Raw genomic sequence first — 144,179 nt, forward strand, 5'->3', positions numbered from 1 at the left:
GTAAATTGAATTAAGGCATGAGAGAGTTGAGTAACTATTCACGTCAGTGTCTATATTTTGGCAGTGGCAATAGTGTAGAGTCTCTACTTTCAGGCTTGACTCTTTCTGATGTTGTAAGGGCTGATAATCTTTCCAAAAATTTATCTTATGCTTAAGTTAACTAAAATCAATTGATAATGTTTGCAATAAAGCTATCTGATTATATAGAGAAATACCTTAATGTTGATTTGATTTTTGTCCAAGAAAAGAAATAGCATTCAAGGAAACAATCAAATATTTTGATATTTTGTTTTCAAAGTCGAAAAATCAACTTATACCATAAACATAATGTTTTCACTGATATGTGGAAGCTAAACCACAATGCAGGAGGGAAGGGGAAGAAGAGAAGTTCATTAGATTAGATAAGGGGAATAAAAGGAAGGGATCATGGGGGTTGGATAGGAAAGATAGTAGAATAAATTCAACCAAATTTTCCGTGTACACATATGAAAATAACTAAGTGAATCCCACCATGGTGCCCACCACAAGAATGGCATCCTGATTAGAATAAGATATAACAAATGCTTGTGTAAGTTTATCAAAATGGATTCTACTAAGAAGAACCAAGTAAAATCAATTAAAAAATTGTATGTTTGCACATTGTGAAGAAAACATATTATTCAACATCTGCTCTTTTAGATGATTTTACACATCTCTTTTCTTATATACCATGTCATGTACATATCTAAGATTCCTTAAAATTATTTACTTTTAGTTTACAAAAGATACAAGTTGACCTACCTCCATAAAAATACATCTTTTATCCAAATATTGTTAGAATCACATTTATCTTTGCTGAAAAACAGATGATATAAAATGACATATTGAACCAAAGCAATTTTGTAGCACATTTGCTGTGGTTTCTTTTATTTGAACAAAATCTATGCCACAAAATATTATTATTAGGATTACTTGGCACATTTATTTTAAGGACTCAGTGATACTCAAGTTTTTCCCTGGAATTCAGTATGCATATGCATCTCAAGAAGAACATATGGAGATTAATTTGTGCTTTTGCCAAGTTCCTTCGGAATCTAAATTTCACAGTAATGAGAGCCAGGAAGGAGCATTGCATTTAAAATCTAAGTGTGAAATTATATCATACTTTTCATCATTTAAAATATTTACTGTTATTTTTCCCTGAGGATGAATGCAAGATAGGTTTCATCCCTCAAGAACTTACAATATAGTTGGCAAGATTGTTAGGAGCTAAGGTTCAGTGATAGGAAATGTTTCATCGAAGATGTAAGCTTGCACTGAATCTAAGTGTATGATTTATGAAGACAAAGTAAAAGGTAAAGAGGGTTGGGTTCAGACTAAAACAATTTTAAGCAAAGTCACAAAAAAGAAAGAACAAAACACAGAAAAATACAAGTGATATGACTGAAGGTAAATTGTATTGGAAGTAACAGTGAGAAATATGGTAATAAGACATCCCAACTGAGATATTGGAAAGTTGCATAATAGACCCATGATTATGAATTGAATTGTATCCCTCCCAAAAACCATGTGCTGAAACTCTAACCACTAATGTAACTGCACATTACTTTGGAGATGTGGCCTTTAAAGAATTAATTAAAGATAAAAGAATTCATAAGAATAGAGCCACAATCCAAGAAGACTGGTGTCCTTATAATAAGAGAACAAGAGTCCAGGGATGCACCTGCAGAAAAATGAGCCATGTGAGGACAGACAGAAGGCAGCCATCTGCAAGCCAAGAGAGGCCTCAGGAAAAACCAAATCTACCAGCAACTTAATTTTAGACTTCTAGCCTCCGAAGCTGTGAGAAAATACATTTCTGTTTGAGCCTCCATTTTGTAACATTTTAAGGTGATAGTCCTAGAAGACTACTATGCTCACCAGGAGGTTTCAACTCAAGAGACACCACACAGAGAAGACAAACTGTCCAGTTAAGCCATGCACAAAGAGCAAGATCACAGAAATGATAATTAGTTTTGTGTTGAAGTTCTAAATTTTGTGGTAGTTTTTTTGCAGTGATACAAGACTAAAACAAAGGTAAAAACCTAATCTTATAAACAAAAATGTTCACTAGTAAATGATCCTGATGAATATTTCTTTCCAAGGGTTATTTTGTGTTATTCATGAAAATCTCATTATCTCCCTACCCTCGGATTTATCTCTAGTAACTCTTGTTAAAATAACCATACTTAATGATGTGATGAATTATAATAATAGTTCATCTTTTAAGGGATGATAATGATTCCTATAAATAAGATGACAAAGAATTAAATATTGAGTAAATACTATTTGCTAATATTTTATTTATGATTTTTTCATTCAATCTAGTAAATAAAATAGGTATAAACTTCTTTTGAGGCTAATATTAATCACCATATTATCAATATAACATTACAAATTGAATCTGAAGTTTCCCAAATTTTACCTGTATTATGAAACAAATGATGAGCTATATTAACTACAAGTTCTCTGAGCATTCAGATAGTTCTTATGTTAGTTAGCTTTGTGTCACTGTGACCAAAATACCCAACAAGAACAATTTAGAGGAGACAAAATTTATTTTGGCTCATGGTTCCAAAGTTTAGTCCAGGGTTTGGCTGAGTGCATTGCTCTGGGCTCAAAGTGAAGCAGAACAGTATGGGAAAATGTCATGGTGGAGGATCACTGCTCCATTCATGGCAACCAGGAAGCAGAGAGAGAGGAAAGGGTAAAAGGTCCACAGGCAAAATGAACCCTTCCAGGGCACATCCTTAATGACTCAACTCTTCCAGCCACACTCCACCTACCTACAGTTACCACCCAGTTCATTCAAACTAGAGTGGATTTATTTATTAGGTTATAGTTCTCACAATCCAATCATTTCACCTCTGAATATGCCTGCATTAACAAAAGTTTGGGGAAGACAGCTCATATGCTCATATGCATAACTGCTCTTAAATTGACGTTTTAATTAACACAATGATTTTTAATATATTTTTGAGTCAACAAAAATCATATTTATTTTTTCAGAAACTCATTCATCTAACATAAATATGTAGTTTTTTTGATTCTCATTCATACCTGCCATATGTCTATTTCATATGTTGTAATGTCATGTTTTGTGTGGTCTCACTTTCTTCCTTGATCATATATTAGTTACAAGAAATGAATTTTGGGATTACTTATTTCCAATTTAAAATATTTTATTTCATTAATTTATTTCCTTTTATCTTCATTAAGTTATTCTAAATATGTCATTGAGCATTGAAAGTATGTTAATGCATGTATACAGGAGGGACGGACAGTGTGTTGGAAAAAACAAATGTTTTTTTTTTTTTCCTTCACACCAAAATCAATGTAGAGGACATTTATGACCTCAGAGACTGTGGGGATTTTTCCCACAAGCTAGCAAACCATCCTGCACTGGACAAGATGTCTTCTAATTTCATTGTTTTTTGATACAATATCTGTTTGGAAGTAGTGTCAGATCCTGAAGGTTGAAGGTTCAGTTCTCAATTAACTAGCCCTCACTTCAGACATAGTTGCAAGTCTAAGTCTCCAGAATTTCTGATTGACAGACTACAAATTGCAGTACCTACAATCACATCCTCAGGTTCAATTAATTTACTACAGCAGCTCAAAGAACCCAGGAAAACACTATAATTACATTTACCAGTTTATTATAAAAGATATTGTAAAGAATACAAATAAGCAGCCAGATGAAGAGATACATAGGACAAGGTGTGAAAGGGTCCCAAATACAGCAGCATCTGCTCCCATGGAGTGGGGGTTTGCCATCCTCTCAACACATAGATGAATTCTAATTCACCTTCCTGTGACTTTTTTTGCCTATTAGAACATCTTTAAACTCTGTCCTTTTTAATGGAGACTATTATATGGGCATGGACAACTGTGTCAACATATGGTTGGACCAAAAGGTATGACATGGTATTTATTGTCAGGAAGGGAAAACCCAGTAAGGCCTATCTGCTTTACTCTTCTTGTTGGCTTCTCCTTGCATCATTCCTTCTTCTGGGGTGTGGAGTAGGACCCCTCTGGAATGAGGAAGATCTTGTTCACAAGATAAGATTGGGCCAGAAAATTTTTCTATGATTAGACCAAGAAAGAAAGGTAGGGGAAGATTAGAGTTTTTATAACCTGTCTTGGGGGAAAAAAAAAATTCTAGTGTTCATCATCTGCTTTAGGGGAGGGAATTATGGACTATTAACTCATAACTAAATGAAACCCAATAGAAATAAGTGGATGGGTGAATGGATTGACCTCCTTTACACACTTTCCTTTTATCTACTTTAGCCACATTCCCTGCTATGTATTAAATTGTGTCCCCCCCCCCCTTTCATACATTGGAGCTTTAAACCCTAGGGCAACTTTATTTGAATTGAGGCCTTTAAGTTGTTAGGATCTATTTAGGAGTAAATGAGGTCAAAAAGTTAAGGTCCTCCAGGGATAGAATTGGTGCCATTATAAGAATGGAAAGAAAAACTAACAATCTCTTGCTCTTTGGGCAAACACAGTGGAACAGCTATGTGAGGACACATATGAACACTGCCATCTATAAACTAGAAAGAGAACCTTTACAAGAAATTGATGATTTTTCATCTTCTTTGAGGATTTCCAGCCTATGAATTATGAATAATATTAAACTATCTATGCTACACAATCTGTTATTTTCTTAGGGCTGATGAATGATACTATTATGTTCCCTATGTTTGATATATATCTTTGTATTAGCTTGGATTATTATTAGCTCTTCTGATGCTTTTCTGGTTATTTCATTGACTGAAACTAATATAGTTTCTTTCAACATCCAATCATTCTGGCACTTGTACAGATTCTTTGGCTGGAAGAAATTTACAGATGGTATTGCCTAACCTATGTTGAAATAAAAAATTGTGTAATTAATAAATAGATTCTTCAGAGTTTAAAATATATTATTACAGGTCTAGTTTTGCATTGTTGGGTTGCTTTCTTCACTTATTCTATTATCAGTTAAGAAGAATAGCAAAAGAAAAATCAAAGTACAGACAATGGCATAACTCTCTTTTGGTTTTATTATACTATGAGGTAGTTACATTTGCAAAAGAACTATTTACCCATAAGGCCCATGAAATAATATTATATTCCATATTAACAGGAATGGAAATCAGTCATTTATAATTTACTGAAAATCTAGGTGTTTGTCATTTTTACCTTGTAAAAACTAAATAAAACGCTTATTATTTTATAAATGGTGTAACTTGATTTCAAGTGTTAATTTTCCCAGGTCATATAAAAAGTTCACACACTTAAATTTAAACTCAGTTTTGCTCAAAAGATTCTGATTTTCTGGGATAATCTCTTTTTAGAAAGCAGAGTAAAATTCATTGTCAAGCAGGGATGCTTTTGAATCCTAATCTAAGGAACTTTATCATTTGAAGCATATTTTGTCTGTAATATTTCAAATTTCTCATTTCTGCAAAATACCAAATGTCCATACCAATAAACTCAACATTGCGTGAATAAGGTTGTAATTTAGCATTCAGGCACTTAGAGTATTAAGTGGACCTTTAGGAAGGCAAAACTGACCTTCAAGCAAAATGCTTCCGCAAATAAGTCAGATTTGGTTCTAGACAGATGTCTCTTAATGAAAGCATGTCACAAAATTGCCCTGACTTTATGCTCACTGATTAAAACACTGTTCTAAATCATATAAACATTTTTAGATGTCACTGACTGCAGAGCGTTTATAATCAAGCCTTCATTTTTATTTTAAATATATTTATTTATTCTAATTTGTTATGCATGACTGCAGAATGCATTTCAATCCATAGTACACATATAGAGCACAATATTCCATGTCACTGGTTGTACACAAAGTAGTCACACCATTTGTGTCTTCATACATGTGCTTAGGGCAATTATGTTCATCTTGTTCCACCATCTTTCCTACCCCCATCTCCCGCCCTTACCTTCCCTCCACTTTTCCCTATATAAAGTTCTTCCATTTCTCCCATGCCCTCCCATCCCCATTATGGATCAGCATCGTCATATCAGAGAAAACATTCAGCATTTGATTTGACTGGATTGGCATATTTCACTTAGCATAATATTCTCCAACTTCATCCATTTACCTGTAAATGCCATGATTTTATTCTCTTTTAATGCTGAGTAATGTTCCATTGAGTATACATAGCACACTTTCTTTAACCATTCATCTACTGAAGAGCATCTAGGATGGTTCCACAATCTAGCTATTGTGAAATGTGATGCTATAAACATTGATGTGGCTGTGTCCCTGTAGTATGCAATTTTTAAGTCCTTTGGGTATAAACCAAGGAGTGGGATAGCTGGGTAAAAGGTGGTTCCAAGTTTACCAAGGAATCTCCATATTGCTTTCCATATGTTTGCACCAGTTTTCAATCCTACCAGCAATGTATGAGTGTGCCTTTTCCCCCACATCCTCACCAACACTTATTATTGTTTGTATTCTTAATAGTTACCATTCTTACTGGAGTGAGATGAAATCTTAGAGTAGTTTTGATTTGCATATCTCTAATTGCTAGAGATGTTGAACATTTTTTAAATATATTTGTTGATTGATTATATATTATCTTCTAAGAAGTGTCTGTTCAGCTCTTGGCCCATTTATTGATTGAGTTACTTAGTTTTTTGGTGTTCGGTTTTTCGAGTTCTTTATATACCTTAGAGATCAGTACTCTATCTGATGTGTGTATGGTAAAAATTTGCTCCCTTTCTGTGGGCTCTCTCTTTACCTCATTGCTTGTTTCTTTTGCTGAGAAGAAGTTTTCAGTTTGAATCCATTGTATTTATTGATTCTTGATTTCATTTCTTGCACTACAGTAGTCTTGTTAAGGAATTTGGGGCTTAATTTGACATGATGGAGGTTAGGGCATACTTTATCTCCTATTAGGCACAGGGTCTCTTGTCTAATTCATAGGTCCTTGATTAACTTTGAGTTGCGTTTTGTGCATGGTGAGAGATGGGGACTTAATTTCAGTTTGCTGTATGTAGATTTCCAGTTCTCCCAGCACCATTTTTTGAAGAGGCTATCTTTTCTCCAATATATGTTTTTGGCACCTTTGTTAAAATCCAGCCTTCTTAGCAAGCAAAATGTGATATTTATATAAAATACAAAAAACAAATAAGAGAATATATACTCTTTAAAGAAAGAGATATTAAATTCAGTTACTATTATTCCAGTTTGCCAAATAAGATCAAAGTTTAGGAGTCAGGAAGATAAAAATAAAAAAAGGAATAAAGGCTTTAATACAAATTTTGAAGAATTATTTGCTAAGAGAAACTTTAGATACTAAAGCATGATGAAAGAGAGCATCCCACCAATTATCAGTTGTTTTGCCTGACTTTGAATTAATTATTATACTTAGTTTTTATACTTATATAATTAGGATAATAATATATATCTCCATAATTGTTGGGAGATTTATTTAAATAAATTATGCAAATCAATATTTTGCTCTATCAACACAAGGAAATGAAGTGATTCAGAGAACAGAGAATGAAAAGATAAACTGGTTTAAAGTAGAAAATGTACCAAGAAAAAAGAGGCTTATCTCCACTAGCCAGATAGGAACATGGACCCATGTTACATTAGACAAATAGCTTAAAGAAAATGCTTGAAACCTAGTTAAAAACTCTTATTTCAAGTATATGAAATTCTTCACACATACAATACCAGGAATACAACAATATGTGATAGAACAAAATATGAAGATATGAAGGCCTAACTCAGGCAAGTATCTGGTGACTGGGAAATAGTAAATAAGAATGTAGATATGGATAGCAAAACAAGACAAAGGCTCATATATACAAAACAAAAAATATGCATATTTTTTCAATGAAATAAGATCAGAAAATTTCCCAAATTTTATTATAGAAATGGAACATCAAATACTGGAAGCTTACAGGACCTGAAATACACAAAATTATTACAGACTCACACTAAGCCACATTATTATGATGATGCCTAACATACAGAAAATAGTGAGAATTCTTAAGGCTGCCAGAGGAAAAGTCAAGTAACATTAGAGGGAAACTAATTTAGATCTCAGATAATTTTTCAATCCAGACCTTTAAAGCTAGGAGGTCTTGGAATAATATATTCCAATCTTTGAAAGAAAGTGAATACCAACCAAGAGTTCTATACCCTGAAAAACTAAGTTTCCATTTTAATAAAACCCTTTAATGATAAACAAAAGTTTAAAGAATTCACAACCAAAAAGCCTGAACCACAAAATATTCTTAACAAAAAAATTTCATGAAGAAGAAATAAAAAATAAAAATAAATTCCAGCAGAGGAGGGACTAAACTAGAAGAACAGTGAATCAAAAAAGAAGTTATTTCAAATTAAAAACAAGAAATAATTCAAAATGACAGGGAATAAGAATCATTTCTCAATAATAATAGTGAATGTAAATGGCCTAAACTCATCAATCAAAGACATAGACTGGCAGACTGGATTGTAAAAACTAAAACTAACCTTATGCTGACTCCAAGAGACTAACCTCATGGACAAAGACATCCCTATATTAAAAAGAACAAATAAGAAAAGTATGCAAATACTGTTCTTGCTTTGTTCCATTTTATATTTTGTTGACTACTGATCACCTGAATGCTATGGTTTAAATCAATTTGATGGAAATATGTAAAAAATTCCCTAAGAAACTTTCTTTATGTATTTGGCCACATAAGTTAAGGAGCAGGTTGGCTCCTCAAAGTAGGACTAATGATGAATCAAAATTGTATGAAGATACGAATAATTTCATATACAAACATATGATTATATAGACAGAAAATGTTTGTATATAGTACCTTATCTTTTATTTTTAGACTAGAATATATAAATTCAACGACCATGATAAATATCATTGAATTGCTCACATTTTTTTAAAAAATAAAAAGAAATGAATTTCCATAATGGTATACCAATAGCACAAGTTGATATGTACATGGGGCCTTGCAAAGAGCTTGTTTTTATAAATGAAAATCAAAACTGTGATTAATAGAACTCCACTTACAAAGGAAATGACATATGGTTAAAAAGATAGATTGAGAAAGGCTGGTCAAGTTTGGAATTGAGTATGGATTGTGGAGTGTCAACAAAAGTGAGAGTTTTGGGTTGCCACACTAATCGGACCATGCTAGGCAGTTCCCAAATTGTAAATTAAACAAACACTTTTTTCCTGTTCACTGTAGCAGTAAATTACATAATGCACTATAAATTATACTTAAAAAGACAATTTTCTTTTGAAAGTATGATACAAGGCAAGCAAAGATAAGAGAAGCAATCAGCATCATACTGCTTTCTCTTTGCAGAAGAAATGTGTTTAGAACAGTTAGCAAAATGTGTGGATCTCACTGGTATCAAATGCTCTAACCACTTGCTATTCACCAATTTCATAATGTTTGATTTTCTGGAGTTTCCAATGTTTTATGGAAAGCATTGTGTCATTTTAACATCAACACACCAGTATTATATTAATCTCTTTCAGGTTTGTGCCTCAATTGTTAAGGTTTGTACCATATTTATAGTAGCTGCATTTTTCTGTGTCCCACTAGATGAAGAGAAGCAGCTGCAGTATCAGAAGTTCAAGGGCAATTGGAGGTTAGAGACCATTCATTCAAATAATATCTAATCCAATTAGAAATCCATAAAAGAGATTCTGATGAAAAGACACAGGCTTTATTCATGACATATAGTGTTAAACAGTGTTGTGTAAAGAATTTCCTCAGATAAATTATTTAATAGCAAATTGAACTCATTGTTGTATAAACCTGATAAAACATATACTGTCCATGCAAGAACTGAAGGTGAAATTTAAGTGTAAAGTTTACATTAAAAAATGAAGAAAAAATTCAAATCAATAACCTAACCTTCTACCTTAATATACTGCAGAAAGAAGAACAAAATATATATACAGTAAACAGAAGAAAAGAATATATTTTAGAATAGAAATTAATGGAATGGAAAATGATAGAGAAAAAAATCAATGAAACCCCAAATTTAACTTTAGAAAAGACTTTAAAAAAACCAACTTTTAAGTCCTTTGGGTATAAGCCAAGGAGTGGAATAATTGGGTCAAATGGTGGTTCCATTCCAAGTTTTCTAAGAACTCTCCATTCTGTTTTCAAAAATGGTTGCACCAATTTTCAATTCTACCAGTAATGTATGAATGAACCTTTTCCCCCACATCCTTGCCAACATTTATTTTACTTGTTTTCTTGATAATTGCCATTCTGATTGTACTAAGATGAAATTTTGGTGTAGTTTTAATTTTCATTTCTCCAATTGTTAGAGATGTTGAACATTTTTTCATATATTGTTTACTAACCATATTTCTTCTTTTGTGAAGTACCTGTTCAATTCCTTTGCCAATTTATTGATTGGCTTATTTGGTTTTTTGGTGTTAAGTTTTTTGAATTCTTTAAATATGCTGGAGGTTAATGCTCTATTTTAGGTGCAGGTGGTAAGCATTTTCTCCCATTCTGTAGAAATCAGCATACTGCAGTGATGCAACCATATCAATGGTTATAGCAGCTAAAATCACAATAGCCAAAAGCTATGGAAACAACCTAGGTGCCCTTCAACAGATGACTGGATAAAGGAAATGTGGTATATATACACAGAGGAATATTACTTGGCCATACAGAAGAATGAAATTATATCATTTGTTGGTAAATGGATGGAACTAGAGAATATCATGCTAAGTGAAACCCAAGGCCAAATGTTTTATCTGATATGTGGATACTGACCTATAGGAAGGGAGGATAGGGAGGAGAAGTATAGAAGTTCATTGGATTAGAAAAAGGGGAGTGAAGGGAAAGGAGGTGAAATAGAAATACAAAAGATAGTAGAATGAATTGGACATAAATTTCCTATCTCATGTATGAATATAAGACCAATGTAACTCCACATCATGCACAACCACAAGAATGGGATCCAAATTGGAATGGGTTGCACCCCATGTATTTATAATACACGCTACTATAGTGTATATCTAAAAACATCAAAGGAAAATAAATAATTTTTAAAAATCAACTTTTAGCTATACTGACAGAAAAAAAAGTTCTACTGTAAAATTTACAGCAAAAAGACAGCAAAACTACCAATCTTATGGAAACAGATTATAAGGGAATATTAATGACTATGTCATTGAAATAGATAAATTAGAGAAAATGAAGAAATTCCTATGACTATACAAACTATTGAAACGGACTAAAAAACTCACAAATGTTTTTCGCCTCCAAACAGTAATCAAACAAGGATGTCTGTTCTCACACTTCTATTCATCTGCTCAATGTTATAAGGGCGCTTCTAGCCAGAGCAAGTAGACAGAACAAACAAACAAACAAACAAACAAAAAGCAGAAAGAAAGAAAAGGGCATATTGCACAGAATTAAGAACATCTCAATTTCCAGATGACATTATCTTGCACACAGAAAATACTGAGGACTTCACTAAAAATTACCAGAAAAAAATGAATTCACCAAAACTTAAGGGTACAAAAGCAAGATATAACAATTGATTATACTTACACTAGAAATGAACCATCTGAAAATGAAATTAAGAATTTTATTTACACTAGTATCAATAGAATAAAGTATGTAGAAATAAATTTCATAAAAGAACTACAAAGCTTCTATTGTAAAAGGTATAAAACAGTTTTTAAAGAAATTAAAGATCAAACTAAATGGAAAAAATCTCCTACATTCAGGGATTGTAATACTTGATATTGAATGTTGCTATTTAAGTTGATTAGCATTGCAATACTTTCCAAATTGATCCTCAGATTCGATACAATTTCTATCAAAATCTTATCTGCTTCTTTTGCATAAATTGGCAAGAAAATATTAAATTCATATGAAAATGTTAATAACCCTGAATAACCAAAGAAATATGGAAAGAGAACAAAATTGGAGAACTCATATTTCTTGATTCAAAAACTTACCACAAGCTGTGCAATGAAAATGGTGTGGTCCTGGTATGTGGATGGAAATATAGACCAATTAAATGGGAATGAGAGCCTAGAAGTAAATCTACATATCTATGGCCATTTGATTTGCAACAAGGATTCCAAGATCTTTCTGTGGAGAAAAGAATAGTGTTTTCAATTAATGATGCTTTGGTAACTGGATTTCCATATTAAAAACAATGAATCTGAATGTTGATCTCTCATTATTATATAAAAATCAGATCAAAATTTATAAAATACCTAAATATAAGTTGTGAAAGTATCAAATACTTAAGAGAAAATATAGCAGTAAGTCCTTGTGACCATGAGTTAAAATATAGATTCTTAGATATGACACCAAAGTACTTATGACAAAAGAACCAAAATAAACTTTAACAAAATAAAAAGTCTTTGCTTTCAAGGACACTTAATAAGGTGAGAAGGAAACCCAGAGAATAGAGAAAATTTCTTCAAGTTATTTATCAGGTAAAGAACTGATATGAAGAACCTATGAAGAAAACCTACAACATATTATTTAGGACAATATCTCAATTAAAAGATCAACAAAGGATCAGAAGAAAATTTTTTTCTGAAAAAATTTATAAATACATTTAAAAATTCATTCCTAGGCATTAACCAAAAAGTATTGAAAACACATGTCTACACATGAAAACACATGTCTAAATTTGTATATGGATGCTCACTGCAGCACTATTCATAAAATGCTTATTTAAAAAACTTTAAAAAATTGTATATCTATATAATTGAATATTGTAAAACTGTAACATGTAATTAAGTATTGATATAAGCTATGACAAGGATGAACCTTTTAAACATGCTAAGTGATTGGAGACAGTCACAGAAAAACACCTATTTCATGTTCTCATATATATTAAATTCCCAGAATAGGAAAATTTGTGAAAACAGGAATATCAGTGTGTGCCTTGGGTCAGGGAGGCAGGAATAAGGTGAATTTCTTTTTCCTGTAGTGCAATAAAAGATTTAAGAAATTGATTTTGTTAATGTAATAGAAAACAGTGGGTCAAAAACTTTGGGCAAATTTGTATGTGATGTAAATTTTAATTTATTAAGGCTGTTCAAAATCAAAGAATATAAGATATATTTATAAAGAAAGGAAACTTCCCCATATTTTCCTTTTATTATTTTATTATTCTGAAATTATTAAAGGATACTGATTATTAATGTGTATGGATTTAATGTAAAAAAATAAATAATCCATATTAAACTTCTCAGTGTTTGAAAAGCAAGTCTACAATTCAAATGCTTTATAAACTATAAATCTTAGTTTTTGCTTTATTTATAACATTATTTACTATGTTATAAACATTTGAGTTTTTGGGTTCTCATAATCAACAGACATTGGTGTGACACACAAGTTACAATAGTTTCAGTGTTGTGTCATTTTGAATATTTGTTTTGTGCTGCATTTTGAAATTAACACTACATAATACTACTATAGTCAACCCAGTTGGAAATCAGAATCAATTTGTTTGAAAGATAAGGGGGAAATACAAATGAGAAGAGAATAAATATTTAACTGAAGTTGGCAGAAATGTGTCTTTAATCTGTTCTCAGGAGGAAAGTTAAACTACCGAAAATTTATAAGAAGTTATTTTCCATAATATGTTTTTGGAAAATAGTGGATTGTGTGATTCTTATTAGAGACAAATCATATTTTTTTCTGTCTAAACATGAACCTAATCATGGTGATGGAAGTGAATCCAAATACTAAGATATTACTCAAAATAAAGGGGTTGGAAAAATTCTAAACTTAATTATTATAGTAATATTTTTATTTTACTTTTAGGTGAACTTTGTGATGTCAGCCTCCTTCATCAGTAGTCTTCAATTTTTTTTTTCTAGTCACATTATGTCTCTTGGTAAACCAATTCACTGCCTATACATGACTGATGTACTACTTCATGTGCATCATAAAACATAATGAAAAAATAAAATTAAACATAAAATAACTAAATATAAGTTGTGAAAGTATGTTAATTAAACATTAACATAAAATATCTTAAGGTATATTGTTAGTTATAATAATATTGATCTATAAAACTGTGACATGGTATAAATAACTGTTATTGGGAGGAAAATCTACATTCCAGACAGTTTGTTCTTTAGCTTTTATTATTATTGGGATGCACATTTGTTCCCACATATTCTAAAAATAACATTATGACACTCAGATCTGCCTTCAGTGCTCATAAACTTTTATTTTTCCACTTAATTTCTCTGAATCGTTGTTAGGGGCCAGGAAGGCCAACATTATTTCAATGCCTACCAACTTCTGAAATACTGATTATTTGTGGAAAATGCTACATTTAAAATTTAGAGCAAGGTCTTAAAATAACAAATATTTCATTTGGCTCACATCCCAAGTCTTACTACGAGTTCTATGTTGTTGGGCATGTTATTCAGTGTCTTTGAACTTCAGATTCCTTATCTTAAAATGGGAATGATAAATAACACCTTGGTCTAAGGATATTGTTGCAACTATATGAAGTAATGACTCCCAAGTGTCTAGCTCACCCCATCACAGTTAATTCAACCTCACAAGTTATAGGAATAGTTATTTTTATTACAATTATCCCTGTCTTAAGTGAAAGATAAAAATGAAACACCATTCTTAACCTTCCTTTTTAAATATAATTCTCCTCACTTAAATGTAACTCCTCTTAAATAATGTCCTATTCTCACAGTACAAATATTTTCTCAGTTTCCAAAATCCCTCAGATAAAGCAATAATTTCTTCATGTGTAAACTTAACATTTTGGAATATTTTATATATACTACATACATTGTAATTTAATTTATTTTCTTCCTTATCCCAGCATCCTTCCCCTACTCAACTCCCCACCATGGTGACATTTTTTACACTAAGATCTACAAGCTGATCACTGTGTACACATTTTATTTAAGGATATTTTAAAATATTGTATTTCTGTATGAACTTGAGCATATTTCAGAGTTTCCCATAAAACAAATATTCAAGTATTAACAGATGAAATGTTAGAATTAACTTTCTGGAATCTTTTTCTACGTAAAATCAAACTATTGCAAGCTATGTTAAGAAATCTTGAAACCCTTTCTTCACGAGTTGTAGTGTGGCACAAGGCATTGTGGTTTGTTTTTTAACTACAGTACTACAGTATTTACTCCTTACATTAGATCTAATTAGAAAATGTGTAAGAGAATATATTCCCAGGTGCCCTTACATACACAAAAATGGTAAGTATGTGAGATGATGAATGTGTTCACTTGCTTGATTTTAGTAATCATTTCACTGTATATGTGTATCAAAACATCATACTATACACCTTGAATGTATATAATAAAATTGCAATGCATAAAGGTGCCTTTTGATATATTATTTGTTTAACTTTTTTTGCAACACACACATATGTGCACATGTGCAACTACTCACATTCTTCTAGACTCCTTGAATTAAGTCATTAATAAACAGTTAAATGCTGTGATGCCTTTAAAAAAATTCCCTCATAGTTTAATTTATGTTAAGTATTCATAAAGGTTGTGTTATCAAGACTTTCTAAATGTGTTGGAAGTTTTGTATCTGTTTAGTAAATATTAGCTAGTTATCTGACAGTTTTATAGAGTAAAAATAGATAACTCAGATGAAAATGAAAAATAAGAGGAATTACGTGAATATGTCATGTAATTTCCATAAGGTATGAAAGATGTTATATTTAATTGCCATTTAAAATTTTCAAACACCATGGCATATCCAGATCTTGAAAGTGCTATACAATAGTAACTCTGTAACTAAAAAGGCCAATAAAAAAGGAAAAAAAAAGATGAAGATTGAAAAAAAAATTCTAACCATAGACTAAGAAATAATCTAGAAAAATCTGGAAATTTTGGCCATGCTATGATTACTTTTTTCAGGAATGGAGGGCGAACATACATAATGGAATGGTTGTTCCCACTGCTAACCATCTTGGGAAAAACATAAGCAATAGAAAATAAGAACTTCTGAAAGTAAGCTTTGTAAATATACTTATAGGAAAAATCATTCCTCATTATGAGGAAATTTGAGTCTCTATGGACTGTAGTCATTTTCCAGGTCTAGCCTGTAAGGAGCAATGCAGAAAAATAGGATTAAGACTCCCTAAGGTAGTGTGGGCATATGTAGCAACTTTAGACTATTTTGTATGTGTGTTTATATGTGTGTATATGTGTTTGTGTATGTTCCTCTCTATCATCAAATCCTCAGCATGTTCCTGCAAACTGTATATCCTGTTTTAAGTAGTTTTGTCAGAAGTTGAAGGTTAACACCAATTGTTTTGAGACTGGGAGAGAAATGCACGTGCCATCCCATACAAACACATACTTGATCACTTCTGAAGGAAATCATGGACAGTGTGAGTGATAGCAGTCCTCAGGAAAGAAGGGCAGCACTATGCAGCAAGATGGCAATGGCCCAAGGATTCTGTGTTATAGTCAGGTTGTGAAGGCAAGAATACAAGAACCAGAGAGAGGCTGCCTCTGGGAAACTCAGAATGAGTTGGAGAACCTATTTATAAGTTAAATCCCAGCACTGTTTTTGGAAGAAATGTAATGCAATGGTTCAGGTATATAAAAAAGAGGAAGAAAGAACCCATGTTTTTCAGTAATACAAAGGTGCACAAGAAACATGAATTTTACTAGTATAACAGCTAAAGGCATTGACAAGAATTTAATATACTTTATTAATGGATAAAAATTGATCTAATATGCTCATTAAAAACAGAAACTGTTATGGATCCAGTAAAACTTTAGTAAGTTTATATTCATTTCCAATATGCAGAAGAACATTTTTCATATTTTCTCTCATGCATCATTGAAGACAAGATAAAATATCTTAGAATAAAATAGACACCCTACAAATTTTAATTTACTATTGAAACTTTAAAACTGGAAATTTCAAGGAGTTAATAATGTATTCCATAAAGATGAGAATGAAATGATGACATTGAGAAATTTAATCCGTAAATGTTACAATGTTCATATTTTGTGAGCCATTTCACAGTTCAAAGATTTTGTTACACAAATTATTTTTATTTATTAGATCTCATAAGTAGGAAGCAATTTTGTTACAGCTAACCAACACCTGTATTTTAATTGCTTAGATCTTTCTTAGCTTTTACAGTTCTTTTAGATTTATTTTTTTAAGTCAGGAGAAAAGTGATGAGAAAATTCACAATAAATGTTGTGAATTCACAAGATTTGAATGAATTTCTGAAAGTAACAAAAGTCTCAAGATAGGTTTATAAAGGATATATTTAAAACAGGAATTGGAATAAACTTGTGTCCTAAAGGAAAAATATTCATTTGAAAAGAGAGAGGAGGTGTTTAGGGACATGGGGAGCAGCCTTACACTGGGCTATGTTTCAAGCATTTGAAATCTAATTGAAGTACATTCTCTGATTACACACTACTTTTCAGCTTTAAAGCTCTTTACAAATAGCAGCTAACTCCATCCATCACAGCACATGAATAGAAGGCAAAATGGAAGCCAAGAGGTTAACTTGCTTTCCTAAAGCTACAGAAAGAAATATCAGCAGGCAGGCAAGTTTCCAGTATTTCCTACATCACTTTAATTTCCTGTGTTTTCATATGATGGATTATAAAATTCAGTAGAAGGTAGCAAAATAACTACCAATTAAGACTTTCCTCAATTATACTTTTGGCAAATATATCAAGTCAATGTAATAAAAAATAGTTTCTTAACTGCAACACTCAAGAGTTTTAATTTTGTTTCCCAGGATAGCTCATCAACAAGTATAGGTATATATATATATATAAAGAGAGTCTATGACTTATGGTTTTAGAAATAACTGATTCTCCATTGAATCACAATGAGAAAGAAAGGTTTTGCACTGAATATTACCTCAGGCAGGAAAACATAAGAACTCCAGTTGAGTATACTAGGCATTTTGTCATAATATCTGGTACAAATTATTAGTATTCACATGCTACAAGAAATTGGCCTGTCAGAAAAATAAAATAGACCCTGTGGAATATGTTCCCAACAAATTATTTACATTAAGGTCTAAGGGCCATCTTATCTGCCAGTATTAAAAAAAAAACAGGGTGGATGGTTTCTTTCAGTTGGAACTCAAATGTCATTGGTCCTTAAGGGCTTCTTAGCATTATCACAAATATGTCAAGAAATAATATTGCACCTAGCACAAGGAGAAAAGTATGTAAAGGTTGACCAACCTATGTATAATCTTTTAGAGGTTATATAATTGTGCTAGTATTGTCTCAATACCCATTATTTTAACTTTCCTTTTTTTTTTTTCTTTTTGGGATGCCATAACTATATACCAAAAAAAAAAAAAAAAAAGGATTGCTTATAAAAAAAACAGCAATTTATTGCTCATAGTTCTGGAGGTTATGAAGTCCAAGATCAAGGTAATGGCAGATTTGGTGTCTAGTGAGGACCCTTTTCTCACAGAGGTCACCTTCCTGCTGTGTGCTTTGAGAGCAGAGAAAACAACTGGAACTGCCTCACCCACCTCTTGATACCATCACCCCAAGGACTGGAATTCAGCCCTTGGGTGTGACAAAGACATAGATATTCATGCCATAGAATTTTCAGTTATCTACCTTTCAAATTCTGCTTGGGCACACTGACAGTTAAGTGACGTAATAGACTCAAGTACAAATACACATAAGCACACACACCTTCTACAAAACACAAATCTGCAATATTTATGTCTTCGATTAATTCATTTGATTTAAAATGATGATTCATATATCCCTAAAAGAACAGTTATTTAGTATAATATTTCTTAAAAACATATGAAATCATCTAAAATTAGCTGTAATGTCAACCAAACTGGCTAATGTGCAAGGAATAATGTTTTGGGATCATAATTTATATTGATTTTGAAAGTGAGTTAGAAGGAATAATGGAGTATTTTTTTTAAGTCCCTGACTCCAGTGACTTCATGGTCAGATGCAAGTACTTTCCTCTACTAATTAGGTTAAACTAAAATATGTTACAAAACAAATAACTTTCAAGTATCAAGCTTAACAAAGCAAAAATTCATTTTGCTAATGTGACATTTTCATCACATGTCAAGAGATGGTTGGCTCTACATGTCACCTATAGTTAGAGACACTCCATCACCTGGAACACCATCTCCTCAGTAGTTTCAATGGGGTTAGAAGAAGAGAAGAGAATTATTGATTGGTGTTTCACTGCCTCAATCTGGAAGTTAGGAATAAATTTTTGATTGTTTAAGTATAGCTGGGTCATATATTTTTGCATGGACCATTTTATAGTTCAGACTTAAGAAATGAAAAAAGTAGAAGTCTTCTACAAGAAAAACTGTATTATTGTTGAATGGCATATGGCTAAATATAAATCTGTTTAACATAAACTAAGTATAAATTGCAAAGTTATTTACAAGGTTTGCAAAACCTTGATGGAATTATACTATGTTCAAATCAAGATTATATGTAAAATGATCTCCTTATAATTAAGTAGAATTTGTCCCAAGTATGCAAGTAATGTTGAGTTATACATTAGAGCAATATATGATTCTGAAAAGTCAAGTAAAATAATTAATGCACTACTTTGATTTTTGAAATTTTGACAGAATCTAATATTTTACAATTATTAAGGACAAAACAGGCAAATATTTCAGTGTGCTAAAGTACATTTACTAAAAACTACCATTCAATATGGTAATTATGAATTCAACATGTTTTTTACATAAATATTTTTATTTGTTATTCACTTTGCTCTAATTCGTTGATAGTACAAATGTGCATCAATATACTACAGCATGCTACAGTCTGTTTTATGTTTTAATAGTTCCTGCTGCCGTGAGTTTTGCATTCTACTGGGGAAATAAATTAATGTGCTGTGAAGAATATAGATGCCAGAGATAAGACAGAGAGTGAGTGAGCAGATACATTAGACAAAGGGGTCCATGAACCTCTGTCTCAGGAAGCAATAAGCTAAGATCTAAATAATAAGATGACGATGTGTGATTTCAGAAAGGATTTTGGGGTAGATCAGAGGCAATATCAGTAACATTTTCAGATAATAAATAAACAGAAGCGTCATACCCACTTGTATTTTAATATTGAGATAAAATCTCCACATAATAAAATAGTATTTAAAACAAAAATGTTCTTAATATTAGAAACAAATAAGTTAGAAAATGTAGGTGAAAGTAGAATCTCAATATACAAGGTCAGCTGTAATTGGAATAAATGGATGAAGAAGTTTACTCTTAAAAACATATCCTTGGTCCTTCTCTTCAGTTGGGATGATTAGACACAAAGCAGCCACTGGAATGAGCTCTTTTAATCATGAAATCAGAGGACACACATTCTAATAGTTTCTCAAGTAATTTGTACAGAATATACATTCCTATTAATTAACAACACAGAACTAGACAAAAGGTAATGATATTGCCATGTTTGATGCTCAGCTTTTGTTAAAGGTTGAAAGAATTGATGTATTTATAAGGTGGTTCATAATTCTTCATTGAACTACTCCATATCATTTTATTGTTTCCTTCCATCAGGCCAAATGTTCATAAAGCCGGCTACTTCAGCCACTTTGTTTTTCTTCTTACCCTGAACTGTGACAATAAACCTGTGTTTTAGCACCATCACATTGTGACTGATATTGAAGACTGTTGTAAAAATGAAATGTACAAGTGACTATCTATACAATTTTTTTTTCTGTTCATTGAAGGGATGTAGCCACTAACACTTTTCACATCATCAATTTTGCCTCCAACCTGAGATCTGTGGTACGTTTCTTCCTTTAAAAATTCTGAAAATTATTATTTTTTCTCTGAAACCAGTAGGTGTGAGAGACAAAGAAAAACACATAACTAAAAACATACCTATTTTAAGTACATCTGCAGTTTAATTCTTAAGGACTTTCGTTTATGTGTTTTAATTTTATATCACTTCTTTTAATTGTTTCTTCTTTTTGTATTTGTTCTGAATTAATTCATTTGAGAATCCTCATATGTAAAATAATTTCTCTATAAATAAAAAAACAACAGAATACTATTATTAGTTTTCCTTTCATTTATTTTCTGTATTAGATGTTAATGAGTAAACAAAATCACTTATGGAGAAATAAAGTTAATACCATGCATTATGTTTTTAGCATCACAGTTACTTTAGAGGTTTTGGAGCATTGGGTTAGGCAGTACTATTCTATGGAGTGGGGTCTGGACATAAAGTATAGTAATACAACGAGGAAAGTAACATTTCCCAGCCAGCTCAGAAATTGTCATTTGGACAAAGATTATACAGAAGGACTTTTTTATAGTCCAATCTTTTATGATTGCACAATACAAGAAAATATGTAGCACCTTTGTGACTGGAAGAGGAAACCTTTGGCTACAAATCCATCACTTCATTACTATTCTTGAAGAGCACCCCATATGTATCAAACATCAATATTATATTTGGGTGCCTAATTGTTTCTCAGGTCCAGCATCAGTCAATGGGGTGAGTAATAAAATTCTACAGTTGCACAGTAGTGAAATATTTTTAGATACTGAATAACAACATTTAATTTAAAAAGACATGCTTAAGAACATGGGTGAACAGTAATATTTACACATTTTGAAGTGCAGTGGTGAAGAAATACTGATCAGGGTGATTTTGAAAACGAATTCTTGCTGCCTAAGTGATAAATTCAGATTAGCTTCCGCACTGTAGGTTGAAGTCACTCTTAAATGAATTTTAGGTCCTAATATCAATGCACTTGATTCAATTATACTAAAAAACCCCAAACAATTTATTTCTGAACTTTGATCATATGATCTTGAAGCTTATCAGAAAAAATAAGTGGACCAGACTAGCAAAAACACTTCTAAAGTAGAAGAGCAATTTGAGGGCACTAGTCATTCCACATCTAATTTCAATAATAAAAAGTTGATGTAAAAGTAGAGGAATAGAGTGATAAAATACAACTGATGCCCAGGAAATAGGACTTACTACATGTAAGCTTACTCTTTGATAAAAGATAGAGCATATATCAAGTAATAAGGAGATTTATCTTCAATAATGTTGAGACAGTTAACACCTTGAAAATTAATGCAGGTAGAGTTCAATCTTAAAATAAATACCAAAAAATTCTTAATGGGGAAAAATGAATTATTTTTGGGCAGAGTAATTTTTATCTAAATAAGAAAAGACATTGTAGCACAGAAGATGGGTAAATTTTAAAAATGAATATTTAAAACTTTGTATGTAAAATTGCATTTAAAATCTACAGATCCAAAAAATCGAGAATTCATTTATTATTTCATGACATCAATTTATTTTGTATCAAATAAAAGAACATATCCACAAAAAAGGTCTAAAAACACTGTGACTTTGATTTAAAAATTGGCAAAGATAATGAAGGATAATTTTTTTAATGACATAGATAGCAAGTGAACACATTAAAAATATCCTTCCTTCCTAGGCATCAAAGAAATATAGCTTAAAGGAAAATTGGAACAAAAAATGTCCCAGTCTAGTAAATCTTTATGAGACCTAATTTTGAGAAAAGTTATTAAGAACAACATTATTTTGGTCTGGGGTAGTAGCTCAGTGGAAGAGTATTTGCCTTGCACGTGTGAGACACTGGGTGCGAACCTCAGCACAGCATGAAAATAAATAAATAAATAAAGATATAGTGTCCATCTACAACAACAAAAAAATATGTTTTTAAAACAGAAAAACTCCATACTGCTTTCCAAATTAGCCGCACCAATTTGCAGTCCCACCAGCAATGTACAAGAGTACCCTTTTCCCCATGTCCTCGCCAGCACTTATTGTTGTTTGACCTCAGAATGCCTGCCAATCTTACTGGAGTGAGATGGTATCTTAGGGTGGTTTTGATTTGCATTTCTCTGACTGCTAGAGATGGTGAGCATTTTTTCATGTACTTGTTGATTGATTGTATGTCCTCCTCTGAGAAGTGTCTGTTCAGGTCCTTGGCCCATTTGTTGATTGGGTTATTTGTTATCTTATTGTCTAATTTTTTGAGTTCTTTGTATACTCTGGATATTAGGGCTCTATCTGAAGTGTGAGGAGTAAAAATTTGTTCCCATGATGTAGGCTCCCTATTTACCTCTCTTATTGTTTCTCTTGCTGAGAAAAAAACTTTTTAGTTTAAGTAAGTCCCATTTGTTGATTCTTGTTATTAACTCTTGTGCTATGGGTGTCCTATTAAGGAATTTGGAGCCCGACCCTACAATATGTAGATCGGAGCCAACTTTTTCTTCTATCAGCCACAGAGTCTCTGATTTGATATCAAGCTCCTTGATCCATTTTGAGTTAACTTTTGTGCATGGTGAGAGAAGGGGATTCAGTTTCATTTTGTTGCATATGGATTTCCAGTTTTCCCAGCACCATTTGTTGAAGATGCTATCCTTCCTCCATTGCATGCTTTTAGCCCCTTTATCAAATATAAGATAGTTGTAACTTTGTGGATTAGTCTCTGTGTCCTCTATTCTGTACCATTGGTCCACCGCCTGTTTTGGTACCAGTACCATGCTGGTTTTGTTACTATTGCTCTGTAATATAGTTTGAAATCTGGTATCGCTATGCTGCCTGATTCACACTTCCTGCTTAGAGTTGCTTTTGCTATTCTGGGTCTTTTATTTTTCCATATGAATTTCATGATTGCTTTATCTATTTCTACAAGAAATGCCATTGGGATTTTGATTGGCATTGCATTAAACCTATAGAGAACTTTTGGTAATATCGCCATTTTGGTGATGTTAGTTCTGCCTATCCATGAACAGGGTATATTTTTCCATCTTCTAAGATCTTCTTCTATTTCTCTCTTTAGGGTTCTGTAGTTTTCATTGTATAAATCTTTCACCTCTTTTGTTAGGTTGATTCCCAAATATTTTTTTCTGGGAATGGAACCACCATTTGACCCAGCTATTGCCCTTCTCGGACTATTCCCTGAAGACCTTAAAAGAGCTTACTACAGAGATACTGCCACATCGATGTTCATAGCAGCACAATTCACAATAGCTAGACTGTGGAACCAACCCAGATGCCCTTCAATAGATGAATGGATAAAAAAATTGTGGCATTTATACACAATGGAGTATTACTCTGCACTAAAAAATGACAAAATCATGGAATTTGCAGGAAAATGGATGGCATTAGAGCAGATTATGCTAAGTGAAGCTAGCCAATCCCTAAAAAACAAATGCCAAATGTCTTCTTTGATATAATGAGAGCAACTAAGAACAGAGCAGGGAGGAAGAGCAGGAGGAAAAGATTAACATTAAACAGAGACATCAGGTGGGAAGGAAAGGGAGAGAAAAGGGAAATTGCATGGAAATGGAAGGAGACCCTCAGGGTTATACAAAAGTACATACAAGAGGAAGTGGGGGGAAAGGGAAAAATAATACAAGGGGGAGAAATGAAAGACAGTAGAGGGGGTAGAGAGAGAAGAGGGGGGGAGGGGAGGGGAGGGGGGATAGTAGAGGATAGGAAAGGTAGCAGAATACAACAGTTACTAATATGGCATTATGTAAAAATGTGGATATGTAACCAATGTGATTCTGCAATCTGTATTTGGTCTAAAAATGGGAGTTCATAACCCACTTGAATCTAATGTATGAAATATGATATGTCAAGAGCTTTGTAATGTTTTGAAAAACCAATAAAATAAAAAAATAAAACAGAAAAACTCTACTTTGAAAAGAATAAACTATATATAAACTATAGTATTTCTATAACCCCTCTGGATATTTTTCTATTATTTTTTTAGGATGTCCCCTATAGTTGTCACTAAAATGTTTGTTATTTAGTTATATGTATTGGTGGGCTTATTTTATACAAGTCAGAAATTTAATGCTTTGAAAAGTACCAAGCTCTCCTGCACACATTATTATAAAGAAATACATCACAGCATTCAGGGGCACCAATTAGTGTCAATTATAGACTATCTACCTGTCATCTGAGCATCTTTGTGAGCATAGCTACAGAACTTTGCTGCTTTTTATGTCCTGGAATTGAGGGATTTCATTGTTATTTGAGTTGAATCCAGTCATCACATGAACATAAAAGGTCAAATGAGGGCTGTGCAAATTAAGACTTACAATAGACCATGGTGCTTTCTAAAAAGACTTTTGCCACTAACTCTTCAACTTGTGACATTGAAAAGTATATGTATGAGATTCCATTTATGGACAACCATACAGGTTTAGAAATGTGCCAAATCTAATGGGATGTGTAGTATTTTTAGATGTTGGCATTTGAATAACATTTCTGTAAAATGCATCCTCGCTGTGTTTGCACAGGTTTTCATAGTGTATTCTTAATTGAACCGCTGCTACTTCTGAAAAAACAAAAACAAAAATCACTTTTTGATGAAAGAATGCTATATTTTGCAAGACTTTTTTGTTACATTTTTAAAAAATTGAAAGCAGATGTAATCATTTATTTTGAATTATGGGGAGTTATTTATCAACTCCTTATTTATTTCACTTTTTCAAGATATTTTTCTTTTTATTCTTTTATTTCTGAAGAAATGAAAGACAAATTGTTGAATACTGTGGACATATGCAATTAAAAAGTAGAGAAGACTAATGTCTTCATGTCTAAAAACATTTAAAATGAGCTATGTATTTTGCATCAAACTACATAAAAATAAAATCACCTCTGTTTATACAGCACTCTACCCTCTGAAAGGGCCTCAAAGCATTCTTTCATTGTGTGCGTGCCAGTAACCAAGCCTTCTGAGCATGATTTTTTTTTCATTGCTATTATATTTGGCATTGTGGACAGTTCCTATATTCTAAATGTTTTTCCCCAAATTTTGGATATGACACTTCTATGGGTCTTAGAACTATCAAATGAGAGTCAGAGCTCTCAGAGTGAAACAAAGAGTCAGTTTCATAAGAGCCACAAGCAAGTCTGTGAGAATTAGTAAAAACCACCACTGTGGAGTCAGGATCACAGAGGCAACAGGTGGTAAAATGACTGGCTCTAGCCTTCCTGTCTCACCTAATGTGAAGAGTAGAAGGGTAACCAAGGTAAGAAACACTTGTGAAGAGTATATCATCTCAAGATCTCTGAGAAATGCTCAGAGGGTATTTTATAACTATGAATGCCTATAATAAAAGGAAATTGGGGCTGGGGCTGGGGCTGTAGCTCAGTGATAGAGTGCTTTCCTAGCACATGTGAGGTACTGGGTTCTATCCTCAGCACCACATAAGTATAAATAAATAAAATAAAGGCATTCAGCCCATATACAACTACAAAATTTTTATTTAAAAAGAAAGAAAATGGATGTCTGATCAATATTCTAGTACCTTAAATAACTAGAATAAAAGAAATAAACCCCCCTATGAGAAAGAGTGTTATCATAAAGGTGAGAATAAGGATAAATGAAACAAATAATAGAATAAAAAAAGCAACAATGAAATTAAAAGTTGGTTCTTTAGAAAGATCAACAAAGTTGACAAATGTTTAACTGGACTGAATGCAAAACAAGAGGGAAGTCACAAATAAATAAAACCAGAAAGTAGGAATATCACTACTGACCTTACAAAAATAAAAAAAGGATTTTAAGAAAACACTATGAACAACTGTATGCCCACAAATTAGAAAGCCTAGATGAAATGGTCAAATTCCTAAAGATGTACAAAATATTGAAAATGACACAGAATAAATAGAAAATCTGAACCAACTTAATAAAAGTAAAAAGGAAGAATGATTCATTAATCAAAAACATTCCAATGAAATATGGGCTACATTATTCCACTTGTGAATTATATCAAAAATTTAAAATAGACAACATCAATGTTTCTCACATTCCTTCAACAAATGAAAAAGAAGGGAACATTTCCTAACTCATTCTAGGTTAGCATTTCTTTAATATCAAAGCCAGATATTTATAATTGAATCAAACATAGTAAATACTATCTATGCAGGTACAAGACGGGTATGTCAAAACGATAAAATATTTTTGGAAAAAAAATGAGACTTAAGTAAGTAGAATGATACCTGGATTGCAAGACAATATTGTTAAGATGGTAATGTTATTAAATTTTGTCTCTATATTCATGAGTTCTCCATTAAAATCCTAATAGTCATTTTTTTTTTTTTGCAGAAATGTAAGTCTATCCTAAAAATTTATGCGGATTTACAAGGGTGTTCCCATAGCCAAAACACTCTTGCAAAATAACAATGTTAGGGGACTCATGTTTTTTTTTTATTCCAAAATTTTGTATAGAGCTATTCAATAATAATAGTTTGATATTAGCCTAAGTAATATTATTAAATATTCAAAAATAATAATCATAATTTCCGGCAGGGGTACCAAGACCACTTAGTGGGGAAAGAATTGTTTTTTCAACAAATAGTGCCTGAACAAATGCTTATCCACCTGCAAAAGCAAATCATGTGCAAAAATCTCTCAAATGGATATAAGAACTAAAATACTAAAATTTTTAGAAGAAAACATAAAGGCAAATATTCTTAACAATGGATTTGATGATAATTTCTAATATATAACATCATAAACACAGGATTAAAAAAATAACTATATTATACTACATTAAAATTAAAATGCTTATGTACCAAAGATTACTGTAAAAAAGTGAACAAACAACCCACAGTTTGGAACAGTGTACTTACCAACCATATGTTTCATAAAGGATTAGCATCAAGAGTATAAAAAGAGGGGCTGGAATTTGGCTCAAGCGGTAGCACGCTTGCCTGGCATGCATGCGGCCCAGGTTAGATCCTCAGCACCACATACAAACAAAGATGTTGTGTCCGCCGAAAACTAAAAAATAAATATTAAAAAAAGTATATATATAAAAAAGAGTATAAAAAGAATTGGTACAATTCAACAAAGACATAAATTAAAAAATGGATACACCATCTGAATAAACACTTCTATAAAGATCATTTAGAAGTTACAAAAAGTACATCAAAAACCCCTCAATATAATTAATCATTAGAAAAATGTAAATCAAAACACAATTCATGCACATTATGACAAAAATAAACATAAAATAAGAAATATTGGCCAAATATATGAAAAATGTGAAAATGTCTACGTTATTGGTGGGAATGTAAAATCATACAGCCACTAGAAAATAGTTAATATTTCAAAAATTAAACATAAAATTATCATGTAACCTTGCCAGAAATTATGATCATTATTTCTGAATATTTAATGATATTACTTAGGTTAATATCATGTAATCATATGCTTCAACACCTGAGTATATGCCCCAAAAGGCTGAAAAAAACATTCTCAAAAATCTTTACTCAAGGGTTAATAGTTACACTATGACCAATAGCCAAAAATGTAAAATAATTCAAGTAATAATCAACTAATGAGTTGATAAATAAAATGGAGGGGGTGAGACCAAAATGTTAAAGAAGTTTGCTTTCCTGGATGGTTTGGCATGAAACCAAGAAAGGAGGCAGTGTCTCAGCAAGGTGGGGCAGGGGACTTTACTGAAAATTAATTCTGTGTGTTCAGAGCAGATTGGAGACTGAGAAGATTGGATATAACAAAATAAGGAAGAAATATCTAGTGCTTCTGCTACTGGCATTGCAACCCCTGCCAGTGAAACCCCTTTCCCCATGGAAAATAGTGGAGAGATGCCTCATTTTTATGCTGACTCACAATAAGGGAAGGAGAGGGCATTAGAATTTCAGTGGATTAGACAAAGGAGAATGAAGGGACAGGGGGAATGGCAATAGGAAAGAGAGTAGAATGAATCACAGAGAACTTTCCTATATTCATATGTGAATACACAACTAGTGAAACTCTAAATCATGTACAACCACAAGAATGAGATTCTAATTAGAATGAGTATACTCCATTCATGCATAATGTCAAAATACACTCTACTATCATGTATATCTAAAACGAACAAATAAAATAATATATACCTAATGAAATTTGACAAAAGGAAGAATGATGGACTCATTCTTGTTCCTACTATATAGAGGAACCCTGAAACTATGCCAAGCAATGGAAGACAGACATAAGAGGTCACATATTACATGGTTCAATTTGTAGGAAATACCCAGGATACACTAATTCATAGAGACAGCAAATCTACGGTTTCCAAGAGCTAGTGGGAGGGAGAAATGAGGGGGTGACTCATTAGTGGGTATGAGGTTTCCTTTTGTGTTGATGAAATTGTTCTGGAGCTCAATATTGATAAATGTTGCTCAATCTTGTGAAAGTTCTAAATATCACTAGTGGAAAATTTTTTATACATCTTAATACCCCTTTAAAGAAACAAATAAAATGCAATAAAAAGAAAGATTCAAAACAGCTAGCAATGAACTAGAATAAGTTTTGGGCCAGGATAAGAAAAAATATACATGCAAACATGAAGGATATCTTTTTAATGTCAAAGAAATATAGAACGTAATGTTAACCTTTTCATCTGTCATTGCTATTCAATCTCTTAAAGAGCTTAATCAGTTCATCTAAGTATTCTCTAAATGACTAGGTATTTGGAAAAGAATTTAAATAAAATATTTTTATTTTGGGAGATATCATTATGACTTCTCCCTTCTCTCCAGTTTTTGCCTGCTGTGGTTATGAATTATTCTGAAATATTTGAATAATCTGATGGTATTGTTATATTATACTCTAAAAAAAAGCACAATCACTTCATATTCTTTCCAATAGACTTCTAGCTTTCAAGCCAATTTAATTGACTGGGTGATTCTAACTAACATAGCAGTATTCTCTGGCAGTTAGAGGTTGCCAGAACAATAATTCACTTAGAGGCCCCCCTCAGTCTAAACTAGTTTATATACCTAAGCAACTAGGTAATTTAGCTTTTATTTTTGTTCTTAGTTCTGCAGCAATAACAAGTTTCCTCAGATAAATTAAAATATAATTGGACTCATCTTCTGAAGATAATTTTGTTTTGCTTTCTACTCATGTTAGGAGTCTATCCTTTGTATACATAACAAGGTTCAGAACAGATTTAGTTGGCAGAACAGTTGTTGGCAGGTCTTATGAATTACAAACATGTGTGAGTATGATTAGTTGAGATAAGGGCCCAGGAATGTCCTTGGCACACCTTAAGCTCTGAACAAATCCTGATGAAAAATAGTCAAAAGCAATGAAATAATGAAAGAATGTTTTTAAACTGGATTAAAGTGGTCCATTTAAGAATCATAAAATTGACATCTCAACAACAATTGAATTTGGGTTACATTTGTGAAGAGCAAATTTTATACTGTTTGTTTTCAGATTGGGAGTATTAAAATTTGTTCAAGACAATAGCTACTCCTTCTGAAAATACAGGACTTGGTTTCTGTGAGAACTTAAAATTCTTAGTTTTGGGTTCTGTTAAATTATTTGAGAAATTTATCAAAAGCAAAGTAGACTTTATTTTCTTGTCTATGAAGTTGATTTTGTGAGAGAAAGGTAAATAATCTTGAAAAAAGTGGAGACAGTAATAATCATGCTTGATTCATCCTTGGACTTTTTTGGTTTAATTTCAGTAGCTCTCATTTTTCCAGGTCTTCTTTCTATCCTTAAGTCTGTGCAGACATTTTTTCTTTAATGATAGTGTATTGTAAGACTTCTCTCCATTTTCTTTCCTTTTTTTTGTTTTTTGATTTTTGTTTTACTTGGCAATGCATTGTAGAAATCACCACAAATTGACTGATAAACTTCAAAAGTCACATTCAGAATGGATGGAGAATAGAGAGCCATGAACTGATCCTTCAGAAACTTATTTAGAGAATGAAAGAAAAATAAAATGTAGAGAAACAATGTACAGTAAAGCCAAGTGTATGAGTGTACTGGGGGCTGCTGTAACAAAATACCATAAGCTGAGCAGCTGAAGACAACTGAGTTTAGTTTCTGACAAGTCTGGAGGCTAAAAGTTTAAAATCAAATTGGCCAGCAGGATGTTGCTCCCTCTGAGATTGATGAGAATTCTTCCTGCTTCTTCTAAAATCCAACAATGGTATTCAGTCATGGTGTTCCTTGCTTTGTACCTGTGCCACTCCAGTCATAGCCTGAAGGCCTTTGTCACAAGGCCTTCTCCTGCATGCCTCTCACTTCACATGGCATTTCTCTCCCCATAAGGAGATATATATATATATATATATATATATATATATATATATATATATATATACATATAATTACACATATATCATATAATATGTATAATATAATTTATATATAATATGTATATAGAATCAGTCATATTGATTTAGAGCTCACCTTAATGATCTCATTTTAATGTTTACATACATAGTGAGAGGTCATTGGGAAAGATCTTGATTTGAGGCTGATGACCTTCAGAACACATTTTAAAATGTGTAGAAACTGCAAGAGAACCTTGACTTAATGATTTTAGTCTAAAAAGTTATTAAGTTTTGACTTCATTATATAAATTGCCCCTGGAATGATCAAGATTGTGAAAGAAGATAAATATATATTTAAAAATTGTTAACAGATAAATAAACCTGTTTTATTCTGCTCAAAATAGGCAAAGCTTGATGGTGAAAATGTGGGTCTTATTTTTCTCCAATTTACTCTTTTTTTGTTGGCATATAATATTTTGCACATATTTATGAAGTACAGTGTGATGTTTTGATCATTGTATCTATTGGGTATGAATCGACTCAGAGTAATTAGCATATCCTTCACCTTAACTTTTATCATTTCTCTGAGTACATTCAGATCCTTTTCTATTTTTAGACATACAATGCATTACTGGTAAATATTTTCGCACTGCTGTGTTATTTATCACCTGATTTCCTCCTATCAAACATAACATTGTGCCTATTGATCAACTTTTCCTCTTTTCCCTCCCTCCACTCTCACCAGTCTCTGGTACCCACTATTCAGTTCTTAACTTCCAGGAGGTCAACTTTTGCAGATTCCACTTATGAATGAGAACATGTAGTATGCGTCCGTCTGTGTTTGATTCATTTCACTTAAACAATTTCAAATCCATCCTTATTTAAAATAAGTATAAAAGTAAGCTAAACAAGAAAGCATTGTACATGGTGTACTCAAAGTATATTCTGCTGTTTTATTCTGAAGTCAATATTCTTTTAGAAAAATGCCAAGATATTAAAAATAATATTTTTATTAGAAGCTTTCATATGTAGGCTTATCTCCTAAACCTAAAGATATTGTGGCTCATCATTATTTTGAAGAGTCTGAATTGTTTTTCTGGGCATTTACAGTCATTCTAAACAGAGGTAATGCCTGCCATGAAGAGATTGAATAGGAAAGTCTTAATACTTGTTCACAGGTGTGCATTTGTATATGTTCATGTGACACATTGCATTGTTATACATGTGGTATGTCATATGCATTATTGATCAAAGGTACTTACGTACCTTTTAAAGGAATATTTAAAGGTATTTACGTACCTTTTTAAAGGAATATTTCAGTAAGGATCCCAACTGCATTAGAAAGGAAGAAATTGTGTTTTTAGAAACATAGCTGAGATAATATCAATGGCATTTTCTGAAAGTGTCATTATATTTTAATTTATAGTAGAGAATTTCAATATTCAGTTGACAAATATCTACTATTCCATTCCAATCAAGATTCTTTTGAGCTGTGGTAATAGAGTGCTGTCAGATCTCTGTGTGGCCATTTCAATTATCCTACCAATTGTTCTCAAGTTTTAGCATGTGTTAGAAAAACCTGGGGTTTTATTAAAACACAGATTGTTGGATTTAAACCCAGAGATTCTCAGTTATTAAATCTGGGTCTAGGCTTAAGAATTTTCAAACAACTTCCCAGATGGTCCTGATGCTGCTGAATGAGGGAACATAGTATGTTTTGAAGTTTAAAAGCCCACAGATCTATGGTGAAGCAAGAATGATCACTGATCTGTGATGAAACAGAAATTGAGGGACACAGATGAACTTAAAAAGTATTATTTTTATAAATAAAACAGTCAAAAACACAAGCAAGCATATTCATGTACAAGATACATAATCACAAACACATTTTTTTTTATTTTTTACTTAGGCAACTTGTTGAGGGTCTGTGAGTTAGTATGTTAAAACCCAATGTAAAAAGTTAAAATACACAAAATCAAAAAAGTCCATATATTTACTATTTTTAAAATCAATTCTGATTATTCATGGTAGTTAAATTTGATAAAAATTGCTCAAAAGACTTAATTAGCAAATACTCAATCATCATTCCTAAGAGAAATGCAGGATTAGGATCATAAGATCCTCTGGTAATGTTTTTATCAAGTGATCCATAAATAGCTTTATTTTATATGTGCTTCTATTTAAAGACATCCTTTTAAACATACACCTGCTATATTTTGCACCATAAATGTCCTCCAAAGGCCCATAAACTGCTTGCTCATTAACCTCTGTTGCTACAAAGAAGGTGATGAAATAGTTAGGAGACGGGGCCTATTAAAATTAGGTCATCAGGGACATACCCTTGAAGGGATATTAAGACCTTGGGTTCCTTTCTCTCTCTTTTGCTTCCCAGCCACCATCAGGAGAGCATCTTCCTCTTCCAGTAGCTATCTGCCACAATGACCTTCCGTGCCTGGGTTCAAAGCCAACAAGGTTAAGTGACTATGGACTGAAACCTCTGAAGCTGTGAGCCCTAATAAACTTTTCCTCCTCGTAGGTTATCTCAGATGTTTGTTACAGCAGCTGAAAACTGTCTAACACAATAATGTTAATGGCACTGAGCTTATGGCCAATGGCAGTATATCTCATACCTGAAGGAGGCTTATTTAACACACATTTCTTCTATTTTTGTATGAGGCACATCATAGTCTTTTTGTGCTTGGAACAATATGTAGCACTTTAATACTATACTTTTGGTACATTTTAAACAATGAAATGAACATTAAAAAGCAGAAAAATGTGAAAACATGGTGTTCAGTAGATTTCAAAAAGGAGATTTATTTAAATTATGAGAACTGAAATAAAAAATCAAAGCATGTACTTTTTTGATCTCAGCTGGAAACTTGTACACAGGGTGACTCAAATGTTTTGCCATTCGGCACATATTCATGAATGTCTGTGAAAGTGCAGCCGGTATTGATTTTCGCCCCACAAATAAATTTTAATGACTAGGAAAATTCTCAAATATGGGCTCATTGGATAATTAAGATATAAAAATACAGAGGGAGATACATGGATATCTATATACAGATGGATAATTATATAAAGATTATATAGATGCATACTGTGCAATGTGCTCAATGGCACACCTGGTTTTATTGTGACCTCATATCTGATAACTTAAAGAAAATACGTGTTTTGGTAGATCATCCATTTTCTTTTATTTTTAGGTGAAATCAACTTTTTTGTTGCTTCCTACATGCTAATGCAATACTTTCTACCTGCCTCTGCATTTTTAATTTGCTTTTTTAAACCATTACATTTACCCCTTATTCACAATATAAGTCTCCTACTCTGATATTAATAGCACATCATATCTCCAACAATATTTTTTTTATTTTTCAGTTGTTTTGAGTTATATTTGTGATATTTGGGTCATATTTCAGATTTAATGTGCATACAGGCATATCTATTGATTTTTATGTTTTTTTTCATCATTGTATCAAGGGCCTTTTTCATTAAGAGATATTAAGTACTTAACAATATTTTCCTCTAATGTAAATACATGTTCTTTACATTTAATCATTTTATGTCTCTAAGACAGTATTATATATGTGAAATGAGGCTTGTGTTTTGTTTCCATATAGAGATTATGCCTACACCTGTGCTTTCAATGCACATCTTCCTATCTTCTAAGTCATCCTTCCATAATTATAATCTTGCCTTTCTTCCATTCTCTTACCTTCTTTCTTATAAATGTTAATACATGTAGCCTTTGTGCAAACTCAAGTAACATCTATCTTTAAAAAGAAATTCCACAATTGCCATGACAGGCACAGCAGTTAATTCAGAAACTGGCGAGGGGCACTGGTGAATTGAGAAAAGGCAAATGAAGACAGAGAAAAAAAGTGGGGGCTAGGTGCGACATCACCCTCTGATGGAGGATGAATGATCCAGAGCTAGCTCAGCACGTTCATTACATAGATTTTATGATCAAAAGGATATTTTGAGAAAGATTTTTTCAAAACATGCAGGATGAAGGTCAAAGACTAGCAGCTGATTATAATTATCAACTTGCCTTCATAATTCTCTACCCCTGGCAGCAGATGTCTAAACTCAGGGTCAAGACTGATAGTCCCATGCCATGCACAGAATTTCCTTTAAGCGGGGGCGTCACCATAGCAACAGAGCAGTCTTGACCTGAACTTTGCACAGGAAGTTCCCAGAACAAGCACACAATTCCTGCTGTAGAACAGTCAGAGATCTTGATTGAAATCATCCCTCCTGACACACAATCCCACATCTTTTTGATACATCTGTTTCTAGTACCACCCTGTTTCATCCAGTTTTTGAACTTTCTGAAATACTCAGTGATCTTTTTGTTCAGTGTCTATAATTTCTTACTATATATATATATATTATCTGGCTTCAAACCTAATTATTATACCAAAAGTTTCTACCTAAGAACACTTTTATAACCACTTTCACTAGAATTCAACACCATTTGATTAAAATAATTATCTTGAGTGACGGATGGGATGAAGCTCAGAGGCAGAGTGCTGAATGAATTTTATCTTAGTTCTACACTACCATAATCTCAGTATCTTCCTGTTGGTCTCTGAGAACCTTTTCCAGTCTGTTTTGCTTATTCTTTTTTCTTTGCATAAGCATCAGATATTTGAATTTCTGTATGTTCTGTTTTATATAATTGCTTTTTTTCACTTACTTTTTCCCCAGAGACTCCAACAATTCCCATTATCATCTGTATTATGACAATTTCCCAAATTTTAACTCTAATTCTGACCAACTTTGAGTTTCAGATTCACTATTAAATTGCATATTACTCATCTCAAATAATATACATAAAACAAAGTACATGGCATACCCCTCAAGTTTTTTTTTTCCACTCCAACATTTCCTATCTCATGAGTGGCACCATCCTTTATCCAGTCACTCCACTTAGAAACACCTAGATCATCCTCAATACTTCCTTTTTGCTCACCAGCTACAGATAACTTATTACCAAGTTGAACCAATTTAAATTCTCAGATACTCCACTCTTCCCACCACTAGGAATTTCACATTAATTCTATTCATTATTATTCCTTACTATAACTACTGCCTTCTTTAAGTCTTTCTCCCCATTAGAGAAAGGATCATATTGAACAGCACAAACTAATCATGCTACAATTTCCTGCCTTAAAACATTTTGTTCACTTCATGATTTTCTTAGAACCACTAATAGGGTAATGTACAAGATGCTATAATATCTGCTACTTTACCAGATTTGCTTCCATTTTAAATGTGCTGATTATATTTGAATAAAATATTCTCTCAATAATAAATATAATTGATTCGGGGTGTAATATAAATATTGCATCCTATTGGAACTTGGAAGACAATTTATAATTAGCAAAACTTGTAAAATTACAATATAATTGAAAATATATAGATCAATAAAAAGACTTCTATCAAAATCGTGTAAAAAATAGAATTTTGTTATGTCAATGCTTCTATATTTGTTAAGAGCATATATATTTGTGTGTGTGTGTGTGTGTGTGTGTGAACAACAGACACACAGATGTTTTTAGAGTATAGTATATTTGGTACTTTCAAAACACATGAATATTAAATCTTCCAAGGTGAATTCAAATTTTTGTGATAGTATAAATTTTTGAGTCCATAGAAATTATCAAATTTGTTTTGGAGTTATAATAACTATAGTAATCATTTGAAAGTGTTACATCTCTTTAAGCATGTTCTATAGCTATATATGAATGCCTACTCAACCCAATGGCATGAAAGTTGATGTGTTTGGTAATCAATTGCTGATTTTACATATTTGATGTTCAAAATTGATAGAAGAAACATTTACATTTTTTCTCCTCACAAGTAAGTACCTTTAAAATAAGTTGATTTAAATCTGATGGTAATTTAGATTTCATGTGTAGGTTTTTCTGAGATCCTTATAACATGAAGATGAGATGGTAATGGGATCAGGGTTCATGAAAATTTTCCTGTTCAAATGATAAGTAGTAGTTTAGAAAATATTTTAGAGGCCCATCATCAAAGAATCATGTTCATCAAGGTTCGAGGTAGCTTGCTCTCACTTTGGCTGTGCTCTGTATTTTGTATGCTTTTGGTTTCATGTTAAGCAAAATTATTTGTTGTATAGAAACAATATCATTGCTCTGCTCTGTCTAATCAAGGAAAACAGATGACAACTCTATTCTCTCTCTCTCTCTCTCTCTCTCTCTCTCTCTCTCTCTTTCTCTCACTCTGTCTCTCTGTCTCTTCCTCTCTCTCTCTCAATACATATATATCACCTAAATACAAGAGAGATGAATAGATTATGTTTTATATTAGAATCCTTGATATGTGACAGTCAAACACAATCATCTTGGCCTGGGTATGTCCTTACCATTTAATGGAAATGACCATAACATTTTTATAATATTTAATTTATATAATTAGCAAACAACAAATAGAACTAAAATACTAGAAAATAGTAACATTCAAGATAGGAGATAGAGTTTAGAACTCTTTCTTGTTTGGTGGACAGTGGTTAAAAAATACAATTCAATACAATATATTCAATACTATGTATATATATATATATATATATATATATATATAGAGAGAGAGAGAGAGAGAGAGAGAGAGAGAGATCTTTGTGAAAATGTTTGATGATGTAAAATTATCTTAATCCTCACCAGTTAAAATTACCTTGTAGGGATATGAGCCTGACATCTGCACTATAATATCAACAGCAAAATATGATAGCATTAACAATTGGAGAGTGGTTATGTTCTTAAGTCCCTGAGTTTCTAATCATTATGCTTTTTTCAGTTAACAACATTGCTGGCTACATGCTTTGATCCCATAAGCAAAATTTATTTCTCACACTTAAATATTATCTTCAGAATATCATTTACTCACTAAGTCAGCTTGCAATATAATTATAGTAAAATATAAAAAGGCACAATTGGCCACTAATAACAATTAAACAATAAGACTTTTTGCTCTGCAAGACTATAATTTAATGAATATAATTAGTATTTAAGGAATATGGTTTAATATTTAGCAATCATCAGAAACTTAGTATGAGCATACCAAATAATAATTATAAAGAAGGAACATAAAATATGAGAATAAAAACTAGAAATTGACAAATATGGAATTTTGTAACAATATTTGGGAAAATCATTCTCTGAGGGAAGAAAACACCTGCAAAGCTACATTTTTTGATATTTACTTACAGACAAATAAAGGATGGAACAGTCACAGGAAAATATTAATGTGATGTGAAAAAGTCTCCTTTGAGATTTCTTTTGCTCTCATTATTTTGCCTATAGCAATGGCAGTTTATTTCATTCATAGCATTAGTATGCATGAATGAATCGATTGTGTATATAAATAGAGTAAACAAGACTACTTCAATGGCAGTCAAGCAGAATCCTTAGGCAAACATAAAACAATTAGTGTAAAGCAAAGCTTTTGAGAAGTGGATTCATAAATTAGTATCTTATTTATATAATCATTTTCCTTAAATCTACAACAAACTCTAATTGTTGGTTCTCAAAGATAATAAATCCTGACTGAATCTAGCCTTTGAATGTCAAAATAAGCTTCTTTTTAATAAAATCTTATTCTGGAATTCATACATTTACTGTATCTGCTTCTATTTAAATGTCAATCATTAATTAGAAATTATCTTGGCTCCCACCAATTATCTTTGAATGACATTAATTATTTCTCAGGTTTCAAGAGATTTCTGGCATACTCTATGTGATGAATTAGCTCATTTCATTTTAATGTTTTAAATAGTATATGGTTACTCTCTACTGCCTTCCCTTTTCATCTCAAAATTATATCTTATTTGATTTTCTCAATCATCTAAAGTAAAGCCAATTAAATAAAGGATACATGATTGAGAAAAATAAGGAAACACAAACAAAAATAAAATAGAAAAAGAATGAAGAAGCAAAGAATTAAAAAAAATAGGAGAAAAATTTTGAAGGGACGTTTTTTTCACCATGCTAATTCATCATTGTAGTTAATATACTGTCAGAATCAATACTGTACAATGTTGTTTTATATGCTGAAGATTTTAATTTACTTAGCTGGATCACATATATCACATTGTTGGTTATACAGTTTTCCTAAGAATATGCAATTGAGTTTCTGTGTATAGGGTTGACACTGTTACTATTGTTGTTCTCAGAGAAGGAATTCTGTGAAAAATTGTGTGCTGCTGTAGTTACAAGAGAGATGAAAAGGACTTCTAAGGAAACAAAATTGCTCATGTTCCAGGATTTGATCCTTGGGTTTGCCATTCTAGTGAATGGATTTGATTTCTGTAGAGCTAGCTTATACCTGCCTCGAATTGTAAGATCCCCAAAAGACTGACTATAAACTACAGGCTTGATTATTTGGTTAAAATGAGAGAATCAATGTTGCCAAAATGTTTGGAATGCCCATGGCAGCATGACTGATATCTCTTCATAGTCACATTCATCATGGAAGAGAAAATAGAGTTGATTTCAAAGCATGTAAATACAGGAGAGATGAATAGATTATGTTTTATATTAGAATCCTTGATATGTGACAGTCAAATCCAATCAATCTTGGCCTGGGTATATCCTTGCCTGTTTAATAGAAATGACCATAACATTTTTTATAATATTTAATTTATATAATTAGAAAATGACAAACAGAATTAAAATACTGGGAAATAATACCATTCAAGATAGAAAATAGAGTTCAAAAGTCTTTCTTGTTTGGTGGACAGTGGTTAAAAATATAATTCAAGTTTTTAAAAAATGTTTTAATAAATTAAAGAGAATGCATGATTTCCAAAGTATTGTAGGAATAATGTGTACTAGAAATCAAATAATTTCAAGATTGCAAGAAATACAACCTGGGGAAAACCAAATCTAAGATAAAGTACTATATGAATTATTATATGTCATTACAAATAATAGTAAAGGACTCATACAGACCAATTGACTTTAAAAAGCAGTGATTGCAAAATTATATTTGAAATATTCCCTCCAATTGATGATGATAAGAGATAAAAGTGCATATGTAAAATGCTTATGAAAATTTATTTTACTTTAAAATTTAAAGTATATCTCAAAAAATTCAAAATGGTATCATGTAAATCATCTGGGAATGTATTTAAAAATTGTGAAATGCCCATTAAATAGAATGGTGATAGTTTTGAAAAAAGAAAACCTCTGAATGACATAGAATGAATAAATACTAAACAAACTTTTCTGTAATCTATGTAATATATCATTAATATAAAATTTAAAACATACAAAGTAAAACAGTATAATATTTTAAATGCATACAGTTGTGGTAAAACTATTTTGATAAACAGAAGAGTAATAAGCATAAAATTCAGAAATTTATTTGATGTTGGATGGGGAAGAAAGGGTTTCAAAGGGCATTTGAGTTTTGAAAGGTATTTGCAGTGCTCTACTTCTCCAGCTGAGTTGTGATTCACAGTGTTAATTTTGCATGTTTATATTCCTTATTTAGATAAATTGGATAGATAAATTGAAAACACAAGTAGGACTAGGAGTCTTAGAACACTGAAACTATTCATATTCCAATGAAAGCACCATAATTCAATGCAATTGTGATGGCTAATTTGGTGTATCAACTTGACTGTGCCACTGGATGCCCAGATGTTTCACCAGGTAGTATTTCCAGATGTGCCTATTAAACATAAGTTCCAAGTGTGAAGGTACCAAGTAATCCAAACAACTGCTAGTTTTGAGTGGAATTAGAACCATAGAAGGTTCCACAATAGGTCCAGAGTGCTGTGCAAGCTTCTGCGACTCTTGTGCTATATGATTCAGCAAACTCAATGATACTCAAACTATCACTGACAGGTAGGATGCTGTTGGTGCCTTTGGCAGTCCTGGATAGGTAAATTACATCCCACGTCATTAAGATTTTGAACTAAAGCCCTGCCATCCTTTACAGATAATGACTTCTCCTTTAAATAAATGGCTCAACCCATTACTGGAACCTTACAGAGATTGAGTGCCTAATCATGGGCTACTAAGTCACATCACAAGCTAAATGGCCCATTCTGAACTGAATGTTATGTAGTTGACAAAGCCATACAGTTTTACTTTTCTCAACAGTACTCCATCATCACATTATTGGGCCTAAGCAAGCTCTGAAAGCACAAATACATTATACAAAGAAGTGACTTAGGTTCCCATGGTCCCCATTCTTGCAATCCGAATTCTTCTTCCCAGTCTGCATTTGTGGCCACATGGGGAGATTCTTATGATTAGTAGATAAAGGAAGAGAAGACTCAGGTCTTGTTCACAGATGGTTCTGAATATTTAGCTAACACCCAGAAGTGGCCAGCTGTAGCACTACAGCAATTGTCTGAACCATCTCCAAAGTATAGTGGAAAAGTGAAATTCTTCATTAGACATCATTAAGGGTAGTGAACCTAGCTGTTCACTTTGCTTAAAAGGAGAAATGTCCAACCTAGGGATTATATACCAACTCATGGGCTATAGTCAGTGGTTTGGCTAGATATTCAGAGATTTTTGAAGAAATATGATCAAAACATTAGTGGCAAGAAAATTTAGGGAAGAGGGATTAAGGACACAACTTCTCTAAAGGCTCAAAAGAAGTAAAAAAAAAAATTGTGTCCCTTGCGTATGTCCACCCTGGTAGAGAAATATATAATAATCGAGTGAAAAGAATCACCTGTTCTGTTTATAACAGCCATTCCCTTTCCCCAGGAATCCCAGTTATCATTATAGGGGCTCATGAACAAGTGGTCATGGTGACAGGGATACATACATAAGCTTGGTAACATGGATGTCCACTCATCAAAGCCAACCTGAAACAGCCATTACTAAATATTCAATCTATCAGCCGCAAAGACTTGTTCTAGCTTTTCAGTATGGCACTCATCCTTGTAGTAATCAGCCATCTATCAGGTAGCAGTTTGATTACTTTAGACTACTTCTACCATGAATGGAAAATGTTTTATTTTTACTAGAATAGCCATTTATTCTGGATATAGATTGTCTTTTCCACACAAATATTTCCATCCAAACTAACATCATGGACATACAGCCTTCCTTACCTACCATCATGGTATCCCAGACAGCATTGATTCCAATCAATAAATTCACTTCACAGCAAAAGACATGTGACAAAGGTCCGATGCTTATGGAACTCACAGGTCTTATTCCATCCTCCACCATTCTCAAGCAGACACCAAACAAATCAGTGGAATGGCCTTTTGGAAACTTACAGTGTCACATCGGTGACAATACCTTGCAGAGTGGAGCCATGTTCCCAAGAAGGCTGTATATCCTGTGAATCAGCATCCCATGTAAAGTGTTGATTTCAACAAGGATTCATGGTTCCTGAAATTAAAGGGTTAAAAATAGGTCCCTCTCCCTATTTCTCCCAGTGAATCATTAGCATATTGTTTTCTTTTAAATTTCTTTTAAAATGTGTTCTTTTTAGATATACATGAGTGTGTATTGTATATTTTGTGTATTTTGATAGAATATAAATCCATGGAGTTATGTTATTCTGATTAGAATCTCATTCTTGTGATTGTACATGATGTGGAGAGTGATTCATTCACATAGTAACATAGGAAACTTATGTCCAATTCATTTTACTGTCTTTCCTTCTTGTTTTCTTTCTGTTCCTACAATTTTGTCACCTGCTGGACTTGGATTCAGGTGGAACTACACATTGCCTGTCTGGATTCTCTAGTTTATAGACAACAGATCTAGGACTTAGCCTCTGTAATCATGTGATACAATACCTGATAAAAATATTTTTCTTACTAGTTCTCCTTTTCAGGACAACCCTATCTACTAGAGCTATATAGTAGAAAGTGGAAAATAGGAGCTTTCACCTTTTGATTTTATTTTCTTCAGTAATTTAATTTTTAAATGAGGCTATTTTAATATATTGGCATGTTTCTTTCTCATTCACAATCATTTTTTCTTATCTTTTCTCTTTCCATTATGTAATAACAATTGGCTCATGAAATGGTAGATATCACATAATAATATTATATAGAACAAAACATTAATTATTGGCTCTTGATTTCGAAATAAAAATTGATTATTATGAAATAAGAGTAATTTATCAAGAAAAAAATTGTGTTATAAAATCTATCCTCCAGGATAGCTCTGTACACAAGAGCATTTTTATAGATTCATACTAATCATAGAAGAACACTTCATTAGTGATAGTCATTTTTTTTTCCCCAGAATAGAAATGGCAGAAAGAGCAGAGTCTCCAGTCAAGAATAAATTGATCATTTGTGTGCTTTCCTGAGAAAGAGGCTCTGGCCAGTTGAGTCAGGTGTAATTCCTGAGGCAGAGATAAGGTGAGATGTTGAATCAAATCCCCAGTTAGGTAGAATCATTTTGTATGAAGTTTGTTACCAGGATTCCATGTGGCTTTTTAAAAAAGAGTTGTGTGCATGCTAAAATCTGGGAAGAGTAGAAAGGAGGATATAATCTATAAAACGTGGAAGTCTGATAGTTTTAAGAGCTTCCTCAAAGAGGCAAAGGAAGACAGGAAAATACATTCCATGCACCCCTCTGGAACGTGAAATCCACTGGGTAAGTGTGGGATCTAAAATAACATGTAGTTACTACCAAGTGAGTTCACCTAACATCTGTGTGGGCCTTTGAACTGACAGGAAGAGACTGATGCCCAACTTGTGCCAGCAGGTACTGTGTCCTCTCTGTGAGCCATTCTAAGAAAATAATGTTTTGAAATTAGATTTGATCCCTCACAGAGGCTGCGTCCTGAGACTGGGCACTTAGGTTCTCTAACCACAACTAAATTAGCTGAGATGAAGTTACTTTCTTCTGGTGGGATAAGGTTGGAATCACAAATGAAATTCAGTTAACAAAAAGGGAAAAAGTCATTCATGTTTCTCAAAAGCTGAATTTCTTTGCCAGAGAAAATTTATACTCAATATAAAGAAATTTTACCCATAAAATATTTGTTTTCATCTATAAACACAGCCTGATAATAACTTATTCCTTGTGTCCTCAGGCTGTTTTGAAGATTAATAAGAAAAACAAAATTCTAAGTGCTTAGACTAGCTAATGACTTATGCTTATTCCACACAGTGCCCTTCTCAGACAGGATGTGTCTACTGAATGTGTTTTCATTATAGCTTTTGGCCACAACAAAATTGAGGGTTAGGGATGGATAAAGCTAATTTCCCAAAGATGCTTGCACTGAAGCATGTTTCTAGGTGACACTAGCTCCTCATAATCAAATGATCTTGTAATCAATCTCAAATCCCCTAGAGGATAACCATTTGTGATAAGTTTTTGAGTGCCTACAATTTAGATGTTTTCATCATTGAGCAACATGGCATTCATTTTCATGTTTTAAAAAAAAGAAATTCAGTTTTTATTCTAATTAATTCATAAGCTTGCTTGAAAAACACAAAGTTCTTTTACATTCAGTACATTTAGAAAGTGAAAAGGCAACAGCTATATTATTTTCAATTGATGCCAACATCATTCTACAATATATAAATTTCATAAAGTATTTTCTGTTTTAAGTGTACTAAGCTAGTGAGCAATAATTGGTTTATTCTCATCCAAGTTACTACTGAAATAACCATGGAAACACTGAAAATGATGCAAAATTTCTGCAGCATCTTATATAGAGGGAAGCATATTTAGTTCATGTCTAGAATACCAAGAAGGGCAGAGTGACTACAGCAGAATGAGAGAAATGGAGAATCAGACCCAAAAGGGGGACCAGAGTTGGGTGTCTAGTTCCTGCAGAATTATAATCCATGAATATTTAAATTTTAAAATGAAATCAAAGATAATAGAGTATTTAACCTGAGAAATGATATGGTCAATATATTCAAGAATTTCTCTGGCTACTAAATGGAAAATTGATGATGGAGGATAGTGATGACACAAATAAATCAATCAGGATACCCTTTCAGTGGTCCAAGTACCTGGATGATGTTACTAAATTTGTAGGGTGAGAATAGTCCAGAAATCTTGAAATCTTATCAAAGAAGTCTGATCAAAATTTTCTTTCCCTATGTGCTTAAAAAATTGATAGGTAAAGCAATGATTCAGAAATATAGATTGTAATAATTGATGGAGAAAATATGGAAAAAGATGATAACCCCCAAATTGTATGTAAGGATGAATATGTTTTTAAAAATCCAAGTTAATCAAAAGAGAAAAGATATTTTTTTAAAAATTGCTGGAAAATTAAGAACTGATCTTGAAAAAAAGTGACATTCTCATCTGTCTTAGGCCATCTGAGAAGCCATAACTGAATACTACAGAGTAGGTGACTTATAAACAACAAAAGACTGGAAGTTCAAGATCAAGATACTGGCAGACTGTGTGTCTGGTGAAAGTCTGTTTCCTGGTCATTGTGGAGCCTCCCAGCTATGTTCCATGTAGTGGAAAGGAATAAGGCCACCTTTATAGGTGCATTAATTCCATTCAGAGTGCTCTGCCTTCCAGACCTAATCTCATTTCCAATGGCCCCACCCTCTCATATCTCCACATTGGAGGTTAGTATCTCAACATATGAACTTGCATGGGGCACAAACATTCAGGCCACAGCAATTTATTATATCTTTCGATAAGATAAACTTCAGTTACAAGAATTTATGGTTTAAAAAAAATATAAAGAAGAAAAGATGCCTATACACGAAATTATGTAGTGGAAATGTTTTCTAAATATATTAACCATTTTCTACTTATGAAAAATTTTAAAAAAGCACATGTGGTCAAAAATAAATTCCCAGTGTACATATAGAATAACAGGTCATTTAAACAAATATGGCAAAGAATCTGTGTCTTTTTTATATGAAAATTATCTTACCCAACACTAAGATAATTGTTAATATAGCTATAGAGAAACTACATTATCAAAATAAAGGAAAATAATTTATAATGAATATGTAAAATTCAAACCCTATGTTTATTATTTATTTGTTTGTTTGTTTATTTATTTATGTGTAGTGCTGGGGATTGAACCCAGGGTCTTGTACATGCAAGACAAGCACTCTACAAACTGAGCTATATCTCCAGCCACAAACCCTATGTTTATTAAATGCATTCAGATTTAAATAGTAATATTAGGTGATCATGACTTGTCAAATTTTCAAAATGCAAGTTCTTTTATAGACCACTTAATAGGAATGTCAGTTAATAGAAATCACTTGAGACAGCAATTAGAAAGTTAAAAACTATTTTTCTATTTTTTTTACTCCTCATATTTCTAGAAACTTTATAAGAACACTGTATTAAAGAATTATTTTTGTAAGACTGTTATGTTGAGACAATGAGAATAAACCTTTAGGTTTTTTAATAAATTGTTAACAATTAAAAGGCAAAATAACATGGATCCATTAAAATCTACATTTTTAAAGGATATTAGTTACACTGACAACTTCTCTGAATCAAATGTTGCATATGAAATGCAGAATTTAATTCAATTGTAACCACATGAAAGTCATGCCTGGTGTAGGTGAGGCCATGGCTATAGTAGCTCCAGACTGAAGCGTTTTTGCTTCAACCAAATTAGCAGGATTTGGATGCAGGATCTGAAGATTATTAATTATGTTATGTTGGAAACTTGAGCCATGAAATTTTGTCTGTTTGTCTCTGTATGAAATGTGATTCTGTGTCAAACAGACTCACTTGCCCAAATATAAAGAATGGACTCCACACAGGGTGCAGCAGAAGTGAGACTTAACTGACAGTCTTGCAAGATTGGGTGTCTAGTGAGCAGGCACACCCAGAATGGTCACAACAAGCAACTCATTCCCTAGCATGCAGATTACTCCCCTGGTTCCTCATTGATTGAGTACTATAGGGTCACAATCTTCCCAGAAGTCACCTGAGACCCAGTAGTCCCATGTAAAGAAACCCCTTTACTGTTCCCAATGCCCCTTTCCCCTCTACTTAATATTTCTCAATCTAGGTATTTGTTTCCATTTATCTTCAAATTGACCCCCATCCCCACATTCTGGTTTTCAAAGGGGGCTCTTTCTGCATGAATCTCAAGTTGGCCACATCCGCAGGTTATTGGGTAGGCCGGCTCCTGGTAACTTTCCATTTTGTTCTTCCTTCCCTGCTGCTTGCTTGGTGTTTCTAAAGCATGTACACTCAAATATTATATCACGAAAATGGACCACTAGACTTTTTATTTCTCACAGAAAGTTCCTGCTATTTTGAGAAAATTGTGAATTGTCTATGAGGCAATGCTTAATGAAACAGAGCCAATAAAGAGTGTTTTATATTTTGTGCATAATTTACATTTTGTACATTGCAAGTATTTTTGTGTTTAAAAAAATTAGGCTTAAATTGAATTCTACTGTACTTTGCATACCATTTTTTTACCCCTTCTTCCTCACATCCTCTCTGATTCCTCCCCCAAAGCTTTTATGTTGATCAGCTTTTGAGTTTTATTATTTAGTATTGTTTACTTTTGATCTTTATATATGTGGGAATATATTATATAGTTTCAACCTAACATGCTTCCTTTTCTTAATATCACATTTTTAGAATTTTTTGCAGTTGACACATATAGTTTATAATTTTCACTGCAAAGTATTCACTGAACCTATGTATTCTGAATAATTTATTTATTCTAATAAAGATGAGATTTAAGTTGCTTCCATTTTTTTGGATAAGACCAAAAAAATGCTGCTATGACCACTCTTGTATATTTCTCTAATGTACCTATGACAGAAGGTCCCTAGGTTGTTGTCTACCTACTATTGGACTTGCTGGGTTATACAGAAGGCTCACATTCATTTCATTAATTTCATAATTTCCTTTGATATGTGACTCCACGGATTCTCTTGATTTCAATATTAATTCTGTTGATATCCCAGAGAGCCATCATTGCAGGCACTGGCCCCCATTAACCTCACTGTCTTCCAAACACACACACACACACACACACACACACACACACACTGAAAAGAAAGGCATAAAGACAATACTAGGTTCTTACAACACTCAAAAGAGAGACCCTTTTGCAGGAGATGAAGAGGTCTCTGAATTGCCATCTTCTTCAAAGTAACACACGTCTATGAGAAAATGAAAAATTCTAACAACACTTTTGTGGAGCCTGAGTGTCCCATCTAGCTGACACATTTCAGATTTTGAGTTACTAATGCAACAATCTCCTTGCAGAGGTTCTCTTTTCCCCACCCATATCTGTTTTAGGTTTGAAGTAAAAGAAAAGATAATCTCTCAAATGGCACATCTTCTAGCCAGACTATTTCCTTTACTTAAGCATAATGTCATCAATTCATTATCCACTGTGATTGATGATATATACCCCATTAGTTCATAAAACCCAACCATCTCTCAATAGCTCAATGATCATCAGCTTTTCTTGACTGCTTTATGATATGGATTGAGTGGGCTGTGTTGTGAATTTCAGTTTTGTTTTAATGATACTGAGAGAGATGTTCAGGCTTATAAATTTCTGCAACCATGCAGCTGGAAAAATTAAAGCAATTTTACCATAGACTATGGTAAACAAATCATTTTCACACTCTGTTTTCAGCTTTTGTGCTTTCAAAAAATATAGGACAACAATCTTTCTTTCTGGTATATTAGAACATTAATTATCTTCTGGATGAAAATAAGAAATAAAGGATAAAGTAGGCCAGGTATTGCTAACTGGATTTAAACATGGGTTATTAGCAGGCTTGAGACAATATGCCTACTCATGGCCAAATTTTTATTATTTCTTTTGTTGGGAAATGTGCAACATTTAACTTTTCACTGCCTCTCTGAATGGCTGCCATCTATTCCTTAAGCTGAGGGAAAATATCTGTATGAAACTTCCTGAAAATTACTATCTTTGCACATATGGTGATTGTAGAAAAAGGAAAAGAAATCACATAACCAAATTCATCCTCATCTAAAAATAACTATTTTATTTTGGTTTAGCTGAATGATAGCCAGGAATACGTTTTAACAAGAGAACAGATGAGGAGTACAACCAACATAATTTCAGACTCTATAAAAGAGATAGAGGAATATTCCTATTCTAAACTGTAAAATTGTTTATAAGATTTTATGAATTTTTTTCTCAAAAACATAAATCAGTGTAATTGTAGGTTTGCATTGAAGATGCAGAGAGACAAACACAGAAGCCTTTTCCTAATTTACCAAACAGGAACTTGATTCATAATTTGTGGTAGACTAAAATATAAAGAACAAACCAGGTAAGGAAGTGGGTAGTAACTGATGACCATTTTGCTTACAAAATTAAATAAATATGACAACATATGTTTTCTATTAATTGACTGGCTAAATGTTACAGAAATTTAAACTAATGGGCCTGTATAAATTGATTTTTATTTTTCTCATATAACAAGAACTGAATAATATTTGATCTGAGGCTTAAATGGTGGGTTCAGTGTGTTCATTGACACTGTATTGTTAAAATTTCTGTCCATTCATCTTAGGACTGAGACTTATATTCCTCATCTTGTTACGTCATTGTTACATAATAGCTACTTTACAACCAACATCTCATCCGTGTTCAGGCAGGAATAATTGAAAAATAATTGTAGCTAAAGTTATCTCCTTTATAAAGAGCTTTCCTGGTAGAGCCCTCAAATAACTTTTCATTTTATCTTAGTTTTTGAAAGAATATGTAGTAACAGACATCCTTGCTTCTATCTTTGGAAAGAATTATTACAGTTATTAAACAAAATGTCCCAAGGTGTGTCTCATGGTGGTAAATGGATATTTTCAAAAATTTAAGAGGTGAAATCAAAAATTAGTAAATTTCAAGCCTTGACATGTGAAGCTGATTTAGCTGATTTTAGTCACAGAAATTTATAAAAATGGTTAATATAAAATAGACTAAGGCAATAAAGCTAAGGAACTGGATTATAAACATAAATCAGACAAATTTATTCGGAAACATGGAAAGTGAATAGAACAAAAGAGGACATAAAAATGGAGACTGAAATAACAACATCAACTTTCCTATGCATGATTTTAGGGGCCTAGAGAAATAATTTTCATATGAACAGGTATGTTGACATTGGAGGTGGGATAGGGAGTATGTTATGGAACAGTTCCCAAGATGTTCTAATTTAACTGTTTAACCATTTAAATAATTTGAATTTATTTATTTTGCATTAATTAGTGAGAAGAGTATCTTCTTTGCTCTTCAACCATTTATTCACTCTTAACAAACAACATAGGGTACCATTTGTTTGTACATTTTTTAGAGATACTGTATGTCCCAACCAGTATAATGTACAAATATTTATTTTTCTTTTTACAAATAAATGGTCAAAATATATTTACTGGCCTGCATTTTTATTCTGTCTAATTGACATGTCATCAACCTAACCTTCTAGTAGAGTTTATTCATTGCTGTTTAAAATCATAAAGTATTCCACTTCATATACCATATTTTATTTATTTATTGGTACTGGGGTTTGAACCCAGGGGCACTCTATCACTGAGCCATACCCCAGCCCCTTTTTTTTTTTTTTTTATTTTGATACAGGGTCGCTACATTACTTAGGGCCTTTCTACATTGCTGCAGGCTGAGGCTGACCTTGAACTTGTGACCCTCCTGCCTCAGCCTCGAGAGCCACTGGGATATGTTTATTAAACAATACCCTCCAATGGATATTAAACAATGATGAACTATGTTATAAATATAGAGGATAAATTCTTGAAGTAAGTTACTGTGTTCAAGAGCATGTTAATTAATGCTTTTGAGAAATGTTTCCAAATTGCCCCAGAGGCACACTACAGATTTGGGACTTGAAAATCTCTATAATCATGAGATCTAATGCCTTCTAATAAATCTCTTTTCATATGTGTGTCTGGTGGTCTCTCTCTCTCTCTCTCTCTCTCTCTCACACACACACACACACACACACACACACACACACACACCTTACTGTCCTATTCTGTTTCTCTGCAGAACCTTGTCTACTAACCTAATAGTCATGATGCTTTTTCTCCCTCTCCAAGCCCTACCATTTCTGTGGTTACTTTTTTTCCCCTTCATCAGTGCTCTATGGTTTCTTTCAAATAGATTTACTAGTTTTTCTCTCCAAATTAATGGCATATATTTTTAACTATGCCTTTCTTCTATCATAACTTCATATCATTGTTTTAATTCATTAATGTTAATATTTTCAGTTGATTAATTTTATTCCAAACCATCCCACAAAATTATCTTACCTCTTAACTGTTACTTTTGCATATAATTACTTTCAGAATTTTAGGCATGCCAACACATCATATAAAACTAATGATAATTTTATCTTCCTTTGTGAAATGTTTACATATATTACTTTGTTTTTCTTAATTGCATTGGCTAGCACCTTCACAATCATATTCTTGTTTGTTCTTGACATTATAGGGAGTTTTTCCAATGTTTTGACATAATATCTTAAAATAAAATTTCTAATAGTAAATTTCTGCGGGTCAAAGTCAAATTTTTGTCTTCATTTTCCTAACCTTCTCAAAAAGGACTATGCCTAGAAATATGGCTGTGTATAATAGCTGCAACAATATATTTTTGAGCAAAATGAATTACAAAACCATGAGATCAATTTAGCAATCCCTTTCTATGGTCACACTCTATAATTGGATCAATATCCTCAAAATATCAAATTGCCAACTATCTTGTTTTGAAGTCGAAAAGACTGCCTTTCCATCCGTTCCATGTTTCAGTTTTATAAACAGTCACAAATAAGTACCACTTGTGCTCCAAGGCCACAGAGCATTTCCAGCTAAAGAGCTCTTTCTTCAATTTTGCTGATCTTTAAACATATCCAGTGAAGGTTAAGGTGAACGAGTCCCAACACACCACTCGCATTTGCAGAATCGCAAATCCCATTTTCTTCAACAACTAGGTCTCTTTAATCTACCTTATTGGCATGTCGGAATCTCTTTCCCCAAAGGACATGTTCTTTCATCAGAGTTCCAAACACTTTATTGCAAGGAAATTGCTGTTGGATGTGCTACTATTCCACTTTCCATAAGTCCTCAGGTTTTTCTGAAAGCAGGGTGAACTTAGTGACCCCCTCTAAAATATTTTCAATATTTTACTTTTCATATTTTTTCACATGAGATAGAGAGGCTCAAGGGATTACTTTAATTGTGCAGTCAATCTTATAGCTAGTTTGGGAATCAAGATTCTGGTACAGATCTATCTGACCTAAAGTACTTATCATTACATTTCTTTATTATGTTATTTGTAAAAACTGGAATACATCCAAATATGTAAATATTGTTAAAATTAGACTTTATAAAATAATGCAAGAGAAATCTATTAAATGTCCTCATAGAAAACTTGCTAATTTGAATTATCTCTCTTTCAGTAGAGGTGGGCTCTAGGAAAGAAAAACTATGCTATTTTATAATGGATAAAATCTTTTAAAGAAGTTTTATGGCAAATTTCAAATACATATAAGTATAGAAAGAATAATGCAGAATATTTAATCCATTTCTACTACATTTTGATATTTCTCATGTCATGGAAAATCATGTTAATCATGTCTCATCTATAAACTTCCCATTTTTTCCCTCCCCTAATATGGTACTATGTTTAAGCTAAACCTCTAACTTCTGTTTTATCTCAATTCTATAGGCTTTTAGATATTACAGATTGTAGAGATTTTAGTTTAGTATTGTCTCTAAAAGATTAGACTTCCTTCTGTAAAACATAAAGCTGATTCCATTATTATACTTAAAAGAAACCTAAAATAATTACTTAATATTATTTAATAGATAGGGAGGAATTAACTTTTCTTTATTGTCTCATAAGTCAAGATCCAATGTCCTTTCATTTTATTTGACTGGAAACCTTTAAATCTCTTTTAATCTTATTTCATTCCTTGTGGGGTTTTGTTGTTGTTGTTTTTGTAATTTCAATCTCTTAATCATCCTTTATACTAGGGAATCACCTATCCACATTTTATCCAGAATAATGTATTTGATATTCATCAATGATAAGAGTATTCATGGTTCTTTCCTGATGATGAACACCTGTATCCCATTGGTGGCTGTTTAAAATAAAGCTTTTAGTCAAACCCATTTAAAAATATTTATGAGCAAAACATTTTTATTCCTTTTGGAACAACACATAGAGATGGAATTGACAATTCTTACCATAACTGTTTTATCTTTGCACAATCTACCCAATTACATTTCCAAAGTATTTGTACCATTTTATTTTTTGTACAACAATGTGGGAAAGATAGGTTTGTTCCACATCCTCACCAATCCTGGGTATTTATTATCAGACTTTTAAAATTTGGTTAATCTGTTGGGTGTTTAGTGGTATGTAAAACTTTTAATTTAAGCATTTTTGATTACTTGTTATGATGAGCTTCTATGTGTTTATTAGGTGTATTTTATCAAATATCTTTGTTATTTTCCATGTATCTTGGTATTGTTGACTTTCTCCTTATTATAGTAATATGTTTATTTATATGAATTTTTGGTTTGATTTATTAATTGTGAACATATTATCCAAGTTTGTGGCTGATACACAATTCATGTATATTTATTTTATTTTATTTTGTTATATATGACAACAGAATGCATTACAATTTATATTACACATATAGAGCACAATTTTTCATATCTCTGGTTGTACACAAAGTAGAGTCACATCTTTCATGTCTTTTTACATGTACTTAGGATAATGATGACCATCGCATTCCACCATCTTTTCTACCCCTATGCTCCCTCCCTCCCCTTTCCTCCCCTTTTTCTCTTTGCCCTATCTAGAGTTCATTTAATCCTCTCATCCCCACCACCTCCCTGCAGCATATTATGAATAAGCGCCTTTAAATTAGAGAAATAATTCTGTAGTTCATTTTTTGGGATTGGCTAATCTCACTTAAAATTATATTCTCCAGCTCCATCCATTTACCTGTAAATGCCATGATTTTATTCTCTTTTAATGCTGAATAATATTCCATAGTGTATATATATACCACATTTTCTTTATCCATTCATCTACTGAATGGCATCTAGGTTGGTTCCATAGTTTAGCTATTGTGAATTGTGCCACTATAAACATTGATGTGACTGTGTCCCTGTAGTATGCTGCTTTTAAGTCCTTTGGGTATAGACTGAGGAGTTCGATAGCTGGGTCAAATAGTGTGGTTCTATTCCCAGTTTTCCATGGATTCTCTATACTGCTTTCCATATTGGCTGCACCAATTTGCAGTCCCTCCAGCAATGTATGACTGTGCCCTTTCCCCCACATTCTCGCCAACACTTATTGTTGTTTCTTTTCATAATAGCTGCCACTCTGACAGGAATGAGATAAAATCTTAGAGTAATTTTGATTTGCATTTCTCTAATTGTTAGAGACGATGAACCTGTTTCATATATTTGTTGATTGATTGTATATCCTCCTCTGAGAAGTGTCTGTTCAGTTCCTTGGCCCATTTATTAATTCAGTTATTTGTGTTTTTTTTTGGTGTTAATATTTTCGAGTTCTTTATATATTCTAGAGATTATTAGTGCTCTATCTGATGTGCGTGTGGTCAGAATTTGTTACCAATTAGTAGGCACTCTATTCACCTCACTGATTGTTTCTTTTGCTGAGAAGAAGCTTTTTAGTTTGAATCCATCCCATTTATTGATTCTTGATATTAATTCTTGCACTATAGGAGTCTTATTAAGGATGTTGGAGCCTAATCTGACATGATGGATATTTGGGCCTACTTTTTCTTCTAATAGACGCAGTGTCTCTGGTTTAATTTCTAGTCCTTGATCAACTTGGAGTTGAGTTTTGTGCATGGTGAGAGATAGGGGTTTAATTTCATTTTGTTCCATATGGATTTTCAATTTTCCCAGCACCATCAGTTGAAGAGGCTATCTTTACTCCAATGTATGTTTTTGGCATCTTTGTCAAATGTAAGTTAACTGTAATTATGTGGTTTAGTCTCTGTGTCCTATATTCTGTACCATTGGTCTACCAGTCTATTTTGGTGCCAGTACCATGCAATTCATGTATATTTCTTACACACACACAGAATCATATGCCATTTAACAAGGATGTGTTCTAAGAAATGCATCTTAAGGTGATTGTGCAAATATCAAAAAGTATACTTGGGATTGGCTAACCTCACTTAGTATCCAGAATGATGTATTTGATATTACACAAACAAATATGGCTGAAGTCTCATTAGGCAATGTCTTCTGGGATTATAATATATGTGTGGCTCCTCATTAACTAAATGCTGTTATTCAATGCATGACTCTGCACATAGTTTCTTTGAGGAGTAGATTTAAATTTCAATATAATCAAATTGATCAATTTTTATAATGTGTATGATTGATATGTAAGAAATATTTGCAAACTTCAAGGTTTCCAAGGCTTTTTAACTGTTTTTCCTTGTCAAAGTTTTACTCTTTTGATTTTTACAATTAGGTCTGCAATTTATATCAATTTTTTAAATGCTCTTAGGCTGAGGTCAAGGTTAAATTTTTTCAACAGATATATCCATTTGGTAATTGTTTGTCATTATTTACAGAAAATTCAAAACTTTACCAATTCAAACACATCAGTGCCTTTGTTGAATGTCAGCTGACTACGTGTGTGGGTCTGTTTCTTGCCTTTTTATTCTCGCCTTTGAACACACATTTCAATTAGTGTAGCCCTATTGTAAATCTTGAGATCTTGCAATTTAAGATTCCTATTTTTGTTCTATTTCAAAATTGTCTTCATCATTTTATGTACTTTGCATTTCCAAATATAATTTTAAATGAACATGTGAATTTCTATGCTGTGTGCACACATATACTCACACACAGCTTTGGGGATTTTGATGGCATTTCTTTATGTTTTTAAAACAGTTTTGGAGAATGTATACCTCCAAAACACTGATTCTTTTAGTCAGTGAAGATATTGTCTCTCTGCCTTGCTTTGATAGTCTTTAAATTCTTTTAGTAACTTTGAAATTTTTAGTGTAGGGATATTACATATATTTCATTAAGTTTGTTCCTAAGAAGTTTATGTTTACAATCTTTCAAAAGGGATTTCATTCCATTTCTATTTGTTTGTTCCAAAAACACACAGAAATATCATTGAAATGTGCATATTAATCTTTCAATATGTAACATTCCTTAATTCAGTTCATTTTCATAAGCTTATTCCTAATATTCTTTTATTACTATTATAATATCTCTTGAATATATAAAATATTAATTTTTTACTTTGTTTTTGGTATCAGGGATTGAAACCATGGGTGCTTTTTTACTGAGCAACATCCCTAACCCTTTCTCTTTTTCTATTTTTTGAAAATTTTGAGACAGGGTCTCACTAAGCTGCTAAGGGCCTTGCTTCGTTGCTGAGGCTGGCCTTGAACTTGCTATCCTTCTTTCTAAGCCTCCCAAGTTGCAGGAAGCATCTTTTACTTTTTATTATAATGTTTCTCTTGATTATTTTCAAAAGCCTTCTTTTTACATTTTTAATGTTCATTGTATGCTGTTTCCCATTTCATTTATATTCTGCTATGATCATTGTTTCTTGGTTTACTTACTTTGGATCATTTTTTCTTCTATGTCTTATATTTTTAAGGTAGGAAACTGGATCATGGACTGTAATATGACAAGGTTATTTCTAAATCTTTCTCTTTTAAAAATATTCCTGACTATATAATAAGAAATTATAAATGTTTATGTATTTAAAAGAGAACAGTTTATAAATAACCTGTGGAAAAATAAATTTTCTTTCAAGCAGTGCTAATTTCATTTATTCTTTTAAATTATTATTGAGTTTGATCCATTTATAATTTATCTTATGATGTTTTCTTTAAAACATGATTGATTATTAGCATATTATTTAAAATTACAAGTATTTGTTACGCTTATTTTAATTATATGATATATTACCATAAATTATTTCTAATTTAATCTCACTCTCACAAAATTATATACTAAATAATCTTTTAGCCTTTATGCTACATAAAAACAAGTTCAAGACCCAATACAATGCCTTTCTTGTGGAATATTTCCATTTACAGGAAAAGAATGTTATTCTTTAGGTGTTGAATGGCTGTCTGCATATTTTAATTTGATAAAGTTGTTTAATAGTGCTATTAATATCTCCTCTATTTTTGATGTCTTTTGTCTATTTGTTCTGTCATTTACTCAAAGATACTATGACTTTCAATTGAATATTACTCCTTTAAAATTCAGGTTTTAGCATCATGAATTTGGAAAATCTAGGAACATATGCATTTAGACTTACCTCTCTGATGAACTGATTATTATTTGAAATGTCCCTTTTCATCTTTATATATTAATATATTTTTCATCTTTACCAATATTAAAATAGAAATGCCACCTTTCTAGTGCTTACTGTTTCCATGCTATATCTTTTATTATACTTTATTCTTAAAATATTAAACCACATTTCTTGTAGTTGGCATAAGGTTGACTATTCTGTTAGCAATCTCAAAATCTCTATATTTTAATAGAACTATTTAGTCCACTTATGTACTGTGATTACTGACACAGAGTGTTTAAAGTTTTATCTTGCTATTTGTTTTGAATTTGTCTTCTCTTGTTTTTATTACCCAAGTCTTTTCTCATCTTCCTTTGAGTTGGATACATTTCAGGGTTTCATTTTCTTTCTCTTTCTGTCTTTTTGACTCTTTTTTTGTTATTTTTTATAGGTTTCTATATTGCTAAAAACATACAAAGTCATCTTCTCAAAGTATATCTTGGATTGACTTGTGACCACTCACACCATCCACCTAGCACTTTAATCTAGTATTTTCTACCTATTTCATAAATTCAACAATGATATTAATGTCTTCCATTGAAACAAATACCTCTGTCTTTTTGCTTTTTGTCATACCTTCTACCAAATATTATAAATTTCAATGTATAAAGCTATTTTTACCTTTAAGGGAAATTATGAAATGAAAAGAAAAACAATCTTTCAAATTGTATCTCCTTATTTACCATTTTTTGTGCTCTCATTTTTTCCCCATAAATCTGAGATTCTACATTGTTTCACCTCTCTTCAATCAGAAAAACATTGTTTACCTTTTTTTTCAGTGTAAGTACAGTTTAAATTTGTCTACAAAATAGATCACTCTTATTTTTAAGAAACTTTTTGCATAATTGTAGAATTTAATTATTTGTTAGCAGGTTAAATTATTTCATTAATCTCTTTGACTGATTTTTCTACCATCTCAAATATACTGTGACCATCATGCATTGCTTAATATTGAGGATATAGGATATTCTGTCACTCTGCAAACACTGTAGAGTGTAATTATACAAAGTAAGATGTCTTTGTCATCACCAAGAGATACAACTTTGTGGAACACAATCGTGGATATGGGCTGTCATTGACTGAAACATTGTTATGCAACACATATCTGCAATCTCATCCAGTGAGCTTTTTATTATTTATTGCTGTTTTCCATTCTGTATGTTTTTCATTTGATTCCTTTTCGTACATCCTATTTATCTGCCAACAGCCCCTATTTACTTAATTTATTTTACTTTAAGTGTTTTCCTTGCAACTTACTTCTGAATCCTTATTAACTAAATGAATTTGGAATATTTTAGGGTCAATTTCTGTTGACTGGTTTTGTTCTTAATAAAGATTGTATTTTATCATTTATTTGCAAATCTTGTTATACTTTATTGTGTATTGGACATTACTGATTATTTGAAGAAACTCTGGATTTTACTATGTTTCTCTCAATTGTGTTATTTTTGTTTTAATAGGTAATTTATTTACTGGTTTATGACCTTGAACTTGTGTAGTCTTGGTTTTAAGCTGTCTTAGGGTAAGTCTATAGAAAATGTCTACTCATTCCACACTTTGAATTACTCAACTTCCAATCATTTTATCCCTTAAACATGCTACTGGGGATTTTTAAAAACTTTTAAATTAATTAATTAATTTTAAGAAGAGTCTAAAATAGACCTTCCTCTGGAGCATGGTTTTTACTTTCAAGGTATAGCCTCTGATATTCCATTTAAATATAATGTTAACAATGTGCTAACAAGTCTCAGTTGAGTTAGAACTCCAATACCCCAGAATCAAATGATCACTATTCTATCTCTTCCTCTCTCATCCCAGTAGCAGCTACCATCAGAGAAGCCACTGGACCCTGGGCATGCTCAGTCCATCCCTCAAGAGCTTATGGGAAGTATCCCCTTATAGTTCTTGGACCTTCATGCATGAAGTTTCCTTCCTCTTCTTGGTTCCCATCCCTAGACAGATTAGAGCTATATTAAGTTGCCCAAAATGTGGTTCATCAAGGACAGACTTTGCCTGGCATTCAGTTCATAAGCTGCAACAAGTAGTTTTTTTTCTCATCAAGAGCCAGGACAACTTATGAAATTTTCTTCTCTCAGTGACCTTATTCATACTGCAAGCTGTGCACTGCCTACCGACAGCAGTTTTAAAAAATTATTCTCAGTCATTTTTATTGGATGTTTTTGTACCAGGAGATTGCAATGAGAAAGAGTCTTGCTTTCATTTTTTTTGTTCAATTGAAAATAATATACCCTACTGCATCATGTAAGAATGAATTTTCTTTTTATTTTATTACAACTTTGGGCTTCCAGTTTTCAGACGTATTAGTTTTTTGTTAAAAATTTATCACAGAACAATTTAGAAAAGTTCATCTTTTTTAATACTTGAACACATTGCCTTTTTGATGCTATGTTTTCATACATAACTGACTCAATGTGGACTTTTGAAATTCTGGTATTTTGTTCACCAATGTCACATGTTGGGAGATTTAGTCACTTCTCATTGTTTTTTTTTTTGTTGTTGTTGTTTTTATTTTGGCAGTTTTCTTCTGGCTTTGTTGATTTGTTCTTCCACATGAACCTAATAATTTGTTTTGCTATAGAAAAATAAAAACCCACTGATATTTTAAGTCAAGATCATATTATTTATAAATCATAAATTTTTAATTAATAGGATACATATCCACTGCAGGTATAATCTATAAATTAATGTGGAGAAAGGTTGACATTGTTATGGTATCTAGACTTTTATCCAAACACATGATTTTTTTTAATTGAATAAAATATATCACCTTGTGTGTGTTTCAGCAATATTTTAGGGTTTCCATTGATATTGTTTGTGTAAGTTTGATATTTTATGTTTTAAAATTTTCTCTATTGAAAATACATTCTTTTTTTTCTTTATTTATTTTTTTATTTTTTTAATTTATTTTTTTATTGGTTGTTCAAAACATTATAAAGCTATTGACATATCATATTTCATACATTAGATTCAAGTTGGTTATGAACTCCCAATTTTACCCCAAATACAGATTGCAGAATCACATCGGTTACACATCCACATTTTTACATAATGCCCTATTAGTAACTGTTGTATTCTGCTACCTTTCCTATCCTCTACTATCCCCCCTCCCTCCCCTCCCATCTTCTCTCTCTACCCCATCCACTGTAATTCATTTCTCTCCTTGTTTATTTTCCCATTCCCCTCACAACCTCTTATATGTAATTTTGTATAACAATGAGGGTCTCCCTCCATTACCATGCAATTTCCCTTTTCTCTCCCTTTCCATCCCACCTCATGTCTCTGTTTAATGTTAATCTTTTCTTCCTGCTCTTCCTCCCTGCTCTGTTCTTAGTTGCTCTCATTATATCAAAGAAGACATTTGGTATTTGTTTTTTAGGGATTGGCTAGCTTCACTAAGCATAATCTGCTCTAGTGCCATCCATTTCCCTGCAAATTCTATGATTTTGTCATTTTTTAGTGCTGCGTAATACTCCATGGTGTATAAATGCCACATTTTTTTTTATCCATTCATCTATTGAAGGGCATCTGGGTTGGTTCCACAGTCTAGCAATTGTGAATTGTGCTGCTATGAACATCGATGTAGCAGTATCCCTGTAGTACGCTCTTTTAAGGTCTTCAGGGAATAGTCCAAGAAGGGCAATAGCTGGGTCAAATGGTGGTTCCATTCCCATCTTTCCCAGGAATCACCATACTGCTTTCCAGATTGGCCGCACCAATTTGCAGTCCCACCAGCAATGTACAAGTGTACCCTTTTCCCCACATCCTCTCCAGCACTTGTTGTTGTTTGACTTCATAATGGCTGCCAATCTTACTGGAGTGAGATGGTATCTTAGGGTGGTTTTGATTTGCATGTCTCTGACTGCTAGAGATAGTGAGCATTTTTTCATGTACTTGTTGATTGATTGTATGTCCTCCTCTGAGAAGTGTCTGTTCAGGTCTTTGAGCATTTGTTGATTGGGTTATTTGTTTTCTTATTGTTTAATTTTTTGAGTTCTTTGTATACTCTGGATATTAGGGCTCTATCTGAAGTGTGAGGAGTAAAAATTTGTTCCCATGATGTAGGCTCCCTATTTACCTCTTTTATTGTTTCTCTTGCTGAGAGAAAACTTTTCAGTTTAAGCAAGTCCCATTTGTTGATTCTTGTTATCAACTTTTGTGCTATGGGTGTCCTATTAAGGAATTTGGAGCCCGACCCTACAATATGTAGATCGGCACCAACTTTTTCTTCTATCAGATGCAGAGTCTCTGATTTGATATCTAGCTCCTTGATCCACTTTGAGTTAACTTTTGTGCATGGCGAGAGGAGGGGATTCAGTTTCATTTTGTTGCATATGGATTTCCAGTTTTCCCAGCACCATTTGTTGAAGATGCTATTCTCCCTCCATTGCATGCTTTTAGCTCCTTTATCAAATGTAAGATAGTTGTAGCTTTGTGGATTAGTCTCTGTGTCCTCTATTCTGTACCATTGGTCCACCCTCCTGTTTTGGTACCAGTACCATGCTGTTTTTGTTACTATTGCTCTGTAATATAGTTTTAAGTCTAGTATCGCTATACCGCCTGATTCACACTTCCTGCTTAGAATTGCTTTTGCTATTCTGGGTCTTTTATTTTTCCATATGAATTTCATGATTGCTTTATTCATTTCTACAAGAAATGCCGTTGGGATTTTGATTGGCATTGCATTAAATCTATAGAGAACTTTTGGTAATATCACCATTTTGATGATGTTAGTTCTGCCTATCCATGAACAGGGTATATTTTTCCATCTTCTAAGATCTTCTTCTACTTCTCTTTTTAGGGTTTTGTAGTTTTCATTGTATAACTTTTTCACCTCTTTTGTTAGGTTGATTCCCAAGTATTTTATTTTTTTTGAGGATATTGTGAATGGAGTGTTTTTCCTCATTTCCGTTTCAGAAGTTTTGTCGCTGATATACAGAAATGCCTTTGATTTATGCATGTTGATTTTATATCCTGCCACTTTGCTGAATTCATTTATTAGTTCTAGTAGTTTTTTTGTAGACCCTTTTGGGTCTTCTAGGTATAGAATCATGTCATCTGCAAATAGTGATAATTTAAGTTCTTCCTTTCCTATTTTTATGCCTTTAATTTCTTTCGTCTGTCTAATTGCTCTGGCCAGTGTTTTGAGAACTATATTGAATAGAAGAAAATACATTCTTATCCATTTTTGTTTACATACATGAAGGTTCCTGATCTTCAGATGTTGGTTTTATAAACATTGATTCATTAACTTTTCTTTTTTTTTTAATTTTTATTGTTGGTTGTTCAAAACATTACATAGTTCTTGATATATCATATTTCACACTTTGATTCAAGTGGGTTATGAACTCCCATTTTTACCCCGTATACAGATTGCAGAATCACATCCATTACACATCCATTGATTTACATATTGCTATACTAGTGTCTGTTGTATTCTGCTACCTTTCCTATCCTCTACTATCCCCCCTCCTCTCCCCTCCCCTCCCCTCTTCTCTCTCTACCCCCTCTACTGTCATTCATTTCTCCCCCTTGAATTATTTTTCCCTTTCCCCTCACTTCCTCTTGTATGTAATTTTGTATAACCCTGAGGGTCTCCTTCCATTTCCATGCAATTTCCCTTCTCTCTCCCTTTCCCTCTCACCTCTCATCCCTGTTTAATGTTAATCTTCTTCTCCTGCTCTTCGTCCCTACTCTGTTCTTAGTTACTCTCCTTATATCAAAGAAGACATTTGGCATTTGTTTTTTAGGGATTGGCTAGCTTCACCTAGCATAATCTGCTCTAATGCCATCCATTTCCCTGCAAATTCTATGATTTTGTCATTTTTTAATGCAGAGTAATACTCCATTGGGTATAAATGCCACATTTTTTTTTATCCATTCGTCTATTGAAGGGCATCTAGGTTGGTTCCACAGTCTTGCTATTGTGAATTGTGCTGCTATGAACATCGATGTAGCAGTGTCCCTGTAGCATGCTCTTTTTAGGTCTTTAGGGAATAGACCAAGAAGGGGAATAGCTGGGTCAAATGGTGGTTCCATTCCCAGCTTTCCAAGAAATCTCCATACTGCTTTCCAAATTGGCTGCACCAATTTGCAGTCCCACCAGCAATGTACAAGTGTACCCTTTTCCCCACATCCTCGCCAGCACTTGTTGTTGTTTGACTTCATAATGGCTGCCAATCAATCACAGTGCTCAGGGCTGAATTCTGGGTTTGAGACGGGGAAGGAAGCGGTCCAATTAGGTTCTCCACACCGGTCAGACCACACATTAACTTTTCATGTTGAACTTTGTTGAGAGCCACAGTTTAGTCGGAATGATGCCTGGCATTTTGCTAGAGGGAATGGTTGAAAGGTGACCCTGCTCTGGGAATAGGGTGGCTCCAGGATTAGGGCGGATCCTGCTGGGAATAGGGCAGCTCTGGGATTAGGGCAGATCCTGCTGCCTTGGGCACTGCTACTTTGGAGTTCCCGTTGAGCTCTCCTGGGGGTTCCAGGAGAATTGGTGGAGCCCGGTAGAGGGAGTGTGTGTAGAGTGCCGTGAGAGTTCAGGAATAAAAACTTGCTGTTTGAATCTAAAAGGCTTTGTGGGGGCTCTGTTATTTGTGCCCAGCCAGACTGTGGCAGAACTTGTTTTTTATGTATATTCCTTGAAATTGTTTTTTACCTATATTCAGAAAATTTTCAATGAGATACAATTTTTCTGTTTTTTTTTTCAAAGTTTTACTCTATTTGTTTTCTCAATACATATATTTGCATTTAGCTGATAATCCAATAATAGTAAAGGCAGTGACATCTATGTCTAATTCTGACTTTAATGCAGTTATTTTTTAAACTCTTATTAAATTCCTGTTATTGTTGTTAAAGTGCATATTCTACCTCTGTAGGAAGTTAAAAATGTGCACAAATTATTTATTGTTCTTTGATTGAGATGATGTCTACATTTCCTTCTTTAAAACCTAGGCTACTATGTGAATGCTTTGACCTAAGAAAACAAAAGGAATGATGTTTTGCCAGTTTCTAGGCCTTGTTTTTAAGAGGAATGACATCTCCAAGCTACACTGAAGGTAGCATAATCAGTCTCCTGGAGAGAAGGCCAAGGGAAGCCCAGAGAATGAATTGCACACAGTTGATTCACAGTCTTCCAGCTTTCTCTGTGACAATACATCAGTATTGTCACATTTATGTGAGTGAAATTATTATCAATCTTTTCAACCAGCCCAGACACAAAATGAATATCCCTGAGTGATCCTAGTCAATACCTTGAAAAAATGGACATTTTTTTTCCAACAAAGCCCAGTCTACATTCCTGATTGACACAATCATAAAATAATAAAATGGTTATTATCTAAGCCATCAGATTTTGAAGTAGTTTGTTACACAAAGACAGACAATCACTATGGAAATATATTATTTTCCTTTTATTTCTCATTGCTGTTTAATAGAACCAACTTTTAAATTATTATTAATTCTAATATTTTTCTGATTTCTGCCATACTAATGTTTGTTTTTATTTTTGACAATCACTTTTCTTTTTATGTATTTTATTGTTTTTTTATTAGTTGTTCAAAACATTACAAAGTTCTTGACATATAATATTTCATACATTTGATTCAAGCGGATTATGAACTCCCATTTTTACCCTATATACATAATGCAGATTCACATCGGTTACACATCCACTTTTTTACCTACTGCCATACTAGTGTATGTTGTATTCTGCTGCCTTTCCTAAACTCTACTATCCCCCCTCCTCTCCCCTTCTCTCCCCTCCCATCCCCTCCCTTCCTGTCTTCTCTCCCTACCCCATCTACTATAATTCATTTCTCTCTCTTGTTTTTTTCCCCCTTTCCCCTCACTTCCTCTTATATGTAATTTAGTGTAACAATGAGGGTCTACTTCCTTTACCATGCAATTTCCCTTCTCTCTCTCTTTCCCTCCCCCCTCTCATCCCTGTTTAGTGGTGATCTTCTCATGTTCTTCCTCTCTATTCTGTTCTTAGTTGCTCTCTTTATATCAAAGAAGACATTTGGCATTCATTTTTTTAGGGATTGGCTAGCTTCACTTAGCATAATCTGCTCTGGTGCCATCCATTTTCCTGCAAATTCCATGATTTTGTCATTTTTTAGTGCAGAGTAATACTCCATTGTGTATAAATGCCACATTTTTTTTTATCCATTCATCTATTGAAGGGCATCTAGGTTGGTTCCACAGTCTAGCTATTGTGAATTGTGCTGCTATGAACATTGTTGTAGCTGTGTCCCTATAGCACACTCTTTTAAGGTCTTTAGGGAATAGTCCAAGAAGGGGAATAGCTGGGTCAAATGGTGGTTCCATTCCCAACTTTCCAATGAATCTCCATACTGCTTTCCAAATTGGCCACACCAATTTGCAGTCCCACCAGCAATGTACAAGTGTACCCTTTTCCCCACATCCTCGCCAGCACTTTTTGTTGTTTGACTTCCTAATGGCTGCCAATCTCACTGGAGTGAGATGGTATCTTAGGGTGGTTTTGATTTGCATTTCTCTGACTGCTAGAGATGGTGAGCATTTTTTCATGTACTTGTTGATTGATTGTATGTCCTCCTCTGAGAAGTGTCTGTTTAGGTCCTTGGCCCATTTGTTGATTGGGTTATTTGTTATCTTATTGTTTAATTTTTTGAGTTCTTTGTATACTCTGGATATTAGGGCTCTATCTGAAGTGTGAGGAGTAAAAATTTGTTCCCATGATGTAGGCTCCCTATTTACCTCTCTTTTTGTTTCTCTTGCTGAGAAAAAACTTTTTAGTTTAAGTAAGTCCCATTTCTTGATTCTTGTTATTAACTCTTGTGCTATGGGTGGCCTATTAGGAAATTTGGAGCCCGACCCCACAGTCTGTAGGTCGGAGCCAACTTTTTCTTCTATCAGACGCAGAGTCTCTGATTTGATATCAAGCTCCTTGATCCATTTTGAGTTAACTTTTGTGCATGGCGAGAGAAAGGGATTCAGTTTCATTTTGTTGCATATGGATTTCCAGTGTTCCTAGCACCATTTGTTGAAGATGCTATCCTTCCTCCATTGCATGCTTTTGGCCCCTTTATCGAATATAAGATAGTTGTAACTTTGATTTTTAAAACATGCTTTCATAACAAAATTGTATTAAATTTTGTTTATATAGGTTACAAATTCTTTTTTTATCTTCAAAACAAATCAAAGATTATTTTCAGTCATGTTTCCAATATGACATTAAATAGATTCTGATGAAGTAGTTAACTGGATATGCTAAGACACTGATGGATGCTGCCATCTACCTGACAACTTTCCATGTTTGATTCAAAATCAAAGTTTTTCTACTGTTAATAAATAGATACTTCAAGTCAGGGTCTGGGTAAAAGGCATGATCTATTTGTTCTGAGTATTGCATTTTAGTGGGAACAATTGTCCTGTCTTGCATTCTGTCAACTTATTCATCCTTGAGTAAACCAACTTCTACAAATTTACATCCATATTTCTCAAAGGGGGAAACATTCAGAGAAGAATATTTGATTTGAAGAGAAATACTATTTAGGAAATTACAAAAAGTATTTTTTCAGAATAAAAAAATTACTTAATTTTTCGAAGGACATGAATTTTTATAAATCAATAAACATGTAACAAATGAAAAATTTGATACTGTTCAACATATCTATATTTCAAACATATATTTATCAGTGTTAATGTTAAAATATCTGTTTTTAAGTAGTCTGAAACTTAGACCACTTTAAAAGGGAATACACCTTGCATAACATTTGTGCTTGAAACAAGGATATTTATTTGCTAACTTATAGCTTTTCTAGTTTCTATTTTTCTCACTTTTGCATACATAAATGATGACATGAATGAAATGCTTTTGATGCTAAAAATCAATTCATAAGGCTTCTTTATCCAGATTTATAGAATAAAAATTTAGTTGACTTAATAGCGTGTTTAGCTAATATAATATTAAAAATTATTTCAATAGTGTAATAGCATATACTAATTTTGTTGGTTTTGGACTTTCAGTCTTTAGAGACTATTCAATTTTAAGCCTAGTTCTTTTAGTAAATGCATAAACTTTGTGGACTCTGGGTTTAGTATTACAAACACACCCTTGGTTATGTAGGATTCCTGAATTCATTCATTCTCTCTTTCTCTATCTTTCTTTTTCTGAATTCTGTCAATGTTAAAGAGTTTGTACATTTTATTGCCAAATATTAATATTTTTCTATAAGAAAAGATGATAGTTTTATTCTATAATTTGAAAAGATCACAATCCAGCTTTTGGAAAGCTTGATTATAATATTCAAAGAGTCACCTGGGCCTATATAAAATAAAGAATTTGAAATAAAGGATAAGAGAATAACTCTATACAGTTTTAGTGTTCTTTAACTTCTTGGATAGGTAGAAATTTAAAGCTATTTTTATCCTACTGCAATTAACAAAATATAATAAACTTAATATCTGTCATAATCAGTTTGTCATTTACTTAACTCCTGAGATCAACATCTATCAAAGGCTTCATTCTGTTCTTTTAAAATTCCTATCTTTTTGGGAAAATTTCCTTGAATGTACAAAATGTGTTCATGATTTAAGTATCTAGGTTAATTCAAATATTGTTTAGCCTCAGTTTGCTAAAATATATGTGCTTTTCAAGTATTTGATTTCCTAGATACATTTATAAGATATTCTGCTAATCTTTATTTGTATAGTTATGAAATTGAAATATGCCCCTGTTCCTGTGGTCTCTTTCCCACTCCTATTATCAGCATCACATTCTAGGCCACCTTGAAGTTGCCTGCATTCTACTTCTACCTTCCTTTAATACTTGCCCTGTTGGTCATACTATCCTAGAAACTACTGCCCTGACACTTATATTGTCCATTTCTTTCTTTGCCAAAAAAAAAAAAAAAATCTGAGAAACTTATCATAGTACTAATATCCTCTTACATCTATGACCATTTGATTTTACAGGTGGTTTCAAAACAAATTCCCATCATTTTTCAGATGTACCTGCTCTCTTCCTTCTAAACACTCCTGCCTTATATTCCCTGGCACCTGGAATATGTTTCATAAGTTTCTACTTTTATCAGTCTACAAGTCCACATCCAGTTTCTATCCTATCTCCTTTTTATTTTAACACCATTAAGTAAAAATAAATTTTTCTCTTCTGTGTTCATCAACATTGTATTTATTGTTTGTTCACTTGCTATTTTTTGTTTATTTATTTATTTATTGTTATTTTGTGCTCCATTTTCCACTTAGGACATGGAAACACAGTAAATTTTATCTTTACCTTTGCACACTTATAATAATCATAAAACATAATGATGTGTGCATAATATATAATATAAGGATTCTGGTTATAATCGCCAAAGAGGAAGAGAAGCCAGTGTGGGTATAGTTGGTGACTAAGAGATATGAAAGAATCATTTATTAGAAAATGCATTATTATTTTTTTGTTTTATTCACTATTTTAAAAGATGTATTTAAGAGCTTTTGGCTATATTGCACTTAAAATGTACTGTAAAGTAAGTTTACCATGGAAAAGCAATAAGGGAAAAACTAAAGTAGGAGAGTTTTAAAATATGTGAAAATAGCACACTTGTGCAACAAACCAGTTTCATCTACTGAAGGGCATCTAGGTTAGTTCCACAGACCCAGGAGAGGAATAGTTGGGTCAAATGGTGGTTTTATTCCCACTTTTCCAAGGAATCTCCATACTGCTTTCCATATTGGCTGCACCAATTTGCAGTCCCCAGAAATGTATGAGTGTGTCTTTTCCCCCACATCCTAGCCAACACTTAGTTTTGTTTGTCTTCATAATAATGGCCATTCTGACTGGAGATGATATCTTAGAGTAGTTTTGATTTGCATTTCTCCAGTTGCTAGAGATGATGAACATTTTTTCATATATTTGTTGATTGATTGTATATCCTCTTCTGAGAAGTGTCTGTTTATGTCCTTCGCCCATTTGTAGATGAATGGATTTTTAAAATGTGGCATATATTCACAATGGAATATTACTCAGCAAAAAAAGAGAATAAAATCATGGCATTTGCAGGTAAAGGGATGGAGTTGGAGAAGATAATGCCAAGTGAAGTTAGCCAATCCCCCCAAAACAAATGCCAAATGTTTTCTCTGATATAAGGAGTCTGACTCATAATGAGGTAGGGAGGGGGAGCATGGGAGGAAGAGACAAGTAGGGCAGAGGGGTGGGAGGTGAATGGATGGCGCAGGGGTTTAGCAATGATAGTGGAATGTGATGGACATCATTATGCAAAGTACATGTATGAAGACATGAATTGGTGTGAACATGCTTTATTTACAGAGATATGAAAAATTGTGCTCTATATGTGTAATAAGAATTGTAATGCATTCTGGTATTATGTATTTAAAAAATAAAATCAATTAAAAAAAGAAATCAAAGTTTCAGAAGATCCTCATTGTTTATCCCTCATCCTTGGTTAAGCAAGCAAGATAACTGTTGGGAACTCATTCAAACATGACTTTCTATTCAAATTGGCTCTATGTAATGTCTGAATAAAGAGGATTGTATTCTCCCAAAGCATTAATGTCTTAACCTGAACTTTTAAACAAAATGTCATATTTTAAGCTTTGCTATTGAGCATCTTTCACATAAGATGCCATTATATGTTTGTAAAAAGCATGGTTTTCCTAAATTACTATTATCTCACAGGAGTCATTATTATGAAAAATTGCTAACAGAATGGTTATATTATGAAGTGTAAGTCTATTGAAAGTTATGCATTACAGAAATGAAAAGTTTGGGATTTGAATTAAAAAAAAAACAGAAAAGTTGATGTAAGTAATTCTGGGTGTACTTTAATTAATTTATGTTACTTTTTAAAAATTGTTTTCAGTCATAGTGAACAAAATATGAAACTATAATATGTAAACATCCAGCAGCATAACAGTGTGGAATTTTAAATTGTGAGAATTTCCTTGACAGGCTAGGACATTACATTTCTACCTATGACGTGTTCATGAGTAAAGCGATGACAATAATTTCATCTCACACTTTCTGTTTTATCTCAATTCCAAATCTTCCATAAAGGGAAAGACTTCAATGACATATTCTATGAGATAATTTACACTTTTTCTTGTCAAATCTAAAAAAGAAGAAAGAAACAAAAACACTAAATTAATGTTTTCAGTAATAAACCAACCAATATCTACTTTCCTACAAATTAAGTTGAAGCTAATTTTTTTTGCACACTGTATCCCACAGATAGTTATTCATGTTTTTTTTATTTTTTTATTTTTGTTTTATTTTGCTGTTTTGTTGTTATTGCTTATAAGAAAAGTAAAGAAATACGTGGACATTAGATCTTGTGATATTATTTCCCAGATCCATGAGCCTCTATTTATTTATTTTTTTAAATTTTCTCTCAGTTTTTCAAACCATATAATTTCTATGCTGTTTCTTCAGTTTCACTTATTCTTTGCCACCTCCATTCTGTTATTGATCCCATTAGATAAATTTATATATATATATATATATATATATATATATATATATATATATATACACATACATACATATATAAAATTAACTTTATTTTTTATTTATTTATTTTTTAAATTACATATGATAGCAAAATGCATTACAATTTTTATTACATATATAGGGCACAATTTTTCATATTATTGAAATACCAAAAGGAAAGGAGATTGGTATGAAAAAATATATTTGAAGAAATTCTGACAGAAAACCTCCTAAGATGGTGAAAGATATGAATTTACAGATTGAAGAAGCTCAGTGATCCCCAAACAAGAAAGAAAGAAAGAAAATAAATTAAGAAAGAAAGAAAATTATGCACCATAATCAAACTGCTGAGCACCAAAGACAAGAAAAAACCTTTTGAGATCAGTAGAAAATAAAGAGCAGGAAGTGGGGGGTGGGGAGGGCAATTAGAATGGGATATATTCCATGCTTTTATAATTATGTCAAAATGGATCCAATTCTCATGTATGATTAAAAAGAACCAAGAAAAAAGAAAAAGAAAAGAAAGAAACTTATTTTTACACAAAATAAGTTTAATAACAGTCTTCTTCCTCCTTTTAAAATTCATAGAGCATTTTACCATATTAAAAGTAACACTAAATCCTGCTCTTGTTATGCTTTCTAATCCAATACATCTGACATATGTGGAGGTACACACCTGTAATCCCAGCAGCTCTGGAGGGTAAAGCACTTGGGTTACAAGTTCGAGGTCAGCCTCAATAATTTAGCAAGGCCCTCAACAACTTAGTGAGAACCTATCTCAAAACAAAAAATTAAAACAAAACAAAACAAACAAACAAACAAAAACCAGGCTGCGAATGTGATATTTTCCAAACTCATTCTAACTACAAATAATCTAAGAATATTATGTGGAATTATTGTCCTCCCATAAAGGCTTGGGTAATTAAGAAGCTGGTGAAAATGTGAGGACTGCCTTAACTTCAAGGAATGCCCATCAGTAATATTGTTCACAGTAGATTATTTGGTAATATGTATATTGAGTTTTCAAAGAAATTTTTGTCTATCATGTAGAATGCTGCTATTCTAGCAGGAATTAAACTGTAGCTCATCCAGCCACCATCTGTTTTCTAAATAAAGTTCTGTTGGAACACAGCCACAGATATTTATTTGTATATTTTCTATGGCTGTTTTCATGCAGAGTTGGGAAACTCATAAAAGTCTAAATATGAACTAACTGGTGCTAGTTTTTACAGGAAAAAAAAAATTCCCATCTCAACAGCATGCATTTAAACAATCAGCTGATCAGAAGATGAGTTTGTCATGGTATTTTTAAAGTGAAGAAGCCTAACAAAGCATGAGCCATAAGGTTTAGGCCCAGAAATATTTTTATGGCCCAAGTACCACCCAGAAGAAAAGTTCTGAGAGCAAACATTTTTGGCACTTCCTATTACAGGCAATTGAATATGGCCATGATAATTTTAGAAGGGAAAAATTTCAGAACTATTACCAATTGTCCCCAGACCATTAAAAAATTCATTGATGCACTTATAAAACACCTAATTTAAATTTTAGTGGGTATTAATCTTAGTAAGCAATTGCACCATCCATCCTGACCTTTTCAAATACAAATGTCATGTGTGTGGTTGTAGATCCTGACAAATGAAAAATAATGTTTTCTATATCACTTGTGCATTTTGGTATGAGATTGTTAGCTTTATTTCAAAAGGTCAGCTTGTAATTTTTTTTAAAATGGCATTTGTTTTATCTTTATGATATCAGTTTATATAAATGTTTATTAAATTTGTCTATCAAGAGGCTTATGAAGATATAGCTTCCAAACTCATCAAATTAGAAAATATTTTTCACAGAAAAGAAATTGCAAAGACTTCTTGGAGAAATGACACAGTGAATAAAAAAATAAAGAAAATAAAATTCCAACACCAAGTGACCTAAGATGAACTGTGAGTTTTCTATGCATACAGGAAACCAAATTTTGCCAATAAAAATAACAAGGGCAACATATTGTGTTTTAAAATAAACATCTCCAAAACTCTTTTCCACTTTTTCATGTCACAACAGCTTGACAATTCATAGACAAAAACCTATTTTTTAATCAAGAAACTACTATATTCTAACTATTACTATAGATAAATCCTCTCAAATTATATAAGAACAATGTGAAGCACACATATCTTCTTGTTTCCCAAGTGTTAGAGGACAGAGAGGTGAGATGGTGGGAATACGAGGTTAAGAAAATAATTCTATGAAATAGGCCCACTCTGCTGACCCCACATGCTTTCTTTTCCAAGAAGCACTTTACCTGAAACTCTGCCTGGTGTAAGAGAACCTGCTATGTCACATTCCTTGGATTCCTGCTATCTGCAGGAGAAATACAAGTCTGAAATAATGTCAATAAGAGTAACCCAATTTACCCTGAAGGGAGAGACTTTTGTGACCATTTTCATAGACCAGATCCTCAAACTCAGGGAAATAAGAATGATTCCTCCTAACAATAAAATCTGTAAGAATTTATGGCTATAAGAATCCAATTATAACTGGTCAGCATGGGCCAAGGTGACCTAGCATTCTCATGGCAGTGGGGATTTTAAAGTCTAATGTCATTCTGCTGTCAGTCAAAAGTTAAGAGATAGACTAGATAGGATTTCCTGGAAACTTCTCTGGGATCACTAATAAAACCAAATGGCAGAAGAGGCACACTGTCTCTCTATTCTCTAAGAAGACTCATTCTTTTCCTTTTTCTATCCCTTCAATAAACTGATTAATGTTAGTCTGAGTGACATGTCTGAAATATTTCTGAATCAATCCTAAGAGTTCATGTTTGAGGGAGGTTCTTCAGGCTGCCTCAGTTTCTCAGAAGGTGCCAGCAGGTACCACTAGTAAAAATGGTAAATATTTTTTTTTTTTTTTCTGGGGATAAAGGGAACCTGGATTTCTGTTCAGGCTCTATGTTTGCTGGTTCACACACAATTTCAGAGCCTCATACTTTGTTCATCTAAAAAAAATTGATACAATATTTTTCTTGAGAACAATCAATAGGGCTTTTAAAATAAAGTTCAGAGATCCACCCACACCAGCCTGGATGGGAAGCAGGCTCACAGTAGGCCTGGGTCCATCCCCTCCACCTTGGGGCAGACACACATAGGACTGCCCCTTCCAACCAGCAAACTACCACAGGAGATAAAGCCAGAGTATACAATCTGGAAAATAAAGTTGATCACCCAGTGAAGATAGTAAGAAACCATGAACAGACCATCCAAGAATTATGGAACAGCATCAAAAGACCATCTAAGGGTTATTGGGATAGAGGGAGACACAAAGTTTCAAACCAAAGGAATGCACAATCTCTTCAATGAGATAATATCAGAAAATTTCCAAAGCATGAAGTACAAATTGGAAAACCAAATACAAGAGGTTTATAGAACACCAAAATGTACAAAATTACAACAGATCTACACCAAGGCATAATGAAAATGCCTAGCATACAGAATAAGGATAGAATCTTAAAAGCCACAAGAGAGAGGAAGCAGATCACAAATAGGAAAAGACCAATTTTTATATCAGCAGATTATTCAACCCATACTCTCAAATCCAGGAGATCATGGAACAACATATATCAAGCTCTGAAAGAAAATGGATACCAACCAAGAGTCTTATATTCAGCAAACCAAGCTTTAGATTTGATGATGAAATAAAAACCTTCCATGATAAACAAAAGTTAAAAGAATTTACAACTAGAAAGCTACTACAGAACATCGTCAGCAAAATATTCCAAGAAGAGGAAATGAAAAACAATGATGAAAAATCAGCAGAAGTAGGTATTATACTAAAGGAAAATCTAATCAGAGGAGAAACCAATTCACGTTAAATACCAAAGATAAACAAAAATGGCTGGGAATACAAATCATGTCTCAATAATAACCCTGAATGTTAATGCCTAAACTCACCAATCAAAAGACACAGACTAGCAGATTGGATTTAAAAAAGACCCCAAAATATGCTGCCTCCAAGAGACTCATCTCATAGGAAAAGAAATCCACAGACTGAAGGTGAAGGGTTGGGAAAAAACATACCATTCACTTGGACTGTAGAAGCAAGCAGGGGTTTCCATCCTCATATCAAAATAAAGTAGACTTCAAGCTACAGTCAATCAAAAAGGATAAAGAAGGACACTACATACTGCTTGAAGGAACCATACACTAACAAGACTCAACAATTATAAATTTATATGCCCCAAACAATGGAGCATCTACATTCATCAAACAAACTCTACTCAAGTTCAAGAGTCTAATAGACCATAACACAATAATTTTGGGTGACTTTAACACACCTATTTCATAACTATATAAATCTTCCAAACAAAACCTGAACAAAGAACCTACCTATAGTTACAATCAAATACAATCTAATAACTTAGAATTAAGTGACATATATAGAATACTTCATGCTTCAACGAGATAATATACTTTCCTCTCAGTCGCACATGGATCCTTCTCTAAAATAGACAATATATTATGCTACAAAACAACTCTTAGAAAATATAAAAAAGTAGAGGTACTACCCTGCATTCTATCAGATCATAATGGAATGAAATTAGAAATCAATGATAAAATAAGAAATAAAATCTACTCCAACCCCTGGAGAATAAATAGTATGCTACTGAATGAACAATGGGTTGCAGAGGACATCAAAGAGGAGATTTAAAAAATTTAGAAGTGAATGAGAACACAGATACAACATATCAAAATCTCTGGGACACCACGAAGTCAGTTCTAAGAGGAAAGTTCATTGCATGGAGTTAATTCCTTAAAAGAAGAAAAAGTCAACATATAAATGACTTAACATTACATCTTAAAGCCCTAGAAAAAAGAATAAATCAACACCCAAAGCAGTAGAAGAGAGTAAATAATTAAAATCAGAGCTGAAGTCAATGAAATGGAAATAAAACAATTGGAAAAATTGACAGAACAAAAAGTTGCTTCTCTGAAAAATAAATGAAATTGACAGACCCTTAGTCATGCTAATTAAGAGAAGAAGAGAGAAAACTCAAATTACTAACACATGTGATGAAAAAGGAAATATTACAACAGACAATACAGAAATACAAAGATAATTAGAAATTATTTTGAAAACCTGTACTCTAATAAAATAGAAAATATCGAAGGTATTGACAAATTTCTAGGGTCATATAATTTGCCCAAATTGAATCAGGATGATATACACAATTTAAACAGATCAATTTCAATGACGAAATAGAAGATGCCATCAGAAGTCTACCAACCAAGAAAAGCCCAGGACCAGAGGGATACACAGCCAAGTTCTATCAGACCTTTAAAGAAGAACTAATACCAATACTCCTCAATTTATTTCAGGAAATAGAAAAAGAGGCAGTGCTTCCAAATTCATTCTATGAGGCCAATATCACCCTAATTCCAAAACCAGACAAAGACACATCAAAGGAAGAAAACTTCAGACCAATATCTCTAATGAACATAGATGCAAAAATTCTCAATAAAATTATGGCAAATCGAATACAAAAACATATCAAAAAGATAGTGTACAATGATCAAGTGGGATTCATCCCAGGGATGCAACATATGGAAATATGGACTGTTCAACATATGGAAATCAATAAATGTAATTTATCACATCAATAGACTTAAAGATAAGAATCACATGATCATCTTAATAGACACAGAAAAAGCATTTGACAAAATATAGCACCCCTTCATGTTCAAAACACTAGAAAAATTAGAGACAACAGAAACATATCTCAACATTATAAAGGCTACCTATACTAAGCCCCAGGCCAACATCATTCTAAATGGAGAAAAATCGAAGGTATTCCCTCTAAAAACTGGAACAAAACAGGGACACCCTCTTTCACCACTTCTACTTAAAATAGTTCTTGAAACACCAGCCAGAGCAAATGAAAGAAATTAAAAGGACACACATAAGAAAAAAATAAATCAAATTGGCACTATTTGCTGATGAAAAGATTCTATATCTAGAAGACCCTAAAATTTTCAGAAAACTTCTAGAACTAGTAAACGATTTCAGCAAAGTAGCAGGATACAAAATAAACACAAAATAAGTCAAAATAAATACAAAATAAGTCAAATGCATTTCTGTATATCAGTGTCAAATCCTCAGAAAGGGAAATCAGGAAAACTACCCCCTTTACAATAGCATCAAAAATAAATAAATAAATAAATAAATAGATAGATAAATAAACAAATAAATAAAAAATATGTGGGAATCAACTTAACAAAAGAGATGAAAATATATATAACAAAAATTACAGAACCCTAAAAAAGAAATTAAAGAAGACTTTAGAAGATGGAAAGATCTGCCTTGCTCTTGGACAGGCAGAATTAATATTATCAAAACGACCATACTATCAAAATCACTATACAGATTTAATGCAATTCCAATCAAAATCCCAGTGACATTCCTCATAGAAATAAAAAAAAAGTCATGAAATTTATCTGGAAAAATAAGAGAATTAGAATAGCTATAGGAATCTTTAGCAAGATGAGTGAAGCAGGTGTGGCATCACTATACCAGACCTTAAGCTGTAGTACAGAGCAATAGTATCAAAAACAGCATGGTATCAAAACAGACTGGTAGACCAATGGTACAGAATAGAGGACACAGAGACTAACCCACAAAATTACAATTATCTTATATTAGACAAAGGTGCCAAGAACATGCATTGGAGGAAAGATAGCCTCTTCAACAAATGGTGCTGGGAAAATGGGAACTCCAAATGCAACAAAATGAAATTAACCTCTATCTCTCACCAAGCACAAAACTCAACACAAAGTGGATCAAGGACTAGGAATTGAACTAGAGACACTGCATCTATTAGAGTAAAAAGTAGGCCCAAATCTCCATCATGTCAAATTAGGCCCCAACTTCCTTAATAAGACTCCTATAGTGCAATAATTAATATCAAATATCAACAAATGGGATGGATTCAAACTAAAAAGCTTCTTCTTGGCATAAGAAATAATCTGTGAAGTGAATAGAGAGACTACTATTTGGGATCAAATTCTGACCACGTGCACATCAGATAGAGCACTAATAACCTCTAGAATATATAAGGAACTAAAAAATCTTAACACCAAAACAATAAATAAAATAAAATAAAATAAATAAATGGGCCAAGGAACTGAAAAGACACTTCTCAGAACATGATATACAATCAATCAACAAATATATGAAAAAAATTGTTCATCATTGCTAGCAATTAGAGAAATGCAAATCAAACTACTTTAAGATTTCATCTCACTACAGTCAGAGTGGCAGCTATTATGAATACAAACATCAATACGTGTTGGCAAGGATGTGGGAAAAAGGCACACTCATACATAGCTGGTGGGACTGCAAATTGGTGCAGCCAATATAAAAAGCAGTATGGAGATTTCTTGGAAAATTGGGAATGAAACCCCATTTGACCCAGCAAAGGACTTAAAAACAGGAACATAGCCACATCGATGTTTATAGCAGCACAATTCACAATACTTAAACTGTGGAACCAACCTAGATTCCCTTCAATAGATGAATAGATAAAAAAAAAATGTGACATGTATACACAATGGAATATTACTCAGCAATCAAAGAGAATAAAATCATGGTCTTTGCAGGTAAATGGATGGAGTTAGAGAAGATAATGCTAAGTGAATTTAGCCAATCCCCCAAAACCAAATGTTTTCTTTGATATAAGGAGGCTGATTCATAGTGGGGTAGGGAAAGAGAACATGGGAGGAATAGATGAACTCTAGATAGGGCAAAGGGGTGGGAGGTGAAGGGAGGGAGCATGGGATTAGAAATGATGGTGAAATGTTATATATACTGGCTTGTGACTTCCACATTATTATCCAAAGAACATGTATAAAGAATTGGTGTGAATATTCTTTGCATACAACCAGAGATATGAAAAATTGTGTTCTATATATATGTAATAAGAATTGTAATGCATTCTGCTGCCATATATAAATTTTTAAAAATAATTAAAAATAAAGTTTAAATGATATATTCTAAGGAAATATTGTTCTCCAAAAAAGAAACAAAAAATCAAGATGGAGAGGTGTGCCTAAACAGTTTGTTTTCAAATGAGTGACTGATGGGCTTTTCTTGATACCAACATATTCAATTGACCCAACATCTGGGCATTTCAGATCATAAAGATAATATAAATAATTTAATAAGAAAAATGTTAGTTCATTCATGTTAATATATGTTCTTAAGAAGATCTGGTTAGAAAGCAAAGGTCAAGGGGTAAGTTTAGTTAGCCTGGGTGGGGTCGGACAGACACTTCTCAGGAACTGGCCAGTCAAGAAAAGGAACACATCTACCAGTCCAATGTGCCAAATTAAAAGTTTAAGAACTTAGATCTGAGACATATCCTAGGAGTCTGGGCAGAGAAAATATCACAAAAGTTAATTGCTTCAAAAACTTATCATTTTTTTATAATTTAAAAAATGATGATACACATTGTGAGTCTACCAAAAAAAATGTGTGTGTGGGGGAGACATAGTAGCTGCTTTTCTCAAATTCTGATTATTTTCTTGTAGATCAGACAGCCCATGTCCCTAAGTGAAAGGAAAAAAATAACCCCATCAGAAGTCAAAAGTTTTACTAGCAGGAGCATTACAATTCACAATGTTTTCTATTATTTTATTCATTCATTCAACAACGTTCATTTAATTCTTACTCTGAGCCAAATAATGAATAAAATGAGACATAAATTTACATATACAAAATTGTTGTTCTCAAAGAGTTTTAATCAAAGAATATACAAGCCAGTATATAAAAATTACAAAGTGATGTTATACATAAATAGGATTCTTTAACCAGACAGAAGAGGATTACCCTATCCAGTCTTGAAAGTTGGACAGAGAAGCTTACATTGAAGGTGTAGAGCCTAGTGATTCAATACAAGAAATACAAAGTATAGTAGTGTATTAGTCAGAGTTTTCTAGAGGAACAGCATCAACAGGAAGTATAATTATAAAACCGGGATTAATTGGGTTGGTTTATGCAACCGGAAGGTGGATAGTCCACATTACCATCTTCAGGTTGGACAGATGGAAGAACCTGTAGCTGTGCAGTCCAGGAGGCTGAAGCTCCAGAATAAGAGGGATCAATGGTGCTACCCTAGTCTGAGATCCCAGGCTTCTGGAGGCTCACTGGCAGAGTACACTTTGGAAGAGTGAAAAAAGGAGAGTCCCATATCCTCCAACTATCCCAGAAGCAAACAAGAACCCATTCAAGAAGAATGGAGCTTGCAACTTTTATTCCATTTAAACCATCATCCTATCAAATGGTGGTACCCATGTTTAGGGAGGGTCTCCATTTCAGTTGGCTAGTCTGCATGCCAATCATTCCTAGATACACCCTCACTGACACACCCATATTCCTTTGGATCCTTGACTATTCTTAATCCAATCAAGTTGACAATTCAAATTGACCATTATAAGTATTTTATAATTATATTATGTCGATATTATTTGCCCTGCATAAATGGATACTTTTGCATAAATACATCAATTATGCTGTTGTGTTTGTGACCTAGCTGCATGTACAATCTGAAATAATAACATACGGAATAATAGCACAGTTCTGCTGCCCAGCATATTGTTTTTATGTGCTGCATTATCTTGTTCTGCAGTAAGGGTCAGTATAAAAGGTATGGTCTGGCCAATTAAAAAAAATGACATTCCAATTAACCTTTCCAGAAACTCAACTTTCCAAATAAGGGAATTGAAAATGCCAATGGGATATGATTAAAGGGTCCTGAAGAGGATGTCAGTCTTCTCACTTTCCCAATTTTCCATACTCACTTAATAAATGAGATCAATGAATTAATCCTCAAGCTTTTAGTGTTATCTTCTCTGTTTATTTAAAAGACATTCAAGGATCACTTCACTAAGAGTTTTCTAAAAGCCCCACTTAAAATAGCATCTCTACTCAACTAAGTATGACCATCCAATATTTTGGCAAAAATTATGTCAGGCCAACTGAAGCTTCACCCTTTTGAGAACTCAATATAGGCCAGAATGTTAAATTAGTATCCTTGAGCAATTAAAAACAAACAAACAAAAAAAACTGTAGTTGTTTAAGCAGCAATGATTTTGGTCATAAGTAGAATTTCAGAACTCAGTGTACTGTGGCCTGTGCTTGTGCCCACCTTAAAAGTGTTCTTGTCCTGCTCAGGTTCAGTATGCCAAGTTTGTTAACTGTGTCACCTGGGACTATTTATCACAGACAGTCAGCTGTCATCCTAAGGTAACCATCCTGATGTGTGTGGCCTTTGGGAGCTCATCATTAGACACAGGAAAACTTTGCATGTGAATAGTAATGGCAATGCAGGTAATGTGTCTTTGTGCTTCCCATGATATTCTCCAGTGTCAAGACTGAATAAATATATGATTATGTGGGGCTATTATTCACATTTTTGGTCAGTTAATATTACATCTCTTCATAGAAATATATTGATCTTTACTATATTCTTAAAGTTTTAGTTTATAAATAGGAAACCAAGTTAAAATATTTTATTTACAACATTTTATGTCAAGCTTCATGCAAAAAAAAATTATTTTGAAGCATTTGACATTGTTTTTGCAAACTCCCAAAGAACCAGTTCTGAAATAAGCTTAGGTTTCTAATCTTCTCCCCTCTTTCTTTCTACTGAGTCATTGCTCCCAACTTCTGGATCAATTAGTGATAAAATTGGCACTGTATGTTGTCCTGTCCCAAATGGCAACTTACATTTCTTTTGACAATTCAGGATCATGGACTTGGAGTCAGATCTATTTTGACTTATGTCTTTGCTTTGCATTGCTATTATTTATTTTTCGGTTTGAGCCTCAGTTTCCTTATTTATAAAGTTAGACCAGAATTGCTCCATGAATAGAGTTGTGATAATGAATGTATAGAATTTAATACTCTGCTTGAAACATTGTTGGTTTTATAATAATTCCATATACTATCAAAATTCCATATACTATCAATTTTTTTTTCATGGAGAATTAACCACATATTTTTCTGTGTTGATGAAATGATTGACAAGACAATAAGTACTCTCTGAATTTCATTAAAGTGATCCTAGGAAGACTCATCTTGCAAATATTTGTGTAAATGTCTAGCCCATGGAGTTATGAGTATTGTAGCATTTTTAGAATGATTACTTTTGGACAAAGTCATTGTGTTTTCAGGAGTCTATTCTTAAATAGTAATGCACTCAGAAGTACAGAACATCAAACTGTTCGGTACTAACACTTTTAGGGGAATTAGTTGATATCACAGGTTGGAAGACTATAGGCAAATACTAAGATGAAGTTTTGAGTACAAATTATTTATTAGGGATTAATGCCTATGAAATGCAAAAAGAGGAAGCAGGATTGGCTAGAGAAAAATGTCAAATTCTGTTATGTCCAACAGAGACGCAGCCACCTGGGAGGGGTGTTCAGAAGCATGTATTATCTGTCAGCAATGTTCTTTTTTGCATTGAAATTATTATGCCTTTATATTTCAGCCTAGCCTTTTATCCAGTATGAGCTGCCCAGGGAAAAATCATTACCTCTGGCAACGCTGCTCTCTGTAGCTGAGGTTGGTCAAGGAGGAGGTAACTATTGGAAAGATCTCTGCTGTCCGAACTATGGCAGCAGGGCAGCTCTATCTTCACTAGATATGAACCATACCTGTTCATTTCTACCACAATTAGATTATCTAGTTTTATTCTTTTAAAAAGTGAATTAAGCCAGATTCAATGAGATACCAATAGGCAGATACATTTTGCTAAGAAGTGTGAAGCAGATTCTACTTTTGGTGAGTTGCATTATATGTATGTTCTTGTTACCTCTTTAGAAAGGCATAGATGTCTGCATCTCTAAAACCAGAATAGTGAGGATAACAAGAGAAAAGAGAAAAGTCCTTCAAATAAAGTATGAGAATTATAACCATACATTTACCTTAAATCAGTAAATGTACTTACAGATCTATTTAGAAAGAAGCAATCAATTTTTTTAATTCTTTGTTTATTCTCCTTAGTAAGTGGCATTCTTGACTGACCAAACTTCTCCCTATACTAATTCTTCCATTAGTTAACCTTGCTAATTTCATTCTTACAAGGAAAAAAAGGCTTTGTATTGATTACTTTGCTGTGTTTTCTAGAAATGAGAAAGTCATTGTTCAAGAACACTGGGCATAACTAAGATGTTTCATCTCTATAGAGCTTTTTAGCAGGTAGGGAGGCAAATTACAGAAAGTATGTGCAAAGTGTGGGAAAGTTTAAGTGTCTCTGTGGATGCTTACATGGCCCTACAGAGGACTAGTTCTCTCAGTCTCTGTCTCCTCCTAAAGAAAACAAAAGAAAAGGAATGAAAATGACATGTCATTACTTTCTCTGTCTGAATTTCTTCTTCTACAAAGTTCATTTAATTTTATTCAGTGCCAATGCAGAATGACTTAAAACGTGAAATTAGGTACCAGTAAACTCAAGGAGATAAAAGCTGCATACAACCACGAGTTATGTTACCCCAGTGAGCCATTATATAGGCATTCATGCTTTAAAAAAATCACAGGGGTTAGACAAAATAATTTGCATTGCCCAATATCTTGTAAAAACAGCTGAATGTTTTATTTTACAAACTTCCTTCTCCTAGTTATGCCTCAATGATTTTCACTTACTAAGTAGTATCACTGAGCCATGAAATATTTTCCCTAGGCACACACAGCTCACTAGAATTTTTGTTCACAAAATATTGATTTCATGATTAAACATTCTATCAGATGAGAACTCAAGGTCTGAGCTTTAGACTTTTCATACTCTCTTACATTTATGGTCTAGAAAACCTTGAAAATTGTGTATTTTCATTAATAATATATAGAAAGAGTGTTCTATCACAGAGAACATTATATTTATTCCAAAATCTCCACTGTAAACTTTATTATTATATTACATACTTAAACTTCATTATGTAGCCAAAAGCCATTATTTGCACATCTGAAAAGTAACTTGCAAGTTATTGGTAAACAAAATTGATGTGTAACTACTTAGGAAAATACGCATTGTTGTTGTTCAGACTATCTTGAATGTTGTCATTCCCCACAGTGCCACTTATAAAAGAATAAATTTTCTAAATTTGGTATGTATTAGCCAGACAATTTAAATGAATAAATAAGGTATTTATATAAGCTCTATGTTGGGATATGAGTTGAATTTCCACACTAAACAGATACTCTGAAGCCCCTGATTTTCTTTTTAAGACTCTCTCTGGATGACAAAGTTTTGAAAACACACAGATGATTCTTAAAATTCTAACACGTGAAACCTTTAATAGATAGATTCTAAGTTATACTAAACACTTCATAGTCATTTTGAAATTTAGGATAATTTTTCACTTATAATCCAAATTCCAAATTCTACAGTTTAAAATTTGGATTATATTTTAAGGTCATTTCCCTAAAGGCCAAGTTATCTTATATATTTGAAATAGTTAACATAAATATTTAGGCTTATATTTCCTAACATAAGATTAGTAACAAAGAGTTAATGATATTTTCTGTGCTTCTAAATTTTTACAAGTTTTTAAATGCTTTTTATGAACACCAAAATTATATGGGCTCAAATAATTTGAAGGGCTGCTATTCTAAAGCCACATTTTTATAGCTGCCCCTTTGATATTCTGAGTATTTAAGAAACTACTTTTGGTATGGATGTCACTGAGGTCTTTTAATATAATGCTGATGAGATAGATGAACACTGCTTGTAATTGTCAGACTCCATTGCAAAGAAATGAAAGTGATGATGTTAAACATGTCTTTTACTTTTAGACCTATGTGTTAAATCAAATTACATGGAACTGGTCCCTGATGGCTCTGGCTCTGATTTGGGATATTATTTCTGTTGTTCTTCAATTGAATTTTTCCTAAAGTCTAAAAACCTTTGCATGTTTTAGAATCCAGAATTCTTACATTGTGTTTCTTAGAACCACATAATAATTTCAAAAGTCAAGATTATGTTCAACTAAAATTTTTTGTTTCTCATGGCTTTTTGTATATGTAGTACCACCAAACTGTATCCTTCTTTACAATGACAGTTTCCTCATTTCTAAAATTTTTTTTCTTTGGTAACAGGTATTGTACTCCTGGGTACTCAACTACTGAGCCACAACCCCAACCCTATTTTGTATTTTATTTAGAGACAGTATCTCACTGAGTTGCTTAGTGCCTTGCCATTGCTGAGGCTGGTTTTGAACTCAAGATCCTCCTGCCTCAGACTTTTGAACCACTAAGAATCCAGGTGTGTGCCACCATGCCCAGCAGTTTCCTCATTCTTCAAGAAAGGAATAACTGTGGGTTATTTCTTGTGCTTATGTTGGAATAGAATTTCAGAGTTGAAATATATTTTAAGTTATCACCCATTACATGAAAAAGAATCACTTTATGAAGGAAAGACATCTGTAGTATGTTGTGATGTTTTATAAAAGTTTTAACAATTTTTTTTAGTCAGCTTTTTTGCTTTTGTGGCCCAAAGATTAAGCAAGAACAATTAGTGGAAGAAAAGTTTGTCTGGGGGCTGAGGTTGGTTTCAGAAGATTCAGTCCATAGATGGCTGAAATCATTGCTCTGGCCCCAAAGTGAGGCACAGCATGAGGGCAGAAGGGCATGAGTGGGGGAAAGACAATCAAGAAGCTCAACAAGGTCAAAATGTAAGCCCTAAAGGCATAACCCCAGGGACCTACCTCCTCTAGTTATAACCTACCTGCTTAAAGTAACCACCCAGTTAATCTCTTTAAGTAGATCAGATTAGGTTAAGGTTCTCATACCACTCATTTCACCTGGGAACTTTCTTACATTGTCTCACACATGAGCTTTTGAGGGACACCTTATATCTAAACTATAACAGCTATTTCATTGTCGTTATTACCATCATTATACATAGTGGCCTTATGTGAATGTTTTATTAAGGTTACTATATAATCCATTTTCCAAATTGGACAACTTTTGAGAGGAAATATCTTCCAGTAAGTAATCAGAACATCCTGAGTGAACTAGGACATATTGTCATCCTAGCTGTGCTCAACTGTACATAACTGATACGTTAAGAACATTTCCATTTACAAGGAATGCTCTAGAACACTAATTTATATGGTCCATGCTTATTTTGGAGTTTATGGTCAGCTAAAGTTAAATGCCACTACAGCATATAAAAATATTCAAGTAGGGTTCATACTGGATGAACAGGAGGTTGCAGGCCTGAGTGCTTTCCTTCACCCTTCTATCAGACATCATGATCCTGATGCACTGCTTTGAAAATGTGGAGTGCCAGAAGACTGTGGGAAAAGCATTACAGTAACTGAAGAAAAGAAACATGTATCAAACATCATGTAACTGAAATGGAAGTGGAATTTAAATCGATGTCAAATAGATTGCAGAGCCTCATCTCATTTCTTAGAAAAACATGGATTTCTGTAGACTCCTTGTTTCAGAAAATCTGTCCTTTGTTGTTGTCCTAGATCAAGTTATACTAGTAGCAATGTTCAGATTTTAGAGATTTTTAAACAAACATGTTTCAGACACTGATTATGACTGTCTCTGAGGTATGCAGGCTGCTGGGTATTCTGTTTTGACATATTTCTGTGAGTCTACAAGCAAAGAAAGGAAAACTGTATTCACTGCTTCTTAAGGTTTCTACCTGAGGATTATAAATGTCTTTTTTTCTTCACATTTCATTGTCCAGAAGTTATGTGTTCATTGCCTAAGCTAAAAAGAAAATGAAGGAGTAATTTTTTCACTAAAGAAGATCACCAAATAATACCTTCAAATTGACCATGATCTTATCTCAACAAAATCTATTTTCTTGATCTTGTAATTAACATTTCTTATTTTTTCCTAGGGGATCAACTGTATCATGAGAATTTTCATATGTTTAAACAAAAACAGTGTATTATGACTCACTTTCCAAAATCCATCTCAAATATCATCTTTTACAAATCAAACATTTCCATTGTCTCAACTATTTCTGAAGTTGGAGCAGTACTTTCCAAAGTTGAATATATATTGGTATTTATTTTCTGGAGATTTTATTGAAATGCAGACCTTCTTTCAATAAGTCCCAGTAGGGTGTATAAAATGATATCTGAACCTTAGAGTTATGAGACTAGCTAGGAGTTAATCAGTGCCCCTTTAGCAGCTAATTAAGTCCACATTCCAATTGCTTCCATTAAGATACTCTCACTCTCTGGGTCACAGTGTACTCTAAATCCAGATTATCACACAATGCGGGACAATCCTTATGCCTTGGCACCAGAAATATTAATCAAATAAGCCAATCTATAGGGAGCCCAAGAAACCCAGCTCACTCCACTTCAGCTGCCACATATCTGCTGCCCTCTATAGCTGCAGCTTGCTCTTACCCTGTCCCTTGGCTCAAGGCCTTTGTGTGGCCCCACCTGGCAGCTTTCTGCCATTTGGAGCATTAAGTAACAAAGAGCTCTGAATTTCATCTATCCTAGTTTCAATAGGCTGTGTATCAACATCAAAAGAATCTTTAAATCTTATAAAACTTGTTCTGTTTTTATAGGCCATGAACCTTCTTTACCAAATTACCTTATTCAAAATGAATAGTTCTGATTAAATAAATTTCCTATGGGGCTTGATACTAGCCCAGTGGGGGACTCTTAGGGAAATAAGAATGAGGGGCCAGGTGAGCTGTATCTCTGAGTCAGGAATCAGCTGTGTTTCTGGTCAGCCTGTGTTTGAAGCCTACTTAAGGGGCTCATTGCTTTTTTGACACTGGAATTTTTTTGTTATTATTTGTAGGAAAAATCCTGATTTGTTAATGCACTTGGGGTGATCTCTGTGGAAAGAGCTGTAGGTTGCTCCCCCACCCCCCACTATATAAAGAAATGGCTCCTGGCCTCACTGGTGATGTTGGGGGGGAGGGGAATGAACAGAGTAGCAACAGACTATCTTCAGGGCTACTATATCCCTTGCTGCTACTGCTTGCTGACTATATCCACACTTCCCTGACACTCAGAGGTATTATGGTTTGCATCTTGGAGATCAGTAAAACACTCTTAAACTAAAAGGAGTCTCTGTCATAAGTGAATGTATGTTACACTGTAGCTTTCCACATACCTCCTGGAGTTACTTAGTTGCTTAAATAAGCAAGACTCCTAGCCAGAGTATTTTTTCCTTCCAACATTAAGCTCTAGAATCTGTCCAAATTCAAACCCAACAGGTGCTCCTATTTATTCCTGCAGAGGCTGTTTCACTGGAGAGGCTTTAACCTTTTACCTCTTCTCATGCCTCTTGGAATCTCTAGACCACCTATAATGGCTATAAGTTTCCCATGGATTTCTGATGCAAAAAAATGCCCTCTCAGCTTTAAGCTGAGACCCTTAAAGGGAAAATTTCTGGCTACATATGAAGATTTTACCCTCCTTACCTAGTTGTCCCTTATGCCTTTGGTCATAAGAACAGCACCCCCACAAGCTTGGCACAGCTATTGAGGCTTCATTAATATAGGATGAAGCCACAACTTGGGTCTCCGGATTATTCCACCTGAAGGAGACAGTGACCTTCTCTATTTTTAGTCCCTTGTTAGATGTCATGGTGCTGGAGGATCCCTGGACCCTTGAGCTCCCTGGGAAGCTCCCTGGGATTAAGTGAGTAGCAGCAGTGAGAGTCGTGTGCTGCACCAATTGTATTGCAACCATCATAAGTGATTAAGTTCAGTGGCATATTGCTCCTCTCCATCTCTTAACTAGTGTATCCCTCATAAAGGACATGACCCAAGGGGCCCCCATTAGCCAGACTTCAAGCATTCATCTTAGTGCTGGAGGTCTTGGTTAGCAAATGGTCCAGTCTGCACATTTGCACAAATTGAGTGTAAGGTCTAAGAATTCAAGGATGAAGAACTCTAGAAATTTCTTACCTCATAGATACCTAAAACATAAACCAAAGTCACACATGTCTCTACATACACTAAGGTAACAAAGTAGTCCTTACAAAGGCACTCATTATTGCTTTTGGAATTTAAAGCATTACAAATAGTGACCAATGCACACATTTTACTTCTCAAAATGCACAGTTCCAGGCTCTTGAAAGTGGCATTCAAAAGAACTTTCATCTTCTCAATAAGTTTCGGGTAGGCAATATAATTGATAGCTCTAGTGAGTTTTTCAAAGAACTCCTATTTTATTTAAAAGAAGACAAATAAATCCCCAAATAGGTCTTAATCTCTTCTTTAAGGACTGCTTGACTAACTAAAATCTCATGCCAACTTTATAAAACCTTGCCATTGCCCTTCCTTTCCATTATCCTACATTTTGGAAATGTCCTAAATGTTTCATCTCCATTAGGATAGGCTAATTTTATACAAATCTTGCTGCTGAAGTTGACATCATCTCATATGAGTGCAGTGCTCTTCTAAAGCTTAAGATCAAAGTCTACTTCCTTTGGATTCTGCATATCATTGACTTATCTAAAATTCCATTATCTTTTTAAGTGTCAATAAAACTTACTTATAGTATACCCTAGCACTTGCACTTCGTTCATCATATACTTTTTAAAATTTCAGTATAGTCTGTGAGCAATATGCTTTATCCTTTCACACTATAAAGTTTTGGAAAAAACATACATTCATGTAACTGTCACCAATATCAAGATATAGACCTTTTTCATTTCTGCAAAAAAATCCCCTTGTATCCACTTGAAGTCAATTTTAGACCTGGTAAAAACTAATGTGTTTTCTGTCTCTATAATTTTGCCTTTTTAGAATGTTATCCACATGAAATTATATGGCAGATTTATTTTACATTATAAGGTATGTTTATATTTATTGATTTAATATGATTTCTGTAGAAAATGTTGCTTGCAATTTGTGAAGTCAAACCTATTTTAATAAGTAAAATCAAGGACCATTGCTGAATCAAAGTAAATTTTGTCTGGTATATTCATATAATTCAATGTACTATGGAAAACCCTTCCTATATAGAAAATGTAATGCAAAATCAGTTTACAAAAACAGATTCCTTGGAAAATTTTTGATCATTATCATGGAGTTAAGAGCAATATGCTAGCACTTTGCCTTAATTTTATCACAATAATAACAGTTTTCCTGGTGCTAGTTATAGCATCTTGAGAAATGGTACTTTCTAGAGAAAGAGAGAACAAAATCTTCATGCCAGCAAGGTCAGTGACTTCTTCCCCTCCTTCCACCATGAGGGACTAAACTCATACAAAATCTAAAGTAAAATCCATGATTGGTAATTAAAGTATAATACAGAGTTTTAAAAATAGAGATTGAAATCCTAAAATTCACTATTCAATACATAAACATTCTTTAGTGTTGAACTAAAAATTGAGCTACCACCAAAAAAGTAATAAAAACAGTAGCAAAAGAAGATAAATGCATTACAAATGAATAGCACAATCACACCAAAGAAAAGAAAAGCACCAACCTAAGTAATATCAGGAAGCAAACAATATTTCCATCAGATACTGTAGTTCTAAAGATACAAGAACCTGTATACACAGGTTAAATATAGTTAGTAGATTTGTTTTTCATAAGAATGAGGCAGTAATTCTGAAATGACTTTATGTACATACACATATATATGGCATATATATAGCAGATGTTGTATTATTTATCAATGTTTGAGAAAAAGTTAGAAATGAGGAAATAGAGGGTTAAAATAAATCTTTGGTTTTGGGTTAGAAACAGATGCAAAAGCTTGAACTTAGCTAGCTAGTTAAGACATATTTTAGATAGAAAGCCAGTAAAGGTCATATGGTACCTCTGTATATTTTTGCATTTTTCTATAAACCTAAAATTATTAAAAATAAAATGTTGATAATAATGAAGTTCCCCACCTTACTCCATAACTGTAGCTATCTACAGTATGAAAATGTGTGCAAAATTTACATATTATATGTAAACAAATATAATTTTTCCTTTGTGACATTCAGCTACAATGACTGGCAAATTTTGCCTTCAAATACAATGTTTTTAAAAAGTGGTTTTTGAGGAGTTTGTATCTATGCAACACAATAAATACAAATTTTTGTCATATTTCTGATGAAATTTCTTCTTTCTTCTTTTTTTCAGTAAAAACTCATTCAACACAAATGGATGTAAAATAAAATTTAAAAGTATTTTGAATTGCAAAAATGAAAGAAATAACAGCTAAATATAAATTGGCCTTCTTAACCACAGCTCTCACCTGTTATTTTTAAATATACAGTATTAAAATACTGGAATTCACAACTACCTTTCCATTGTCTGGGAATAGATATATCAGAATGGTTTTTGCTTGTATTTTTCATGAAGTGAAGAGACTGTCTACAAAATCCACTCAATTTAACAGACTCTTCCCTTTCTTCCATATGAGGGAGATTTTTCAGATTTGCCATTCCTTAGTGTCTTGTCAGATAATCCAGCAGAATGAACTTCCATTTCAAAAGATGGTTTTGTATGGGAACATTGTATACTTTTATATGATTAATACATCCAGTATTCAAACATTCATGTAATTTCATTGACTTATCTAAGTGATATGTTGCAAAAACATCTGTTCAAAGAAATGATTACTTTTAAGAATATCATCTATGTGTTTTCAGTACAGAATCTCTTTATGCAAGTTAAATTTCTTTTTTCATATTTTTAATTAAAGCAATATAATAATGCATAATATTTGGATTCATTTGACAAAATTACACACAAAAGAAATTTGATTTCCATCCCCATTCCCCCTTTCCCTGCCTTCCCCCAATTCTCCTTCCTCTACTAAACTTCTTTTCTTCTACATATACCTAAAGATAAAATTCCCTTTGGTACTTTTATATGTGAATCTAACATGATTTTGTTAACTTCATTCCACTTTTCTTTCCCTTTTCCTATTTCCTTCCCTCACTCTCATTATCCTTCTTCCAGTCCAATGATCTTTCCTGTATCTTTATGACCCCCCCCCCTCCTCTCCCCAACAGCCTTCTTTCCCTTATTTTGTTCTAGCTTCCACATATGAGAGGAAACATTTGACCCCCGATTTTCTGAGTCTGGCTTCACTTACCATGCAAATAATTGTATCATTGGAAAAAACAAAACAGAAACAGTGGTGGATTCAGGATTTATAAAAGTTAGTCAGCCTCTGGAGACATTATTCCCCAAATAATCCTAAATCATTTTAAATTTCTTATATAATAGTTACTATCAGTAACATTATATTATTATGTGTTTTGAAAATTAATAATTGTTTTTATGATTATTAAAATTATAATTGCACACAGCATAAATTGGGAATCAAATAACTTTGAAAGGCTTCTTATGACAAATAATAATCCATCCATCCCAAATTCCCTCCCACTAACACGAGGCTGACACTTTCAACAGTTTGATGTTTATTTTTAATATTTACCTATATAATTTCTTTCTACCATTCTTTTTTTTTTTTTTGGTAGCAGGGATTGAACCCATGGATGCTTAACCACAGAGCCATATCTCCAGCTCTTTATATTTTAAAATTTTGAGAAATCATCTCACTAAGTTGCTTAGGGACTTGCTAAGATGCTAATACTGGCTTTGAAGTTGTAATTCTCCTGCCTTAGCCTCCAGAACCACTGGGATTATAGGTGTGCACCACTTTGTCCAGCTACCTACATAATTTAAAATGAACTACCTGTTTGGTGCTATTTATCATTTTATGAATTTTAGGTTTTATGTATTGCTCTTTACTAGATAAAAATAAAGCATGAGTCTTTTTCAGCACCTGTCAGTTCTATAAATCATCCTAATATATGTAACCTCCTCTTTCCCCTACAGCTAGTCTAGTAAACTGTAACTTCAGTGTATCAATTTTAGTATTTACTGTTATTACTATAAAAATAGTATGTTCAGTTGAACCATCTATTTTACTATGACCATTTTTTTAAAGTTTCTCATTCTGATTATTTTCTCTGCAATTAATAGTTGTCTTACTTTTAAAGAGTTGAGGAAGAGGGTTGCTTAGTTTTTTGGTGCTTTCATTTATTCAATGCTGAACACTCTACAGGTTATCTCAACTCATCCCAATATGTTCAGATTCATGATTTGTTCTATTAAATCAATCAACTGAGGGAGACTCTCCTGGGACCGACCGTCTTTCCTGCTCCAGGCTACTACACAGTTGGTATTCTGTCATCTCTTTCACTATCTTGCCAATTTCCTTTCCATGCCTTCTGTCTTGAATTTCTTATTTTATGAGTCCTTCATAACTCATTTTCTTTTCTTCAATCTAGTTGAGGCCTGAGCTTGACGCAACCTGCTTTAGGTAATGCACAATTTTTTGGAAGTTCCTTACAAAAGAGGCTGGAGGCAAGTATTTCAAGAACTTCATGTGTGAGTAACTGTTGCTGCATAACAAATTGTTTCATATTTTGTGGCTTAAAACAATACTTACATAATGTCTTAATTTTGAATGTCAGATGGCAGGGTGGCTTGAGTAGATTTAAGATGCAGCATATCACAAAATCACTACTGATTCCTTGAAAGAAAGTGGTTAATTGTCTAGAGGCTTAGGGGGTGGGATTCAAACTTCATTGGGGTCCCATATTATTAGGATCTTTATCTCTTTTATCTTGGTTTGGTTAAATATTCAAAGAAAGATCTAGCTTCTTTCCCAGAAAGTTTAGGTTTAATTGCAGGAAACCAGTGAACCTATAAAGAAAGACACTAGGAAGCCTCAACATTTGTTATATGAATATTTATATAACCACTGTTTCAGAACAGTATTGCCACTCTTAACTACTCATGTCCTTCATTCCAGTCAAGACACTATTTTACTGAAGCAGACCAGGTACCCCCACCCAAAAGACCCTTGCCATAATTAAACTTCTCTTCTTGTCAGAAAGATTTTTACAAAGAGCATCAACAGAATTTCAGCAGGAAGCTCAATGTGGTTTGAAGCTTACTCTTTCTTGTAAATATCAGGTTTGCAGACAAAACATGTAAAATATCTGTCAACCGTAAGAGTATGGGACAAAGAGCAACTGTTATGTTCCTACCCACTCGCACTGCCATGTAACCACCCCACTGAGTATGAATCTAAAAGAATTATCAGATTCAGGGTCTAGAGATTTTTAGGTCTTAGCCCCTCTGAACCACTGCAGCTTGAATGAACCTACTTCCTGAAACTTGCTCTGGTGTCCAGCCTCATCTGTCCTACATCATTACCATCACCAGTGAGTTAACACCCTGACTGGGTATCATGGACATTGTATTTATTAAACCAATTTTTATTTTACTCACCCCCCACTACACACACAATCATACATATACTCTTTATAGAGAGGGATGCCACCCATTTTTTTGAATGTTTACAGGAATCTGACAACCAAATTTTTTGTTTCTTATCTTTCCACGTTGATAATGTTTGATTTTTCTCCATCTGATCTTCTAAATTAGCTAGGTTTCCATATGATTTCCATCCACCACACTTATTATTTTCTCGCCCTCATCTTCTCTCCTGTTCTCTTTATCATTGTGTATTTGTGACTCTGAAAAAATTTTGGGACATGTGTTTATGAAGTATATATATTTGATTACTATCTTTTCATGGAAAACCTCAATGATATTTTAAAAATTTTATTTCTATTTCTTACAGAAAAAAAAAAAAACACTGGAAATGGCAAAATACAAAGAATGTATAAGGCCTGAAGGAAAATGTTGTAATTACCTCACTCCAAAAATTAACTATTCATAATTTGCAATACAGACACACCAATTTATCCAAAATAACCATAATATGAATTATGAATTGATCCTACAAAAATGAAATTACCATCACATATAAATATACAGCAGCAAAAGACCAGAAACTATTTGAATATTGTATGTGAATGGATAAATAAGTTATAATAGACGCACTACATGGAATAGCAACCAATTATTTAAAATATTACTGTATGAATTGACATGGAAAAATTCCTAAACAATATTGCTAGGTGAAAAAAAAGAAGTTGCAGGTCAATATTAATAACATAGTACAATGAATGTGTGTTTAGATTGATGAATGAAGTATCTGTGTATAAAGCTAAGAAAGATTCATACAGGACACATACAAAATTATAATATCAATTAGGGTTATGACATTATGAAGTAAAAGGGAAGATATGTACATGTATTTCAAATATGGAACAAAATATGAGAAATATTGAACAATTTTGATGATTCTTTCATTATATGTCTAAGTTATATTATAAAAAGAATATATTTTTTTAAAAAAACATACATTTATTAGGTATGATTATACTATCTTATCAGAGATGGATTTTTAATTATAAATTCAAAGAAAAAAATTTTAACAATCTCTTTACTTAATTATAAGAAAGTTAACTATCAATAAAATTATCCATACTAAAATAGGCACAAATAATGACAAAGCATATATTTGTAAACAAGGTTAAATGACATACCTGAACTGGAAAACATATTTGCAAAGATATTAATATGTATGTGGTTTCCTTCTAAGTCATTTGAATAAATATTTATTTTTTTCTATACACATCATCATGCTAGTATAAGAATAAATAATAAATAAAGAAAACATGTAAATACTTACCTTTTGAAATTATTCAAATACAACATTATAGAGATGTAAACTAAAGAAATAGAATCTGATCTTTGGTTTGATATCAGGGATTGAACTCAGGGGCACTCAGCCACTGAGCCACATACCCAGCCTATTTTGTATTTTATTTAGAGACAGGGTCTCACTGAGTTGTTTAGCTCCTCACCATTGCTAAGGCTGTCTTTGAACTAACTCACTATCCTTTTGCCTCAGCCTCTGAGCTGCTGGGATTATAGGCGTGTGCCATCTCACCTAGCTGGGGTCTGATTTTAATCATTAGCAAGAATTAGAGAACTGTGAATGGTGAAATTCTTATGTATTATTAACTCAAAATGGCACAACCTTTCTAAATGGAAAATTAGTAATATAGATGCTTTAAAGTGGAATGGATTTTATAAAATGATAACTTATAAACATTGATGTGGCTGCAATACTGTAGTATGTTGACTTTAAAATTTTTGGATAAATACCAAAGGGCTGGAGAGTTGAATCAAATGGTGAATCCATTCCTAATTATCTGAGGAATCTCCATGCTGCTTTCCAGAGTAGTTGCACCAATTAGAAGTCCCACCAGCAATTATGAGTGTACCTATTTCCCACATCCTTGCCAACATTTACTATTTTTTGTATTCTTGATAATTGCCATCCTGACTTGAGTGAGATGAAATTTCAACGTGTTTTTGATTTATATGATTACATATATGAATATAGCATAGTGAGTTCCAACATTGAGTATATGCACAAGACACTAATTAAAACTAAAACCCATAAATAAATTCCAGAAAGATCAGTAGATCCTGGGAGGAGAGGGGGTGGGGAGCCAGGGAGAGGGAGGAGGTGCTGAGGATTGAATTAGAGAGCAAATTGTATTTTATGCTTTGTGATTATGTCAACATGTATCTTAATATTTTATTTAACAAAAAAGAATCAACAAAAAAAGAAATGTACCCTAATAAGTGGACATACAACAGCACACATATACTATCTATTGACTAGAAAATATTAAAAACCTCAGTATTTTCACATATTAGAAATCAGATATAAAAATAATTATGTCTTTATATAATACAACATTGTGTAAGTATTAAAATGAGAGTAGAGATCCATACTCAACACAAAATTTTAATCTATGTTTTGGTGTATGTTTTTTATCTTTTATATTTTTTAATATTGAATAAACTTATGTGCCCTCAGAAAAATGTCAGGAAAATTATAAATATGTTAATCATCTCTAGTTTGGGTAAAAATATTAGGGATGTTAACAAACATGTTCTTTTCATTAAAATAAACTTTTTTTCTGAAATTAACATGGTTAACATGAATTACTTCAGTATTAAATACTAAAACTTCCTTAGCCTAGAAAAACTTAGAGAACTGTCTATGATTTTAAGATGATCAAAGATAAATGGCCCTTCATGGGCCTGACAGAATCAGGTTTTTAAAGAGATTTAAGGAGATTCAGTGTCACAGAGTCTCAGTGTCCTCTCTCTCCCATGATCTCTCTCTCTCTCTCTCTCTCTCTCTCTCTCTCCCTCCCTCACTCCCTCCCTCCCTCCTTTGTAGGGGGAGGTCTCCATGAATGCTACAGCTGCAAGATGATTTCTGCCAATACAGATTAAATGTGGAGTTACAGTATTCCCTACTTGACCTTCCAGATGAGCTAACATTGATTCCATTAATTTGAAACTCTTAGTACAGACTGAGGCCTAGATTTCTGACTTAGTGAAATGGGTGCTTTAAGTCACTAAGCTTCTGATCATGTGTTAACCAGCAATGGAAAATACGCAAAGAAAAGAAGAGATATGAAATCCTATAACAGTAATAGCTTTCTTGAGGGGCAGAGACTTCCGAGGGTGAAATAGGTCATCATTACTGAAAGTGTGGGTGCTTAGATGGGACTTTCACTTTTTACGTCACACTTTTATGTCATTGGACACAATGTGGTACATGCCATTTTCAGTTTTTTAATTGAAAAGCAGAGCAAAAACTTATAAATTTAAAATAGTCTAGTGATGATCTATGAAAACTCTATCATGGTAGATAAAAACTTATTTTTTCTCATTATTTCAAGGTGTGGTTTCTGAATTTTTGTTTTCTCAACATCCTGTTGTGTCAGTCAGGAATGGCAACAGGTGGTAGACTTCAATGAAGAGATATTCAAAGGCAGATGAGAGATCACTGGAAAACACCAAGGGATAACCTCAGGGACACCAACAGTAAAGAGCTCTTACTAACCGTATGCAAAGCACTAGAATTCAAAAGAGCTATCCTCTGGTGGTCCAGCAGGAATCTTAGCCTTTGGTGGAGGGATGTAACTGTAGCCCTGCAGAGAGGAAACAAGAATAATAATCACTCTCTCTTACTTTCAGTTTTTTATTCAGTTCCCTATGGTGGACTTTCATTGAAAAAAAATCTAACCAGAATCCAGACAAAAGGGAGTTCTTAATGCAATACATAAAAATGAGCTCTCAGAAACATAATCTAGGTGCAAAATTAATCTGGAGGGTCACATAGGACAGTATGCAAAAGTCCATTCCTTCTTCCATTTGTATTTACTATCCATGTTCTATCAAAAGTTCTTGCCTCCCCAAAAGTTTCTGCAACAAGGGGACACACATCCACACTTGCCAACTTCTACATAATTACTAGTTACTTTTCTTACATTGCTACCTGAATATTTTACGTAAGATACCATCAAAAACAAAATTAAATCATAAATTTACTTAAACAACAGTTGCTATGAATCCTCCTTTTGTGGCTAGTCACAAGGCGTAAATTGATAATTACAGACACATTTCTTACATTATCCATTCAATGTGCTTTTTTAAAAAAAAATTCTGCAGAGATCTGAGCTGGAAAGAATTTATTTCTATAGTGGAGTGAACAAGAGCTTCATTTCTACCTGATGCAATTATTTTTCTTTTTTTAATAACTTTTTTTTAATGTGGTTCCGGGGATTGAACCCAGTGCCTCATGCATGCTAGGCAAGCGTTCTACCACTGAGCCACAACCTTAGCCCCCCTGATGCAATTCTTGATGAGATGTTTTATTGAGTGGACATAATTTTCCTTTGACAAAAGTCTCAGCCAAAGACATACTAAGGAGTGCCACAGTGAATTTGTTGGTTTCCAGATATAGTCTTTCTTGCCCTTAGTGAATATCAGAACCTCAAATTTCTTTGAGTAATTGGAATGTGTCCTTAGTAACTCCTTATCTAACTACTGGTTTAGTGGAATGAAGGGTCAAAAATAATACCTGTCTTTCTTTGTGTAAACCTCCTTCCTCAGGATTTTATGACCTCTTATTTCACTGAATTTAAATTCACAGAAATGAAAATACATTATCTATGTCACTTATTATGTATAACACACTAAACAGTCTCTGTCATCTTTATTCTCAGTTTGAATAGCTGCCCAGGAGTATGAAGGAGGTAGGAAAAGGGAAGAGACTCGTTCTGAGAGGGAAAACTGGGCAAAAGGAAAATCTAGTTTCTGGACACTGTTCCATTCTTAAAAGTATTTGTAAATGCTTCTGGAAAAGAGATATTATTTCACATAGGATTCATGAATTATAAATGATGAATAAATACATGGAAACAAAGAACTTACATCTCAATTAATTGGAGTGAAATCTATCTTTATGATTCCATCTTGTGGTCTAACAGAAAACATTGTCTTCCTAATAGAAATCAAAAGAAAATGAATTCTAGGAAACAGGATTCACCCTGGTTGAGGTAACATGAGAGAGTAACCTTTTTATATATCCATTGTTGTTTTATACTCACTCATATATTTTAAAGCACATTTTATTTCCAATGTAAAAAAACAAAAAAAAAGTTTCCATCTTAAATGATGCAATTACCTTTATGAAAATGACAACTCCTTCCCCAAAAGTATATTTAAAAAGTTGGTTTTTTTCTTGTTGTTTTCAGGAATTTTTCATTATTCTGGTTGGTTGACACATTTAAAAATATTTTGCAACTTATATATGGAGATATAAAGTTAAAAATCATTAACAAATCCTATGTTAGGGAGGAATGGAATGGAAAAAATTTCATTTTGCCAGAAAAATAACTGGGTAGCATAGATACAGACATATTTAAAACAAGAAAGACATTTTCATAGCTATTGTAACCTTCATTTCTGCTACTATTGACATAGCCATAGCTGGTATTCTAACTAGTATTTACCAGCACCACTTTCTATTACCCCTTCTACATCCTCATTGTCATGACTTGGAATGAAAGAAAGTTCCTTTTGAAGAGGGAATGATATTGCTTTATCTGTACTATTTTTTCATATATACTCATCTAGATTTTATAAAGGATCAGGATCAATGTTGACTGCATGATAACTTTATTTCCAGGGAACAAAATAAAGAAAAGGATATTCCCAAACAAATTTCATCTATCGATGAATAATGCAACAGATGTCATCTTATTTAAATGATAGCATGCCTATTTCCTGCTTATTTTTATTAATGCAAAGTTATCCTGGTATACTTAACTACTCTTTTGGGTAATTAAGTTTATTAGTTTGATTACCTTATTCACCCTTTTGTCCCTTCCCTTGTGTTACAATTTGAATCTGCAATGTACCCCAAATGTTCAGGTATTAAAGTATTAGTCCCCAGGTTGTTGTTATTGAGAAGTGATGGAAATTTCAAGAGAAGGAGCCTAGGTGGAAAGTTTTGTGTCACTGAAGGTATGCACTTGAAAGATTGTGGAACCCCAACACTTTCCTCTCTCTCTTTCTCTCTTGTACTTCCCTGACATGAGGTGAATGGATTTGTTCGGCCACTCACTTTCACCATGTCTCACTGCAGGTCCAAAATAATGGGACCTCTATTCACTCACAGACCGAAACCTCGGAAACCATTAGCCCCAAATTCTCTTTTCTCTTTGTAAATTTCTAATCTGAGGTACTCGTTACAGTAATGGAAAATTGAGTTAATATATCTTCCATAAAATATCTGTGGGTATATAAAATCATAAACTAAGCTTCATATGTAAGAATTTTGTCAGTATCTATCAAGATTTTAGCCCATAAAATTGTCTATAATATGAACAATATAAAAATATGGCAGACTTCTCTAGTTACCCTTTTGAGATTTCTTTATGATGGATTCTTAATTCTAAATATATGGATACAGCTATTCAGATGGCCACAAGTCCACTATTTATGACAAATATTTGTTTATCACTTTCAGGTTTTAATTTAAGCTTTAGAAATTAAATTGCACCCCATATTTCCCACTTTCATCCTATAAATATGAAACATAACCAATGAAATAATTCATAATTTCACAAGTAATCTTGACTATATCACTCCTTGTTTTTTTCTACAGAATATATAGCCTTTTAAAAAAAAATCTCTACCATTATCGTATGTGAAATACTTACAGTTGAAAATACACAGAAAAAAATTATAAGTAAATCATATATACTCAGAACAATGGTTTATTCATGTTCAGTACAGTCTTTACAAAAGGATGAGAATCACTTGCTGGTTGACTTAAGGCAACAACATAAGATCCCATCTTCTGAAAGTCTTGGAGACACAGAGGAAATAGATTCAATACTGGAAAATGGTGGGTACTCTCAATCATAAATTAATCTATGATTTAATAAAGCATATCTATGTTATTAAGGTGGGAAGTTTAATATTTTGGTGGGTGTGTGTGGTGCTGGGGATTGGACTCAGGACCTTGTACATGCAAGGCAAGCACTCTGTCAACTGAGCTATATCCCCAGTCATTTATGTAATAAGTAAACTTTAATTAATTTTTGTTCTTGATGGAATTAAGATTAATAGCTCATGATTTTGTTGGAGAGCAGAAGAAATGAAACTAGCTCTCTATATAGGTAAAAAATGTGTGTTAAGATTTAAAGGAGTTATATCCTTCTGCTCATGAATATCTCCTTGATTTATAAACCATGTTATCAGGAGTTCATCTTAGTGCTTTTGAGAGGAAACTGTATTTCCCTAAAAAAAAAATGTATTCTCCCAAGGTTAGTAATATACGTGTATTCTTAAAACTTAATGCCATATTTTTTTTTCTTTTTTTATACAGAGAATAGGAGATATTGGACAGGTAAGAATTGATAAGATGGAAGGACCTGACTCATGTGCTATTTCTGTTGGAAGATATATGTAAACTGTCACATAGTGAGAGATCCTAAGCAGTCTAAGGCAGTATGAGGGTGAGAAGAAAAAGTGCTTGCTCAATAATAATCAGTTTAAGAACTGAATTTTAGGGGTGTGTGGAATGTCAGAGGATAAGTAGGGAAATAAAACAGCACCTCCTTTTATTCATTCTTCTTTTTACTGTTTTTAAAAATAATGAAACACAGAACTTTCCCTCTGAATTTAAGTCCACTAGTTCCAAAGACAAGATATCTTTAAGACCTAATTTGGCTTTCTGCCTGAAAGCATTCCTTCTGTGTTAAATTGAAACCAAAAGTTAAACCTCAGCTAATTGAATGGTTCAATTCAAGTCCAGTTCTCTAAGATAGGTAGTTCCAAAGTTAATACCTCCATTGAGTGGAATAAAAGATGCCCATTATTTTCTTGTATAGTTTCAAGACACTGAAAGGGCCAATGTCACATTTACCTGAAACACAGGAAGAAGTACAGTAAATGAGAGTGCCCAGTTTTTAGACTTCCCTATTATGGAACCTGGAATAGCTATTGACTTTGTTCTTACTGTGCTGTGGTTTTTAGGTGTTGAAAAAGTTAATTTTCTGTGATAGAGAATGTTTCACGAGATTGTATGTCTCTATTAATTCTTGTTTTTTTTTTCCTATGAGTGATCTATTTATATATTTTTAACAAATTCATAGTTCTCAAAACAGTTCATTTAATATTTGAGCCCTTAAAATTACAAATAATCTTGATAAACTATTTTAACAAAAGAATAGTTAAGGCAGTGATTTGAGATCTATTCTACACAAATGAGAGGAGCTTTTAATAAAATAATTTATACAAAGTACAGCTTCATAAAAATATCATGAAATGAGCAATTTAACATGGACACATATAGACAAGTACATATCCTGAATAACAACAGCATTCATAGTCCTGCAGCACTTCAGAATTAGCAAGTAGTTATTCATACATTATAATTTTTGACTACATAACAACTTATTTAAGTATCATTATCCTTTTTATGCAGATGAGAAAAATTAGCTCATGCTGTATATCTTAAAGTAGCATGACTGGACTTGAATGCAGATGTTTTAATTCCAAACATTTTTTATGAACCAATAATAGAACACATTTAACAAATATGTATTATGCATGCCTATTCTGTGTGCAGCTTCACACTCTCTATTTGTAGTACAGCAAAGAAGCTCCTCTTGCAAGAATCGCAGAAACTTTTTATAAAAGAAAATATAAGTAGGACACATAACAAAGAAGCATAAGATTTATCAACAGTACTATCCATCAATCCTTCCAAATAACACAGCATTATTTATTAAATAAGTTGATAATTTATTTCCCTACACCCAAAGGTAATTGATGGATCAATACCCAATATGTCCCTCTGAAAAGCAGAAGAAGATTATCAGTGTATTATCTTTGAAGGACTAGCAACATCCAATGTAAAAAAAAATCAGGACTTTTTATAAAATTGCAATTGTAAAAATAGCTAGAAGTCATAGAAACTCGGCTTGAACTTTTTTATTAGTATATTTATAGTGTTCATCCTGTCAGAAAAAACAAAAACACAAATGGCACATGTATCTGTTACACTGGCATGAAGTTGTAATATCTAATAGAAGTGAAAAATTATGTCAAATTCTCCAGATACTGTATAAAAAAACTGGCATGTCCTTGTTCACAGACTGGAAATAAATATTCACTGGGACTCTGGAATCTCCTTTAGGGAGTTCAAGGAATTGCTATTACTCAAGATAAGTGTTTAACATAGGCTTTTCCATTCATTATTTGTTAAAAAAATCTTCATTATCTTTTCTAAATGGCTTTTCCTATTTAGATAACATTTCTATGTCTGTTACATCTGTCATATTGTTAGTCTATCTACAGTTACTAAGTATTTATTTGATAATGCTTTATGTTCCTATAAACTTAAAATCATCTCAGAAAACAGAAATGATATGATATCTGTTTGATTTCTACTTTTGTATTGCTGAGTTCAATCCCTTCAGTCTGTACTGTCATATCACGAATAAGGTATATTTTAGAAACAAAGTCTTCCATTTCCATTGCATCATGATTTATGGAATAAACTATAATTGAAGTAAGAGACTAACTGGCCATCTACCATATGGTATATTATCCTAGGAAGACCAATGCCTGTCTCACACTGCAATTTAAGTTATTTAAAAATTGTGATGCTTTGTCTTTCAAATATGTCCAAAATCTATAAGTACTATCATAAACACAAAGTGTAGCCATTGTCTGCCAAATATGCATATAATTTTGGTTAATTGTATTGATCATACTTCATTTCTAGAAATTTGACCATAATCTCAAGTAAACAGCTTCGTGCATTTTATTGAGGTTGGGAGAAAAGTAGGTTTTTTTTTCTACACATCCAAGATTTCAAAATGAAAAGCAAAACAACATAGTTGTTTTAAAGGTCTAGGCTGAATAAAAGTGGTAAAATAGGGGATCCCTGCCTTGTTCCAGAATTTATAGGAAATGCTTTCAATTTTTCTCCATTTAGAATAATGTTGACCTTGGATTTATCATATATCATAGCACTTATAATGTTGACATATTTTCCTACTATCCCTAGTTTTTCTAGTGTTTTGAACATGTATGGATGCTGAATTTTGTCAAATGCTTTTTTTGTATCTATTAAAATAATCATGTGATTCTTGTTTTTAAGTCTGATGATGTGATGACTTATATTTATTATTTCTATATGTTAAACCAAACTTGTATCCCTGGGATGAAACCCACTTGATGATGGTGTAATATCTTTTTAATATATCTTTGTATGTAATTTTCCAATATTTTATTGAGAATTTTTGCATCTCTGTTCACCAGGAAAATTGGTCTGAGGTTTTTGTTGTTCTTGTTGTTGTTTTTCCTTGAAGTGACATGGTCTGGTTTTGGTATCAGAGTGATACTAGCTTCAAAGAATTCATTTGGAAGGGTTTCCTCCTTTTCTACTTCGTGGAATAATTTGAAGTTAATTGGTGTTAGTTCTTCTTTGAAGGTTTAGTAGAACTCAGTTGAGAATTTATCTGGTCCTGGGTTGGTTTTTTTTTTTGTGTGTGTGTGTGGTAGGCTTTTGATGGCATCTTTAATTTCATTACTTGAAATTGATCTGTTTAAATTTTCTATGTCTTTCTTGATCTGTTTGGGGAGGTCATATTGATCCTGCCAGTTATCAGTGAGGAGACCTGCTTCCCCACATGTTCAAGTTTGAACATTAGAGAAGCTTGCCAAGTCAAGCATATAAAGCAGGGTTTATTCAAAAGGGGGTAACATAGACTTCTTCTGGGAGGGAGAAGGGGGCCAAAGTTGGTATCCTGGTATCCCAAGATGTTCTGACCTTTTTATGTTCTTGTTCTCCTGCCCTCTTCCATCTTTCTCCTTCCTATGTTTGTGACTAGGTCCAGGAATGCTGGGTGGGAGGGCCAAAATGTGAGAAATGGGTGGACTGAAGCGGGGAGGGCAGGATGGTGCAGCCCAGGACACATTAACAAGCTCATAGGTCTGAGCAATTCCTGGGACAGGTTTCCTTGGCAGCAGGTTAGAACAGGGGCAGGTTCTTGATAAGGGTGGAGGAAGGGCTCTGAAGGAAACAGCATTTCAGTCCTCAGGGTATAGTCTCCAACTTGCAGGAGTCACTCAAAATTGGCCTCCTTAATCTGACCTTACTTGATTTACCTATCCATACTGACTGGCTGTCTAATTTTGGCTTCAATATGTCTCTAGAAATTTGTTGATGTTTTTAAAGTTTTCTATTTTATATAAGTGTAAATTTTCAAAATACTTTCTGATTATCCTCTGTATTTCAGTAGTTTCCGTGGCAATATTGCCTTTCTCATCACAAATTTTATTAATTTGGGTTTTTTATTTCCTTTCTCTTCATTAGTTTGGCTAAGAGTTAATCAATTTTATTAGTCCTTGAAATTCTAGGCAGAGCAATAAGGCAAAAGAAAGAAATTAAAGGAATGTGAATAGGAAAAGAAGAACTCAAATTATCCCTATTTACTGATGACATGATCTTATATTTATGAGACACAAAAACTCCACCAGGAAACTCCTAGAACTCATAAATGAATTCATCAAAGTAGCAGTATATAAAATTAACACCAATAAATCAATTCCTATATACTAATGTTGAAATAGCTGAAATAGAAATTAGAAAATCTATTCACAATAACCTCAAAAGAAATAAAATAAAATATTTGATAATTAATTTAACAAAAGAGGTGAAAGACTACTATGATGAAAACTACAGAATACGAAAAAAAGAAATTGAAGGGGCTGGGGATGTGGCTCAGTGGTAGAGTGCTCACCCAGCATGTTTGAGGAACTGGGTTCAATCCTCAGAACCACATAAAAATAATTAAATAAACAAAGTAAATGTATAAAAGAAAAAAAGTATTTTAAGAAGACTTTAGAAGATAAAACAATCGCTCATGTTCTTGGATAGGCATAACTAATATTGTCAAAATGGGCATACTAACAAAAACACTATACAGATTTAATGGAATTCCTACTAAAAGCCAATGATATTCTACATAGAAATAGGAAAAGCAGTCATGAAATTCATTTGGAAAAATAAGAGGATCAGAATAGCCAAAGCAATCCTTAGGGAATAAAGTAAAGCAGGAGGCATCACAATATCAGATCTTAAATTATATTATAGAGCTATAGTAAGAAAAGCAGCATGGTATTGGCACCAAAATAGACATGAAGACCAATGGTATAGAATAGAAAACACAGAGACAAATGCACATAAATACAGTTATCTCATACTAGAAAAAGGTGCTAAAAACATACTTTGGAAAAAAGATAGCCTCTTCAACAAATGGTGCTAGGAAAACTGGAAATCCATATGTAGCAAAATAAAATTTAAACCCTATCTCTTACCTTACACAAACTCAATCTCAAGTGGACCAAAGATCTAGGCATTAGACCAATACCCCTGCACCTATCAGAAGAAAGAGTAGGCACAAATTTCCAACATGTTCGCTTAGGAACAGAATTCCTCAACAAGACTCCTAAAGCATAAGAAATAAAATCAAAAATCAATATATAGGATGGTATCAAACTAAGAAACTTCTTCATGTCAAACGAAACGATCAAGAGTCTGAAGACAGAGCCTACAGAATGGGAGAAAACCTTGGCACTTGCAGCTTACATACAGCATTAGTCTATAATATATACAAATAACTCAAAAACACTTAACACCAAAAAAGCAAATAATACAATCAATAAATGGGCAAAGGAACTGAATAGACACTTCCCGAAGAAGAAACACAAATTTTCGATAAGTATATGAAAAGATGTCCAACATCTCTACAATTAGAGAAATGTGAATTAAAACTACAGTGAGATTTCATCTTACTCCAGTAAGAATGGCAATTATCAAGACAAAAGCAGAAATAAATGTTGGTAATGTGGCAAAAAGCGTCCACTCCTATATTCCTGTTGGGACTGCAAATTGGTGCAACCAGTCTGGAAAGCTATATGGGGATTCCTCAGAAAACTTGGAATGGCGCCACTATTTGACCAATTGTAGCACTCCTTGGCGTATATCCAAGGGCGTTAAAATCAGCAAACTACAGTAATGCAGCCACATCAATGCTTATAGCAGCTCAGTTTATACTAGGTAAGCTATGGAACCAACCTAGGTGCTCTTCAATAGTTGAATGTATAAGGAAAATGTGGTATATACACATAATGTAATATTACTCAGCCATAAAGAAGAATGGCTTTATGACATTTGCCAGTAAATAGATGGATCTGGAGACCATATGCTAAGGGAAATAAACCAACCCCCCCCCCCAAACAAAAGGCCAAATGTTCTCTCTGATATGCAGATGATAACACAAGACAAGAAAGGGGAGAGTAAGAATAGAAATTCCTTGGATTAGAAAAAGTTGAATAAAGGGTGAGACACGGGATAGGAATAGGAAAAACAGTGGAATGAATCTAACATGACTTTCCTATGTACATATATGAATATAACATGGTGAATCTCCACAACATATATATCCACAAAAATGGAATCCTAATTAGAATAAAACATGCTTCATGTTTGCAAAAAGATGTCAAAATATACTCTACTGTCATGTATATCTTAAAAGAACAAATATAAATGCATACAACGTTTTAAAATTAGAATAAAGTAACTGCATAATTTGTAATAAAAAATAATATATGCAATATTTATGGTCTTTTGAAAAACAAATTTGTGCAAATTTTGCATAAAGTTAGGTTAAAAGGCAGAATGTATAAGGAATTCAAAGAGCTCTTTAAGAGAAACAAAAACAACAAAAAAACTGATTTTAAAAATGGAAAATAGACATTTCTTAAAAGAAGTTAAAAAAATGACCCACAGGTTTATGAAGAAAATCTCAACAACACTAATCATCAGGGAAATGTAAACCACAGTGAGATATCACTTTACCCAGTAAGAATGGCTATTAATGTTAAGACAAAAGCTAGTTTGAGTGCTAACCAGGACATAGAGAAAAGGGAACCTGTGCACATGGTTGGTGGCATGTAAATTAGCATATCCATTATGCAAAACAGTATGGACAATTTTTCAAAAAATAAAAATAGAATTACCACATGATCTAGCAATTCTACTAGGGTTATATATAACCAAAGGAAATGAGAAGAGAATGTTGAAGACTCTATATCCCCATGTTCATGGCAGCACTCATTCACAATAACCAAGGAATAAAAATACTTAAGTGTCTATCCAGTGATAAATAGATAAAGAAAATGTAAAATATGTACACAATGGAATGCAATTCAACCACTAATAAGAATGAAATTGTGTCATTTGTGACATGAAAAGAAACAGAAAGCATTATTTTAAGTGAAATAAGCCAGGCACAGAAAGAGAAGTACTGCAAAATCTAACTCATAAGTAAAATCTAAAAAAGCTGATCCATAGAAGTTGAGAGTAGTCTGGTAGTCACCAGAGACTGGAGAGAAGAGAGAAGAGGACTTAATGGGGAGAGGTTGATCAATGTGTACGAAGTTGCAATTAGATAGAAGTAAGAAGCTCTGGTGTGGTATTGTACAATAGTGTGGCTACACATTACAATAAGGTACCACATTTCAAGAAGCTAGAAGGTAGAATTTTTAAATTGGTTCTTTTTAGTTATACACGACAGTAGACTCCACTATGATATAATTATACAAGCATGATATATATCTTATTCTATTTAGGACCCCATTCTTGTGGGTGTACTTGATGTGGGATTCACTTATGTATTTTCATATATGTACACAGGAAAATTATGTTAGATTTATTCTTCATTTTTTCCTATTCCTATCTCTTCATTCCCCTTTGTCTAATCTACTGAACTTCTCTTCTTCCCGCCATTCCCCTAATAGCTTCCACATATCAGTGAAAACATTTGAACTTTGGTTTTTGGGGATTGGCTTATTTTGCTTAGCATGATAGATCTGTTTACATCATAAAGAAATAATGAATGTTTGAGAAGATAGTTATGTTTACTCTGATTTTAAAATGTATTCTTTCAACCCATCAGGAGGTACATCATAAATTCATATAATTTTTATTATTTATATATTAGTTAAAATACATTAAACTTAATTTTTTAAAAAAATGTAAATATTGGTGAAATTATTTCATCAACATCATTTTCATTCTATACAAGAGTAGACAGCAAAATGATGTACTCATTTACAAAGAACCAATGTCCTTCAGCTGATAAAGTGATACGTTAGAAACTATAGTTATGAAAGCAATGTGAGCCATCAATTTTGGTTCAAATACTAAAGGAAAAAATTCATAAGCATTTAATAAAGGAAATTTATGGTTTCATTCAGGAAACAAATTTATTAAAGTTTCTGAGATGTGTTCACTTTAATAAATATTTGTTTAAACCTATTAGCAAGTCTTAGCAGAGTAGGAAGGCAAGCTTTAGTTTGGAAGAGAAACTTCTGGCTGTAAATTAGCTATAGGCCAAAAATTATGATTCTGAATCTATATTTTGTTTGTAATTCAGTTGAATACACACTGCTTTATTAAAATGTTTTGATCAATTGTGTTTTGAATCCCCACAAATATATTAGCAGTGAAAATATTTTGGCTATTATTGAATATTTATAAAATTCAAAGTGTTATTCCCAGAGTTTTGTTTGAGATCTATGTGAATGTTAAATAAGTGGAGCTTTGATTTGAAGCAAACAACAGCAGCAAAAACAACCTTTATGAAGCTGTCAATTTAAAGTTCAATCCCTATTACCTATTTGCCTATATTGTTTTGTCCTTTAATGTCCAATAATGTTACTGGAATATTGGAGTCTTTTTATGATTAGAATGTAGAAAATAGCAAGAAACAAACTGTTTCATTCATTTTATCATCCAACCAATGTAAAGCTCAGTCTTTAAACAATGTAAAAATTAAATATGTTATTTCATATATTAAAAACTAAATATTTTAACCAATTTTTGAAAGAGTTAAAATAAACTGGTAGATAATGTTTGAGAGATGATTTTGTGGAATTTTGTCCTAACAATTATGAAAAGCTACCCAACTTGTTACACAGTATAGCAAAATGGTCAAACCCAGATTTGGAATTCTTTTTTTCCTATGTTTATATTCTGGCTCTGCCCCTTATTGATATACAGTATCTTAGATTACACTTTTATCTCTCAGATTGTTCAAGTACACAATGGAGCAATAACATATATCTCAAAGGGTTGGAGTGATCAGTACTTTGTATTATATATCACTATTAGCCCAAATTAGATATAATGGACATTGTCATATTTTACCTAAAATTATATATAAGGATTTGTGGAAATTCTTTATTTACTATAAATTGGGGGAACAAATAACTACATTTGAATTTGAAATTCTAATTTCTGATCCTTTTATTTGTACTTCTATTATTCAGTTTACATATTGGAAAAAAATGAAGTTTCTATGAGTGGTGTATTTCAAACTCTTTTTATATGCTAAGGGCTAATAAAAGATATAAGATACTTTCCAAATAAAGAAATATAGGTCTTCTAGTAAACCAGAAGAGAATTGCATTTAAACATGTGTAGCATCATTCATCTGAGTATCTTAAAATTGCCTTATGGACAAGTATGATTCTATTTAAGAGCCAGAGAAAATGAGATCTGAAATTACTTTTTCAAAAGGTCAAAAGGCAGAAAGCTAGTAACAAAATTGAGGTTTCTGAATTCCTACTTGAGGAACCTAATCACTAAGCCTACCTGAGTCTCCCCAAGTCATTCTAATGAACTAAATGGGTGAGCAGTTAATTTTCCACCTGAGTGCATTAGACATGGGGGCACTTTTACTCCATCACTCCTTTGGCTCTTCACTGTCTTTCTTGTGCTGATTTCCAAAAGTCTTGTGCCTTTCTTTGATGAGAAAATTCCTTGTAAAGCTATTAAAAGCCAAATAACTTTTCCTGGTATACAGTGGAATTGTCTAGTTTTTATTTCACAGACACAATCTGATTAGTAAAACTACTCATAAAATACTGAGTTTTGCTATATGAGGGATGCTTGAGCCAATCCTAAAGAAAAAAAAATGGGAGAGTGCATTACATTTACTTTATTATTTTTGCAGCAAATATCTGCAACATAGATCTATTTTTATATGCTATGGAGTGAGGAGTCTTATGGATCCCACTGATAGCTCATTATTATTGACCTTTTACATTTTCTCATCAAGTATTAAGCAAAAGGTGGAATCTGCTGATTTGGACCAATACACAGAATTTATATGCTCAGCACCTACTGATCTGATTTACCCCTCATGCACACAAAAGTGCCTGAACCCTGTCTATCTCCTCTGGTGGGCAACCATGTAGACTCTTCTTTCCTTGTATATCCATTATAAGCAAGATATTCATATATCTCTTTTCCATTTACCTTAAAATTGTCCACAATATTATTTACACACACTATGTTTTTATATTCCATTATATTTCCCCAGCACTCTTACAATACTTCTGTTCTGTTTTAAGTGAATATCAGCCTTACTTTTCCTGTCTCAAATTAGCTTCACAAGAAGTTTCCAGGTGTTTTATACAATTTCTACATTTTCCTGAATTCTTGAGTAAAAGAAATTTGCAGAATCAGATATTTGTCAGTTTGGCATTTCTAGAGACTCAGAGATTCCACAGCAATATTTAAGCCTGGGCTCACAGAACCTTAGTAAACTCCTTGATGGACTGAGATACAATGAGGTGATGTGGGCTATGACCTTCTAGAAACTGGGTGTACAAAAAGCATGTGTGTGTGTGTTTGTGTGTGTGTGTGTGTATGTGTGAGTGTACATATGTGTATATATATATATATATATATATATATATATATATATATATACACACATATATATATGTGTGTGTGTGTGTATGTGACTTATGTATAAGTACATATATAGCACCATATACATATATGACATTTCAGGAGAGGTTTCATTGCTTTCACTAGATTCTCAACAATAATAGAGACTCCAAAATGGAATAAAAAATTTAAAAATTATAGTATAAAAGGGGAATATGTAATTGTACATAAGAAGAAAAATCATTTTAATAAATATAGAATATTTTTAAATGAAAAGTATATAATATTGGCAATAAAAATCTGCAGGAGTAATCAGAAATGTTTTCTTTAGAGGAGCTGGAAACATTTGAGCTGAGGTATAAGATGATGCTTAGAGTTTGCTTGGGTAGAGAAAAGAGGGGGAAATATTCAAGGAGACTATATTTCATTATAAACATGAAGGAAACGTGTAAATGGGCCATCTTTTTTAATATTTATTTTTAGCTGTAGTTGTACACAATACCTTTATTTTATTTATTTATATGTGGTGCTGAGGATCGAACCCAGGGTCTCTCATGTGCTAGGCGAGCGCTCTACCACTGAGCCACAACCCCAGCCCTAAATGGGCCATCTTTGAGCATAACAATGCTGTGACTTCTATCTGTATCATCACTGACTACAAAACCAGCCCAGTGAAAAACTTTTTATGTAGATTGTTTAGTGCTCACTGCAATGTATGATTCAATTACTAAAGTTTTTTTCATTATTCCAATACATGTAAAAAAAATGGTTGTTCAATGAGGAAAATTAACTTGGTATCTTCTGATAGTATAGCTACTACGTGGTCAACAGAAGATGCAAATCTCAATCATTTAACACTGATTAATCCAGTTTTGGCTGGAGCAGATATTTGATTTTGTGATGAAAATAGAAATGTGATTCTATAGGAAAAGAAAGAAATGGACACATAAATAAAACTCTATTCATTCAATTTTAGGTACGGTTTGCTAGTAAGAGGCTACATTCTCATGACTTCTTGGTCTGTTGAAACTATGAAAAGTTAATTTTACAACTGATTTCAAATGTATAAAATTAGCATTAAAGAACCTATTTTAAGCCCTATTCACTTTCGATTACTAAAAGAATTCTTTAACAATGAGAAATCTTGCTGGCTATATTGTCTTCTTTACCATGCTTTTGCTTTATGAGCTACTCTTGTTAAAATGCCAATTAAAGTCCTGTTAAAAGATGAAGAAATATTGCAATTCATATTATGTAAAAATAGATATTAACACCTCTCACTCTATGATTATGCGCCTTGTCCTTACTAAAAAATATAAAGCTACTTTATCTTTGTATTTAATGAAATAAATTGTAAATGAGTTGCTGACCTTTCAATAAGAATCTCACTAGAACACAGAGTCAAAAAGCAGATTGAATAAGTAAGCAATTATCTGGGGTTATTCTTAGCTTTGGACTTTAATCAGTGAGAATAGAATGTGCAGTTTCCATAGATATGGTTGGACTTGAATGAGAAATTGGTATTTTAGTGACTACAGAATACTTGCGTGTTAAATGAATTGGAAGACATCTTGTCAGTATAATAAGAGACTCTCTAAGAAATAAATCAGATGATGACTGCCCAAATATGGAATATTTTAAATGAATTGGCTCAAATGGTATTCATATTGTAAAGGATTCAGACTGATATTCCAGATCAGTGTAAATATTTTATCTTCCTCAAAATAATCAAACAAAAGATGTGAAGAAATTTCAAATTTAGTGTGACTTTATCTTATACATGATTATTTTTGGGGAAACTTATCTGCAAGGATCTCCTGCAAAAAATTTATTGAGATTTTTCAAGACACTCTTAATATACTGCAAATATGAAATTACTTCCAACTCTAACTAAACCAAATGAACATACCAGTTAATCATGATTGAGAAGTAATAATAAGAAATATGTTTAAAGATTTTTGATGTAAAGTTTTTCGGGGATAAGAAAAAGCAAGTTACTTCTTGATTTGAAAAGATGCATCCACATACTCAATGTTACTTCTTATGAGAAATAGTTGCAACTAGTGATGATTATGATAATAATGCTAATGCTAATGCTATTAGTTTGCATTTATATCCTATTTACTGAGTGTCAGACACCAAGCTTCATTGTGAAGTCACTTACTCATGGTACATATTTAATTATAATGAAATAAGTGGCATTGAAAATTTACTTGTAAATTGTTATGCATACACATATAGGTCATAAGACAGATTTGATTGCCTTATGGGTTCTCAATTGTGCCCCCATATATGCATGAGTTAGTAATTATAATTCAGAAATTCAGACACAGATCATCAAACATATGCTTCATATATGATTGCAAATGAGACAACAAAACAAGGCCATATGTATGTGTGTGTGTGTATATATACATGTAAGTATACATATATAAATATATACTTCCCATAAAATATGAAAGATTCTGATATAACAATATTTCATATTTCCTTGTCAGTATGAAGTGTCTGCATATAGATTTTTTCCATTAACTCTTTTTTATAAAATTTTATGAAAATAATGTCACATTTTACCTGCTCATTAATAATTATTTATTTTATTTGCATAGTTAATACACTTTTTAAAAAATTTATAATCTCAAAATTTATTATTGACACTAATTCTACATGTTTGCTGTACTACATAAACAAGTCAAGAAATTTTTAAAAATCATTAAATATTTAGAGATATTCAATAGCCAACAGCAGAAAACTTAAACTCTTACTTTTTATTGTGGATCTTCCAAAAGCTACAGCATACATTGTTTTTCAAGTATTTTCTCTACAGAGAATCTTATGATCTACACAAAAATCTGTATAGGTCTTATGTGGAAGCTAATACTGAACTATACTTGAATTATCAGTCAGCTTTTCATTGCTGTAACCAAAATAGGTAACAAAAACAACTTGGAGAAGCCAAAGCTTATTTTGGCTCACAATTTTGGAGGTTGAGTCAATGGGCAGCTGATCATTGCTTTTGCCCCCAAATAATGCAGAACATCGTGGAAAGATACAATAGAGAAGTGATGCTCAGTTTATGGCAGTCAGGAAGCAGAGAAAGAGAGGGAAAGGGTCTATAGGGAAGATGAACCCTTCCAGAGCATGTCCCCAGCAGTCCACCTCCTTCAGTCATGCCATGCCTGTCTCCAGTTACCACTCAAATTATGGTGCACCAGTTAGCTTACATCTCTCATGATCTAATCATTTTGAATATTCCTGAATGAACCAAGGAGCTTCTGTGAATACATCATATCCAAACTATAATTACATTCTGAACAAAATAATGACTTACAACAATACAGGATAGCCATTTAGTCATCTTCCTCTTCCCCTCTTCCTCATTTTTGGCTCCTTGTTTTCCTTTGTGCCTGTTGTCCTAACAGGGTCTTTGTTTCTTGTTTCACTTTTGCCCTTGGCACGGCATTCAGTGATATTCTTTTCATATATCCTCTTTACCTTAAGTGGTTTTTGTTCATATGATTGCTTATTTTTGTTTGACTCTTCAGACCACATGTGACCAAAATTTTTGCACAATCCCCAATGGATAGCACTGGGTGTTTGCTTTTGATCTTTGGACCAGGAAGAAAGAAAATGGTCTTTTTGGACAATTGGTATCTCCCTCCTTTCTAATCACCTTTGGCAGAACATAATTTTTCAACTTTCTTTTATAGAAAATGTTCCCACTTTCTGTCTTGTCTTAGAGCTTCACATTTTTCTTGGAACACATGATCTTCCTACATTCAAAATTTCATAGGAGAATTTGACAATATTATCACAAGAATGTAGATGGTAGGTCTATATGAAGAAGTCATATGAAGAGATTTGCCCTTCAGCTTATTGGGGGATCTCTGTTTCTCAAGGTGACATACCAGATATGAGTTTTTGCTCAGTTTGTCAGAGATGTTTTTTTCCCAGGGCCCTGGCATAAACTGACTCAACATAAGAATACTTCTCAATATTTTATTTTTTAAAAAAGATAACTTTGAACTAGATAATATGAACTTCCTAATTTATTAATAATCTAAAGTAGTCCACAAAACTTCAAAAAATAACAGAAATATATTTTGTATTTTTAAAATTAAGATATTATGTCAAGTGTACTTTGGAATTTTCTGTTTTCATACATTAAAGTTTTAATAAATTGTCTATTTTGTGAATGTATAAAGCAGAATTCTAACTATTTTAGTTATATATGTGTATTATTTTCTGTTTTTCCACTGTTTATATAGTATGTATAGTTTTCTTGTAAGGCTACTTGTGGAAACCATTGTACCCCCTCCAAAATGTTCAGATACACTTAAATATTTTACATGTAAAATGAATAAATAATCTTAATTTTTCAAATGATTATAAAAATCTGGTTGAGATTTCAACTGAGAATAAAAATTTAAATAATAAATTTAAGAGAATTAGCCTATTTTTAATATTGAGATAATGCTACCACAAAGGTCCTCCTTACCTTTTATTTATATCATGTATCTGTCTATTAACTTTTATACTTTACAGAATTTTGGGGTGTGTCTTCTGAGATTTACTTTTGGGTGTTTGTGATTATTTTTTATCATGAATGCTAATTTTCTCCAATAATTAGTAGTTTCTGCTATTTAAAACATCTATTAACTAGGTACAGTGGTACACACCTATAATCGTGGCTCAGAAGGCTGGGGCAAGAGAATTCTGATTCAAAGCCAGCCTCAGCAACTTAGCAAAGCCTTAAGTAACTTAGCAAGATCCTGAGATAATATCTCAAAATTAAAAAAAAAATCAATAAATTTTTAAAAATAGGCTGTGAATGTGGCTCAGTGGTTAAGTACCTCTGGGTTTAATCTCCAGTACCAAATTAATTAATTAATTAAAAGAAAAACTAATAATTGGGGATATTCAAAACTAACAATTTGGGCGTATTATTCAGAATTATTTTTCTTATTAGTTCAAATCATTTTTTGTTCCATTTACTTTTTTAGAAATCACTGTCCAAGTGACTTTGAATATAACTCTTTAGGGAAGTATCTACATTGTATGATCTGAGCCTCATCAGAACACGGCATGGCCAGGTGTGGAAGGTCGTTTGGGGCTTGCACAGCTGCTACTATGATCACTACTCATCATGGTCTTAGTTATAAATTATCATCTCTAACTTTACAATATAATCTTCCATTTTATAACAACACAGATTTTTGAAGAATGTTTAGTCACAATCAAGCCCCTTGATCTTCCAATATTTACATTTCTGTGTGCTCTCTCTGTAGAGAATAAGAATGAAATGCTACTCTCATTCAACAAATATAGTTAAGAATACAAACTGGAAAATATATGAAAATTGATTCAAATGCAATTATGCCATCAATGACAAAACAACTAACAATAAATGTGAATACACATATGCATGAAGAAAGACATATTTCTAATTGATTATCAGAAGCATACTCAAAATCTGTACAGATCACCTCCAGACTTGTTCTCCTTTCCTTCTCTGCTTGTCTCTTTTTTTCCCCAGGGTCAAGTTGTGCTAGGATTCTTTCTAGGTCAAACTATTGAACAGCAATCTCCATCACTACCAGGGAAAATTGGTAAGGGACATAAATGACAAGACACAGAAATATGGAAAGCCACAAAAATGACCAATTGCATGGTGAAGAATACCATGCACATGCAAGTACAATTTCCCAAGGCTGTACAGACTAAATTGCTCTGTTTGGCATGTGTTATAGTCCTCATTGTCAACCTATGTAGTTCTGCTTCAGAATCTTTAGTGAACAAAAGCTAAGACATCTGTTATATTAATATTGTTGGACCCTCGTAGGGTGAATTCATAATTTTTATAATAAAATACCCATTACTATTGAAGTTAATAACATAAAAGAAGACATTATTTTCACTAAACAAATTAGTATAAAAATGCATAAAGCATGAGAGAGTTTTTCCTATACATAATTATTTCCTTAAAAAATAAAGATATGGTACCACTTATCTGGTTTCATTCTACACATACCTAATCAATGAGCTTACTTTTATATTATTATTATATTATTTACATTTTATAATATAAAGTATAATATAATATAAGGTATATTATAATAAAATATGTTAAAAATAAATGTTAATATTAGAGAAAATTCTGATTCATTTTTACCTGCCAATTAAGACTGATACATATTGACATAATTTAAAAATGTAAAATATATATAAAATAAGTCACAAATGATAAGCTGGCTCAAAGACTGAGAAGAAATCCATTGTCATTTGCTACAATATGATTTTTGTTTATGACATAGGAAAAAAAGAATAAAATCATTCAGTTGAAGATCATTTGGAAGCTTTGATTTAATAAAAATTCCTAAGCTAAACATCTATTTTTGTTTTGGCTGAGATTCAGAAAGAAGAATATTAAGGACTAGTCACTGCCATTTAACTTGATAACATATACCAGTTTAAGCCAACTTCATTTCTTTGAGAAAAATATTGGAAGGTTCATTGATATCAGTTTTCAATGAGTTTTTAAAATGCTTTTATAATGAGGTTGAGGTTTATCTTTTATATAATGGATGATATCAAGGGAGGACGGTGTTTTGGTTGGACTCTTATTTCTGAAAATAACTCTAAATTATGAATGAAGACTGAACTGAACATAAAATAGAAAAGAGACAAGGAAACAAATAATGATTCTATTCACTAGGTCATATGAACAATAATGAACAGGCAGTGTCCTTCACCATGAGAAAAATGGGATGAGTTAATTCTCTCATTATTTTATGTTTGTAAATCTTTTCTTTATGACTTCTTTAGAAGCCATCTCATGGAAAGAAAATAAATACTATTGCCTCAAGTAGTAGTCTATAACATCCTAACAGTTTGGTGTTCAGTAGGATGGGTGATCTGATGTTTTGTGTCTAACATCACTCCCTTAGTCCAATGCTTGTCAATGTTTGGGTGCACTATACTACAATTTTTGAATGAATGAATTCACGTCTAAAGGAAAAACTTTGGATTTGAGTGTGATTTTATATGACTTATGCCAGTCTTTTAACTAGTCTGAGTTTTTATTTTAATTTGTAATCTTTGAAAGGAAATATATATATATATATATATATATATATATATATATATATATATATATATATAATTATATATGTATAATACTCTATATTTTATATATATATATATATATATATATATATATAATACTCTATCACCAAGTAAGTTTTACACAATAAGTAAAATAATTGTCTAATACATAGTGTAAAGCATTCAATGCCACTTTTGCTACTATAATAAATATTCATGAGTAATGGCATGCTTGTAAGATTTTACTTTTAAAGTTTCTTAGCTTCACAAGTTTTGAGGTAGTTTTATCTTAGGTACATTATATTTTTATTTAAAGAAAAAACACTATGCCTATGTCAGTGAAAATGGAAATTAAATTTCAGAAGTTTTACAATGCAAGAGAATTAAATGTTATCTATATATTATACATACATACACATTACATACACACACTGTATGAGTCTTTTAACTAATTTAAAGCCTACATGAATTTTAGCTTATGTATTTTGTATGTATTTCAATCCTAGAAAGTAATTTATTGAGTAACTGCAAGTGATGAATTGAAAGTTTTAGTTCATTACCATCTTATTGTGGTTTTTCACCAAGTTAGTTATGCAGTATCTCTTTTGTCAATTTTATAGTAATTGTTGAAATGACTACAGCTTAACCAAAAAAAATTAAAGAATCTAATGATATGGATTTAGAGTATCTGCAGATATCAAAGTGTTAGGTAAGTAAGAAAAAAATTCATTTCAATGAGGACTGACAAAGTGTGAATTTTTGTCTTAAAAAAATACTCCAACAGGAATAGTAAGGAGCTCTATTAGAGCTTTCAAGATGCCAACTAGCTCTTTAGAAACATCATTTCTAAAGTGAAAAGTATTCAGAAACATTCTGGCTTCCTCTTGGAATTTATGTAAGATAAAAAAATTAACAGAATAAGAGAAATATAGAAAGATTTGAGGAATTTGGGTCAAACTTAAATGTCACTAAATCTCTTATTTGTCAGGAACATAAAAGATGGAAGCGTTCAGATTTTATTGGACTTAAAAATAGCAATACTTTACCACTTGCAAACCTCACTATTTTACTCGATAATATTTTAGGGTATAACAGGATCTCAGAGTTGCAAAGGACATTAGGGTCATCTATTCCAGTGTGCTGCCAATGGCTTAACCCTTTTGATTGTATTTCACTGAGAGTTGGCTTATTTTCCTATCTACTTCCTCACACAAATTACTTCAATTTAGAAAAATTCTACCAGTCAGCTATTGCTTATAATGATTCCAAAGTTACTTTCTATAAATGTCTTACGTCTTGGATTCAAACAAAGCAAAAGCAGAAAAGAGCAAATATAGCTATACAGTCTAATTCCATACAGTGAATCTGGACTCAGGTTTTACACAGAACAGAACAGAAACAAAATGAGAAAACAAAAGTGAAGGCTCCCAGAAGGATTATTGTTCTTGGTGGTTTCAAAGTCTAACTATAAAAAAGTATTTGTAATTTAAATGAAAGTACATGGAGATAGGCACATAATTGGTGTATGATTCTATGTTGTCCATATGTAGACAAGTAGAAGGAAAGCACCTCAATATGTGGTATATAGATGGAAAAACACACAAATGAAAATGAATAGAGACTCAGTATTCAATTTCTGCCTGTAAATTTCTCTATCTGCAATTATTTCTACATTATAGTTATAGAAATATCCCAAAGTAGCATACTGGCATTTGAAATTCTTTTTTTTTTTAATCTATTCATCTGAAAGAAGTAAGGCTCTCTTATTCCATTCCCGTAACTTAAACTCAGGAAGCAAAATAAATATCAACTAATATGTTCTAATTGAGAAGCAAAGACTTTCAGAGACACATGGAAAGACTTGATGGTACAGAGTTAAGTTACAAGTATCTGAATTCTAGGTTTCTAAAGAGAAAATATTAAGGGCAGATAGAGGTTCCCGTTTTGGAGACATTAGAGAAAGTAGCACACTCCTAAGACATGGAACGTCTTTTACAACAGGGAAAATCAGTAAGCATGGGTTACCTGGAAGCTGAGACATATATTCAGATTCACAGGACTTTTTGAGGGAGCACTCTAGAGAAGGGGATGTGGGGTAATGGGATCCGGAGAGAGAAAAATATATAAGAAAAATCTGATTAATTGGAAACTTACCTCATCCTGATCCAAAGGGAACTCTGGAGTCTCAATTTTCCCAAAGAGGTGGTCAGACTTTGAAGTAAGGAGGTTGCCCTCTGTAAATCCAATGTCATGCCATGGTTAATTTAGAGCTAACATGGGGCATGCTGGAATCTGACCTGACATCCCAGGCAAAACAGATTTTTGGATAAAATCAGAGGCATAGTAGCTGCAGAGAGATTGATGTAGAGTCTCAAAGTATTATAACCAATGTACTTAAACCCTTCCAGACAAAAGCTACAGTTTATATCTTGGTCCTTATTATGGTGAGTAGTAGGGTGAAAGGTGTGGGTTGTAACTACACATGCAATTTAAATATGATGTGAAATACCATGAGTGAGAATTACACTGAGAATTGCACTTAGCCTAAAAATTGTGGAACTCTCGTAATCTACTATTACATTTAATATTTAATTTCACATTTCCCCTGAAAATCCAAAGATCACACATCTATTGGAATTGAATCTCTTTAGTTTGGTGGTCTCTGAGCTGTCATGTTACCTACTTTTTAATACATTTGACAGAACTGCAGGCCAATTTGGACCAAAATCTTTAAATGAAATTATGTGGTGCTAATAATTTTAAATTTTAAATATCACAGTACTTAAAAACATTAAAGCTGGAAGAATATATGAAGGCTACTATATCAGAATTAATTCACAAGAATTACAATTGACAAGAAAAAAATTCAACTGTCTTAAATATATAAAAGGCATTCCTTGGTCCTCACAGGGTCAGTTTCACATACAGCTTTATACAGTAGAATTCTGTTTTTCTCTGATTCTTTTGGCACCATCTTGTTTTATGATCTGTCTTTCTTCTTAGGCTGCCTTCTTTTTTATACCAAAATGCTTAAAACAATTTCATGCCATACATTCATATACTACAGTCTCCAACAAAGAAAGAATATCCTTTTCCTTAAAAGTATTTCAGACAAGAGTTTTTGGTATTCATTCTGATGGTTCTGATTTGGGTTTTATGTTCACTCTATGGACAGAAGAGATGCATACACTTTGCTGATTGACTTTGAAAGTATAGCATTTTCTGCCTTTTGAGTTGGTTGTGGGGTCAGCTACTCCAGAACCAAATGGACCATTAAAGAGATGTCTAGAACTAGTTGCAAAGGGAAAGAAAATAATGGATGTAAGAAAGTTAAGTTCAGGCTTGCTATGTTCTTGTGCTTTTTAATTAGGATGTAGAGTCAGTAAAACCCTCAATGGGAGAAAAGACAACCAGTTATCTGTCTCTCAGTTCAGTGCTTGATCCATAATGCCAAATTCCTCACACTCCTATATAACTGTTTCTTCTAAATGTTTCTAATAAAAGGACAGATCATTTTCAATTAGGTTCATACAAAGGTAGAAAGTGATTCATTCTTAGTTAAATCATGCCACTTCCTTTTCTTGCGTTAATCACTACCCTGCTTTATAATTATCTATTCAGAGAGTTTTAAAGAAATTGTAGAGACATGGAGGTCATTGTCATAAAATCAAACTTGAGTTTCAGGGTGGAGTACAGATGCTTATATTACTCCAAATACTCCACAAGTGATTGCAGAGGCAGAGATAAACTTCTCTTATCAAGTCAGATATAGTGATGCCCACCCATAACTCCAGATACTTGTGAGTTTGAGGCCAGACTGGGCAACACAGAGAAACCTCATCTAAAAAATAAATAAATAATTTGAAAACCCTGTTATCTATTGTTGAAAACTTAAACCCAAGGTACCCTCATAAAGACATTAACTGTTTTATTGTTGATTTCTGTATTAGTTCCTGTAAGACGAATGCTTTAGTCAGCAATTGTACATTTTTGAGGTTTGAATCATTTCACAGAAAAGTGCCATAGAACAGTTAGTTGTCTTTGGACTTTTACAAAGAAAGAAGTCAAGTTACTCGTTTTACAGAGGATATTTTTGGCGACCACTCAATTACCTACAACACCTCATTCTTCAGAATTAAGTCTAAAGTACAATTATTCCTTTTAAATAACATTTCTCTTATGTATATATAATCTAGGGAAGTAATTTTTAAGATTATAGAATTGAAAAGAAATGATTATATACAGTGGAAATGCCTTTTTCCTTGAATGGTTTGAAGCCAGAATAGTTAGAAATATCAAGAAACAATAAAATGCAGAATTAACTTCTGTTCTACAAGAAAGTGCTCAGTTAAAAAAAAATGGATTCTAAAAAGATAAAACAATAAAGAATATGGTTTGAGTGAGATTGGAGGTTACGCTAAATTCATTGTTAATTGTTCTGAAAACTTAATTTCCTCAGTATTAATTATTTTTTGCATAAAATAAATATAGTAAATTATGTAAATATTAATAAAGCATTTAATATTAATAAAGCATGAAAATTAGCTCATAGTATGTAGATAAAACTAAAGAAGGAAAACTGCTTATCTGAGTACAACAGTCCTAAATAAAGAACACATAAGCTAACAAATTTCTCTAATAAATTAAAAAACAGAAATAGGTTATTTCACTTAAATTGATTAAATTCCTCATTGCTTTGTTTAAAAAACTGCTGTAGATAAAAGCATAAAATCTTGAAAAGTTAAAATAAGCTGAGTAATTTATTAATAAATATTAGTTTCAGGACTAGAATGGGAAATAAATTTTTAAAAGATCATAATTAAAAGTTAATGACTTTCAACAATTTTGTTAAATTTGTACAAGCAAACTTGATGTTCTCTCTCTCAGAAGTTACATAATGATGGCAAATTTATTCATAAACCCAAAACATAAACATTCTCCAAAAATTTCAGATGAATTTAAACTTCCACTTCTTGGGTTTTCTGCAAATTAAATTATTTATGATAATTGTGATGATCTGATAAGTCAAAATATTTTCTCATGTATTACTACTCTATTTAATCTTCTCTAGAGTTCCCATCTTAATTTTGTTTTTCATAAATAATAAATAGATATGTTAACAGGCTATAAATGTAGTCTAGTAATCAAATTATTTCAAATGTTTTCATTTGGATAGTTCTTGAGTTCCCTTTTATGGTCTTTAGTAAAATTTATATTTAAATAAATTGCACAATATACACAACACACACACACAGTTCAAAATCAATTATTTCCTAATATGGTACAATAAATGGACAACTATACAAAAGATCCAATGATAGAGAACAGACCATGCAGGAGCAGTGTTGGTGTATAAAATCTTCATACAAATAAAACACAGAAAAAAAAACTCTGTAGACAAAGGATGGTTTCCTCAGCTGAGAGAATTGGGAAAACATCTGATAATTAACTCAGATTCAAATTTTACTTTAGATATTACCCAATCCAGGTGAATAAAAAAATTTAAGATAAAAAGAGAAGATCTGATATAGCATTAACGAGGAAAATTTTTTTCTAAACAATGATAATAGGAAGTAAAAGCATTAGTTATGATTTCACAAAATTTTGATATGTGTGCATATAAAATATAAAATATGCACAGATAGTTAAAATATAATTAAAGGAAAACAAGTTAGGAACAAATATTTTTTCTAAATATGATTTCTAAAATATCAGTATACTTAAAAATTGGTAAGAAAAAAAATCACCAAATCGTCAGCAGAAAAGTAGTCAAAGACTAAAAGACATTCACAGGAGAAAATGCACAGTTGTTAACAAACTGTTGAATCATACGTTAACATTGGGGATTATTCAGTCCTCTGGTTTCTGAACCTACTCTATACACTCCTAAACATTCCCTAAATAATCTCATTCAATCTGTGCCTTCAATTATTACCCAGATGGCTTTTATATTTGTACCTCCAGCAGAAAATTTTTCTACATGCTTCAAATGATGCAAGGGTTTAAACAAGCTCAATTAATTCCCCACCCCCCAATTTCTCAAAAGACTCACATTTAACATATTCAAAATAAATTCTATGACTACTATCATTCACAAAACTTGTCTCCAGGGTATCAATCCATCTCATGATAAAATCCAGAAAACAGTCATTCTGGATACTTTCCCTCATCCTGAATTCCTACTACAGCTCAAGTTCTATCAATTGTAACTCAACATATTTCCATGTTTTTTCTCAAAAGTATTTTTACTTGCCTCCCTGTGTCCACAAGAGCTTTCTTCTGATTTTCCTTCACTAATTTTTTTTTTAAAAAATATCAAATTAGATAGTGTCATACTCCTTTTAAATCTTTTCAATGCCTTATCATTCAGATTCAATAAAAAGATGTAAATGGTATTTAATATTTTGTTTTTATTGTATATACCCTATTTCTCCAGTCTCTTCTTAACCAAAGAATAAAGCTAACTCCTCTAACAGAGCCTTTTTTTAAAATTTTATTTTATTTTTGTTCCCAGAACACTCTTTGCTTCTTTTGCTAGTAATTGTTATACCTTCTTTAGCTATAAATTCATTGATTACATCTTAATGATAATTTCACACGTAACAAGAGTTTTAATTTCCTCAAGTCACTTTGTATTTTCTGTCATAATTCATACCAAAGTTATATATTTACATCTATTTTTATAATTGATTTGGATGTAGTGCTTTTTCTGTTTTTTCATGAATTCTTAAATTCAACAAAGAGCTCTCTACAGGTTTCCCAAAGATTCATATCACTTGTATATTTTGATTTATATACATTGAAATTACATAAAATCAGTGAGGCAAATAGTTGTAATTGCTAAATGCCAAGTCATAGAAATTCAGTGTCATGCCCTTTAACTCTCTTCATTTTATATATTAGAAAATGTTGATAGAGTTGGGGTGGGGAGCAGGAAGGCAATTGGGCATAAAATAATTAAATTGGGGGAGAAGCTGAAAATAGTCTCTGTTCAATGAAGCCTCAAAAATACTGGAGAAAATTCTCCATATTTCATATTCTTTAACTTACTTTTTCCCAAACAAATGATACGTATTTATTTTCCACAGAGAACTTTTACAGACTGGATTCCTTTAAAATATGAACTCAAGTAAAACATAAAAAATACTTTCCTTCATTAGGTTAAAAAAGCTGGACTAGCCAATTTCATCAACATAACCATTATTGTACTTACCTATAGATAAATATTTCATTACTTCCAATAATTATCTTAATTTCAGACAATACCGTTTATTTCTGATGAACTAAGACAGTACTCAGTCCAGGTATTGACACATTCTTCATCTCTGAACATGTGTATGTTTTAAAACTACCACATGGAGAGTGTAGTACAAAGTAGAAGCTATAGACTATTCATCACCAAGAGACAAATTACTTACTAATTTCCCAATCCTCCACTAGCTTATGTTCACATGATGAAAACAACTAAGATCATAAAATTCTACAAACTTAATGTCATGCATATTTGCTATTTTTGAATGGTTTTGTTAGAACACATAGAAAGCTTTCCATTAAGTGCCACAAATGAGAAGGAACAGAAAAAAATAACTGGTTGTGGGAAGGTGTCATTGTCAATAGCACAGGAGAAAAATTACCTAAAAGAAAAAAGAGAATATATGAACTAGTTTTATCAATGGAGATTAACTTTGGATTATTACTCCATTTAAGAAAGAAAGGCTTAAAAGTATTGCAAGGAATAATGAAGACAAATTCACTAAAACAACAGGTTTAATTTACCAGGAAAATAAATCCAATGTAAATATCTATGCACCCAAATGTATGATTTAAAATTATACAAACTAAAAATAGAACTGTGCAAGAGTAGACAAATTAATAATCAAAATGACATATTTTAATAGCAATTTAAGAATGCATTCCAATTATTAAAGAAAAAAGTAGAAAAAAATAAGAAAGGGCAAACATTCGAGTATCAAAATATTTGGGTACCCAAAATTGCAAAATATATATTCTTTATAAAAACTCTTTAAAAAACAGGTCAATAAATTTCAACACGCTGTTGAACAACAGTAATGAAATCATACAAAATACAGTTTCAAATCACAGTAGAGTTGAATTAGAAATAAGAAAAATAAAAGTAGAATATCTCCAAAAGTTTATAATTAAAAAATGCTGTATAATAGATGACTCAAAGAAGAAATCACAAGAAATTCTGAACTGTGTTTCATAGCTATTAACTTGCCTATTCATTGTGTTATCCTCCTCAAAGAAATAAAGCATTAATCTTTTTATTCTGTACAAAGTTCTAAATTGTCAAGTCTCTGGCTTGTACTACTGCTACATGAAGAAAGGGTCTTCATAGATTAGTAGCAATGAATTCTTAGAGCATAAAGGCGATGAAATTCAGAGGGCAAAACTGAACTTATATTTAGTTTGCATAATGGAGTTCGCATTATTAGGCTGGCTTTCTATTAGATACAGATTAATTTACATTTTATTAAATTGATCTTAGTATATATGAAAACCACACATAGCATTTCTTTCTCTTTGTGTAGATTCCATAAAGATTACTGTGGAATAAGACATATCACTTCTATAACCAACTCCAGATGTTAGTAATTTATGTGTTCTAAGTTTCCAATTACCAATAATGACACCTCAGATAAAAGCCTGGCTACCATACCATGAAACTGGTAACTCTGTGATCAATATCAAAGGCACAGAATTAGATAGCTATGAATAGTTCAGTTCATAGGCCTAGAAAACTAAAGATCTCATATGTGAAATAAAAAAAAAATGTAGATCTCATCAAAGTGAAGAGTAGAATAGGGCTTACCAGAGTCTGGGGAGCAGAGGAGAGAAAGAAGGAGGGTGAGGTTGATCAACAGGTACTAAGTTATAGTAAAATAGAATAAAGAAGCTCTGGTGTTCTATTGCACAATCGGGTGACTACTGATTACAATAATGTGCTTTAGATTTCAAAGAACTTCAAAGAAAGGGTTTTGAGTAATTTCATCACAAAACAAATGTTTATGTTTGATCAGATAAATATGTTTACCCTGATACAGGTATTTCACAATACCTGTATGTATTGGAATATCACATTTTACCCCATAAATTGTTCAAGTGTTAAAAAATTTAATACGATCTCTGGGAATCTCAATATGCTACCATCTGCTATAGTAAAGATACAGGTTCTTCAAGAGAAGACAAGACTCCTAAAGTGCAAGAAGTAAAATCAAGAATTAACAAATGGGATGGTATCAAATGTAAAGGCTTCTTCATTGCAAAGGAAACAATCAAGAACATGAAGAGAGAGACTACAGAATAGGAGAAAATCTTTACCCCCTGCACCTCAGATAGAGTGTTAATCTCCAGGATATACAAAGAACTCAAAAAACTTAATACCAATAAAACAAATGACCCAATCAATCAATGGAAAAAAGAACTGAACAGGTACTTCACAGAAGAAGAAATATGAACGGCCAACAAATATATGAAAAAAAATGTTCAATATCCCTAGCAATCAGATACATGCAAATTAAAACTATACTGGGATTCTATCTCACTACAGTCAGAATGGCAATTATTAAGAATGTAAGTAACAGGGGAAAGGTTATTATTAAGAATATGAGTAGGGAGAAAGGTTCACTCATACGTTGCTGATGGGACTGCAAGTTGGTGCAACCACTCTGGAAAGCAATATGGAGATTCCTCAGAAAACTTGGAGTGGAGACACCATGTGATCCAGTTTTACACTCCTTGGCATACACCAAAGGACTTAAAATCAACATACTACAGTGACACAGCCACATCAATGTTTGTAGCAGCTCAATTCACAATAGCAAAGAACAACCTAGGTGATCTTCAAGAGATGAGTGGATTAAGAAAATGTGGAATATATACACAGTGGAATATTACTCAGTCATATGAAGGGTATGAAGGGAAGGGATATGCTAGGGAAAACACAGTAGACTAAATTGGACAGAACCTTCCTATATTCATATATGAATACACTACCTATGTAACTCCATGTCATATACAACCGTAAGAATGAGATCCTAGTTAGAATAAATTTTACTCCATGTATATATAATATGTAAAAATACACTCTACTGTCATGTATATTTTTAAAAGAACAAATAAAAAATGATGTAGGTTCTTCTCAAGAAGCTTATCTGAAAGTTGCATCGTCTGCATTTGTTAATGGTAACTGTCTCTAGAAAATAACGGTCTTTCTCTTTTGCTTCTATGTCTCAAGAGTTCTCATTTCCAACTCTAGCTCAGAACCATAACTGGAAGTGAATTCAGAGAAACTGAGTTTCTGGTTTTCTTGAAGTAGTAAGGAATTTAGACAGGGTGGTGCCAATGCCAACTTTATGAGAAAATTCAGCAATAATTATTGAGATATTAATTATAATTAAAATAAAATTTGTTTTATATGCAGTTTTACATATAGCATATATTTAATAATTTGCCATTATCATTATAAGGTAAAGTTCTAGTGTATTATATTCTCCCAAAGCACCCAAATCTATACTTAATTATATACTGGAATTACTTTAAAAATCCAGTCTAACATTACTGATAATTCTAGACAATTCTGAATGTCGATTAAAAAAAAAGTCTTAGATTAAATAGTAATTTAGGACTACAGGAGAAATTGTCTCAGTTATGATATGGTAGTGCTTTCATATATATCAAACCAAGGCTTATCTTTTCAACATATTGTAACCACCATTCCTAAATCAAAAAGAAGTTTAAAAAAAGATCTTTCAAGTATGCTGTACTTTAGTGGGAAACTGTATATTAATGGTTACATTTATAATGTCTGAGAAAAGTTGAAGATAATGCTTTAAATTCACTGCTCCCTAATTCTTTCAATATTCTTAACAGCCCATTTATTCTACTGTATCATGAGAGTTCCATTAAACCAATACATTAAATTATTTCTGTGAAATGTTTAAGGCACTTTTAAAATAAAGGCTGACTTCAATGTTTTTTAGAGGGATCACAACTGATATTGGATAGAGCTGTTAATAGAATATTCCACCTAGTACTAATACCTGTAATTAGCAACTGAATTGTAACCTGTGCTTCAGAGGTTATCCAAAACCCTATATTCAAATTATGAATATACACTAAGTTCAGATTACAGAGTGAAGTATTAAAATTTTGGAACAACACACAATGTGTTCATTTAACTTTTGTATTAAAATATTGGTAAGAAGTTATAAAATTATATATCTTACAGAAACATGTGTACCAATTTAATGTCCAGATTATTATGAACATGTCTTTCATATCAATGAGGAAACAATCACAGAGGATTAAAAGAGCTTATTCAAGTATACAAAGCAATCCTATAATGGTACCAAGAAATGAACATAAGTAATCTTGTTCTAGAATTGATCATTCTAAAGAGTGCATTTTCACTCTAAAGACATCAAAGGCCAAACTCTCTTTATTTATGTGTATATGCTAGTGCCATATGTTTTTGATGGCAGCAATGTCTTATAATTAGAGAGATGTCAAAATTACTACAGTTTGGGGGTATCATAAGAAAATCTTTAGTAATCTGCGTACATTAGTTCGTTTTCCATTGCTATTACAAAATACCTGAGGCTTCATAATTTATAAAAAGAAGAGGTTAATTCAGCTCACAGTTTTGAAAACTAAAAGTTCAAACAAAAATTCTCCAGCTCATTAGTAGGCTCCACTGACTACACCACATCAGGGGAAAAGTCATCATGATAATAGCACAAGTAAGAAGAAATCATATGGCAAGACAAGAAACCAGAGAGTGGAAGGAGCCAGTCTTGCTCTTTTATAGCAGCTCACTCTTAAGAGAACTAACTAGGGTCTCATGAGATCTATGTTAGTCCCTTCCCACAATGACCCATTCACCTTCCAATAGATTCCTTTTAAAGGTTCCACCACTTTCCAGTTTCTAACATATGAACCATTGGGGAACACACTCAGACCATGTCTAAACCATATGAATAAATATCTTTAGTTTCTTTAGATAAAATTAAAAATAAACCTATTTCACAATGTTGCAGTGAGTAGTAAGATCAAGATGTAAAAAGTGAAAAAAGTCAAAATCATAAGAGACTGCAGTCACTTATAGAGATATCGCAATATATTATCGACTAATATTATCAAAAGGAGAAGCAAAACTTCAAATTGCTGATTTTTAAATGAGCTGTGGCACTTTCTATCTAGTATCCAGTCCACAATGAGGACCTGTGTGCAAACTATTGGACCTTTGTTGTCTTCAAAATCAGCAAACTCTAAGCTGTCTCAATTTGTCTGCTATCTGTTGGAATATGCTAAAAATGTTTCTTAGAAAACCAGATATTTTTTTAAGCCACCTGAGAATATTTTGAGGATTTCTTTTTTATTTCTTTGTGTGGGCAAAAAAGTGATGGTTGTTCTTTTTGGTGGGAGTACAAACTTTTATAGCTAACAAACTTGAAATGATGAGCAGCTAATTTGCTAAGTCTAGCGAGCTGACTTCATCATCTTACATTCAATTTCTACATAAAGCTATTATTAAGTGATAAAAGATAATGTGGGATAATTAGGATTATCAAGCTCTTGCATAACTTTTGGAACACAGCAACTAAAACTTTCAAGAGTTCACTGCTTTAATACTCATGTATAAGAAAAATTGAAGATATATTTAAAAGTGCGTTTCATTTTTTTAAAAAGTTTATTCACAGAATTGGAATGCTTTAATTATATCTAGATTACTGATTCATTCTCCAATCTGTTTCTTTGTGGATATTAAATTATAAATTTTAGAAGATGGAAATACTTTCAGTGACCACCTAAATACAGTTTTTCTAATAGTTTCCTATAGACATTCTGAGATACTATCACTGCAGATGCCTTTTTTCAATATGTAGATACCTTGGTTCCATCTAAGTCTAGAGAATCAGAAATCCATGAAAACTTTAAGTCTCAGAATATTAATTTTAGGAAGTATCTCTGATTGATTCATAGCAGAGTACATTTTGATAACCATAAATGTAGTAAAATTTCTTGTTTTACATATAAATAAATTGGGGTTGAAATTTTTTAAAAAAATTTTACCCATGATCAGGCAGTTAAATAGAAAGAAAGACAGTTTTCACTTTCCTAAATTTCTAGTTAGTTCTCTTTTCATAGACCTCATGTCCTTCTAGTAGTGTAACAAGAAGCAAAGACCGACTTGGCAATTATTTATTAAATAAGATCTGTAGGTAAGGTGTTATTTTAAGGAATATCAATAATGTCAAAAATTATAATGGACCAATTTACTAAGATGATCCTGAATCACTTCCAACTCTTCATACTACATTGTTTTACAAACATGTTACTTCTTCGTTGTCAAAGAATAATTATTTAATAACTGGATAGAGAACTTCTTATTTACAAAACAAGAGGAAAAGAAAAGGGGGCTTTGCTTTGCCTGACAGATTGCTTTATTCGTCATAATTATCCATTTTTTTTGTAACCCTACCCTTTAGAAGGATCTTTGTTTTGTTAATTTCTGGCTTGATTATATAATACTATAAACGTGTAAGGAAGAGTACTGGAGTAGAAATGGAAAGATCAGGATTCTCATTCCAGCTCTGTTCCCTGCTACTCATTAAACAAAATTTCATAGGAATTTCTTGGGGGAGTAGATAAAGCTTCTGGTGGCACAGAATTTTTTCCTACCTCATTCCCACCATCTCTTATAGTGTCTAGCTGAGTAGATATAACTCAAATATCAGTGTCCTTGGGAAGAGGAATTCTTGGAAGACAAGCCTCTCTCTTTTACAGAAGTCTGTTTATACACAATTGACTAAAATACTGCCACCTGAGAAAAGTGACCTCTTTTTTTTTTCCTGCACTTAGCAAACAAAATAATTTTTAAAAATGGATGGTATTTTCCCCCCTCATCTTTGAGTTTAATAGTTTGCAAACTTTGTATTTTTAAATCTTTTTGGAAGAATTTATTTATTTGTTCTTTCTGCCACAGAACATATGTAAATGTGATTTTCAAATAATTAATGACTAATTGGTCACAATCACTAGAAAAACAAGAATCAGAAATAATTAGATAAGAATTCTTCATTGAACGATAACCTGCATCATTTCTATGGTAGGTATCCTGAAGACAATGGATTTTTCCAAGTAAAACTAACATCACTAGAATATAGCATCAGCATTGAAAATATTTTAGAAAACTAAAACTTGAGTTATATATTTACATAGTGTCTATCAAAACGACTATTTATCAAAATATTTTGAGAATTAATTTAGAGATTTGCTTTAGAAATTTTAGAAATAATTATTTAGAAAATATTAAATTATCACAATAATAACTGAATCTGAAGTATTTTTTTTATTTATGATGGAATCCAATGGGACAGTATTATAACTGAAAATGTTCCAGGTGGACTTACTATTCTGGTGGTTGGGCATGGGGAGAAAAGTGAATGTTTTCTCTATATTCTTTCTTCATAATTATACATGCTAGGTCTTCCAGAGTCTTCCAGAGCTGTGCTCTTCTGCTCATTTTTCATGATATAAAAATCCTAAAACTGAAGAAAAGGAGTAAAATAGAGAATTAGTTGCATTGCAACCATTTAAAATAAGAGCAATGAAAAAAATATATTAGTAGACACAACAAATTTGAAGACTTTGTGAGAGTATGACTTCAGTTTTACTCTTCATAATTTCTGACATTTTCCAGTCTTTAATGTTATTTATAAGTAGATACATAGCTCCTTCCTGTTTATTCAAGAATCTCTGAATGAAAAGGAATGCTTTGCCTTTCTTTAGAATGGCAATGAATTTTATATGAGCTTGTTGAATTTTTCGTTCTCCTTTTTCTCCTCCTGCTATATTTTTGTCTACTCAATTATTTTAAAATATAATCATTTTATCCACTCATTTAATGTATAGACTGGTGTAAATTTTAGATTTTTTTCTGAATTAAAAAATAAGCAGCCACGTAACCAATGTGCAGTACCTTCTGTGCCCTAAACGTCCCTTATTCCTAATGAGAAAATGTTCATGGAGGTTTGCAGGCCAGAACATACAGAGTTCCACAAGCAGCTATGAGGATATTACTCTCCTCATGAGTGACATGAGAAGCCATCAGAGACTTTTAAGAAGCAGTGTAACTGGATTTGACTTGGCTGATGTTTAATGCAATCAGCAGTTTGAATTAAATATTATGATGACCCTTCTTCCAGTTTATGTGATTAAAAAATCTTCTTTGTTGTCAAAACAGAAAAATTTGTCAGAAACACGCAAAGAATAACAAACCCTAATGTTTTGTAGAAATATTAATTAAGGCTCCACTTATAGATTTTTAAAAGAGCCTTGATAAATAGAATGAGTAAGTGAAATTCAAGTAAAGAAGATGAAATATTTCTAGCAATTTTTTGCCACTTTTTCTCATTTTTAAGTTTATCTGCCTGTATACTATTTTTTTCATTCATTTTTTATATTGGTTAATGTTATTTTTGAGAATAAACTGTAGATTTTAAATATATCCATTTAAATCTTTTATATAATAAAAGTATAATACATTTAAGGGGTTTTTTCACTATTTATGTGATGACAGTATTTATTGGAGCTAAAACTTATGTATTGAGTCACTCACAAAAAGATCTTTTGAAGATGACCTCCAGGGAAGCTCAGCAGAATGAGCTTTTGTGATTGTGAATAAAATAATGTTTCAAAGGTAAATGGAGATGTTTAGATTTAGTTTAGATAAATATAGTTTATAAATATGCCAGGTAAAAACATAATTCACTAGATGATTATAACACTCTGTCTCCCACTGTAAATATAAATGTAAAGTATTTGCTCTAGGGCATATTAAATTTTAATTTCTAGAAGCATTCAGTACAAGTAATATTAATAATTAACCTTTTGTATTGTATACACATAGACCCTGCAAGTATATACTATTTATCCTGAAATATGTGCTAAACAAATCTATTAGGCTTTCTCGAAGTTTTTATTTGATTGAATTCTGACGTTAATATGAAGAAATAAAAATTAAAATTGGTTCAAGGTCACAAAATAATATCACACAAAATAATAAAATTATAAAGTTTCAAAACTATTTTTTCCAACTTCAATTTCAGTCCATTTTCCTTTATTCAAAATGTTCTTCTAAATCTACTACAAATTAAATTAAATTAGCTAGAGTTTAAAGATAGATAATAGAAGCATAAATAATTCCAAAGTTCTTAATTCTTGAATATGTTAAATGATATTTTCCATGTTAAACTTGACTGCATAGCCAGTGTTTATGCAAGTTTTATGCCCATTAAATTGCAGAATAATTTGATACGCATATACTTTGCAATTTCAATATCTCCACACATGTACTTTCAGTTCTAGCCCAATCTTCCATTAACCCATGACCTTGTACAAGTCACATACATTTTAAGAAAAAGTATCTTCAGAATTAAATGAGAGCAACATATTTAAAACTGCCTTGGAATCTGCATTTAGACACTGAGGAATGAATGTCATATCAATAAAAAGAGGCCATTACTGTTATTTAAAATACTATAGCAATATGGAAATCCTCTGGGAAACTTTTTAGCCTTCTTCAGCATTTGATGGTGTAGTTTGGAAAAATTTCAAATGCCTTTTTTTTCTTATCTAAGCCATAATTTCTACATTTCTCTGCCTATATATTTAATAAAATCTTAAAGTTCAGAAAATGAAAACATTTTCTCCATAGAATAGTTATGTCATTTATTACAGAAACATTCTATATTTTTAAATCTTGAAAAAAACTTACTTATATATTGAAATAATTATTTACCATATATTTATTGAGTGTTCTGAGAGTAGGACTCTCATGCCAAGACCTGGGTATTCAGCTAATGCATACACCCCAGCATCCTTACTCTGAGTAATTAAACACAATCTATGTAAAATGCTTTTTGAAAAACCTAAGTGGCATTGGTATCTGGTACAGACGTTTTAACTGAATAAAATAAGAAACAGTTGTAGTATTTAATATTTTTGGTAATTTATATTTTTCCAATAATTTGGGGGAGAAATTTCCAATAAAATAATTTTTTAAATTCTGTATTTAAGAATATATTGTTCCAGCCAAGAGAGATTAGCTGATATTGGATGAGCACCTGCACAACTATAAAAGAAAAACAATAAGGTAACTTCCTCGAAGTATTGAAAAATAGGAAAACTAGGTCCCAGTATTCAATCCTGCTCATGGCTGTGTTCTTTCCTAACCAAATGCTGCTATCTTTCTGAGTTCAGCTACCAGATACCACAGATCTGGCTTACGGAAGAGGCTGCACTGTGAGAAGCAGCATAGAGGAGAAGAGACAAATAGGCAGAAGGTGAGTGCCAGATGTATGAGAGGGGTGAATCCTTGGGGTGTCTCTGGACATCTTCTGCTGAAAGTTTACCTATGAATTCTAAAGGTAAGACCATGTGAGAAGTAATTTGCACGGGTGTTCTAGGTTAGAGTAAATTAGAAATACTCAAAACTGGTCAGTGCTAGGAGATTTTAAATTTCCAGCTTAGTCTAGTGGAAAGAATCTATTATACCCAGAATATTCAGGGGAAAATGACAGAAAAGAGAGCCTGAAGAATAAGGAACATGTCTCTTCTATCTGCTTCCGTGCCCATGATGCTCCAAACCCTGCCTGGCATGGCTGTTGTGAGTACGAAATAAATTTGTAGGTTTTTCCCACTGATCTTATTTTTAATTTGTGTATAGGTGTAACCTGAGGCTGAGAGTGCACTGACCCCACTTTTGCATGACTTCATGATGAACCACTCCTGGTTCTCTTAGGCCTCTCTATTTACTTTGTCCCCCTCAGGACCCTGCAGGACACTTTAAGGCTGACAGCAGAGGCAAAAACTGAAGCGTTATGGAAAATAATATTCCTACAAGACAGCCCCCGAGCAAAAACAGAGGGACAGTGTGGCTCAGGAAGAGGAAGGGGAAATTAGCCAGACATTAATCCTCTCCTAGTACATCATTTCCAGTAACAATGAGCCCAGAGGGAAAAAGCAAACTTTCATCCCTTCCCTGGCTCATCCCCAGCATCTGCACCAAAAGAAACACTTATCCCTTCCCAACCACAATGGGTCCTGAAGGGAGAAGGCAGATACTGTAATGCTGGGCCCCGGACTTATCTTTACCCTAGAGAAAAGCAAATAGTGAAGCTCTAGGTAACAAGGCGTCCCAGAAGAAGGAAGATAAGCAGTGAACACCAAGATGTGAGCTTCTCCCAGTGAAAACGAGTTTCAAACTTTACAACTGCCTTCCTGAGTTAAAATTTTAACATTCACAACTGTGTCCCTGACTGTCCAAATGGCATGTTCACAGGCTCCAATGATTAATTCACCCTCATTGTAAACTATAAAAACAGACTCCTTCTGTAATTTGAGTCCCATCTCTGTACCCAGAAAATGAGCCCTCCCCTGCTGTCATGGGGAGCTGCCTCAGAACACACTGTAACCCGAATTCAAACAAAAGAGAGCTTTATTGACCTGGCCAGGGACTGTCACCCACCCATAAAGATTGATGCTCTGTGGGAGAACGGCTTTCTGGTCTGTGTCTCCGGAATATAAGGACAAAAAAACACAACTCAGTGGCTTGTTTAGCGTCATGTAAGCAAGCCAGTCACAGAAGTTAGAACAGTAACTAGCAGGACCTAAGCAGGACTGGAATTTTCCAGTAAGCAATCAAACAAGTTACAGGGCTAAAAAAAAAAGCAGTTAGCTTACTCATCATTTCACTACTGGTATCTGTAAGCCTTACGTCTACATGATCAAGCTAATACAATTGTTTACAACTACTGAAAGCAGAGTGACTCAATGAGAAGGAGATTCAATCAAGAGATTTTATTGGGGGGCTGCCCAAAGGGGAAAAAAGGAGAGGCAGAGAGAGGAGAGGAGGAGACCAGAGAGAAAGAGAAAGAGCAGAGAGAGGAGAGAAAGAAGAGGAAGAGGGCAGAGAGTGTAATCTTGCAAGCTTTGGCTTAAGAAGGGTTGGGTAGGTGGTGTGGCAGGTGCTGATTGGCAGGGTGACTCAGGAACAGTGAGCAGACACTGTGTCCTGCGGGGATTGGTCAAAAAGACTTTTGAATTTGGCGCTCTTAGGCTTGGCGCCCTTCTGAGAGGAGGGGTAGGGGTAAGGGATTCCATGATGTTCTTTTGAGATGGAAACTTAACTTCAGTGGGGAGTCTCCCACACACCCAACAATTATATTGACTTAGTCTTATCTATATCTATATCAACCTATCAGCCTAAATTTATCTGTAACTATACTGGCATCCTGATTTATCACCTTTCAATATTCCATATCTTTGTCCTGTGGCTTAAATCCTGTGTCTTACAGTTACATGATTTTATTACTATTACTTAGGCTTACTCCTGACGAACTTATCTATGAACTTATGTCTTACTGTTGCTTATCTATGTTATCTTACCTTATTCCTATAATCTATAACCTATGTCTATGACTTATTGATTATATTGATCAGTTCATACCATAACAATGTTTGATCGACTGACTTCACTGTAAAATAAAGGAATAAAGCTTGCTGATCCAATGATTTCTTCCCATCTCCTGCTTCTGTCATTTGTGCGCCATGAATTTACAACAACCAAGTCCTAAGCCTCTAGATTCTAGGAAGAAAGTCAGAAGAAAATCAACTGCAACAGGAAAATCAACTTTTCTCAGGAACTTATTGACTTTCAGTGGGAATCTACAGGCATTGTTTATAAGCACAGGGAAGACAGTGTTTAAGGCTAAAGATTCCACAATACCAAAAAAAAAAAAAAGATGAAAATTTTGGGTACATACAAGGCAAAACTGGAGTCATGTGACTCTAAGGCAAAGCACAGTGCTGTAATCCCATAAAAAAACACGATTTTTCATCTATTAGCCTAACTTCTCCCAAAACCAATTCTCCCTTTGTATGTCACCTTGCAGGTTTAGGAAGGCCAGTCTCTTCTTTAAGGCCACAGGGGGATCATTTACTCAATCACACAAAGAAATGAACTCTTCCTTTTTGACCTAAACAAGCAAAAGCAGTTTGCAAAAGCAGCCAATTTACAAGCCTCTGGGCTCAGAGCAAGTCTGGTTTCTTGGAGTGTGCCCTGAAGCTCACCTTTAATTATAGACCTTGAGGAAGTATAACTTGTTGGGAAAAGTATAAACGGCAGCCATACCCCAGAGAAAAAACCCCAACATGGCACCTAAGGAACTCTTCTTCCTACCTTCTTCTTTTCTGCAGTGGCGCGAAAATTTCCCACCCATGTGAACTCTCCCACCGGCGCCAATTTCAAATCTCGCTGATGGGGAACCTTAGCTCCAATGAGAATTAATTCCTGGGCTCTGGAGCTGATATCTGGAAGAACTTGCCAATAAACGTGTTGCCTGCCATTTATCTAAGCCCTGCCATCTCCCCCTTAGTTCTATATAAGCACACAGCTTTTTGCAATAAAATTGGAATTCTCCCGGCAAAGTGTCCTTGCGTGGGGAATTCTTTCATAACTAACTCAACTGAAATGTAGCAATCACTTTCTTAGCTGTGCTGTGTGTTGTAATTCCCAGTCTCTTTTTTATTGACTCCAGGTACAATGAGAAATCTTGTAAAAATTTTTACTCATTGTTTAAGCTCAGTATAGCTAGTTTTCCTACCGTCTTGCCTCAGGGCTCGTTTCCATAGCAGCCTCTTTGTGGAATGAAAAGAGACTACGTGATACTCTTTCTGTAGGTGACATCAGAAGAACAAAACATTAATGTTCATTTGCACAAGAACAAGATTGCTTGGATACAGTTTCTATAAAGATGGGGACTATGTTCTCTATATAACAAAGGCTCTTTTTGTGTGTTCAGGCTCAACTCTATTTCCCTACCAATATTACCATCTTTGGAGGATGGCTGTCTATTAGTTCACAAAAGTGCAGACTCATAACCAAAAATCTTGCCCATATATTTTCTTTTTATGTCCTTCATATCCTCCACAAGGATTTCTGCTCTAAAGTTTACAGCATGGCTGCAAAAGAAAAGTTGGCCACATTTGTGCTAATTTGTCTATTAAAATTCTTCTTTACTAGCTGGAGATCCAGGAGCCTATGGAAGGTAGTCTGCAGTCTAGTTACCTTATCAGTTATCTGTAAGATATTTGGATGATTTCATAATTGCTTTGACTTTGAGGCCTCAAATTACATTGAGATTGAAATACAGATTAGCAAGCAGTAATGCTAAAGGCAAAACAAAAACCAAGGCTAACTTCAGTTTTCACAATTTTCCTGTAATTTACTTTTCGATTGATGAAATACTTTCTTTCTACCACATTGCTCACTGGCAATTGTTACAACCATGACAACTATTTTCTTTTAAACAAGATTCTCAAGAATTAATTTCTCCTCAGAGCCCTATACCTATAAATCCTAAGTACCCATTTTCATAAATACTTAAAAATTGAACCAGTTTCTGTGCCCACTGTTTTTGTTCCATACTCCATATCTAACTAATGGTTTTATCAGATGTTCCTAAATCAGAGAGGTGCAAACCCTATTACTCTTGGCCCCACATGTCTAATAACCAGTACATTATATAAATCTTATCTTGTCTTCCAGTTCTTATGGCTCTGTCTCTAGTCCTACTCCCTCATAAGTAATACTCATAAAAAAGGAGAAGGAAAGGATAATGACAGGGTGAAAGAAAGAGAGTAGTGGGTGGAAGTAACAGCACAACAAAACCCTCTTAACTGCTTTCTCTAACTCTAATAAAATCATTGCCATAAGATTCATTCTTCACTCTGATGTCTGAATCAACTTTATGAAATACTAATTGATAGTGCTTGCTCTAGATATTTTAGTATTAGCTCCACTAAGGGAGAAAAATTAAACAATGGGTAGGAGGTATCTTCATTCATCTCTGGAAACACTCATGGTCATGAAATCTACTTAAATATCAGACACAACAGCCCTCTTGAGGCTTGGGGACAGAAAGACAGTCAAAGTCTTTAATAAATGATTGGGTCCAGTCAGAAAGATGGGGACTGATTCAAGAGAAAAGAAAATAAAACACTAATATCTCCAAAGCCCTTTCCCTCTCCTCCAATGTATTGCCAAGGATACCGGGCTCCAGTGAATTGCTCCTTCATGCAGGGAGTTGTAGGAGTTATTAATGAAGTACCTCCTGGGTGGCTCCTTTCTTGTCCCTTTGGGCAGACACAGAGAGACACCCCTAGAAGGCTTCTTTCCCACCTTTTGGTCACTATTCAGTAGGCAAAATAGGGGAGAAAGAGAGTATGAGAACAAAGAAACTCTAAAAATTATAAAAGGGACAAGACACCCCCACTTCCTCAGATACCCAGCTTTGGGGCCCCTCCTCACTGAGAAGTGCATCTCTGTTCTATCCTTTAAATAAAACTTTCTTTCTGTGCTTGCCTCCACCTCTTTTGGGTATTCAATCTTCAACATTGTGGGGAAATGGAACTCGGCCCTCATTAATTCTCATCACCAGTATCACTCTGATATGTATATGTACATTGTTTATCATTTTCAGTCTACCACATTCACCCTGCATTGTTTTATTTAGAGTTTGTCACTTATAAGCAGTGCATAATGAGATCTTGTTTTCTTTTCCATCATTTCTTTTTTCTTTCTACCTACTCTGATAATCACTTCCTTTAAATTGAGGTGTTTAGATTATCAATATATGTATCACTTTTGTTTGTTTGTTTATTTGGTACAGGAAATTGAACCCACGACTCTTTACTACAGAGCTACACACCCAGTCCATCTTTTTTTTTTTTTAACTTTTAGTTTTTATTTTGAGATAGAGTGTCCCTAAGTTGCTTAGGGCCTTGTTAAATTGCTGAGTCTGGCCTCAAACTTGTTATTGTCTTGTCTCAGCCTTCCAGTTGGTTAAGATTTTAGCCCTGTGCCACCACATCTAGTTAGATCATCAACATTTGATATAAAGATTGATGCGACTCAGTTCGAATCTATTGGGTTTTTTTCTATGTTTTGCTTGACCCCTTTGTTTTGTTGTTCCACTTTCTCTTTTACTGTCCTCTTTTAATTTTCTTTGAATTTTTCTGATTAGTCCTTTCTAATTTATCTAGTTTCCTTTTAGCTTTCCTTATATCATTCTTATTTTATCATTATTGTTTTAGAGGATCTCTGGAAAACATAACCTTCATACCTAATCTTTCACAGACTAAAGTTAAATATGTATTGCTTTATCTGGAGGGTTGGGACCTTGGAAACAAATAGGTTCTTTTCTCCCGTCAACCATTGCATTATAGTAGTCATATGTATTCAAATAGACATGTAAAATCTTATATATATATATATATATATATATATATAAATTTTAAGAACTTAAGATGAAAACAAATTTGTATTTTATATTTTTCTACCTATTTATCATTTCTGTTGGCTTTTTCTCATTCTTAATTTTTTTAATTTATCTATCTATTTATTTATTTATATTGGCTCTTTTTACTTATACATGATAGTAGAATAGATTTTGGTACAATTATACAAGAATGGAATTTATCTTATTCTAATTAGTACCCCAGACTTGTGGATGTAGATTCACTGTGGTATATTCATACATGTACATAAGAAAGTTATGTCAGATTTATTCTACTGTCTTGTTCTTATTCCCCATCCCTTTCCTTTATTCCCTTATGTCTAATCTGCTGGATTTTTATCCCCCATCTTATTGTGGGTTAGCTTTCACATTTCAGCAAATACATTTGACCTTTGGCTTTGGGGGACTGGCTTATTTCACCTAGAATGAGAGTCTCCAGATCCATCAATTTACTGGCGAATGTCATAAAGTCAGTCTTCTAAATGCTGAGTAATACTCCATTGTGTATATGGACGACATTTTCTATTTCCATTTGTCTGTTGAAGGTTACCTAGGTTGGCTCAATAGCTTAGCTATAGTAAACTCAGCTTCTGTAAACACTGATGTGCTGCATCACTATAATATGCTGATTTTAAATCCTTTGGTTACATACTGAGGAGTGGTATAGCTGGGTCAAATGGTGAATCCTTTGCTAGTTTTTTATTTTTTTTAAGAATCTCCATAATGCCTTCCAGAGGACTTGCACCATTTGCAGTCCCAACAGCAATATACAAGTGTAATTTTTTCCCCACATTCTTACCAACATTTATTGTTACTTGTATTCTTGATAATTGCCATTTTGACTGGAGTGAGATTTAATCTCAATATAATTTTAATTTGCATTTTTCTAATGGCTAGAGATGTTGAACATTTTTTTCTTATTTTTGTTGACCACTGATATTTCTTCTTTTGAGACATGAGTGTTCAGTTCTTTTGCCCATGTACTGATTGGATTATTTGTGTGTTTGTGTTAAGTGTAATCTCTGGGAGATATAAAGAACTCAAAAATCTTAACACCAAAAACCCAAATAACCTAATCAATAAATGGGCCAAGGAAATGAACCGACAATTCTCAGAAGAAGATATATGACCAATTAACAAATATATGAGAAGATGTTGAACATCTCTAGCAATTAGAAAAATGCAAATCAAAACTACTCAGAGATTTTATCTCACTCCAGTCAGAATGGCAGCTATTAAGAACACAAACAACAATAAATGTTGGAGAGGATGTGGAGAAAAATGCACACTCATACATTGCTTGTGGGACTGCAAATTGGTGCAGCCAATATGGAAAGCAGTATGTAGATTCCTTGGAAAAATTGGGATTGGAGCCACCATTTGACCCAAGTATCCCACTCCTCAGTTTATACCCAAAGGACTTAACAACAGCATACTACAGGGACACAGCCACATCAATGTTCATAGCAGCACAATTCACAATAGCTAAATTGTGGAACCAACCTAGATGCCCTCAGTAGATGAATGGATAAAGAAAATGTGGTGTAGTATATATACACAATGGAATTTTACTCAACATTAAAAGAGAATAAAATCATGGCATTTTTCAGGTAAATGGATGGAGTTG

The sequence above is a fragment of the Marmota monax genome, unplaced genomic scaffold, assembly GCF_021218885.2.
Source record: "Marmota monax isolate L192 unplaced genomic scaffold, Marmota_monax_Labrador192_F-V1.1 WCK01_AAM20220418_F8-fsc00019, whole genome shotgun sequence".
NCBI lineage: Eukaryota > Metazoa > Chordata > Mammalia > Rodentia > Sciuridae > Marmota > Marmota monax.